The 144,179-nt window shown below is 39.5% G+C and overlaps 1 protein-coding gene across 6 annotated transcripts; it reads right to left on the reverse strand.

Annotated features, from left to right (window-relative positions):
* Positions 1 to 297: 297 nt before the first annotated feature.
* Positions 298 to 96,671, reverse strand: WARS2 (tryptophanyl tRNA synthetase 2, mitochondrial). Of its 6 annotated transcripts, none has more exons than XM_069602321.1 (6): positions 96,466 to 96,671; positions 53,731 to 53,988; positions 23,151 to 23,231; positions 19,614 to 19,699; positions 4,770 to 4,888; positions 298 to 2,662 (listed from the first exon to the last, which is right to left on the reverse strand). In XM_069602321.1, the coding sequence occupies exons 1-6, from the start codon at positions 96,553 to 96,555 to the stop codon at positions 2,214 to 2,216; spliced, it is 1,083 nt and encodes a 360-aa protein (XP_069458422.1). In that variant the 5' UTR covers positions 96,556 to 96,671; the 3' UTR covers positions 298 to 2,213. The 6 variants fall into 6 exon arrangements, with proteins under 6 accessions (XP_069458422.1, XP_069458430.1, XP_069458440.1 ...); XM_069602329.1 differs by having other exon boundaries at positions 53,902 to 53,988; positions 96,466 to 96,581; XM_070289230.1 differs by lacking the exon at positions 298 to 2,662 and adding an exon at positions 3,454 to 4,438 and having other exon boundaries at positions 96,466 to 96,577.
* Between the last annotated feature and the right edge of the window lie 47,508 nt (positions 96,672 to 144,179).

The following is a 144,179-nucleotide window of genomic DNA, read 5'->3' on the forward strand; positions in this document are numbered from 1 at the left end:
TAAATCCAGGTTCTAGCCTTGGCTCCTTTATCAACTTACTAAAATCAAGGGGTCACCTCTCTCGATCATTATGGACTTGGCTATTAGATGTGATGAGTTCTCAGGTCACTTTCAAAGAATAACAACAGGATTCTCCCGAGCCCAACCTCATCTGCACAGGGATTTGCTCCTTAGAAGTTATCACAAGTCTTCTAGTTTTTCTCCTCTGAGATTCTTTCCATGGTGCCTTTAGTTCTTTTGATAAAAGGTGTGTTAAGGTGGTTAAAAAAAAAAACAAAAAAACAAAACACAGACACAGACAGTCTGACAGATCTACTTTTAATTTAGTCATTCAGCATTCATACTAGGATTTCTTTTAAATGCAAAAAAAAAAAAAAAAAAAAGAGCCTTGGATAAGTATGCCAGGAGGCTCTAAGACTCTAGACACCCCTTCTCAAGAAAAGATGCAAAAATAATCTTTTAATTCGGATTCTGGGAGGCAGTGTTAGGTGTATTAATATCTACTTTGATAAAAAGACCACTCTATTTCCTTCTCTTTAAGAAACAGGAGTAAAAATTCTTTGTCCAGCATGCTCATTTCTCATGTGTAAATGGTGATCATGGTACTCACTGACAAAAAACTTACAAGCAATTTCTGTTACAAAATCAATAAGGCCCTGGTGTGGTGAATCACAATGATCATTTCCATTTTCAGATGTGGGAAAGGGAAGTGCAGAGAAGCTAGGTTTTAGAGCGACTTGCTACTACTTAGACTGAAGCAGATGTGAGATGAGAAGCTTCCACTTAATGGGAAAATCCAACTCATCAGGCCAACTACTTTTTTTTTTGGTTGTGCCACATAGCACGTGGGATCTTAGTTCCCCAACCAGGGATCAAAACTGTGAGCCCTGCAGTGAAAGCCTGGAGTCAACCACTGGACTGCCAGGGAATTCTTAGGCCAACTACTCTTGTAGTCAGGCAGAATATACTTTGAAGTATTTCTGAGGTAAGCATAAGGAGGCAAAACTTGGGCCCTGCCTTGGGGATTCTGAGTAGCAAATGTAATCAAGTTTGGCTGAATCCAGATTTAAATCTAGCAGCGATTAGTTGATTTGCTGATATAAACAGTATCAGTAGTTCAGGTCTATATTTCCAATTGTTGTTGTTTATTTGCTAAGTTGTGTCCAGCTCTTTTTTGACCCCAAGGACTGTAGCCCACCATGTTCCTTTTTCCATGGGATTTCCTAGGCAAGAGAGTTCTTTACCACTGAGCCATCTGGGAAGTCCTATATTTCTAGTACTCATCTTCAAAATAAGAATGCTTGGGGTCTCAAAAATGCTCTCTATGTGTTGATGAAAAAAGCACTACTTAGGAATAAGGAGTAAAGGTTTTGATCTTGGATTTGCTTCTTACTCATGGAGAGATACTGTACAAGCTAACAGCACTCTCTGAGCCTCATGTTCCTCAGATATAAAATGGCAATTCCTCTCCTATAGATTTCCTGATGGGTTGATGACATTAAATTGAGGGACAAATGCAAGGAAATACATATTAAGAACACAATCCATGGACCTGGGCTTTAGTATAATAAATAAATCAAGTTGAAATAATTCAACCTTCTCAGAAGGTTATATCATGTATCTCTGAATAAAAAATATATTAATAATACTTTCTAGAAAAATCAGTGGGAATCTTGTGAAATAAGCAGATTAAATACAATAAAGCAAGGATCATCTCAGTGACAAATGACTTATTTTTATGAGCTCTGATATGAGATCTGAACACAAATTGGTCCAAATGGCATCCCAAGGATTATAAGTCTAAGACTTCTACACATTACTTTTCAAAAAGTTTGGGATAGATAAAGGGAGCACCTGTGATGGTAAGGACTCCAGAGACAAAAAATGAAACACCCAATGGCCAAATTAACTACTACTTACCTCAATCACATTTGTGTGAATAAATTAAAGCCAATGAGCAGGCATCCAATAATTGAGGATTCAGATAGTTATGCCTTCTGGTTTTTTTTTTTTTTTTTTGCTAGAGAATTTGGGATTCGGAACACTGCTTTATTTGAAACCTGCAAATCATTATTCATCAAATGAAACCAATGATCAGATGTACCAAATTATGTGTACCTAAACTCTAATTGTTTGCTTGTGAGAAAAGCTGCCTTTATCGGAGTGCACAGACCACAATTTAGAAAAGTCTTTTTGTGACTCACTGAAACTTCTTATAGAAAGCCCACCAATTTCTTCACCTCCTGGCACACGGGATATGCTAATTCTTTGGCTTTTGCCGACCCAACTTGCAAAACTTTCTCTAAGTGGTCCTTGTTCATCTTCAGTTTTTCAATCTCACTTTTAATTGGAGCAAATTTCTCAATCACAGCATCTGCCACCACGAGCTTGTAGCGAGCAGTGTCCATCCCAGCGCTGCGGCGGACCACCTCCTCCACGGGGAGTCCAGCCACGGCTGCGTGAATGGCCACCAGGTTGGACACGCCTCCTCGGCTGGCGGGCTCGTAGGTGACTTCCGAGGTGAAGTCCGTCATAGCCTTGCGGAACTTCTGCACTATCTCCTCCGGGCTGTCGGTTATTCTGACAGTGGCCAGTTTATCGGGGTCTGATTTCGACATTTTGGCACAGGGATCACGCAGGGATTTTACCTTCTTCATTGATGCTAGGTAGAAACACCAACACACATCCCACGGGGGAAAAAAAAGATGTAAACAAAATAACAAAACACCAATAGGAATGTCAGTGTCTAGATCTTAAAAAGCAGTGAGAACATCAAATAGCTTCATTATTTTTATCTGATTAAATAAATAACAAACATTCATTGTAAAAATTCAAGCAATCTGAGCAAGCATGAAAGTAAAGGTGTACTATAATTGGAGAAGGCAATGGCACCCCACTCCAGTACTCTCGCCTGGAAAATTCCTGGGCGGAGGAGCCTGATGGGCTGCAGTCCATGGGGTCGCTAAGAGTCGGACACGACTGAGCGACTTCTCTTTCACTTTTCACTTTCATGCATTGGAGAAGGAAATGGCAACCCACTCCAGTGTTCTTGCCTGGAGAATCCCAGGGACAGGGGAGCCTGATGGGCTGCCGTCTATGGGGTCGCACAGAGTCGTACACAACTGAAGTGACTTAGCAGCATGTAATAAAATGTTAATATTTTGATATTTTCATGCATCTTTTAGTGCATACATATACATAAAAACATATAATTTTATACAAGTGAACTTGTTTCAACTATACTGCTGTGCCATGCACAGTTTAAAAAGTATTCTGTTTCTTTCCTCTCTGCTCTTCAGTATTGGCTAATCACCCCCTGCCTACAACTCCTGCCCTTCCTACCCCCATGCCAGTTTTCATAACCTATGGCATCGTTCCATTTCCTTACCACTAATTCGGTAGGTAATTACCAACACATATACAAACACACATGCCTGCAGACACACACGAGAGTGAGAGAAGTGACTTTATTGCTCTGATAGAATAAAAATGTTATGCTGTGCTTTATAAAACCAGTATTATTAATAATTGCCTAATTTATGGCTATTACAGAAACATATAAAGTTTATAGATAAAGTAAAATTGACCAAAGCATGAAAATAGTCCTTATTGCTAAAAGAAGGTTGATTTCAATGCATGGGGGACCCTAAATATATTTGTGTGAACTGTTGGAATAACTTAGGAATTTATATCCACCTTCTGCTTCTAAATTGATACTAGGCACATGTTATATTCTTTAAAATGCTATCAGCTTAATAAAGATGGGCAGAGTTTAGGTTCAGTCATCTCTGATCCTGCCATAAGTTAACACTGCTACCAAAATATTGATACCTCGATAAGATTCCAGGCTAATTTAGCTTTGCAAGCCGAAGGTGAGGTTTTGGACTCAGTAGGTAGAACTGTATACTCCATCTCAGCTGCGCATTGTGCATAAGAAGGCAAAGTATGAGGATTATCAGTGTCCTCTTGGTTTATCTAGATTATGATCCAGTGGTTCTCACTCTTAGTACTTTTGTTCTACTGTGAACAGAGAAGGCAAGGTCAGCTGGCTTTGGAACAAGGAGATCTTGGTGTAGGATCCAGCTTTGCAACCAGCTAGAAACATGACTTGGGCACAAAGCCAGCCTTGCCAAACCTCAGTTTCCTCATCCACAAGATAAGGAAAGATACCTGCTCTACCAAATAAGATGTGTTTAGAAATACATATATATGTATGTGTGTGTGTGGTATGTGTGTGTGTATGTATATATACATATGTAAACATATATATATATGGCTTCCTAAGTGGTGCCAGTAGTAAAGAATCTACTTGCCAATGCAGGAGATGCAAGAGACACAGGTTCAATTCCTGGGTTGGGAAGATCCCCTGGAGAAGGAAATGGCAACCCACTGCAGTATTCTTGCCTAGAAAATCCCATGGACAGAAGAGCCTGGTGGGCTGCAATCCATGGGGTTGCAAAAGAATCAGACACGACTGAGTACACACACACACACACACACACACACACACCCATGTGTACATATGTATTCTACTTTATAACGAAAATGATTATTTGTAGTTTCTAGTCTCTCTTATACTTTTCAAACTTTCTTGGTTATTTTATTCAATAATCCAATGAGGCCTATTAGTCCTACATTACAAATCTTGAAGGCCTGTTCATGACAAAGCCAAATATAGTCCCAAGAAAGTTCCAAATCTCTTACTCCATCATCCAATCCTCTCTCTTCAAAATGCAACCTGATTTGACAATCTCATACTTGCTACTTACTCAGAATGCACTTGGGTACTGGGAAGAACTCCCCATATTTCTTGTTAAAACTCTGTGCTAGATCCTGAACTAGCTCCATGTGCTGGACTTGATCCTCCCCAACAGGAACGTGTGTGGACCTTTAATAAAAGACAGACAGAAGAACTCAGCAAGGCTCCTGCTTATAATGAAATGATATTGCAAGCAGCTGCATTTCCTGTGCCTATGTCACTGTTGGTGTTCAACAAATGTTCACTAGCTACAGAGGGAATGTTGAGACCCAAGTCTTTATCTGTGTATCAGACAGATGCCAAGGAGATGTTTGTCTACTCTAGTTCTTTGTCTTCCATATCTGAAGAATACAGCCTTCAACACCAGCATGACAGGATCTTTCTGGGAGGGAGGAATGGGTATCCTAAAGAGCATATGCTCTAAGCATAACTGCATTTTAAACCAATCTTCTTTCCCTCACCCAGTCAGCACATATTATCCTAGCTTTGACCAGATGCTTTACTTCAGGGCTTGTACTCACACTTGAAAGACACTCCACCCTACTCTTTAAATCAAAGATGGCAGAAAGTTCTTCAGGCAAGAGTTTCCCTCCCTGCCACACAGGGAGTGACTCAAAGTCTTTTTTTAGAATATTCTCTGTTTTTATGTAAATTGCAATCATAGAACAATCAACATGCTAAGGGAACTTGAACAAAATCTATTAGTACAATGTAGACAGATCTCAAAAACAATGTTGAATGAAAAAGCAAGTCACAGGAGATGTGTAGAGAACACTGACATTTATCTTAAAAGTACATATGACAACATTACATATTGGTTATAGATGCATATATAAATATAAAAACATACTGGAAGCTTCTCCAAAGATTCATGATCATAGCTGCTTCTAAAGAAGGAAAGAGAATGGGTCTGGGGAACGGAACAAAGGAGATCTTGATTTTATCTGCAATATTTTATTTTTATTTATTTATTTAAAATAATTTATTTGATTGCACCATGTTTTAGTTACAGCATGTGGGATCTTTGATCTTTGCTGCAGCATGCAGAATCTTTTTTTTTTTTTTTTTAGTGTGACATGTGAACTCTAGGTTGTGTGTGGCATGGGAGATCTAGTGCCCAGACCAGGGATCGAACCCGGCCCCTTGCATTGAGAGGACAGAGTCCCAACCATTGAACCACCAGAGAAGTCCCTGAAATATTTTGTTTTATTAAAAAATGAAGATGGGACTTTCCCTGGCAGTCCAGTGGTTAAAACTCTGCCCTTCCAATGCAGGAGATGCAGATTTGATCCCTGGTGGGGGAACTAAGATCCCACATGTTTCGTGATGTAGCCAAAAAAAAAAAGATGTAAGATGAAAATTATCAACATATAAAGACATTGTTTACAATGATTTTAATCCCATATATAAAGTTTGCTGTGTTGGAACATGAGGAGGTATAGCAAACAAAGGAGGATGAACCATTATAGAGAAGTCTTGATGGGGAAAACATTATACTGAAATATTACTAAGGAAGGAGACAGGTGATTTTAAGTATGTAGTGTTGGGCTAGGAGTTGACATTTGATAGTACACCTAATAAAGTGTTGTGGTTTCTTGATCAACGACGTTTAATATTCTGCCTGTGGAAGCATCAGCCTTAGAGTTCCACTTGAATATTTAAATGATGATTGTACATATGAGTGGAGAAATAACAACTTTTCCAAACAGCCATAGAAAAGAAAAACTGCTAGAAAGCTACGGTACTTTGTTACAGAGAGAATCTACTAGCCTCGTAGTTAATTAGTGGTCCCTGAAAAACTGGAAAATTTTTTTGTGCATTACTGTCCATAGGCTACTGGTTTATTTGAAAAAATTGTCTAGGGTATGAGGAAGTGAAGGTACTTTTGACTAGCATAAAGACTAGGTACTTTATCCCTGATTTAAAGCTATATTACAAAGCTACAGCAATCAAAACAATATTGTACTGGCACAAAAACAGACACACAGATCCACGCAGAGCAGAGTCCAGAAATAAACAAGTGCATGTACAGTCAATTAATCTATGACAAAGGAGGCAAGAATATACAATCGAGAAACAACACTCTCCTCAATAAACGGTGTTGGGGAAAATGGACAACTACATGCAAAAGAACCAAACTGGACTGGTATCTTATATCATACTAAAAAATTAACTCAAAATGGATTAAAACCTCGAATGTATGACCTGGAACCATAAAATTCCCAGAAGAAAATATAGGTGGTGATCTCCTTGACATTGGTCTTAGGGAAATTTATTTTGGATCTTACTCCACAGGGAAGGACAGCAAGAACAAAAATAAAGAAATGAGATGGCACCGAACTAACAGGCTTCTGTGTGAATGAATTAAAGGTAAAGTGCTGAAGGTGAGAGACAGAAGCAGGATGGAACCTGGGAGCAGGAATCCTGGTGACTGTTCTTTTTCATGTGATACATCTGCTCAGAGAATGAAAGCGCCAGGCAGGCAACAGGAGAAAATCTATCTAAGGCACCAATACTAATCTAGTTGAGCAACACAAGCAACTGGGCTGGGGCACAGCACACGATTCTGCCCTCCTGCTGAATTCTGAGCAGGGAATTCAACTAGAATCCTAGTAGACAGATGGCGGACATAAGGGCCTTCATAGATTTTTGTCTGCTGCCAAAACACTCTTTGAATATAGTTTTCTTGTTCTGATATGGATTTTAAAAACCAACACATAAAAATGAATCTATGAGGACTTCCCTGGTGGCCCAGTAGTTAAGAATCTGCCTGCCAATGCAGGGGATATGGGTTCAATCCCTGATCGGGGCAGACCCCCCATGCTGAGGAGCAGCTAAGCCCGCACACCACAGCTAGAGAACTAGAGAGTAGCCTCTGCTCCCCACAACTAGAGAAAAGCCTGTGCAGCGACAAGACCCAGTTCAGCACCACCCCCCAAAAGAAAGAAATCAGTCAATCAAACAAACACGTGGAAGACCCCAATACAAGGCCTATGAAAAATACCATGGAACGAAGGAAAGGGAACTTTACCCTTCAGAGCCTAAGCAAGGTCAAACATTTGAAAATGAACTTTTACAAGAATTGTGTGTGTGTGTATGTGTGTTTTAAAGAAAACTGCTGTGTAACCTCAATAGGATTCAAAAGGGCATGGCTGTTATTACACATGAGCAAGAAATCACAATAGAAGAAAAACAAACATAGGTGGTGACAGAAAACAATTAAATGAAGAGAAAGTAAAATGATGAAGGAAACCAAACGGATAATAGAAGAATTGGGAGCAGCAGGAGCAGAATCCTAAGAACAGGATGTATCAGTGACCTGGAAAAGAAACCTGAAGCTCTTCAAGAACTCAGAGCAAGAGGAGAAAGAAAGAGAGAAGCATGACATGTAAATGACAGGCTGGAGGGCCATCCTCTGACCTAGAGTATGGTCCTCCTCAGGAAGACATCAGGACCATGTGAACAGAGGAAATAACCTAAAACAGAAGGAGAGATTAATGAATTAAGAATAAAGAAGTAAGCAAACAAAAATGAGTATATTTTCTGAAGGAACACAGCAAGTTTCAATTATATTAAAAAAACAAAACAAAACAAAAACCTGGGACTTCCCTGGTGGTCCAGCGGTTAAGACTCCACAGTCCCAGTGCACCAAGCATGGGTTTGATCCCTGGTCACAGAAGATCCTGCATGCCTGGCATGGCAAAACAAAAAAAAAGGAAAAAAAAAATCCCAGAGAATCACACCAAAACACAATCCAGAAAAAATTTTAAATTACAAACTTAAAGAAAAATCCTATAAGCCAATAGTTAGAAATAAAGACAGAAATAAGATTGATAATACAACATTGAAACCATGTTTATAGGGTTGTGAGAAAAAAGTTAAAAACCTAGCCAAGCTGTATTTTATATATGAACTATACTAATAATAATTGAGGGCTTCCGTGGTGACTCAGATGGTAAAGTATCTGCCTACAATGCAGGAGACCCAGGTTTGAGCCCTGGGTCAGGAAGATCCCCTGGAGAAGGAAATGGCAACCCACTCCAGTACTCTTGCAGGGAAAATCCCATGGATGGAGGAACCTGGTAGGCTATAGTCCATGGGGTCGCAAAGAGTTGGACATGACTGAGCGACTTCACTTTCACTTTCATACTAATAATTGGGCTTTCCTGGTGGCTCAGATGGTAAAGAATCTGCCTCAATGCAAGAGACCCAGGTTCAATCCCTGGTTTGAGACGATCCCCTGGAGAAGGGAATGGCTACCCACTCCAGTATTCTTGCCTGGAAAATCCCATGGGCAGAGGAGCCTGGTGGGCTACAGTCCATGGTATTGCAAAGAGTTGGACACAGCTCAGCAACCGACACTTTCATAATAATAATGATGATGAAGAAGATGATGATAAAGTAACTGATAGCTATTGAACACTTCCTATATGCTGCACACTTTGCTAAGCACTTTTAATGCATTCTTATTGTACGTAAATCAATTTTACAGGTGAGGTAAGCTGAACAGATAGAAATTCTCAGGCTGGAAGAAAAATTGTAAAGGACTGGAAAAAAAGTTGAAGTAAATCTAAGGACTAAAGAACTCAGAAATGGAGATGCTGAGGTATAAGGACTGGCTAAAAAATACTAAGAACATAAAGTCTAAATTTTGGTTACAATTTGAAATAGAAAATGATGTAGTCTGAAATCAAGTCATTTATGTAACAACAGTCAATTAAAAATCCCAGGTTAGTTTACAAAATCAAAAGCAAGTGTGAGTATAGACTCAGGATCTGCAAGTGTAATGAATAACCCATCTTAACCACACAAAATCACAACATTTTTTACTTGAAAAGATTAACGAAAGAGTCAAAAATATATTTTCAAAAAGAGACAAACTGGTATACAAATGGACAATGGTCAGACATTCTATAACCAAAAATCTCTGACCCCAAACCTCTGGAGCAACCAACCAAGGAAGACAAACCAGTCTCTGCAGGAATGGACCCAGCATGATCAAGACTTGGTGAATAACTGCCAACATTCCAATTCTTTGTCCAACTTAGGACCAACCAGAGAAAGTCAAATATGTTTCCCAAACCAATCACATAAGATGCCCCATTTCTAGTTAGCCTCCAGCTTCCCCATGGCAACAATCTCTAAACAGAGCATCCCTGAAAACTTCCTTTCCTATAAAGCCTTCCTACTCCCCCACCTGCCTGCAGAACACAAGCGATGGTGGCTAAGTCTCTTGCTGTGGCAAGCTCTGAAAGCCTATTTGTTCTCATTTGGGTGGTCTTTGTTTAAAGATGATCACTAACAGAATTAAAACCAGAAAGCACACTTTCCAAATCACTGGAATAGATAAAAGCAAGGAAAACATAATCTCTCTACAGAGCAAAAGGCCCAAAACAAAGAAAACATTAAAATCATTAAAAACATAAAATATTTAATGATGTGGAAAAACATAAGACCAAAAAACCCCACTCAGGATGCAAACTTTTTGGAAAATATATATAACGTGCATTCAGATAAAGAGGCCATAGTGGTTAGAGTGGGTGCTCTGATGTTAGGCTGGGGTCAGGTTCTTGCTCTGCCACTCAGCAGCTGGGTGTTCCTGGGAGAGTTGTTTAAACTAAATCCCTTTAAAAATTTTTTTAAAGCTGACTAATAATAGTTCCTACTCACAGACTTGCTTGAGGAATGAGTAAAATAATGCATGCAAAGCTCATAGTTGGTGCCTGGTATGTAGTGTGCAAACAAGGAATGTTAGCTGCAAAATCTGGTTTGGAGGAAATGGCATGTGTGTGTGTGTGTGTCTGTGTGCATGTGCTCAGTCGTGTCCAACTTTTTGCGACCCCATGGACTGTAGCCCACCAGACTCCTCTTGTCCATGAAACTTTTCCAGGCAAGAATACTGGAGCAGGTCACCATTTCCTACTCCAGGGGATCTTCCTGAACCAGGGATTGAACCTGCATCTCTTGTGTCTCCTGCATTGGCAGGTGGATTCTTTACTACTAGCACCACCTGTGGGAAATGTACCAATATGTTAAAAAGAACAGAAATAGTAGAAGTGATTTCTCACTTTTTTTCTGGTTGAATATAGAAGGCTTAAATTATATCAGAACATTGAAATGGACTTGTGAGAGACTTGACTCTCCTGCTACTGAACTCTATAAAGACAGAAAACAAGATGATGAATCCTGGAAAGTTTATAATTCAAATATTTAAGGCAGGGAGCTGGATCTATTGAATGTATTGCCCTTGTATTCTACTAGAATATTCCTCCTTTAACTCTTACTGGTGCCTTGATTTCAGGTCTAAGCTTAAATATCACCTCTTTGGAGAAGCCTTCCCTAACTCTACTCTCCAAAGTTAGCTTCCCTGTTATTCTTTTTCATAATATCTTATTTATTTTCTTTACAGTATTAATCCTAGTCTAATAATTTTACTTCATTTGTTTGCTTATTGCATCTTGCTTTCTCTCCTGCTAGCAAATAAGCTTTTTGAGACCTTGTCTTGCTTTTCAATCTATTTCCAACACCTAGTAAAGTTGCTTGGTAGGAGGAGCTCAATAAATATTTATTCAATAAATGAATGCTCTCAGGAGGAAGTAACTATAGTCTATATAGGTTTAAACCAAGAGAAAATTATAATAAAATCCACTTATGATCAGAATGAGTTAAAATCATAGCTCCGTTAGCTACTATTGAGTTATCATAGCCCAGTTTCTCACTGTTCTAAAGCCTCCATTTCCGCTGTAAAATGAGGATCATAATGGTGCTGACCTCTTACTGTTGTTTCAAAGATTAGATAAGCTAACCAAGCATAGTTCTTGATAGTAAGAGCTCAATATACACGGGCTATTAGTATAATGTAAACTCACTGATATCTGACAGCGTGAAGGACAAAATGATATAAGAATGACAATATTGGGACCTTGATGTGTGGTATGGTGTGACTTTTTTCAAACTGGGACCATTTTCCTTTTTGATAGCAGACTCATACCACAAACATAAACATCAACATAGAATCCCAGAGACAGCCACAGACCTGGGCAGCAATCCTGATTTGGGTAGAAAACATATTACAAACTGACAGTTCATATATCTGATTAGGTAGTCCCCAAATATGAATGGTATGATATGGGACTTCTGAGGAGTCTTATTGAATTTAAGGAAAATAGGGACAGGATAATGAAGGGAAAGGGAGAATCCAGGGGCCATGACAAAGGGTCAGGAGGTCATTTCTCTTCTTCGAAGGTCAGTAGATTTATTTAGGAAATTCTACAAAATCGTGTCCCGTGATCTCCTTTCACACAGCCTGGAGCAGAAGGTTACTGACTTGATGAGAAATAAAAACAAAAATCTTCTTTTTCATGTTTCCCGCAGTATCCACAACCCTGTACATGCTCTTCTCTGAGGTCTACATGTCCTCAGCACACCTTCCTAAATTTCTCTTCTGTGACTGGACTTTGCACTCCTGTCTTGTAATTATAGTAAGGCTGACATGCAGAGGTCATCTTGACTGCCCCAAACCAAATTAGCCAACGGGGTAGGTTAAAAAGCAATTACAGTAGCCCATAGGAAATCACAATGGACTGCAACTAACACAGAAAAAACAATTACCATAATCAATACACTTTAAGCACATCAAAATGAATATTTCCACATGTCAAAATGGTTCCAGATTCACAAAGCAACCAAACTAAACAGAAAACACATTTAGTTTTCATAATGACTCTGCATAAGTCTTTGCCTTCTGTCGGATCCTTGCTCTGTGCTAACAATCCTGAGAGGTTTTGCTTTTACAAAAAGGGATTAAAATTTTTTTTAATTTTTTTCACCTGGACCGATTGCTCCACTTGGCTTTTTCATCTGACTTTAGTTTGTTTGTTTCTAGTCTTTCCTCCCTCTGCTCCTTTCACCTCCTATAATTTATCTTGGCCCTTCCTTCGCATCCATTGAGTTTACACTTTACATTAATTCAGCCTGTCTTTGATTCTGCTCACTTATGGGGCTTATTCTCTTCACATTTTCAACCTCTCTCCTCACAGTCTTCCTTTCACTTCAAATAATTTAGTGCTGTTCTTTTAAAATTTATACCCTACATAATGATCTCCATATTAATGTCTTCTCTTTTTCCCATTTTCTTTTTTTTTCCTTACCCTGACTGTACTTTCTTAGACACAACATAAAGCAAAAGTCTTTCATAATTTTGATTGTTATAACTTCTGTCACACAACAATGCGTCTGATCTTTGGCGACTAAACCATGTTTCTTTTGCTTAGTTCCTTGTTGCATCTACATTCACTTGGGATCCACCCCACCTCTCAGGCAGAATTAGTGTCTAGATGAATAATCATAGCTCACATGTATCGGCTCACAGAAATTTGTTCCTTTTTTTTTTTCCCCTACTTCTTTGGCTGTATTTGTGCATTTTCAGCGCTGCTGCCTTTAACCAACCTGGCTAGAATAGGGGTTCGGTGCTGCTTGTCCTTTCATAAGGGATGAAATCACCACCACCGGTAATGACTCCTTAATTTAGCAATTATTTATTGACGATCTATGATGTGCAAGGCCTGGTATCAGGACTATGCGAGACATAAAGAAGGTTTTAACTTCTAGGGAGTTAAAGCTTTCAAGAGAAGAGAAAACACCACGTGAAGTTATAAATTCTTCTGGCTAGTCCTTCTACAGCATTCCCTAGCTCAGTGAATGGCAACACCATCATCAATCCTGCTGTATAAGTCAGAAACCTGGGGACATCCCTGATGGCGTTTTCTCATACACATCCAATCCATTATGAAGTCTTAGCCATCTTATGTCCTAGAATCTTTTAAATTTGCCTCTTCTCTTCATCTTCACTGCCACCTTCGTGCTCTAAACAGACTAATGAAAGAGCCTCTTAGTAGCCTACCGACCTTGGCTGAGCCCCTACGACTCATCCTTTTAATCAATTCTCTTTTAAAAGTATAAATCAGATCATTTCACTCTGTTCTTAAAAGTGCACAAATACCTTCCCCCTCCTTTTAGAAGAATATACTGTATTGTCTGGGGCTTCCCAGGTGGCCCAGTGGTAAAGAATCTGCCTGCCAATGCATGAGACGAGGGTTTGATCCCTGGGTCGGGAAGATCCCATGGAGAAGGAAATGGCAACCTACTCCAGAATTCTTGCCTGGGAAATCTCACGGACAGAGGAGCCTGGAAGGCTACAGCCCATGAGGTCACAAAGAGTTGAACATGACTGAGCAGCTTGGTGTGATCACTCATCTAGAGCCAGACATCCTGGAATGTGAAGTCAAGTGGGCCTTACAAAGCATCACTACGAACAAAGCTAGTGGAGGTGATGGAATTCCAGTTGAGCTATTTCAAATCCTGAAAGAGGATGCTATGAAAGTGCTATACTCAATATGCCAGCAAATTTGGAAAACTCAGCAGTGGCCACAGGACTGGAAAAGGTCAGTTTTCATTCCAATTCCAAAGAAAGGCAATGCCAAAGAATGCTCAAACTACCACACAATTGCACTCATCTCACATGCTAGTAAAGTCATGCTCAAAATTCTCCAAGCCAGGCTTCAGCAATATGTGAACTGTGAACTTCCAGATGTTCAAGCTGGTTTTAGAAAAGGCAGAGGAACCAGAGATCAAATTGCCAACATCCGCTGGATCATGGAACAAGCAAGAGAGTTCCAGAAACACATCTATTTCTGCTTTATTGACTATGCCAAAGCCTTTGACTGTGTGGATCACAATCAACTGTGGAAAATGCTGAAAGAGATGGAAATACCAGACCACCTGACCTGCCTCTTGAGAAACCTATATGCAGGTCAGGAAGCAACAGTTAGAACTGGACATGGAACAATAGACTGGTTCCAAACAGAGAAAAGTGTATGTCAAGGCTGTATATTGTCACCCTGCTTATTTAACTTCTATGCAGAGTACATCATGAGAAACACTGGGCTGGAAGAAGCACAATCTGGAATCAAGATTGCTGGGAGAAATATCAATAACCTCAGATATGCAGATGATACCACCCTTATGGCAGAAAGTGAAGAAGAACTCAAAAGCCTCTTGATGAAAGTGAAAGAGGAGAGTGAAAAAGTTGGCTTAAAGCTCAACATTCAGAAAACAAAAAGCATGGCATCCGGTCCTATCACTCCATGGGAAATAGATGGGGAAACAGTGGAAACAGTGTCAGACTTTATTTTGGGGGGCTCCAAACTCATTGCAGATGGTGATTGCAGCCATGAAATTAAAAGACGCTTACTCCTTGGAAGAAAAGTTATGAGCAACCTAGATAACATATTCAAAAGCAGAGACATTACTTTGCTGACTAAGGTCCATCTAGTCAAGGCTCTGATTTTTCCTGTGGTCATGTATGGATGTGAGAGTTGGACTGTGAAGAAGGCTGAACACAGAAGAATTGATGCTTTTGAACTGTGGTGTTGGAGAAGACTCTTGAGAGTCCCTTGGACTGCAAGATCCAACCAGTCCATTCTAAAGGAAATCAGCCCTGGGTGTTCTTTGGAAGGAATGATGCTAAAGCTGAAACTCCAGTACTTTGGCCACCTCATGCGAAGAGTTGACTCATTGGAGAAGACTTTAATGCTGGGAGGGATTGGGGGCAGGATGAGAAGGGGACGACAGAGGATGAGATGGCTGGATGGCATCACTGACTCGATGGACATGAATTTGGGTGAACTCCGGGAGTTGGTGATGGACAGGGAGGCCTGGCGTGCTGCGATTCATGGGGTCACAAAAAGTCAGACACGACTGAGCGACTGAACTGAGCTGAGCAGCTAACACTTTCACTTCACTTTCTCAAGCTTAAGATAGTCTCAAAATCTCCATTCTTGGGTTCCTTACTGAGTTCTGCCAAAACACTTACATAAATCTTTCATACAGTTATCTGGAAAGCCCCTCTTCCACTGCCTTCCCTCATGATTGTTTTCTAGCCCATCATGGGCCACTCATCCTAATGCTGATTTTGACAAAAGAAACATGAAATCTGTAATAGCTCTGCACGTCAACATATTATGAGGGGCCACATATAGATTTGCTCGTGAGAAAAAAAATAGGAATTTTTTGGTATATATTTTTGTGTTTTTTTGGTATTTATCTATATTTATAATGTATATATTCATAAACATTCTAGTTATCATATTTTTTAAAATTCAAAAATATCTCAAACACAGAATACCCCAAGTGCTTGAGCTGTGTTGTAGGGAAAACAATGGTACAGGCTAAAAATCAGACCTGGTTGAGTTCTGCCTCTGCTACTTATTACCAAGCAATTGGGATTTTCTAAACTTTGGAAAGAAGCACAGTAAGACAGATGAGAAATGTATGTCAGCAGAGTAAATGCTGTAGTAAACAGAGCTGAGTTTACTGTACCTGTCTGCACACTTTGCAGGGGCCCAAAGGACACATATGCCCAGGAAATGGGGGATGTGCACAGTGTGGCAACAGTACTCCTGGGACTAGTCTGAAGGAAGACGGCAGGAGAAAAAAGTCCAAAGGAACAGAGTCTGTGGGCTGGAGCATGCGTGGCTGGCAGCAGGAGGATGTCTGGCCTGAGACCAGACAGGACAGAAAAGGAGCACACAGTTACTAGCTCCACATCTTTGATCCGATTGTGGCATTACAGGTAGATAGTTTCTAGGCTAAGGTAGGAGACAATCATCTTGAATATAGACAATCACCTTGGATTAAAAAATAAGTTTATTTATTTATTTTAGCTACCCTGGATCTTAGTTGTGTCACGCAAGATCTTCGATCTTCATTGGGACATGCGAGGTCTTTCAGTTGTGGCATGCAAACTCTTGGTTGTGGGATGTGGGTACCAGTTCCTTGACCAGGGATTGAACCCAGGCCCCCCTGAATGGGGAGCACAGAGTCTTAACCACTGGACCACCCCGGAAGTTCCAGTTCCTAGTTTTATGGAGAAATACTTTTTGTTTAACAAATTAATATAGCAGAATCCTGATAGGAATAGGCAAAAATCTGCCACTGTAATTTTCCTCTCAGAAAACAGGAAAAATGAAGGAATCTGATGGCATTCTTAGTGAATATTCTAACCACTAAATAGATCAGGAAGAGTTAAAAGAGGAATATTTGTAGTATGGGATTTTTTTTTTTTTTTGGCTACAGGGGAATAATTGAGGGTGGAAAAGAACTACTAATTCTTAAGTCTTAACCAGTTGTGAGAACCTGCTGACGTTGGGCAGAGTGAGACAGACAGGAAGCTGCTGGAAAGCTCTTGGTGTTTACCTGCTACATCTGAAATAACTATCGTTTTATGTAAGAAAAGAGGACATTCTCAACCTCACACTTGGGTTGAAAGAAAGGCAGATGATATGATAAATTTGAGGATGTTAAGGAGCTACTTTTGCCAATGTCAGTCTTTTAAATTGTTGTTTGTACTCTTAAAATCTCTGTATTGAGTATATACTAGGTGCCATCAATTTACGCAGAGCTGTGTACCATTAACCCACTTTAGAGATGAAAGAAACTGCAGGATTTTTATCATTCTGCCGATTGCATTTTTGAGTAACTGATGAAAACAAATTCATCATCACTTTGGTATAGATGATCTCATACTGCTTTGGTTATTCATGTGATGATCTTGCCTCCTAACATAACTTATGACTGGCTCCCTAAGGAGGGTGAGCACTGGCCTCAGGAGGCCATGATCACATCCCGAGCCTCCTCTGTCCATTGTCTGGGTCCACAGCTTTGGACAGATTTAGCCTGCCTGGGCCACATTGGTAGAGCAAGGGATTTGGAGAAGAGGCCCTTTAGAGTTCCCTCCCACTCTCTGTTCCATGGTATCGCAAAAAGGTCAATCGTTCTTGTTCAAGTTCGCTTTTTGTTCATAGCCCTGGGTTCAGAGGACTCTCCCATGAGAGCTCTTGAACTGGTAAAGAAATCTGCTGTGCTTCCAAATCCTGGGGCTGAAAAATCAGCCTCTGGTTCTATGTAGAAGTAGCCCTTGAAAATGGAACTAGACATAAGACTGTCACAGTCAGAGATATCACCATCAAGCATAGACAAGGGACGTGTTTCATTATTAAAGATTTGTCTCTTCTTTACAGGTAACAAAATCAAGGTTCTTTGTAGAACCTTTCTAAGTAAATATGCTACTTCAGTGGGAAACTATATTATTAGATCCTTCTTGGACTTTCATTTGCTGCTTCTGGAGAAAAATGTTCTAGATTTCCCAGGATAAGTCAAAAGTTACTTATGATAAATAATAAATGCTATCAGGGGCCCAGCATTCAAGTTAAAATAGCAAACAGACACATAATCATAACGTGAATCAAAGTTAAATTTACTGAAATGAAGACAGCTTGTATGTACTAATGGACATTCCTTATATGTAAAGCTGAGCAACTATTTTTCTGGCTGTTTCCACCATCATTGCACAAGGGCTCTGGGGTCATTTCACAAGGAACATACACTATCATCTCCATGCTATTATCACATTTACATGCAAAGAATTCCAGTTTTCCCACAGAAGAGGCACTTTTATGGGGATCAGGGCTTTAGGGGAAAGGAGTAAAAAACACTCATCAAATTAATCTTTTTCCTCAGAAGCTTTCACTATAACAATGCTTGGCTATGAGTGCCTGCTGACCGGGAGGCTTTATCTCTAAATGGCCAAATAAGTGTCAAGGGAGGTGATATGGGGTTAGCAGGGAAGAACTGGAAGAGGAATGGGGTCAGAAGCCCTGGCCAGTCCTACAGAGAGTGCAAGGCATTGGCATCCTCTGGTTGTATAGTCTTGAGACCTGTAAGTGGCAGCAGTAGCTGATTTATAGATTGTGGATTCAAGAAAAGTGAGGGCACCTTATAGGATGTTGAAAAACTTGCTCTCCGGTCCAATACAGTAGCCACTAGACACAGGCAGCTCTTTAATCAACTAAAATTAAAGTTGAAGTTCAGTTCCTGTCAACATTTCAAGCGTTAACAGCCACCCGTGACTGGTGGCTCTGGTCTTAGAGCAGATAGAGAGCATTTCCATGGCTGTAGCAAGTGCTATGGAATAGCATTTCTTAGGAGGCTAGATTATCTGAGAAATCAATATTTAAAACTCTTGAAGTGAAATTATTATTAGGGAACACTATATCCCATAGTGTTAAGAACACAGACTCTGTAAGTAAACTTTATAGACTCAAATCCTAGGTCCAGGCCTTGCTATCACCTGACCCCAGGCAAGTTACTAACCACTCTGTGCTTTGGTTTCCACATCTGTAAAATGAGGATGCTGATAGTACAGATTCTAAAGGCTGTTGTGAGGATTAAATGGGTTAAGGTATGTAAATTACTTATGACTGTTTGCAACCCATAGTAAGTGCTACTTAAATGCTACTTCTTAAAATTATTAGTTTCACATTTAAACATACTTCTATTTGTTGTTGTTCAGTTGCTCAGTCGTCTCTGACTCTTTGCGACCTCATGGACTGCAAAACACCAGGTTTCTCTTTCCTTCACTATTTCCCAGAATTTGCTCAAACTTATGTCCATTGAGTTGGTGAGTTGGTGATGCCAACTGACCGTCTCATCCTCTGTCATCCCCTTCTCCTCCTGCCCTCAGTCTTTCCCAGCATCAGGATCTTTTCCAATGAGGTGGCCAAAGTATTGGAGCTTCAGTTTCAGCATCAGTCCTTCCAAAGACTATTCAGGGTTGATTTCATTTAGGACTGACTGGTTTGATTTAGCATTATTACTGGGGAGTAGATGCAAATAGATTCGTGTGCCTGCCTCTTGCTGTAACCATTCTTCCCCGTTAACCAAATCTTTTAGAGCCAGGTGACACTCTCTTGTCAGCGCGACTACATTTAGGGCTGGGGTGAACTCTGCTCCTTACTTGTACAGCAGAATGTCAGCTGCCTGGAGCACTGGGTATGTGAGCAGCCCCATGGTTCCACTCTGCTTCTCCTTGGCAGTCTTTGCCTGTAGGGCGAAAAGAAATCTGACATGAACCTAATTATAGTGCTAAATTAAGAAATCTTAAGAGCACACCGAGAGTGATCTGAAGCCACCTGTAACAACATCCTGACTCAGTCCCTTCTAGCAAATCTGGCCGTCTTCTGGCTGGCTTGTCTCCACATTTCCGGCTTAGGCAGGAATAAGGTGAATATTCATGTCCCCACTGTCCCTTGAAGTGATCCTGCACTACCACTATTTCTTTTCCATTTTATTAAAATAAAGGTCTAAGATTTTCTAGACTCCAAATCAGATAAATTCCAGATTTCACGGGGAAGGTCGGAAAATATCATGACATTACATTAGTTAACATCAAACTGTTTGTGGAACCTTTCCAGAAGTCTCATACTGTGCTATTGACAAAACTGTAATGCCCCCTTAACATCACATTAAAATAAAACCCCAAAAATCATGGCGTTAAAAAATAATGAAACTAAGAGAAATTTTCATCTTACCAATTCTAATGATCTGTCATGATCGTTAGGTGGGAAAGCAGTGAGAGTAAAGTAATTCCAATGAACAGTACAGGTTGTATAAACCAAAATATTTCCTTAACAGGGAAGCTAATGGAAACACCGGAGGTGATATTAGAAATATTTAACAACTGGTGAGTCCTGGGTGCTGACTATAAACTACTGGTATGCGCACCCTGAACATCAGCCCTAGTGGTACTAACCCCCTTGCTACAGGAAATTTGGCTTTCTGGGTAGAGTTGCTTATTAGCAGGGACTATTGTGTGCAGTTCACTGGTAACTCTTCCAAGGTCTAGGTATATCATATCTGTAAACTGATAAATGGGGCTTCCCATGAGGCACAGTAGTAAAGAATTGGTTGGCCAATGCAGGAGACGAGAGACATGGGTTCGATTCCTGGGTCAGGAAGATCCCCTGGAGGAGGAAATGGAAAGCCACTCCAGTATTCTTGCCTGGAGAATTCCATGGAAAGAGGATCCTGGTGGGCTACAGTCCATGGGGTCACAAAGAGTTAGACACAACTAAGCATGCACGTTAAATTGATATTTTGGTGTGTAAATAAGTTTTGTTTATCTAATATGAATTACTTCTCTGAAATCCAGTGATTCCTGAATGAAATGAACAACTCAGTTTATAAACTTGCATGATTCCAAGAATCAAGCTCACACATGCCCTCACAACTCAGGCTTCCTAAACCAAAGTGCAGACATACCTTGAGGCTGGATCTGAATACAACAGTTTCTCCCTTTAGTCATCTTAATGTTCCATAATTTAGTTACAGGCTTTTCTGGTTACTTCCAGCAATTTTTGGCTTGTTTTTGTTGCTTAGCTCTAAGTCATGTCCAACTCTTCTGTGACCCTATGGACTGTAGCCAGCCAGGCTCCTTTGTCTATGGGATTTCCAAGGCAAGAATATTGGAGGGGGTTGCTATTTCCTTCTCCAGGGGACCTTCCCAACCCAGGGATCAAACCCGCGTCTCCTGCATTGGCAGGAGGATTCTTTACCACTGAACCACCAGGGAAGCCCAGTTTCTGGTTTACAGCACTACTACTGCTATAGGCCGTTCATAGGAACTTTGAAAGTTGACCATATAATTCCTTCAGTACATCTCCTTATTATAATGTCCATGATAGAGGCCAGTTTGCACTGATTATCAGGTAATTCTAACAAAAATTTAATTTGGAAACAAACAAATGAGAAAAGAACCCAACTTTTAAAAATTGCTACTGTATTAGATTTATAGTCTTTTTATATTAGAATACTAGACCTTGAAACTACAAAGGAAGTGGGGAGATGTGGGGAGTTCTAATATTTATTGGATGCCTATTATGGGCCCCAGATGCCTCACACCTGTGTCATCTCATCAATCCTCTAAATAACCCTGACCTCAGCAGCCCTGATCCTATACTTCTACCCCACTGTTTTGCCCCTCACTGCCAATCAAAACCAAGCTAGGGGTTCTTAGATCTTCCCATAGAACCGGAACCTTGTCCTCTTAAAACTTTTCATACTCTGATTTTTTTGTTTAACTGTGCATGCATGCTAAGTCGCATCAGTCGTGCCCAACTCTGTGCAACACTATGGACAGCCTACCACTTCTCTCCATGGGATTCTCCAGGCAAGAAGACCAGAGTGGATCATCATGCTCTCCTCCTGGGGATGTTCCTGACACAGGGATCGAACCCACATCTCTTAAGTCTCCTGCACTGGCAGGCAGGTTCTTTACCACTAGTGCCACCTGAGAATCTGTTCCAAAATACACTACAAACCTCATGAAAGGCTCTGCATCCATCCATCTTGGCAACTATGATTTCTCCAGCACTTAGCGTGCTATGAGACTAGCAAAAGGCATCATCAGTATTTGTTAATGAAAGAATGACCCTTGAAGGCAGTTTCCAAGCTCCAAGATAAGACTAGCTTTGAAATTCATATTTTCCCCACAAATAAGAAATCACAGACTAGTGGAAGACTTATTCAGAATGCATTCACTGGCAACGTGTTACCAGGAGATCTTTAGACACTATTTTAAAGCGGGAGCATTTCCCACTAAATCAGTTCTTTTAAAAGTATTTCAGTTTTAAAAGTGTTCAGTTTAGCATTACCATATTAAGATAAAATGGGAAAATCTTGCCACAAGCCAACATATGATAGAGTCATTATCAATTTTGTTTCTAACTCCGGGCAGGTAATGATTCTACAGCACCATCAGTATGCCTTATTCAGGTACTGCCAGTTTAAAGCTCTGTTTCTCTCTGTGTGTGAAGCCTTCTGAACAAGCTTTTAAGGAAATCAGTGGCCCTGAAAATATGCTAGGAAGAAGCTTGATACTAAAATTAGTGTTGATGTCCTAGAGGGCTACATACCTTCAGATGTGATCCAATTGCAAAATTCCATGGGAATACTATGAATTACCCAATTTATATTTCTCAGTTGAACTTCTTAGAAAAAGAATAGACTTAATTTTTCTGTGAGTTTGAACTGTTGCTTAGACTCAATTTATTTAAATATGGAATAAAATATGTAGTCTCTTCTCCCCACAATGATAACCTTCAGGCCTTAACGACCAGTTAATTCTGGTGGAGGCAACCTCAGGGTCTAGTAGTCCAGAAATGGTTACTTAGAATGTGGCACATTCAAAGTCTTACCAAGTCTATCTAATGGTCACTAAGGACTGACCACGCACAGATAAAATCAAATAATGAATAAGCTGGATATTGGTAACCAGTTTTTTAGTTTGAAAGAATCTTGGAGAATCCTTCTATTTTCTGTTTCATACCCTAAGGCAATGAGGTTAAAGATACTGGTCTTGTTAGCCACTAGTGCATAGCAAGCCAGAAAACTCAGGATTCCCAGAGCCTAACACAAAAATAAACAGAGAGGGGAAAAACAGCTGCAGTGGGGACTGAACTTCTTTCTGTTTATTAATCAGATCACTGGCATTTACCTTCCACTGGTGTAAATGTTGTAATCGAGGTAATCTGACCATGCAGGTAAGCATCCAACTTAATTGTGTGTGTTCAGACACCTGAAGAAATAAAATAGAACATTAACAAAGGTGGTCAATATCATCTTGCATATAAGGCAAAACAAAATGGACAATAGGTATTACCTCGACTAAAATATCTCAGATCATGTTAATTTAAAAAATCAAGGGAGTTAATTCATAATGCATAGAATTTTAGATGCAGAAGACATCTTAAAAACTACCCAATACCATTACTAGTCTAGTATTTCAATCTTCTTCACAACATCCCTAGACAGCAGCTGACCAGACATTGCTTCAGCATCTTCAGTGAGGGGACTTCACTATGTCCTGAACCATCTATTTCAGCACAGAGGATCTAGTCAGGATTTTATAATAACTTTGTATGCGGTATAATCTATAAAAATATGGAATCACTATGCTGTATACCTGAAACTAATATAATAAGTCAATTATATGTTAAAAAAAAAAAAAGCCAAAGAGAAGACATACCCATGCACACACACAAATATGCATACACATTGGTCCAATCCTCTAAATATATGAAAGCAGCTGTACTATCTTACATGCAAAAAATGGTACTGGACTGAAAATTAAAGATTGAGTCCTTTAGACCCAGAGTAGTTTGAAATTTAGGAGTCAATTTATCATCTGAAAGCGTGTTTTTATAGTTTCTATTTTTCCCTCTTTTTTTTTTTTAAAGAAGAGGTTTAATCAACAAGAAAATATAACCTTCTCCCAATTTGTTTCTGTTTTAACCAAATTAAATCAAGTCACAAAATCTGGCAACAATTGGGATGATTCTTGGGTCTGAGCCAGGTACTAACTGGTCACCGAGAATTTAAGGCCTATGCATCCCTTTTCAGGACCCTGGGGATTCTGAGCCCTTCATCCATTGTGGCTTTGTGTGTGTGCCCATCTGATTTCCTTAAAAAGCAGAGACTATTGCCAGCTCTGGAAAGTGGCCCCAAATGTGTTCTCTGTGGGTTTTGCAAATGGAACATAAAGGAATGAAGCTGAATCAGCCCAGGCCTATTTTACTCGCAAGGAATCGCCATCTGGCATAAGATAGTTTCTCTCTTTTTTTTTTTCCCTCAAGTCATGGAGAGGGAAGAGTTGTTTTTCACATGTTTGACAAGGAATCACTTTTAAAGTTTTGCGAGTTGCTGGGCTGAATCTGTCATCTTTTCTTCCAAGAGGCATTTGGGGTTCATTGAGGGCAGTGACTTTGACAGCATTGTCCATGCAAATTGCTAACTGCTGCTGTAAACAAACAGCTATCAGACAGAAACAGGAACCCTGGCTGGAAGCAAGAGGATTATAGTCGCTTCCAGTCACCAGCAAAAAACATTCCCACTTGAACTAATAAAATAAGAGCTGTTTTTTGACATGAAAAACTAGGAGAGATTTTTTTTTTCTTCTTTACTGAATTAAGAAAGGAATAAAAACACAGAAAATAACCATGTACATGTGGAAAGAGACAAGATGATCCCTTTCCTTCAACTAGGGCTCAAAAGCTCAGCTTTGGTGATATGCAAACAGCTACTGTGACGTCTCTATAAAGTCAAGTATTTTCCTTGGAGTAGCTTTATATTTGGGTATATGGAATGAGATCTATTGAATACTCTGCAGAGATTTTCCTGGTGATTCCAAATAATGTGGCATAAAATTAATTCAATTATTCTTATATAGAAATACAGTAAGACTTTTTGGTCAAAGGCAAATAATTTTCATAATTTATTATTAATAAGTACATAGAAGGGTACTATACTTTAGGATTTGGCTCTCTTCATTTATTCATATTCATGGCTACGGCTTGGAAGTGATCAGATTTCTATCTGGAGAAAGTGAAAATGGTATTAAATATAGTACATTCTGACTTATGTTGTGAAATCACAAACAAAATAAAAATATAACCTGTTTCAGCCACAGAAAAACAAAAACACGGAACAATAAAGTGGTCTGCTGACGATCCACAAACAAATCAGCAGTGATTTAAGATTTCTGACCTCTTAATCATAACAAGTAAAGACATGTATTCTGCAGTTACAGTCATTTTGCCTACCCTGTCCACTGCTGTAAAACAAGAATCTGGTACACTATCAGTTCAGTTCAGTCGCTCAGTCGTGTCCGACTCTTTGTGACCCCATGAATAGCAGCACGCCAGGCCTCCCTGTCCATCACCAACTCCCGGAGTTCACTCAGACTCACATCCATCGAGTCAGTAATACCATCCAGCTATCTCATCCTCTGTCGTCCCCTTCTCCTGCCCCTGATCCCTCCCAGCATCAGAGTCTTTTCCAATGAGTCAACTCTTCACATGAGGTGGCCAGAGTATTGGAGTTTCAGCTTTAGCATCATTCCTTCCAAAGAAATACCAGGGCTGATCTCCTTCAGAATGGACTGGTTGGATCTCCTTGCAGTCCAAGGGACTCTCGAGGGTCTTCTCCAACACCACAGTTCAAAAGTATCAATTCTTCGGCACTCAACCTTCTTCACAGTCCAACTCTCACATCCATACAGGACCACAGGAAAAACCAGAGCCTTGACTAGATGGACCTTAGTCGGCAAAGTAATGTCTCTGCTTTTGAATATACTATCTAGGTTGCTCATAACTTTCCTTCCAAGGAGTAAGCATCTTTTAATTTCATGGCTGCAATCACCATCTGCAGTGATTTTGGAGCCCAAAAAAATAAAGTCTGACACTGTTTCTACTGTTTCCCCATCTATTTCCCGTGAAGTGATGGGACCGGATGCCATGATCTTCGTTTTCTGAATGTGGAGCTTTAGGCCAACTTTTTCACTCTCCAGTTTCACTTTCATCAAGAGGCTTTTCTGTTCCTCTTCACTTTCTGCCATAAGGGTGGTATCATCTGCATATCTGAGGTGAACTATAGGTGCTCAATAAATATCTGTTGAATGTATGACAGTAACAAAGGCTGCAGAAAGAATGGTTAGGACCAAAAAGAATCCCTTGGTAATCCGGCCAAAAGCAGTTTCAGGGGAGGGACTGGGATGAATGCTGAAATAGAAAGCGGTGGTTGAAATGTGACTAGGAGGCAGCATGTAAAGACAGATGTACAAGTAAAGCATTAAGTAGAGCTCCTTGTGCTACACAGTATGTTATCATTTGTTACTCATTTTGTATATGGTATCAATAGTGTATATGTAGAGCAACTATATGCCAGTAAAAATTAACTTAAAAAAGAGTAACTAAACAAAATGTATGGCAAACACCTGTGAAAATATGAAATGTCAAAGTAGTATCCATTAAGTATGGAACAAGAGAAAAAAGGTAATAGAGCAGAGCTCATAAGAGTTCTCTCTCTGAGGTTAGGCCATGGTTTCTGAATGCTAATTCTGCCACTCATTAGCTGGGTAACCCTGTATAAATGACTTAACCTCTCTGTGCCTCAGTTTTACCATGTATAAAATGAGATTAACAACAGTATTCACCTGACAGTGCTTGGTAGAGTACCTAGCATACCGTAAGCACTCAATAAATGATTGCTGTTCTTGTTCAGTCACTAAGTGGTCTCTGACTCTTTGTGACCCCATGGACTGCAGCATGGCAGGCTTTCCTGTCATTTACCATCTCCAGAAGTTTGCTCAAATTCATGTCCATTGGTTCAGTGATGCTATCTAACCGTCTCATCTTCTGCTGCCCTCTTCTCCTTTTGCCTTCAATCTTTCCTGGCATCAGGGTCTTTTCCAATGAGTCAGCTTTTTGCATCAGGTGGCCAAAGTATTGGAGCTTCAGTTTCAGCATCAGTCCTTTCAATGAATATTCAGAGTTGAATTCCTTCAGGATTGACTGGTTTGATCTCCTTGCTATCCAAGTGACTCTCAAGAGTCTTCTCTAGCACCACAATTATAAAGCATCAATTCTTTGGCGCTCAGCCTTCTTTATGGTCCAACTCTCACATCCTTACATGACTACTGGAAAAACCACAGCTTTGACTATACAGACCTTTGTTGGCCAAGTGATGTCTGCTTTTTAATACACTGTCTAGGTTTGTCATAGCTTTTCTTTCAAGAAGCAAGCATCTTTTAATTTAATGGCTGCAGTCACCATCTGCAGTGATTTTGGAGCCCAAGAAAATAAAATCTGTTACTGCTTTTACTTTTTCTCCTTCTATTTGCCATGAAATGATGGCACCATATGCCTTGATCTTAGTTTTTTGAACGTTGAGTTTCAAACCAGTTGTTTTTTTAGTCTCCTCTTTCACCTCATCAAGAGGCTCTTTAGTTCCTCTTCATTTTCTGTCATTAGGGTGGTGTTATCTGCATATCTGAGGTTGTTATTTCTCCCAGCAATCTTGATTCCAGCTTGCGATTCAGTCATTATTATTATAGAAATTTCAGAAAGAATCTTTTAACTTTTTAAGCTGAGATAATTATAGATTCACTTCTAGTTGTAAGAAATTATACTACTGAGAGATCCAGTATACGCTTCACTCAGTTTCCCCCAAAGGCAACACCTTGCATAAATACAGTACAACCTCACAACCAGGAAACAGAATTTGATACAATCCATCCACCCTATTGAGATTTCACCAGTATTACATGCACTCATTGTGTGGCTATATTTAGTTCAATGCAATTTTATCACATGTGTAAGACATTTCTTTTTTAAGGAGGATAGAAACAAAGGTAAGTGGTAGGGATTGAGAACAAAAATTGTGTTTGTTTTTTTAAGGTGGGATAAACCTACACCTTCCACTGAAACATGAGGAAGAGAAATAAATACAGATGAGGGTCTATCTTGTGGGATAACAGTGGAGAGCAGAAAGTGAGAGAACTTCAACTCTAATGGGCCCCTTTATCTCTGAAAACAGCAGACGGGGATTACAAACAAATGGTCTAAGAAATGTACTCAGTGGAACTGCTGGGCTTGATAGGAAGGAAAAAAACTATTCTGGAATACAGCTGTATAAGACTTGATTCTTTGCTGGTGCTTTTGTGAATGAAAGAGGACAAGCATCTTTAAAATATGCTCATGAGGAAACACTGGTATTCTTCAGGGTTGGCTAAAATTTTTTGCCTAAACATTTAAAAAAATTTGTAGAAAAAATAAACCAGTTGATTGCATCTTTAATTTCCTTTGGTCAGTATGAATTTTTAATAGGATCTGAAAAGCACTAAACAGAGAGCAAAAATCTTGATAATTGAAACTACATTAAAATTAATAACATATTTTTATCAAATACCACTATTAAAAGGGGCGTCCCTGGTGGCTCAGATAGTAAAGAATCTGCCTGCAATGCAGGAGACCCAGGTTCGATCACTGGGTTAGGAAGATCCCCTGGAGAAGAAAATGGCAACCCACTCCAGTATTCTCGCCTGAAGAATTCCATAGACAGAGGAGCATGGCTGGCTACAGTCCATGGGGTTGCAAAGAATCAGACACAACTGAGCAACTAACACTTTCACACTGGGTGCTTTGCTTGGGAATTCTTTCCAGGCAGTAAATTGGAGCCATTGTCTCCCATCTCTCAGGGATCACTCCCTGTCCTTCTTCACCTGATGCCAAAGTCTCCTGAACCATTAAAGAGGGGAAAAGGGACTTCCCTGGTGGTTCAGTGGTTGGGAATCAACCTGTCAATGCAGGGGACATGCAACAAGAGAAGCCACTGCAGTGAGAAGCCAGCACACTGCAATGAAGAGTAGTCCCTACTCGCTGCAACCAGAGAAAGCCCACAGGCAGCAATGAAGACCCAGCACAGCCAAAAATAAAATAAATAAATAAAAATTACTTTTTAAAAAGAGGAAAAAAGGGCACGTCACAGAGTGAGAAGAGATGTTTGCAAACAGAATACATTGGTATACAGAATATGTACAGAACGCTTACAAATTGATAAGAAGAAAGCAGCATCACCTTATGAAAACCGACCAAATGTTCTAAGTGCAAATTAGTGATACCACTACACACTCACCAGAATAATTAAGCTGAAAAACCCAAAATACTATCAAGTATGGTCAGGATATTGAGTAAACAACTCTTATACTGTGCTGAAGTGAAGTGAAAGTTGCTCAGTTGTGTCTGATTCTTTGCAACCCCATGGACTGTAGCCTGCCAGGCTCCTCGGTCCACGGGATTCTTTAGGCAGAACACTAGAGTGGGTTGCCATTCCCTTCTCCAAGGAATCTTTCTGGCCCAGGGATTGAAGCCTGGTCTCCTGCATTGTAGGCAGATGTTTTACCTTCTGAGTCACCAAGGAAGCCCTTTATACCATGCTGTGGGAATGTAAACACTGTTCCACCGCCTTTGAATGCTGACTGTATCCATTAATACTCAGCATTCATATGACATATGACCCAGGTATTCCATTTCTATGTATATACCTTAACAGAAATGTTTACATATGTTCACAAAAATATACGTGCAAGAATGTACTGTAATAGCCCTGTATTGTAGGTGATCCAAATGTCCACCTACATAGAATGCATATATTGTGGTATACTCACTCAAGGGAATACTACAGCAATGGGGAAGACTAAATTACATTTAACAACATGAATGAATCTCATAAACATAATGTTGAATGAAAGAAGCCAGACGTAAAAGAGTATGTACTAAATTATATTGAATTTAAAAACAGGTTATCTTGGGAAAGGGATGGTTAAGTAAATGGAAAGGGGAATAAAGATCAACACAAATTAACCATGTAACCTGTACATGGGTGTGTTCAGCTTGTGAAAATAGACAAAAGGCTTGCAAATCTAACTACACTTGGTCTTGAATAAAATAAAATGAAAACTTTTCTGGTGCTTAGAAAAGGTGGAAAGTGAATGTGAAAGTGAAGTCGCTCAGTCGTGTCCAACTCTTTGCGACCCCATGGACTGTAGCCTATCAGGCTCCTCTGTCCATGGGATTTTCTAAGCAAGAGTGCTGGAGTAGATTGCCATTTCCTTCAAGGACTGCTAAAACAGCAGAGTAACAACCTCTGAAAATCTGCTCCTCCATAAAAACAATGAGACACAAGCAAAAACAGTCAAAGTCAACTTTTATAAAACTCTTGAAAATTAACCAAAGGCTTGCAATCATCTGAAGAATAATTAAGAAAAAAACCACAGTCTCAGTAAGAACAGAGAGCCTGGTGGCATTTTAACTTGCCTGATCCCCATCAGTCTCTCCCCGTGTCTGCGTGGTCATGAAAACAGCAGCCTAGCAGCCAATGGTAGGGAAAGTCGAGGTCTGGAGCTCCTCATATAGACCCAACCCCAGAGAATTGTCACTATTCAGCCGGACAGCTGCCCATTTGGAAAATGGAGAAAAGCCCCTCATTTGCAGGGCTGGTGATTACTTGACCTGATTTAGAGTTCACTCAGTTGGAAAAGTCCTCTCCCTGGGACATGTTTCGGAAATAATCACCAGCAATGACTTAATATTACTGCTGCCTGAGAGGCTGATACCAGAAGGAGAAAAACAAGATGCTGGCTAAAAAATCTTATGGAGAAAAACTGGGAAATGATTTGCTTATGGAGGGCTTTGAAAAGATCTGACATGCTCCTGGGCCTCTGGCAAGGCTGTGCACATGCGGATCAAAGCATTTAGACATTTCTGCTCAATCATCGGTGGGCTCAGTGGTAAAGAATCTGCCTGTCAATGCAGGAGACACATTTTTAAATCTCTGGGTCGGGAGATCCCCTGGAGAAGGAAATGGCAACCCAATCCATCCTGGGAAGTCCCATGGACAGAGGAACCTGGCAGGCTACAGTCCTTGGGGTCACAATGAGTTGGACATGACTAAACAATAACAACAACAAGCTCAATCGTTACCTGAACACTAAGCTAACCCAGCAGAGACTGTAGTGACCACACAGGACTGTGAAGTTGGAGTTTACAGATTTGCTGCAGAAAAGTCAATGAGCAGACACAGCAACAATAACAAAATGAACCCTCAGTGGTGGGTAGAGAGCGGATTTCACTAGTGAATTCCTATAAACATTTAAAAAATTAATATCAATTCTTCACAATCTCTTCCAAAAAAATAAGAGAAGAAGGCACACTTCCTCATTCTAGGAGACTTGTATTACATTGAAACCAAAACCAGGCAAAGGTATCATAACAAAATAAACTATAGACCAAGGACATGAATACAGATGCAAAAGCCCTCAACAAAACACTAGCAAATTAAATCCAGCAACATACATGAAGCATTACACAACATAATCAAGTGGGATTTATCCTAGAAATGCAAGCTTGCCCTAACACCCCAAAATCAATCAATGTAGTACTATACTAATTTAGAAAATGTAGTACTAGTATAAACATAGAACATCACTGTGGACGGTGACTGCAGCCATGAAATTAAAATTTGCTTGCTCCTTGGAGGAAAAACATGACCAACCTAGACAGCATATTGAACAGCAGAGACATTACTTTGCCAACAAAGGTCCATCTAGTCAAAGCTATGGTTTTTCCAGTAGTCATGTATGGATGTGAGTTGGACTATAAAGAAAGCTGAGTGCTGAAGAACTGAACTATGGTACTGGAGAAGTGCTTTTGAACTATGATGTTGGAGAAGACTCGAGAGTCCCTTGGACTGCAAGGAGATCCAACCAGTCCATCCTAAAGGAAATCAGTCCTGAGCATTCATTGGAAGGACTGATGCTAAAGCTGAAACTCCAATAATTCAGCCACCTGATGAGAAGAACTGATTCCATGGAAAAGACCCTGATGCTGGGAAAGATTGAGGGCAGAAGGAGAAGGGGACGACAGAGGATGAGATGGTTGGATGGCATCACTGACTTGATGGATGTGAGGTAGAGTGGACTCCGGGAGTTGGCGATGGACAGGGAGACCTGGCATGCTGCAGTCCATGAAGTTGCAAAGAGTCAGACATGACTGAGCGACTGAACTGAACTGAACTGATAGATCAGTGGAAAGAAGTGAGAGTTTGGAAAGAATAGTCTCTTCAACAAATAATGCTAGGACAACTGAATATCCACAGACACATATCTATACGCAAAAGAACGATGCTGGGCCCCTACTTCTCACCATACATAAAAATTAACTCAAGATGGGTCAGGGACCTCAGTGTAACAGCCAAAAGTATAAATTGCTTGGAAAAAAAATAGGACTAAGTTTTCCTATTTCACCTTGTCTTAATCAGTGATTTGCTAGTCCATGACTCCAATAGCACAAATAACAAAAGAAAAAAAAAATAAACTGGTTTTCATCAACATTTTAAAATGTTGTATTTCAAAGGAACCATCAAGAAAGTAAAAGACAATTTACAAAACAGGAGAAGTTACCTGCAAATCATGTCTGATAAAGTTGTATCCAGACAATGTAAAAAACTCATCCTTCAACAATGAAAAGACAGATAATCCAATTTAAAATGGGCAAAGGATTTGAAAAGATACTTCTTCAAAGAAGATACACAAATGACTAATAGGCACATGAAAAACTGCTCAACATCATTAGTCTATTAGGAAAATGCAAATCAAAACCACACTGAGAAAAAAACAACACATTGAGCTATCACTTTACAGTCATTAAGATAGTTAAAAAAAAAAGAAGAAGAAGAATTTGGACTCCTTTACAGATCTTCTTCAACTTACAGTGGGGTTGCTTCCTGATAAATCCATCGAGTTGAAAATATCCTAAGTTGAAAATGCATTTAATACAGCTAACATGTAGATCATCATAGCTTAGTCTAGCCTACCTTAAACATGCTCAGAACATTTACACTAGCTATATTTGGGCAAAATTATCTAAGACAAAATCTATTTTATAATACAATGTTGAATGTTTCAAGTGATTTATTGAATACTGTACTGAAAGTGAAAAACAGAATGGTCGTATAGGTACAGAATTGTAAGTCTGTCAGTTGTTTACCCCCATGATGATGGGGCTGCCAGGAAGCTGTAGCTTGCTGCTGACGCCCAACATCATGAAAGTTGCTAGCCCAGGGGAAAAAAAAAAAATCAAAACTCAAAATTCAAAGTACCATTTCTGCTACAATATTTATTGCTTTTGTACCATTGTAAAGTTGAAAAACTGTAAGTTGAACAATCCTAAGTCAGGGACCCTTTGTACATTGGTGGTAGAACTCTCATTCCAAGTAGTGTTCAGTTCAGTTCAGTCGCTCAGTCATGTCTGACTCCTTGTGACCCCATGAATCGCAGCACGCCAGGCCTCCCTGTCCATCACCAACTCCCAGAGTTCACCCAAATTCATGTCCATTGAGTCAGTGATGCCATCCAGCCATCTCATCCTCGGTCATCTCCTTCTCCTCCTGCCCTCAATCCCTCCCAGCATCAGAGTCTTTTCCAATGAGTCAACTCTTCACATGAGGTGGCCAAAGTACTGGAGTTTCAGCTTTAGCATCATTCCTTCCAAAGAACACCCAGGGCTGATCTCCTTCAGAATGGACTGGTTGGATCTCCTTGCAGTCCAAGGGACTCTCAAGGGTCTTCTCCAACACCATAGTTCAAAAGCATCAATTCTTCAGCGTGCAGCCTTCTTCACAGTCCAACTCTCACATCCATACATGACCACAAGGAAAACCAGAGCCTTGACTAGACGGACCTTAGTCGGCAAAGTAATGTCTCTGCTTTTGAATATGTTATCTAGGTTGCTCATAACTTTTCTTCCAAGGAGTAAGAAAAGAATGGCTGCAGTCACCAACTGCAGAGATTGTGGAGCCCCAAAAAATAAAGTCTGACACTGTTTCCACTGTTTCCCCATCTGTTTCCCATGAAGTGATGGGACCAGATGCCATGATCTTCATTTTCTGAATGTTTAGCTTTAAGCCAACTTTTTCACTCTCCTCTTTCACTTTCATCAAGAGGCTTTTGAGTTCCTCTTCACTTTCTGCCATAAGGGTGGTGTCATCTGCATATCTGAGGTTATTGATATTTCTCCCAGCAATCTTGATTCCAGCTTGTGTTTCTTCCAGTCCAGCGTTTCTCATGGTGTACTCTGCATATAAGTTAAATAAGCAGGGTGACAATATACAGCCTTGATGGACTCCTTTTCCTATTTGGAACCAGTCTGTTGTTCCATGTCCTGCTCTAACTGTTGCTTCCTGACCTGCATACAGATTTCTCAAGAGGCAGGTTAGGTGGTCTGGTATTCCCATCTCTTTCAGCATTTTCCACAGTTTATTGTGATCCACACAGTCAAAGGCTTTGGCATAGTCAATAAAGCAGAAATAGATGTTTTTCTGGAAGTCTCTTGCTTTTTCCATGATCCAGCAGATGTTGGCAAGTTAATCTATGGTTCCTCTGCCTTTTCTAAAACCAGCTTGAACATCTGGAAGTCCACAGTTCATGTATTGCTAAAGTCTGGCTTGGAGAATTTTGAGCATGACTTTACTAGCATATGAGATGAGTGCAATTGTGTGGTAGTTTGAGCATTCTTTGGCATTGTCTTTCTTTGGGATTGGAATGAAAACTGACCTTTTCCAGTCCTGTGGCCACTGCTGAGTTGTCCAAATTTGCTGGCATATTGGGTGCAGCACTTTCACAGCATCATCTTTCAGGATTTGAAATAGCTCAACTGGAATTCCATCACCTCCACTAGCTTTGTTTGTAGTGATGCTTCATAAGGCCCACTTGACTTCACATTCCAGGATGTCTGGCTTTAGATGAGTGATCACACCATTGTGATCATCTGGGTCGTGAAGATCTTTTTTATACAGTTTTTCTGTGTATTCTTGCCACCTCTTCTTAATATCTTCTGCTTCTGTTAGGTCCTCACCATTTGTGTCCTTTATCAAGCCCATCTTTGCATGAAATATTCCCTTGGTATCTCTAATTTTCTTGAAGAGATCTCTAGTCTTTCCTATTCTGTTCTTTTCCTCTATTTCTTTGCATTGATCACTGTAGCCACTTTCCAAACACTTTTAACAGTTCCCCAAAATGTTAAATATAGAATACCGTATCACCCATCAATCTCATTCCCAGATCTATACCAAGATAATTAAAACATACCACTATAAAAAAAACTTTATAGAAATCTTCTGAGTAGCATTTTTCATGTGGAAAATATCTGAAAAAGCGCATGCATGTTCTGCTGCTAAATCATGTCCTACTCTTTTGCGACCCCAAGACTGTAGCCTCCTAGGCTCCTCTGTCAATGGATTTTCCAGGCAGGAATACTGGCCTGCCATTTCCTTCTCCAGGGGATCTTCCCAACTCAGGGATTTAACCCACATCTCCTGCATTGGCAGGTGGATTCTTTACCTGAGCCACCAGAGAAGCACCCTGGAAAAGTGGAAACAACCTAAATACTGAGTAATGAATTCACTGACCAATGAATGAATGAACAAAATGTGGTATATCCATACAATGGAATATTACTTAACAATAAAAACAAATGAAGTACTGATCAGTTCAGTTCAGTTGTTCAGTCGTGTCTGACTCTTTGCAACCCCATGAATCGCAGCACGCCAGGACTCCCTGTCCATCACTATCTCCCGGAGCTCACTCAAACTCACATCCATTGAGTAGGTGATGCCATCCAGCCATCTCATCCTCTGTCATCCCCTTTTCCTCCTGCCCCCAATCCCTCCCAGCATCAGAGTCTTTTCCAGTGAGTCAACTCTTTGCATGAGGAGGCCAAAGTACTGGAGTTATATTACCAAACGATGCTAGACGAATGGATAAGAAAGCTGTGGTACATATACACAATGGAGTATTATTCAGCCATTGAAAAGAATACATTGGAGTCAGTTCTAATGAGGTGGATGAAACTGGAGCCTATTATACTAAGTGAAGTAAGCCAGAAAGAAAAACATCAATACAGTATACTAACGCATATATATGGAACTTAGAAAGATAGTAACGATAACCCTCTATGCGAGACAGCAAAAGAGACACAGATGTATAGAACAGTCTTTTGGACTCTGTGGGAGAGGGCGAGGGTGGGATGATTTGGGAGAATGGCATTGAAACATGTATGTTATCATATGTGAAATGAATCACCAGTCCAGGTTCAATACATGATATAGGATGCTCAGGGCTGGTGCACTGGGATGACCCAGAGGGATGGGGAACACATATACACCCGTGGTGGATTCATGTTAATGTATGGCAAAACCAATACAATATTGTAAAGTAATTAGCCTCCAATTAAAGTAAATAAATTTATATATATATAAAAAGAAAACACGATGCTAAGTGAAAGAAGCCAATCACAAAATGCACTTGTAAGAAATGTTCACAACAGGCAAACTCATAGAAAACAAAGTGAATTAGAGATTGATTACCATGGAGAGGGAAGAGGAGCAAAGCAAGTGACTGCTCATGGGTACTGGGTTTCATCATGGAGTGATGAAAATGTTCTAAATTTGACTGCGGTGATGGATGCACAACTCTGTGAACACTAAAAGTCATTTCATTGTACACTTTAAATGAGTGAATTGTATGGTCCTTACCATGGTCTATCATGATCATCTCTTCCTACTTAACCCTATAATGTCTGGATTCCAACCCTCCTTCTTACCCTTTTTGCTCTCCCTTCTCCAGCCTTGCTGACCTCCTTGTGTTTCCTGAATATACCAGACACACTCCCTGCTTAGGGGCTTTGCACTGACTCTTCTCTGATAGCAATTCTCTTTCCCCACATACTCAGCTCACTAACTCCCTCACATTAAGTCTTTGCTGTAATAGTATCTTATCAAGGGGGCTTACCCAGCCATGCTGTCTAAAATAACAACCTGTGTTTCCCTCAACACCACTCCCAATTCCCCTTAGCCTTTTTCTATATAACCTATCACCTTCTAATATACTTTGTTTGGTTTATTTATTATAGTCACTATTTATGTTGTGTCACCCCAATACAAGTACCATGTTGGCAAAGGTTTTTGTCTCTTTTCTTCATTGATGTGAGTATCTGACACAGGATCTGGACACTGTAAGTATTCAATAAATATTTATTAAATGAATGCATGAAACGAAAACATTAAAGGTTTATCAACAGGGTGATATCTAGATAAAAGGTGGCATATTTGTATAATGGCATTCTAGCCAAATATAAAAAATTAACATGAGATCACAAAAACATACTGCTATGTGGGAAAGGAAAATTGTAAAAATATTCTACAATACAGCACGACTTGTATCATTTTTTTAAAACCACACAATTAAAACTATTGTATATTGCTCATGGGATTGCACATGAAAACAGGTGTGACAAATTGGCTAGACTGATACAGGCCAAGGCCAAGATTTTGTTGCCTGGGGATAGAGAAAAGGGATGCAGGGAGGAGGGGTGAAAGGAGTGAGCAAGGAAAGAATGAAAGGGTCCTTCAACTTTAATACAGGAGATTTAATACAGGAGATCAAGCAAATATGACAAAATGTTAACAACATTCATCCTTGGTGTTGGGAACATAAATGTCTGTTGTACTATTTCCTGTGTTTTGCTGAATTTACATTTTTTCAAAAACATTTAATTAACAAATACAGCACAACATGATACCAAAAAAAAATATAGTTGCTAGGTATTAATCAAATCCATTCAAGCAATTAGCTAATTCAATGACTCTTAGATCAAACGTCTAAGTGTCCCTTGGGATTTTACTATTTCCCATATAAATGTTATCTTCCCAGGAATCAGGTACTTTTAAGTTTTGGATTGGGCACTTGTAAGACTGTTTAGACACAAATTCCCATTTATCATTTTTTCTCAAAAACTAGCAATTTCATGCTGAGTTATCTTTATTAGATTCTTATCATCCCCATCGCAAATCCCCTTAAGAGGGGCCTTGTTTGGGGATCTGATTTTAATTAAAAGAACTCTGATTTTAAATAAAAGAAAGTTTATCAATAAATTTTCATTCACTCTCTTCAACTGGTCTGCCTCCTGTTGGTACTTATGTTTGCTAATGAATATCTATCTGTACACATTTGGATTTTTCTATACTTTTTTCTTAGTCCAATACTTCCAAAGCTAAATAAGTAGCTATTTAAGTCTACTCCAGACTGAAAAGTCACCTCCCTCAAAGTTCTATTGCCTAATTTATACATGTGTATGTGTAAACATATGTATTTTTTTTTAATCTATAGCAGTGTATTAGTCTGCTTTTTCTAGCTTATGCTGGGTAACAATCCTAAATAAGTGGCTCACAGCAATGGTTTCTTTTTCATTCACATCACCTATTAGTAGCTGTAGGGTGGCGTGTGTGTGTGTGTGCGTGTGTGTGTGCGTGTGTGTGTGCGTGTGTGTGTGCGCTCAGTCATGTCTGACTCTTTGTGACCCTATGGACGGTAGCCCACCAGACTCCGCCTATACGCTTTTCCAGAAAAAGAATACTGGAGTGGGTTGCCACTTTCTCCTCTAAGGGATCTTCCCAACCCAGGGAACAAACTCGCATCTCTTGTTGTCTCCAGCTTTGGCAGGCGGATTCTTCACCACTGGTGCCACCTGGGAAGTTTACTCTGCTTTATCTACCTTCTCATTCTAAGACCTAAACTGAGTTAGGAGGAAGGAAAAAGAGCAAGAAAGTTAGAACACATGCGGAATGGCTTGTAAAGATTCTGCTTGGGCATGGCATGTATCATGCTCACTCACTTTCCGTTGGCTAAAACAAGTCATGTGGACAAGCCCAGCATCAGTGGAGTATGACCAGATGTCTCTCCTATCTGATGCACTGCCTGCTGGTCACATGGCAGTGGATGTGGATATATAATCCTCATACAGTAGGGGTTAGCAAACTGCTGCTCACAGGCCAAATCTGTGGTTTTAGATATGTTCACATTGAGATTTTCTGAAAGATCTCATAGAGAGATGTCTAGAAGATAGCTGCTGCTGCTGCTGCTAAGTCACCTCAGTCATGTCTGACTCTGTGCGACCCCATAGACGGCAGCCCACCAGGCTCCTGTCCCTGGGACTCTCCAGGCAAGAACACTGTAGTGGGTTGCCATTTCCTTCTCCAGTGCATGAAAGTGAAAAGTGAAAGTGAAGTCACTCAGTCGTGTCTGACTCTTCGCAACCCCTGTAGCCTACCAGGCTACTCCGTCCATGGGATTTCCCAGGCAAGAGTAGTGGAGGGGGTTGCCATTGCCTTCTCCCCTAGAGGACAGCCAGAAACACACACACAAAATGCCTGAATTTAGGAAGAAAGGTCAAGGATAGAAGCAAAATTTGAGAGAAGATAGCTGAAAGTTATAGAAGCAGATGAAACTTCACAAGGGCAGAATATGTATAATAGATCTATCTACCTACCTACCTACCTACTTCAGGACAGAATTCTGGAGATTAAAGATGAATCAGTAAAGGAAATAAATGAACTATTAGAGTAGAAGAAAATGAAGTTACTGCCTTAACATTGGGATCAAGAGAAAACCATAAAAGAAACGAGGGAATCAGTACATCAATTAATCAGAGCAATAAAGAAGTATAAGAAGAAAAGACGAAAGACAGGTAAATTAGAGGTCACATTGTGCTTCATTAAAAACCAGCAAACAAGCATTGAGATGTGTTCTTTATTTTGTAATATATAACAAGTAAGTACAAAATATGTTTGTAAAAGATATCTCTCCCTACATATAGTTGTTGCTGTTTTGATTGGGATAAATAATATTTAAACAAGGAAAAACATGAGTTAAAAATAATTTAAAAACAAACAAAAATGATGGAAGTCTTAAATCATAAGATGATTTTCATATGCTTATTTTAAACTCTTTTATCTCTTGACTGAAATTCCCTAAAATTCTTGGCAGAAAAGATCTTGTCAGTCTAATTCAAAGCCCTATCTCAGGCAAAGCTTCTTTAATACTTTCCTTGGAGTGGGGTCAACAGTTGCAACACTTAGTTTCACAGTGCTTCTTGCTGGTTTTACAAGAAGTTTAGGGAGCATGTTACATCAACATATCAAATTATTAGTTTACTGGCTACATTTGTGAGCAGGTTGTTTTTTGGTTACATTGTGATTGGGTGACTCAGAAGCTCACATGACATATTCATGCCATATTTACTTTGCCTTTATCATTTTAAATGTCTGAAAGACAACTACGTTGAACTATCTATAATGTTCTCACACAGTTCCATGGGTTTTTCTCTTTTTTTTCTTTTGACTTATACAACATTCTAAGTGCCTACTGATTATAACAAAAATTTAATATTAAATAAACTTTGAAGTGAAGTGAAGTCGCTCAGTTGTGTCCGACTCCTCCGTCCATGGGATTCACCAGGCAAGAATACTGGAGTGGGTTGCCATTTCCTTCTCCAGGGGATCTTCCCAACCCAGGGATCAAACCCAGGTCTCCCACATTGCAGGCAGACGCTTTAACCTCTGAGCCACCAGGGAGGCATAATGTACAAACAGTAAGACAGACCCATTTTAGCTGCTCAGTCTTAGGAATTTTAATAAATCCACACCAATCAAGATACAGAGCAACTCAATGCCACCAGAAAGGTTCTTCATACCACTTTGCAGTTAATTCTTCATCCCTTCCTCACCCTTGCTCCTGGAAACCACTGATCTACTTTTTGTTATTATGGATTAGTCCTGTCTGTTCTAGAATATCAAATAAATGTTACTGTGTAATATGAATTATTCTCTCGTAGGCTTCGCTCGGCATAATGTTTCTGCTATTCCTTCATATTGTTACATACTCCTTTTCACTTTGAATAGCAGTCCATTGACTGAATGTTCTACAATCATTTATTTGTTGGTAGACATTTGTACTGTTTTTAGTTTGGGACTACCGTGAGCAAAAACATTATGAACATTTATGTGGTGGTTTAGTCACTAAGTCATGTCCGGCTCTTGTGACCCCATGGACTGTAGCCTGCCAGGCTCCTCTAGGGGAGATTCTCTAGGCAAGAATACTGGATGGAGTTGCCATTCCCTTCTCCAGAGGATCTTTCCAACCCAGGAATTGAACCTGGGTCTTCTGTATTGCAGGCAGATGCTTTACCAACTGAGCTGGAAGGGAAGCACAAGTCATTTTGTAGACAACGTTTTCATTTCTCTTGGGTAAATGCCTAGGGAATTGCTTGGTCTCACGATAAGTATATGTTTAATTTTATAAGAAACTGACTTTTTATACTCTTAATAGCAATGTATGAGCTCACATTGCTCTACATCCTTACCAAAACTTAGCCATATCAGTATTTTTTAATTTTAGTCATTCAAATGGGTAAAATGGTTTTTAAAAGAGAGTCATGTATTTGGAAATTAAAACACCTATTTCTAAATAAATTACAGATCAAATAAGAAATAACAAACTAGAAATCACTTACAAATGAGTTATGGTGAAAATACTACATATCACAACTTTGTGGATGCTGTACTTACAAGGAAACGAATATTTACATTTATATTAGAAAATAAGAATGGCTAAAATTAATGAGGTCCACTTAATAAAAATAACAACAAAGTAATATCAAAGAAAACGGAAGCAAGAGAGGAAACAACAAAACTAAGGAAATAGAAAAGAAAGATATAACAGCGCGTGCATGCATGCTAAGTTGCTTCAGTCATGTCTGACTTTTTGCGACCCTATAGGTGGTAGCCCTCCAGACTCCTTTGTCTGTGGGATTCTCCAGACAAGAATACTGGAGTGGACTGCCATGCCCTCCTCCTGGGGATCTTCCTGACCCAGGGATCAAACCCGTGTCTCTTATATCTCCTGCAATGGGAGGTGGGTTCTGTACCATTAGTCCACCTGGAAAGCCCAAGATATGTTAAGAGTCTCATAAAACCAAATCTGTGCTCCAGAAAGATTAACAGAGTAGCCTCTAGCAAAGGTCAAGAGAAAAAAGGGAAGATGGGAATTCCAAGGAAAACAATTCACAAAAAGTGTTGCTAATGATAAAATGTCAGATTTCAAGCAAAAGTTAGAATTTTGAAAATATGCATCCGTTACATGTGCTAGACATCTTCCCAATACTTAAAGACACTCCTGATATGATCTGTGCTGATAATTTCAAATGTGGTTTTTTAAAAATAATGCAAATAAAAATCTGTCAAAATGTGTACAATCTAAAGATGCTAAGATTTATTTGTAGATAATCCTTAAATGGGAAAAGCAAAACTTTAAAATATTTAGAAAATAATCATAAAGAATAGCTTTATGACATTAGGCCAGAGAACAATTACTTCAAAAGACAAACAGAAGCACAAAACCATATAGGCAAAGGCTGAATTGACTGCATTAAAATGAACACTTCCATATAATAAAAGACAGCATTTACAAATTTAAAAAGACAAGCCATAGACTGAAAAAAGGCAATGTAAAACAGACAAAGGATTAATATTTAGGATATGTAAAGAAATAACTTCTACAAACAATAAAAAAATACAATTTTTTTAAGTGGGAAAAAGGGGTGAAGAAATAATTCACAGAAGAAAACAAAAGGTTTTAAACATGAAAAAATGCTTAACCTTACCAGTAGTCAGGGAAATGCAAATTAAAACAATGAGACAAGATATTCCATCTTTTATAATGGCAAAAATAATGTCTAATTATACCAAATATTGCCATAGAAAGAAAGAAAGTGAAGTTGCTCAGTCGTGTCCAACTCTTTGCGACCCCATGGACTGTAGTCTACCAGGTTTCTCCATCCATGGGATTTTCCAGGCAAGAATACTGGAGTGGGTTGCCATTTCCTTCTCCAGATCTTCCCAACCCAGGGATCGAACCTGGGTCTTCCACATTGTAGGTAGACGCTTTACTATCTGAGCCATCAGGGAAGTCCAAATATTGCCATAGACCAAAGGAAACTCTTCTTTTGGTGGAACATAAGTTGGAATGCCAGTTTGGAGAGCAATCTGGCAATATTCCTTGGAATATTTTTTCCAGTAGTCACGTACGGATGTGAGAGCTGGGCAACAAAAAAAGCTGAGCGCTGAAGAACTGATGCTTTTGAACTGTGGTGTTGGAGAAGACTCTTGAGAATTCCTTAGACTGCAAGGAGATCCAACCAGTCAATCCTAAAGGAAATCAGTCCTGAATATTCACTGGAAGGACTCATGTTGAAGCTGAAACTCCAATACTTTGGCCACCTGATGTGAAGAACTGACTCATTTGAAAAGACCCTGATGCTGGGAAAGATTGAAGGCAGGAGGATAAGGGGATGACAGAGGATGAGGTGGTTGGATGGCATCACCGACTTGATGGACGTGAGTTTGAGAAGCTGATGGACAAGGAAGCATGGTGTGCTACAGTCCATGGGGCCGCAAAGAGTCAGTCACTATTGAGTGACTGAACTGAACTGAGCTGGCAATAATTCACTAACACTGATGTCATATATCCTCATGATTCCACTCTTGGGTATGTACACCTAGGAAAGCCTTTCAGAGGTGAACAAAAAGCATATGTAAGTATGTCCACTGTAAATGCTAGAAAAAAATCTTAATATGTTTTGCCAGGAAAATAACAATAGATTAAACAAACTGTGATAGAGCCAGACAATGGAATATCATACAGCCGTCAAAATGATTAAATCTCGAACACATAATTAATACTGCATACAAAAATATAGATTCAGGAAGATATGTGCAGCATAAGGCTATTTATGTAAAGTTCTAACACATACAAAATAAATAATATGGATTGTTATGGCCAAATCATATGCAATAAAAATGTAAATAGGTACATGGGAATGATGAATATTAAATTCAGTATAGTGGTTCCCTCTGGGGAGGCTTTCAGAGGTGCACAAAAAGCATGTGTAAGTATGCCCATTGTAATAATATTCACAATAACAAAAAGTTGGAAAAAATCTAAATATCTTTAGCCAGGAAAACAACAATGGATAAATAAATTGTGATAGAGCCAGACAATGGAATATCATACAGCAGTCAAAATGATTAAATCTCCTGCCTGCAACGAGGGAGACCCAGGTTCAATTCCTGGGTCAGGAAGATCCCCTGGAGAAGAAAACGGCAACCCACTCCAGTATTCTTGCTTGGAGAATTCCATGGACAGAAGAGCCTGATGGGCTACAGTCCATGGTGTCACAAAGAGTCGGACATGACTGAGTGACTAACACTTTCACACACATTTTCTGGGGAGGAAGAAAGCAGAATGAGACTAGAGAGAGCTAACAGTTTTGACTATACTTGTAATGTTTAACTTCTTAAAAAGCAAAAACTGCATGCAGCAAGTATGCCAAAAGGTTAGCACTTCAAAAAGCAGCCATCCGTACTCATACTCCTCTCAATGTTTGAAATATTTCCCGATAATAAACTCTTGTGGAAATATTTTGTCATTGGGAATAAAGAGAGGTACTGTCACTAATTTGATCTTCATCCTACAAATGCACTCCATCCTTAAATCAAGAAGCCTGGATTGGGGACAGTATGTGTGTGGTGAGGTAAGGTGAGAGAAAAAGTTAACATCGGTCAGGAATCATATGTATACACCATATTATTTAAATATCCTTACTATAGACCTTATAAAGGGGGTTCAAAGAGCTTCAGTAACTTGCCTAGTATGTTACAACGGGAAGAGATCACAGTGAGATTCAAACTGTATCTGGCTTCAGAGCCCATACTCATTGCCCTGATAGTAAAAAAGCTCTTCTTGGAGGTGTAATTAAGATGTGACCTAACTCTGTGCTCCAGGATGGAAGCAACACAAACACAATAGCTTCTCATCGAATCACACATGAGTATAAATCTAGGCAAGGAAGTGGTACTAGTGGAAACCTTTTAGAGAAGGAAATAACATGAGAAGTTTGGGTATTTTAATAATTTTCCTAACTTCTCTTTATTATTTATTCCATGGGTCATTTAGAACCTCTGCCTCTCCCTGGAAACTCTGGAAGTGACGCCAGTTTTACAAATAGATTCTTCAAGACCATTAACTTATATAGAGGTTTGTTTGCTTGCTTTCTGCGTTGAACGTATACCTGTTGTCAGTAGCCTAACAACCTGATATAAATACATACTTAAACATGCTTCCAAAATTATGAGGATAAATGCAAACACAAGAGACTCCCAGTCCTAGTTTAGGCTTTGGCTTTGTATCTTTAAGACAAGCACCATGGGTCAGGTACTTTTGTTTGTATTTACTGAGCCAAGATTCATGTAGTCAGTTCCGTTGGCCCTCATTCGGAAATTGGTTCCTTCATAGTTCCCCTTCCTGTATTATTATTATTGATTTTTGTTTCCTGGGAAACCAAACCTCGCTCTAATTAGAGAATGAGGCCACATTCTGAAGCTGCAGATTTCATTCTTTGCCCTGGACTCTTCCCTGGACTGTTTCGGACCCTCTGTAACAGGAGGTCTGATGGTCAAAGTTGTCCTTTTCTCTTAGCCTTGGCAGAAAGCCAATGCCTAAAGCTATGAACTCCAGCTTTTATCTTCCATCTGCAGGGTGACTCAATCCCAAGCAAAGTAAAAACTAAAGATGTGGAGACATGCACCTCAGAGACAGCTGTGGGAATCAGATTGGATCTGCACTCAAGCCTGCTAGAAATAAAAGACCACTGACTTTGGCATTTGGATGGAAAGCTTTGCCAAGCACACACACAGGCAGGCGTCTTCTCTCTCCTCTCACTCACACACACACACACATGCATGTGCATAGGCACACCTTTTAGAGGAGAGGCTCTGAAAAATTCCCCACATATGGCAAACATATTTTAGGGGAAGCACCATGACTAGAGGCCAGTGGGAAAGAAAGAAAAAGAAAATAATGAGAAAAATCTTCAATAAGTCTCAATCATTCCAGTGAGACTGCTGAGAAAGAATGCAAAAGACTGGAGATAAAAATAATTGATAAAATCAGTATCTCAACATAGCTAAATTCTTTCCCTATTTCAAACAATTACTAGAACTTACTCTGGTAGACAACAATGGCCTGCGGAACTGGTCTCTATATTTATCCGTATGTACTTTGCTTAACACAGTGGATGAACATGAAAAGAACACTTATATAATGTAAAAAATATATCGTTTTCTAACTCACAATTTCAAAAATTCTTCATTTTACTTATAAATAATTGTGTGTGTACAAATGCAAGAATAACCAATTTTAACTGGCATTGGCTCTCAATAGTTTGTTTTCTAAATTCCTATCATATTTTACGATCAACTAAATGCTTAAAAGCACTACAAAATTCCCAATATTAAAAAAAACCCTCTTGTTATAATTACATAACTGATCTCTAATTTATCTGTTTTATAAGTTAAGAATTGATTTATTAAGTTCTCAAAACAAGAAAGTATTCTAACTTCTGCTTTAAGAATTCTTGATAAAATTTAATCAGATCATTTAAACATAAAATAACATGATAAAAAGTGGAGAGGAAGAAACACTGACCTGATGTTCTCAGGGACCTTATGATTGAAGGGTTTTCTAGAAATTGAGTTTGGATTTTTGTCTTGAGGGTAGGAGAAAGGTGCTGGTTTATTTTAAGTAGAAAGCTCTTGTAGAGCATTGTAGCTCTACATGGCTACAATGTGGGGAATGGACCATCGATCGGTGAGACTGAGGCAGGAATGAAAGGGTAATTTAGTAGTCCAGGGCCTGGAAGTCAACTCTGGCTCTGTACTGCCTCTCTGCCATCAGCTCCTGAGGCAAAGGCATGGTGGGAGACAGAATAAAGTTCTCTCTCCAAGAGTACCCAACTTATAATGGAGTCACGTCTTGATAAACACATCATTAATTTGAAAGATCCCAAGTCGAAAATACATACAATATACCTAACCTTCCCAACATCATAGTTTAACCATGTTCAGAACACTTACATCAGCCCTGGTGGTGGTGGTGGTGGTTCAGCCGCTAAGTCGTGTCCGTCTCTTGTGACCCCATGGACTGTAGCCCGTCAGCCTCCTCTGTCCATGAGATTTACCAAGCAAGAATACTGGAGTGAATTGCCGTTTCCTTCTCCAAGGGCTCTAACACAAAGCCTATACTATAATAAAGTGTTGAATATCTCATGTAATTTATTGAGCACTGTACTCAAAGTGGAAAACAGACTGGTTATGTCTTGATTATTTACCCTGGTGATCTTGTGGCTGACTTGGAGCTGCGCAGTATCACAACAGAGTATCTTTCTACACATTATCAGCCAGGGAAAAGATCAAAATCTAAAATTCAAAGTACAGTTTCTACTGAATGTATATAGCTTTCAAACCATCATAAGTTTAACCACTGTAAGTCAGAAACTGTCTATATAACTTGCAAAAGTAGTGCCTTAGGAAGAAAATTAAGGTTCATGTTTATGCCCAAAAAGGCTAATTTTATAGTAAGTAAAAGAAAAGCTGATTAACATACTAAAGGCATGAAAAAAGTGGTAGCACAAAAGCGGAAAGTTTTAAATAAGGAAAGATTAACTTTACAGAAATAAAACGATCAACAAATCAAAAGGCAGGAAAAACAAGAGACTTAAGATCCATAATCAAATGTTATTTGTAGACCTTACTTGGATCATCATTTAAATAAGCCAACTATAAAACACATTTTGGGAGAACCAGCATAGTTTGAACATGGACTGGGTATTAGATGATAATATGGGATTATCACTAACTTTGTTAAGTCTGATGACACTATTGTGGTTATGTAAGAAAACTTCCTGAATTTTTAGAAAGGCATGCTGAAATATTTAGGGCAAGAAATGCCATGATGTGTGATATCTGCTATAAAATACTTCAACAAAGAAAACAACATGGGATCTTCCATGGTAGTCCACTGATTAGGAATCTGCCTTCCAATACAGTGGATGTGGGTTCAATCCCTGGTCCAGGAACTAAGATCCCACATGTCTCAGGGCAACTAAGCCCACATGCAGCAACTAGAAGCCGCTGTAGGCCACAATGAAGATCCAGCATGGCCAAATAAATAAATAAATAGAATTGGCAAAGATAACCATGAAGAAGCATATTAAAAAAAACTTGGAGAGACAAATTACAAAATGTTAATAAATGATGGGGGTAAAGTATACTATTCTCCTACTCTTCTACTTATATTTCAAGTTTTATTCATTAAATATTTCAAACAGGAAAGAAAATTTGATACAATAACCAGTCTACCCATTGAGCTGTAATAATGTTGGTTGCCTGAGTTAAAGAAGGAAATGGCCCCGACCAAGCATGTCTTGAGGACAGAGAGATATCTGAGGAAGTCTTTCATACTGGTTTTGTGCGACAAGTTGTGGAATATGGGCTGACGAGTACTCTTCTCAAATCTTACCTGGCAAACTATCGAAACTCCCCCAAGGGAGCTGAAGTCAGGGATGGTAAGAGGGGACCTGTGAGACAGTTTAGAGGCCAGCGAGGAAACAGGCAGCCCCAGTGGCCTCCACTCTCTGACCTAGACCTACAATCAGTTGGGGAACCAGAGAGCTCACTGTGTAACATAAAAAACCAAAGGGAAGGTAACTTTTATTATCCCTCACTTTGAGTTCTTAAAAAGCTCCCCATATTTTGAATTACTCTTTCAATTGCTATTCTGAACAACAATATACCATGTGGAAGAAGATATGTCAATATTTGTAAATTGTTATATATTTATGGAGGTCACTGCCAAAATCCCTTTACAACAGAGAACATATTTAAAACAGAGTAGTTCCTTCTGGGGCCATGAGCTCAAAGTGCAAGTACTGGATGCAGTTGTACATACGCCTTTAATTTTAAAAGTTGCTTTAAAAAACAGTCTGACAAGTGGCTACTTTGCAGAGATTGGACATTTTCACCTAGAATAATTAAGGAAATGGAACATAATTTTTAAAATTGATACAACCACTACGGAGACCAGTGTGGAGATTTCTTTCAAAAAACTAGGAATAAGACTACCATATGATTCAACAATCCTACTACTGGGCATATACCCTGAGGAAACCATAATTGAAAAGGACACATGTAGCCGCACGCTCACTACAGCACCGTCTACAATAGCTAGGACATGGAAGCAACCTCGATGCCCACTGACAGATGAATGGATAAAGAAGTTGTAGTACATATACACAATGGAATATTACTCAGCCGTAAAAAAGAACACACTTAAATCAGTTCTAATACGGTGGATTCAACTAGAATCATTATATAGAATGAAGTAAATTAAGAAAGAAAAGAAATGAATGTCATATATTAACATGTATATATGGAATCTATATATACATGTATTAACATGTATATATGATCTCTGTTCGTTTCCAAGGCAAACCATTCAGTATCATGGTGATCCAAGTCTATGCCCCAACCAGTAACACTGAAGAAGCTGAAGTTGAACAGTTCTATGAAGACCTACAAGACCTTCTAGAACTAACACCCCAAAAAGTGTCCTTTTCATTACAGGGGACTGGAATGCAAAAGTAGGAAGTCAAGAAACACCTGGAGTAACAGGAAAATTTGGCCTTGGTGTACAGAATGAAGCAGGGCAAAGGCTAACAGAGTTTCAAAAAGAGAATGCACTGGTCATAGCAAACACCCTCTTCCAACAACACAAGAGAAGACTCTACACATGGACATCACCAGATAGTCAACACCAAAATCAGATTGATTCTATTCTTTGCATCCAAAAATGGAGAAGCTCTATACAGTCAGCAAAAACAAGACTGGGAGACTGTGGCTCAGATCATGAACTCCTTATGGCCAAATTCAGCCTTAAATTGAAGAAAGTAGGGAAAACCACTAGACCATTCAGGTATGACCTAAATCAAATCCCTAATGATTATACAGTAGAAGTGAAATTTAGATTTAAGGGACTAGATCTGATAGACAGAGTTCCTCATGAACTATGGATGAAGATTTGTGACACTGTACAGGAGACAGGGAGCAAGACCAGCCCCAAGAAAAAGAAATGCAAAAAAGCAAAATGGCTGTCTGAGGAGGCCTTACAAATAGCTGAGAAAAGAAGAGAAGCAAAAAGTAAAGGAGAAAAGGAAAGATATAAGCATCTGACTGCAGAGTTCCAAAGAACAGCAAGGAGAAATAAGAAAGCCTTTCTCAGTGATCAATGCAAAGAAATAGAGGAAAAAAATAGAATGGGAAAGACTAGAGATCTCTTCAAGAAAATTAGAGATACCAAGGCAACATGTCATGTAAAGATGGGCACAATAAAGGACAGAAATGATAAGGACCTAACAGAAGCAGAAGATATAAAGAAGAGGTGGCAAGAATACACAGAACAGTACAAAAAAGATTTTCATGACCCAGATAATCACAATGGTGTGATCACTCACCTAGAGCCAGACATCCTGGAATGTGAAGTCAAGTGGGCCTTATGAAGCATCACTACGAACAAAGCTAGTGAAGGTGATGGAATTCCAGTTGAGCTATTTCAAATCCTGAAAGATGATGCTGTGAAAGTGCTGTACTTAATATGCCAACAAATTTGGAAAACTCAGCAGTGGCCACAGGACTGGAAAAGGTCAGTTTTCATTTCAATCCCAGAGAAAGGCAATGCCAAAGAATGCTCAAACTACCACACAATTGCACTCATCTCATACTCTAGTAAAGTCATGCTCAAAATTCTCCAAGCCAGGCTCCAGCAATACGTGCACCGTGAACTTCCAGATGTTCAAGCTGGTTTTAGAAAAGGCAGAGGAACCATAGATTAACTTGCCAACATCTGCTGGATCATTAAAAAAGCAAGAGAGTTCCAGGAAAACATCTATTTCTGCTTTATTGACTATGCCAAATCTTTGACTGTGTGGATCACAACAAACTGGAAAATTCTGAAAGATATGGGAATACCAGACCACCTAACCTGCCTCTTGAGAAATCTGTATGCAGGTCAGGAAGCAACAGTTAGAACTGGACATGGAACAACAGACTGGTTCCAAATAGGAAAAAGAGTACATCAAGGCTGTACATTGTCACCCTGCTTATTTAACTTCTGTGCAGAGTACACCATGAGAATCGCTGGGCTGGAGGAAGCACAAGCTAGAATCAAGATTGCCAGGAGAAATATCATAACCTCAGATATGCAGATGACACCACCCTTATGGCAGAAAGTGAAGAACTAGAGAGCCTCTTGATGAATGTGAAAGAGGAGAGTGAAAAAGTTGGCTTAAAGCGCAACAGTCAGAAAACAAAGATCATGGCATCTGGTCCTATCACTTCACGGGAAATAGATGGGGAAATAGTGGAAACAGTGGCAGACTTTACTTTTTTGGGCTCCAAAATCACTGCAGATGGTGACTGCAGCCATGAAATTAAAAAGACGTTTACTCCTTGGGAGAAAAGTTATGACCAACCTAGATAGCATATTAAAAAGCAGAGACATTACTTTGCCAACAAAGGTCCATCTAGTCAAGGCTATGGTTTTTCCAGTAGTCAGGTATGGATGTTAGAGTTGGACTATAAAGAAACCTGAGGGCCAAAGAATTGATGCTTTTCAACTATGGTGTTGGAGAAGACTCTTGAGAGTCCCTTGAACTGCAAGGAGATCAACCCAGTCCACCCTAATTGGAAGGACTGATGTTGAAGATGAAACTCCAATACTTTGGCCACCTGATGCGAAGAGCTGACTCATTTGAAAAGACCCTGATGCTGGAAAAGATTGAAGGTGGGAGGAGAAGGGGACAGAGGATGAGGTGGTTGGATGGCATCACCAACTCAATGGACATAAGTTTGAGTAAACTCCAGGAGTTGGTGATGGAAAGGGAGGCCTGGTGTGCTGCAGTCCATAGGGTCACAAAAAGTCAGACATGACTGAGCGACTGAACTGAACTGATGGAATCTAGAAAGACCGTATTGATGATCCTGCTTGCAGGGCAGCAAAGGAGACTCAGACTTAAAGAACAGACTTTTGGACACAGTGGGGGAGGACAGGGTGGGATGATTTGAGGGAGTAGCAATGAAACATATGCAGTACCATATGCAAAATCAAAGGCCAGTGGGAATTTGCTGTATGACACAGGGAACCCAAAGCCAGTGCTTTTTGACAACCTAGAGGGGTGGAATGGGGACAGAGGTAAGAGAGAGGTTCAAAAGGAAGGGGCATGTGTATACCTATGGCCCACTCACATTGATTCACGGCAGAAACCATCACAGTATTATAAAGCAATTATCTTCTAATTAAAAATAAATTATTTAATGAAAGAGTATCACATAAGGATCAAAAGAGAGCTTATATCAAAAACAGCTAAGATGGAGTGAAGATGGTATGCCTTGGAAAGCATTAGGTGACTCAAAAACTGGCTCTGATAATTACTAGACTGGCTCTGATAATTATAATGTGAGAGAGGGGTGTGAAGAGTTTAGATAGACATTGTTTCATGAAATATGAGAGGCACCATCTTTTCAGAGAAAGGGTAGGAATGCTTCCGAGGTGGGACAACCAGGAGGGTGAGACATCTAAGGACAGCTAGTATGAAGAAGGTAAGTCCTATGGAACAAGCACCTGGAGGGTAAGAATGATGCACAAGCAATACCTCCAAGTATTGGAATAGCAGTCATGTGGAAGACAGAGTTTATTTATTGTGTATTTTCAGAGAGAAGTTAAGTGAGTGGCTGAACATTACAGGAGGGCAGATGTTTGTTCAACATAAGCAAGTTCTTGATAACAATTAGATCTGTCCAAGATTCAATCTGTAAAGTCATATGTAAAGAAAGCCTTCCTGACTTTCCTTAGTGAAAAAGGAAACTGAGGTAAACTGCCTTTAAAAGTCATGTTAATGATTAGATTCTATTATTCTTTCAGATTATCTCTAATCTGGCAACAAGTTTCAGTTGATAACTGCATTTATTTTTTTGAAGATATTCTTCTCATTCATTACATATTTTTAAATGGTTGCTATGTGTGAATCATTACATTAAGTTCTGTGGGTGATTAAATATGCATAAAAATAATGAGTGTCAGAAGTTTATGGTCAAGAAAGGAGTTGTACACATGTATAACACATACCACACTTGCATACATGTTAAATTATGCCAAAACATGTATAACATACTATTCCTTGGCGGGGTTTGTCATCAGGTTAAAGAAAACATGTAATGTAAAGCATGATTCAGTTAAAACTCTCATCTTCTTTGCTAGGGAGTCTCTTAAGTGCTCTGTCTCTAGGCCAGATTATCCGCCTGTCCAAGAGCAAACTGATTCATCCACAGTAAAGATATGAGTCAAATATTCTGGCTTTGTTCTGAGGCCTTTCTTGGCTTGGACTCAATATACTGGATATCATCTTCCAATTTCCCAGCTAGCTCTTTCAAATCTTCTCAAAAGTTATTATACAAAGAATGAACAATAGGAATTATCCAATAGACTTTCCAAATACAATACCCAGCAAAGCAACACTGGAGTTATGTAAAACCATCAGTTACTAAATTCTATCCCTCATCACCAGGAAACTAATCAACAGCATGAATTCATCAGTTTGAATGCAACCCAATATAGAAAAACAATTCTTGAGTTCGAAGTAATAATGGGATACAATTTTTTGGTATATGAAGCATTATAAACTTCCCAAGTACAGTTCAGGAAAAAGCTGAAAATATTATTGCATTATAATAATACTCAATGATATGAATACAGGGAAAAATGAAACAGTTATATTTGATGAAGTCACCTTTGAATGGTCAAAAAAAAAAAAATCACAAACAGGAGCTATATAAACCACTGAATTTTTTCCTCAAATAATCTGAAAATAAAAGTTTTCTCAGTTCTAATCTGAGAAGCTGACCTGAGATTGCTGGAAAAGGATGCTCTTCTCTGGGTTTATGCCACAAGCGAGAAGAGCAGCAGTCATGTCCAAGATGCTCTGCCGGAGGATGGTTGGGTCTTGGGGGACAGTGATGGAATGTAGGTCAACAATACTGTACAGCACAGAGTCATGCTCGTCCTGTAACCTCACCCAGCTCTCAATGGCTCCCAGATAGTTGCCGAGGTGGGGGATTCCGGTAGGCTGAATGCCCGAGAATATTCGCTTCACGGCATCTTTCTGGAACAAAGGAGAACAGACAAAATTGTTTCTGAAGCAGAATCCATGAATCTGATGCCCATGTTACCACAGCTATGATGGCTACCCCTATTTTTTTTTTTAATGAAATCTGATAGTCATCATCCTTATGCATTTCTTTTGTTCCTACTTGGTGCAAACACTATGTTAGGTGCTATTAGGGGACAGAAGATGATAATATATATTTTTTTCTTTTTGTACTCAAAACCTTACAAATGCAAAGGCATATAAGGAAAGGTCTGTATCTTCAATCTAATTGGAGATAGAAGATATGCTTATGAAAATAAAAGGAACAATACAACATGACAACACAGTCATGACCAGTTTGGAAAGATAAGTAGTGGGGTACAGGCAGGAATTCCCAAGAGCAAAAATGACTGTGGTTCTGGTGGTCATTACAAAGACTTCAGACATAGAAGTGAAATTTCACTGGCAGTTAAAGAGGCTCCAAGGGTTTGTTATAACATGATTCACTCATTGTGCAGGTAAGGCAATGAAGGCCATAGCATTAGGGCTAAAGGTTACTACTACTTAATTCAGTTTTCTTTAAAAATAATTGCTGATATAATTCAATGTGCAGAATCTTGGGCTAAAATTTAGGAAATCTACATTTCTGATATCACTTCTTGACAAAGTTATTTAACATTTTCATGTTTTCGTTTCCTTTGACTTTTGATAAAATTATACTTGTTTTTTTTTAATTTCTTCAAAATAAGTTTTTAATTTTGCATAATTTTTAAATTATAAAATCATTTTTGACATGCTTTCCCACTGACCTAATTTGCTGTTATTGAAGTCATAATAGGAAGTGAGAAAAAAAATGTGCCTCTGTATTCGTAAGATTTTGCATGAAAAAAAAAAAAATTTGTTTGCTATACCATGTGGCTTGTAGGATCTTAGTTCCCTAACCAGGGATTAAACCTGTGCCCCCTGTGGTGGAAGCATGGAGTCCTAATCACTGGACTGCCGGGGAATTCCCCTGCAAATTTTTTTCAAAATATATTTTCTGTCCCTAATACAGAGTGAAAAAATATCATGTTTCCTTTTAATCATTTTGCATTCTAGAGTGAAAAACTAAAAATGAATGTATATCAATAAATGTGTTATAACTAAAAGGATCTGAAAAAATAAAATGCATCCTTATCATTTTTAACAATAGTAAAAATATTACTAAAATAGCCACAATTTACTAGAAAACTACTATGTTGCTGGTATTTATGCTCAATGCTTTATATGCATTAATGTATTTATCCCTTATAATATACAATATGGTAGGCATATGATTGCCTCCAATTTGCAGATGAGGAAACTGAGGTTCAGAGATATTAAGATATCGACCATGATCACACAACTCATACATGAGACTGCGATTTCAAGCCAAGTATCACGGACTGCAGAGCTCATGTGTGCTCCTTCCACAGGCTATCATGTTTTGCTTAGCCACCAGCTACTCAAACTTTTTACATTCATTGCATTATTTTGCAACTTCTCTGTTGCCAAAAGAAAAGTTATGGGTGAACAAAAAATATTCTTATGTTTACTAGTGTACAAGTTTCTCTAGTGTACATAGTTAGGAGGTGAATTGCTGGGTCATACGGTTCAGCCAGTAAAGAATCTGTCTGCAGTGCAGGAGACCTGGGTTCGATCCCTGGATTGGGAAGATCCCCTGGAGAAGGGAAAGGCTACCCACTCCAGTATTCTGGCCTGGAGAATTCCATGGAATCTATAGTCCAAGGGGTCGCAAAGAGTCGGACGCAACTAACCGATTTTCACTTCACTTCAAGGTATGCATTCAGTTCAGTTCAGTCGCTCAGTCATGTCCGACTCTTTGCGACCCCATGGCCTGCAGCACGCCAGGCTTCCCTGTCCATTACCAGCTCCTGGAGCTTACTCAAACTCATGTCCATCGAGTCAGTGATGCCATCCAACCATCTCATTCTCTGTTGTCCCCTTCCCCTCCCGACTTCAATCTTTCCCAGCATCAAGGGCCTTTTCTAGTGAGTCAGTTCTTCAAGGTATGCATATGTATTTTCAATTGTATTACAGTGTGCTGAACTGTTCCTAAGTATGCAGCTTCTATCACCAATTCCTGTTGGTCCACATCCTCACCGACACTTTGCCAGTAGTTTTAATTTTAGCTAACTGGTGATATAAGGTAAAAATCTCATTACAGTTTAATTGCATTTCTTTGATTATTTATTAGAGAAGCTGAGAACTCTTATGGTTATTGCTATTTTAGTAACCATATTGCTCTCCCCTGTGGAGAGCCTATTCAGGTTATTTTGTCTATTTTTCTGAAGTTGGAAAATGTTTTTATTGATTAAAGAATTTTTGTATATTCTGGATCCTACTATTTTGTTAGTTACATGTGTGGCCAATATAGTCTCTCCTTGTGTGGCTATTTGCTTTTTTGTTATCTTTTGATAAAGAGATGTTCCTAATTTTACTAAATATGTAATCTTGATTACAGATTTTTACGTCATAGAACAAATCTTCCCAAACCCCAAGTTTATGAAGATATGTGTATACATATATAAAACATATATGTATGTGCATGCTTTAAAGTTTTATCTTTCACATTTAAGTCTGTATCAATTTGGAGATTTCTACATATGGTGTGAGGCAAGCGTCTGCTTTATTTCCTCTCCTTTTAATTTTTCCCTATGTGGATACCTAATTATTCTAGCACCATTTATTGAAAAGATTGTCTTTCCCCACTGCTCTAGAATTCCACTTCAGCATAAATCAAATATCTCTATATGTCTGAGTCTATATCTGGTCTTTCTATTCTGTTTCATTGGTTCCCTGGTCTCTTTATCTATTTCTGTACCGGTATTACAGTTGTCTTTTTAATAAGTCTTGGGACCTGGTGGAACACGTCTTTCTGCCTTATTCTTCAATAGTATCTAAACCACCCTTGGTCTTTTACACTTCTCAATGCATTTTAGAGTCATCTTGTCAAGTTCTAACAGAAAAAAACCTGTTGGCATATTTGATTGGGATTACATTGAGTCCATAGATTGCTTTGGGGAGAACCAACATCTTTATAATACTGGGTCCTCCAATCTTGAAAACCATACAGCAAAAGAGAATTAATGCAAAACATGATGACTACAGTTGATAACACTGTGTTTTATAATTGAAATTTTCTAAGTGAGCAGAACTTAAATGTTCTCCCTCTCACATACACAAATATGTAAGGTGTTGGTTGTGGTAATAATGAGCTTGATGGGGGATCTTTTTTTCCTTAATTTATTTACTTTCACTTGAAGAATAATTATAATATTGTATTGGTTTCTGCCATATATAAACATGGATCAGCCATAGCTATACATATGTTCCCCTCCCTCATGAGCCTCCTTCCCATCTCCCACCCCATCCCACTCCTCTAGATTATCACAAAGCCAGAAAGGGGGATCTTTGCACAATATATATCAGGTTACCATGGTATATGTGCACTTTAAATATCTTACAATTTATTTGTTGATATATATCAACAAAGTTGAAATTTTTTTAAAAAAGAATGTAACATTTACCACAGACTTTATATATAATATTAGCTCCTAAGAGCTAATCTACTTCAGATATGTGAGTGCTAAGACTACTTACATTTTCCCCTTTCCTATTCCCTAGAATTTCAAATCCTATAAATAGTCTATTTTCCCCATATCTGCTTCTTTTCCTCTTTATTCTTCATATGACAACTATAAAATAGAATGCTACATCATAGTTCCATGATCCAGAATTGTGCTTGATCCAAACACTCAGGAGACCTAAAAGATTTGTGGCTCTGAGAATATGAAAAATACCTTTTAAGTAACCGAGACCAAATATGATTTGCACTTAGAATCATACACACACACACACACACACACACACACGAGGCCCTCAATGACTAACTCCTGAAATCATAATTTAGAGACATTATTTTACAAATAGTTGGTAGATGAGAACTGAGGCTGAGGGACAGAGGTGGGGGCTGGAGAGGGAGAAGGGGAGAAAGAAAAGAAAGGGAGAGAGAAGAGTTAGCGTAGAATAAGTACCTATCAGTGAGGCTTTCTCTAGTACCTTAGGACCATAGTAAGCCCTGGGTTCCTGATATGGGAGTAAGTAAAGGAGCTTTCAGTGAGGTTAAAAATGATTAATGGGCTTTAGGGACTGATTGATGAAGAGACAAAGCAAAGCAGAAAAACAAGCTCTGAACTTCATAAATGGAAAGGAAAAAAAAAAACCATCCAGAAATGCTTGACCTAAGATGAAAGGGAACTGTTTATGGTCATGTAAAAGATTATAAGGACCAGGACTATCAAGCTGGGGAAAAAAAAAAAAAAAAGAATATTTCCACACAAATTCCTCCATGTTCAGGAATTATCCCCCAGGACAAATGGAGACACTAATTCTTGAGAAAACTAGAAGAGAAAAGCACTAGAGGACAGACTGTGGGAAAAAAAGAATTGTGACCAGTGGGAATGAACTAGACATGATCTAATACATCTTTTTCATTCTCTAGTTTCTGTGATTCTATACATCCAGGCAGAGGGAATGATGTTATCAAGAAGTAAGAGCAACAAGAAATGGTTTGTTCAATTTTCCAGGAGCTATTAAGAAAATACAGGCTCTAAATGAGAACTGGATTCCTGGCCTTAAAAATATACAGAGAGTGTCTTGCTCTTCTGCGGTGAGTTTATGTTCCCGTCTGTTCGCCCTGCAAGAGTCAGCAGGCAGCCTGACGGCATGGCAGGGGAGATACGCCTGGTACCATGAAATCATGGGGCTGGAATGTGGCGTTTGGGTGGTGGGAGGATGGGGGTTCTGTGTTCAAAAGCAGGAGAGCTGGAAAAGAATGAAAATGAAAGGAGCAGGGGCTTCCCAGTGGATGGGAGGCAAACCACAAAGAAAACAGCTTCAAGACCAGCCCACAGGCGTTCACTCCTCAGGCAGGCTGGAGCATCAACCTTCACTCTCTTCGCAGTGCACAGAGACTAAAAGGAAGGTCCGTTTTACAAAATAAGTCTTCATTTTTACTTCAGATGTATTTCTTTAACAAAGGCCACTTCCAGTCAATGCAGGCCTTGGCTCATTTTGTAACAGAATTAGTATCACCAATGGGTAGCTTCAGCGCTGAGATTTGATATATTCCAGAAGAGAGGACAGGAGTTTGAATTTGAATCAGAGGGAGAACCAGTTTATCAATCTGACAGATGTAGCTCAAATCATTCCTGTTATAAGGGACCGAGCACATTCCAAATTTGTAATTATCATAACTTCAATGATTGCATCCAAAAGCAGTTGAAAAACCCCAAGCTGCTAATTATGGCAAAAGATAATTTTTCTAATCAACTAAAGAGAGCTTCTGATTTTATTCCTAAGTGCATAATATACATCCAAAAAAGCCTGCCTACAAGCTTAGAAACACTTTCAACTTTGGTATGGAGGTGGCAACCAAAGACTTCAACTAAAGATTTCAAGATTCTTATTACAAAGTCCTGCTTGTGTCCAGCTGAAGTATCAATTGTGTATTCATCATACCTGTTTTAATTATAGTCGATGGTAGATCAAAAACTTGGCTGAACAACCATCATGTCTACCTGGTTCCATGAAAAGCATGTTATCACAGACTGTGATTAGAAAGGAATCAGCATTATCAACTAATTAGGCTGAAAATCTCTTTTTGTAAATCTGTTTATTCTGCTAAATAAAAAATACAGCTTAAGGAGCTCTCTGTTAGGGCTTCTCAATTATCATGTATATCACCCTAAAAGGTATACCTAGGCCCCTTGCATATAATTTTCAACACTTCCTTGAAAATGTCTCTACCACCAACTAGTGATTTAAGAGCTGAAACATAGGAGACCCAGCATAGAAAAATAGCACTTCCATCCTGGCTGGGAGGATCCAGGTGCTTCTCTGAAGCTTTCTTTGGCCACGGCTCAGCATTGTTCTGCCACAGTCAGCGCTTTCTTTCAGAAAGCACAGAGAGCCAGGAGTCTGGTGAGAAAATGCTGACTCAGCACCAAGGGGGAGAAGAAAAAAAAAAACAAAACTGGGTTCATTTCTGCTTAGAAATGAAACCAGATGCTCAGACCTGAGAATCAATATAGTAAATATTAATTCAATATAAGAGAAAGCAGGTCTTATGTCACCCTCAAACCAGAAGCAATATGTAGGCCAGCAATTAAAACAGTAGGAAAAAATCATTATCAAAAAGAAGAAAAGAGCAGTGACTTTTCCATTAGACTGTGAGTTCCACAAGGGCAGAGAGGAGAAGCACTTACCACATATTGTTAGGCCAGGGAAGTAGTTTGAAAGGAATAAACTTGAGTTTTCACAGTTTTCTATAAACGTTTTTAAGCCACCTCCAAATTTTCAGAGCTGGGCACCTGTCTCCCACCCCACGCACTCTGCTGTCCTTCCATCACACAGCAGAATGCTTTCACAGACGTATTCTTCATTCTTGTGCTGAACTCAAGCAATCAGAAAGATTCCCTGGCACTTGCATGGACTTCACTGCATGTGACGGAGGCAGGAATTACTGGCCTTACTTTCCAGGAAGGACACTGGAAGGTTAAGTAACCTGCGCAAGATCACAGGCACGTGGTCAGATCTGAATCTCGGCTCTCAGAACTGGACTCGCCCACCTTCTCACTGGTCTGCGTCCAGGTTAGAACTTCTTGACTCCAAGGTTGGCCTGAACTTTAACTACTTTCACTCCCACCCACAGCTCCCCTCTCCACACACATGCTTCTCAAAAAAAGGGAAGGTGTGCTTTTCAGAAAGGGAAGGAGTTGTTTCCTGAGAGGCCCAGGTAACAGCCGGTGGCATAGCTGGGACCAGAACCCAGACCTCCAGAGCTAGACTCACCAGACCACATGATGCTTTTGTAATTATATTTATCACATTCTTTTCTCCTGCAGCTATTTCTTTTGTACCTCAGCATATCTTTGGGCTTATTTTCTTCATGCCTTTCTTTTCTGTTTTCTTTCTCACACATCAGTGAATAGCACCTCAGTCAGTGTCTCCCCATCAGATGATGAAATATAAAATCTAGGGACTCTGGCTCCTAGGAGAGAATGCATTGTCACCCAAGGGAAGCTAAGTTATGTTGAAATGCAAAGCTTATATGTAGGTATGGAATAATCTGGCAAGTCCTTCTAGTTTTTATTGGAAGAGTGACTCAAATATATTATCTAAATAAAACATAAATAATTATAACATGATATGTAGTGAGAAACACTTTTAATTTCTAACAATAATACTGCTTCTTAAACCAAATGAGCCAGGGTCAAATTCTTGACATAAACATCTTAACCACCACTACATAATTTATTTTTACACTGAATGGAACAGTAAGTACAGGCAAGAGATCAAGAATACTAAAATTTTTTAAGTCTAAAGAATGATCTGAAATGCTTAAGAAAATAGTTTTTCCCCATAAGAAAATTTGAACATTGATTTAAAGTGTTAGAGAAATCACTGCCTAGAAAGATACTTTTTTTTTTTTTTATCATTGCCTTTTTTGGTAAAATACAGGCTTATGCATGCATGCTTGGTCATGCTCAGTTCCTTGCGACCCTATGGACTATAGCCCACCAGGCTCTTCCATCCATGGGATTTTCCAGGCAAGAACACTGAAGTGGGTTGCCATTTCCTCCTTCAGGGGATCTTCCTGACCCAGGGATAGAACCCGAGTCTCATTTTCAAATGGAATATTCTTACTAGATATGTCCAACATGTAGAAAAGTCCAGAGAAAAGCTTGATGTACAGACAACAGTAGAGGCAGTGAAGGAGCCCCAGTAGTCTGCACCCCGTGGGCTCTTCTGCCTGCACTCCAGCCAGCCTCTTGAGGAGCTTCCTAGAGCACAGGTTTCGAAACAACTTGATTCAGTATATTTTCAAAATATTAATATGTTGTTGAAAAAATATTCCTCCTCAGGGTAACAGGAAATATACAGAAAAGAGATTTTTCACAAAAAAGGCTGGGACAAAAATGTAAATACCACATACACAGACTTAGCTGTATGTATACATCTTTTCCTTTGTTTCTCTGGGGTAAGGCTCGGACATTATGTGACCATTAATCCCTTTCCCAGTTGTCCTCCATTATCTTCCATGAGGAGCTGACCTAGTTACTTGCCATTCTTGTATTGCTCGTTCCCCTCTGCCCTGAGCCTGGATATCCTTCATCCTCGTCTCTGCCTGGAGAACCCCCCCGCCCATAGTCTTCAAGGCCAAACAATCTTTCCCTGATTTTAAACTTGCTAAATATACCTTCTCCCTACCAAACACACACATACACAGTCACTCTCTCCAAGCAGAACAGATCCTTCTTTCATCAGTTCTTCATTATTGCACATATCAACCTGGTAACTTAGTAAATATTTTCTTATTTGCTTAGTAAATATTTTCCCACCTAGAATATGAGCTCTCCAGGGCTGGGGCTGTCTTTTTCATCATTATATCCCTAGTACATAGCAGTGCCAGGTACATTGTGAGCATCTAATAAGTGTTAGTGGAATAAATGACAAATCGCCCACTCCTACCCCTGACTTTGGCTCCATGTAAAGGGTAAAATAACTATACACAAAATGAACCGAATGTTCCAGTTATAGGTAGTTCCTAAACAAGTTATGTTCATGCTTGAAAACTGGTTTTCTGAAACTCATAAACTCAATTCTTTAAAAGGCAGTTAAACTCCTGGAAAGCAGCCCATGGAAGCCTCATTGAACCCACAGTACTCCTGAAGGATGGTTTTAACAAGAGTATTTCAGCTGCACCTAAACACCATTCATAAAATTGTTTCTGTGGGAAAGTGAAATCCAAGTTCTATTTTGGGACACACAAGAACTACCTACCCAGTGGTGGCTCTGACTTCAGAGCAGAAAACACTTAAGAGGAGCAATCTGGTAGGAAGAGCAGGCTGTATTTGCATACAGACTTTTGAGACTAGTTTACGATTATTTGGAGGTGGAGGGGACGACAGAGGATGAAATGGTTGGATGGCATTACTGACTCAATGGACATGAATTTGTGTAAACTCTGGGAGTTGGCAATGGACAGGGAGGCCTGGCATGCTGCAGTCTCGGACACAACTGAGCGACTGAACTGAACTGAACTGGAGGTGGAGCAACATGTGGGAGCTGCCTTCAGCATTATCAGCATACCTGACACTGATATTGTGTGTATATGGTCTGCACCGGAGGTGGCTGCCCTGGCTGCCATTGTTGAGAAGAAAGTTCAGAAGGTTGAAGGCAGGTGCTGGAGCAGAGGTTCCCACTCTATGTCTCTGTACCTGCAATATCACCTGAATAGGGACCTTTTAGGAATGCAGATACCTGGGCTCCAATCCAGACCTACCAAAGGTGGGCTTATTCCAGGAGAAAACTTAAAGACTTATGCAAGCTGTGCTTTGACAAGCCTTCCAGGTGACTCTGATGCTTGCTCATTTGAGAGGGGCTTTGGGGGCACTCATATGTAGTCTTAAAATTCACTTCAACTACATAAAATGAGGTACAAATGAAAACATTCAAATAAAAGACAGAAGATACCTTTTTAAGCTACCAGTTCTCAATCTTGTCTACACAGTGATCACCTGGGAGCTTTAAAAAATATCAATGCCTGGGTCCCATCCTCAGAGATTTTGATTTAATCAGTTTGAGATTTGGCGTGAGAATAGGGAATTGTTAAAAGTTCCCTGTGTGATTCTAATGTGTGTCCAAGATTGAAAAACCACTGCTTCTAGCCAACTACTACATAATTACTCTCCAAAACTGCCAACCTGATTGGAAACATAGAAACACACACACATAAACAAACACATACACACACACGAACATACAAATGGACTACAAAAATGTGAAAAGTTCACTTGCTTATAGTTTACATTTCAAGGTAATAAAATCCCTGAGCATTTATGCATTAATCCACAGTCAAGGATCCCTTTGGCTTCAGGCAGAAGTTCAGCAAATTATGGTCAACAGATTATGAAGGTGTGGCTAGAGTCCCTTTGTTGCTGAGAAAAGACCAAGTAAGCACGCCACCTTCCACCATTAGGTAAACTTACTTGATAACGCCCAGTCTCATAAATCCTTATGGCTCAGGGATTCAAGAAGCTTCCCAGGTGGCACTTGTGGTAAAGAACCCACCTGCCAATGCAGGAGATATGAGATGCGGGTTCAATCCCTGGGTCGGATCCCCTGGAGGAGGGCACGACAACCCACTCCAGTATTCTTATCTGGAGAATCCCATGGACAGAGGAGCCTGGTGGACTTCAGTCCATGGGATCACAAAGAGGCGGACACGACTGAACAGCTGAGCGCACACACACACAATACTACAGACAGAGAAAAAAAAATTCTAAAGCTATTTTCTTGGTATAAAAATATTTCACCAAAAAAACTCTGACTATCCTAAATACTACTAGGTGAAAGAAGTCTCATTTTGCAGGACCCATGGCCCCCTTTCTCATCATCCAACTTGTAGACTGACACAATTCCCAGGGTTGTTTGAACAGTATTTGTTTCAGTTCAGACCCTTCTGTCAGCTCATTCTGTTAAGTCAACTTTAGAATAAGTTAGAAAAATGACAAAGTCAAGCAGTAAAATATGATGACTGTGATAACTTGTCTGGTTATTTATCGTGGTTAAGCAGTAGGCTTTAGCACCACACTGCCTGGGCTGAGTCCTGGCTTTATTACTTATATGGTCTTAAACATCTACAAAATGGGATAATAATATACCAGACTCACAGGGTAGATGCCAGGATTGTGATGAGTTTATTAGTGTAAAGTGCTTAGTGCCTGGCATGGAGTAAGTTCTCCAGAAGTTATCTGCTCATTGATGGAGGTCAAATTTTTAAGTGTTTAAATATTTTCACCCAACCATCCAACAACAGGGCTTCCTAGATGGCGCCAGTGGTAAACAACACACCTGCTAATGCAGGAGACACAAGAGAGACAGGTTTGATCCCTGCATTGAGAAGATCCCCTGGAGGAGGGCATGGCAACCCACTCCAGTATTCCTTCCTGGAGAATCCCACGGACCGAGGAGCCTGGCGGGCTACAGTCCATAGGGTCACTAAGAGCTGGACATGACTGAAGTGATTTAGTATGCACATATGCATTCAACATACAGAAATGTGTCCTACAGAAATACTCCTATTAGAATGTAAGTCTACCTGGCATTCCCTATATGACTAATGACAAAAGGGCTACAAGCAACTAAATGTCCATTAGGGAACATACTAAATAAACAGCAGTTTTATTTTTAAATGACAGTATACTATGCAACAGATAAGAAGAATGTAAGTACTAAGAGCACAGAGTGGAGATGAAGAGGCCCAACTCTTAAGTCAAAGGGCCAAATCCAATACCAGCTCTGTACATACGAGCTGTGTTTCCCCGTGCAAGTCACTGAACTTCCTCATAAAGTGGGTGTAATAATAGCACCCTCCTCAAGGCCTGGGAACAACGCTTAGCCCACAGTGGTTCTATACAGACATTTATTAAACAGACGACTGCTGACAAGGAAGGCGAATACACATTTAACTTAACAGTGGTTACCTCAAAGAGTGGGAATATGCAATGATTACCTTTTTGACACTCTTGTATTTATTTAACTCTTTTTAAGGACATGAACATTTTCTGTAGCCAAATTTAAAAAAATAAATGCCTGGTTTTACTGCATATGGCCTGACGATGATATAATTATAACAGTCTCATACCAACAGGAATGTTAGGTATTATCATTTTCATTTTACATAATGGGATATAAAGACATGGATAAAGTGAAGTGATTGATTAAGCTCACACATGAAGTTATTTGTAAGATGGAACTAGAGCGGAAACAACATAATGTAGTAGAAAACACATTTTGGGGATCAGACAGTCCTGTATCAGGTTCAATTGCTTCTACATATCCCAGCACTTTGTACAAATTCTTTAATCTCTCTGAACTTCTGTTTGATAATCTGAACAATGAGGTTAATAATAATAATGGCTAATATTTGCTGAGTGCTTACTATGTGCAAATACTCTAGCAAGAGCTATGAATGCATTATCTCATTTAATCCTTACAAAACGCCTTATGAGGTAGGTATAAACTCTGTTTTATAGGTGAGGAAACTGAGGCACAGAGGGGTTCAGTGAGCAGTGAATATCTAATAAATAGTGGAGTCAGGGCTTGAACAGAAGCAGATTCAGCTATACATGCTTCACTTAGCCCAGAGACTTGGTGCGCGCACATGAAGGAGAGGGACCCACTGCAGGACAGAGTGGACTCCTGGAACCACCAGTAAGCCCCCCTGTGAGACCAGACTCTCTGTAGATACTTCAGAGGGAGCGTATGAGAATACAACAAAGCACTCAATAAATCATTTGCTTTTATCCCTCTGCTTCAATAAATGATGCTACCGCCTAGTACAACCTCAAATCTGCTGTAACTTTACGTTCACATGAAGAACTTCTATGGGGATGCGTGACTCTCTCTCTTGTGCTGCACACAGTAAAGATAATTGCCCTGTGTACTTCTTGTTTTCCTTTAGAAGTGGTGGCCAGGACAGGGCAGGTGACAGGGCCAATGGCTCTTATTCATCTGGGCAGCAGCTTGGGTGCTAATTCTAAACACAGGTGGTGAGAGAGACCGCCAACAGGAAGGGGGAAGGAATCGCTGCTGACATGTGCAACTGGCAAGATTGATGGTTTCCCTCTCTCTTTCTCCCCAGTGCGTCGGCCTGGGGGCAGAGACGCAGGAGCTGCTGTGCTGGGGACAGTAAGATACACAGCGCAACGTCTACCTCGCGGCAACGCTGATTAATGAGACTGAAATGACACAGAAAACAGCCGGCGCTTCGGGAGGAGAATTCACAGGCCTTCCTTTCTTTAATGATTTCAACAAAAGCAGTTCCCATAAACAGCTGGGTTTGAACTGGAATACCCCGTGGTTACAGCAAGGCAGGGGTGTATTTGGTGGAATGTGTGGAGCAAAGGGTGAGGGTATAAGGGGAGTTTGTAATGAATTAAATTCACTTGTGATCACTGGGTACAAATCATAATGAATGAATTCCTTTCCTCTGTCTGTTTGGCTGAAAAATGTCATAAAGTTCTGGCTAAGATATTTACTTACCTAACCATGTAAAGAGGACATAGGAATACATCCACAAAGACTTTCCACCCCAATGAAGGCACTCATGTAGTTTTTTTAGGGCTGAGAGATGGTATCATCAATTTGTCATGTTTTACCACAGCTACATAATGTATGTACTAAAACACAATACTTTCTTTTTGAGAAAAGATGAATTTGAATACCAAATATTATTTCTAGTACTTAGAATCAACTATTTACAAGGTATATTCACTTGGATTTCCCACCAGCAGCTCTTCAAACTTAATATGATACCCAAAATTAAAGCTACTGACTCATAACCTTCCAGTAAACTGCCCACAAACCTGCTCTTCTGCATTTTCAATCGTGGCTAATGACAGAACCATCCACTCAGTCTCCCAAATGTAGCAGCCACCCAGATTCTTTTGTTTCCTTCACCAAATTCTGTGGGTTAAAATCCTGACTCCTTCAATCGCTAGATATGTGATCTTTAGCAAGTATTGGGTTGACCAAAAAGTTCATTTGGGTTTTTCTGGAACAGTGTATAGAAAAACCCTAATGAACATTTTGGCCAACCCAATAGTTGTGCCTCAGTTTCTTCCTCTGAACCAACATTTTAATAGTATTAATACTACTTCATAGGGTCATTATAAGAATTAAATATATTAGTACATAAAAAATGCTTAGAATAGTGCCTGGCACAAAGGAAGTGCTCAATAAATATTAGCTATGATTGATCTTAAATGTGCTCACTGCATTTATATACATAAAATTACGTGAGGTGGTGGATGTGTTAACTAACTTCATTGCAGTAACCACTTCACAATATATATGGGTAACAAACCATCTTGTTGTTCACCTTAAACATACAATATGTCAAATTTATCTTAAGCTGGAAAAACATCAGCTGTTATTATTAACTTTACCTAACCAATTGCTAAATCTTCAGGGATAGTTTCCAACACAATTTCACTACTCCCTCTCCATCAACAGTCTAATCTGCAATCACTTCCCCTGTGCTGTTTCAGTGGCTTCTGTCTAGCATCGACATCCGCCATATCACTATCTGAACTATCTTTTTAAAAGAGTGAATCTCCACTGGTTTGTCCTTTTCTACAGAGTCAAGTCCAAACCCCTCAAGTTAGTGTATAAAATCCTTCATAATCTGACTTCACACACATACAGGTAACAGACCTGGCAGGGGCCAGTAGCTCCCTGAATGAACCCTAATTAAGCAACTGAGAAGTCTCATTAGAAACTCCAGGTTAATGATTTATAGTTAATATTTTATAACATGCTATTTTTCATTTATCATCCTTAGCATCAGAGCCAGTATCATATTCAATTAAAACCACAAGAGCAATCTTCAGGATCTATAATTTAAAACCCAAATGTAAAAAATATTTATATGCCAACTGATATTATTCTAGGTCAGATTAAATTTAGAGCATTTCCATTGCTGGGTGTAGTGGGTTGAGTATGTCTCTCCACCAAATTCATGTCTATCTAGAACTTCAGAATGTGACCTTACACGGAAGTAGGGTCTTTGCAGACGTAATTAAGACGAGGTCATACCAGATTAGAGTGGGACCTAAATCCAATGACTACTGTCCTTACAGAGAGGAGACAACACATAAAGATACAGAGGGTTTCGGTCATGTGCCGAAGGAGACAGAGATGGCAGTGATGTAGCTGCTAGTCAAGGAACACCCGTGTTTGCAACAAGTCACCAGAATCTAGTAAAGAGTCCAGGAAGGATTCTTCCCTAAAGCCTCTGCAGAACAGCACGGCCCTGCTGACACCTTGATTTCAGACTCTGAGCCACCAGGCATGTGACAGGATACATTTCTGTTGTCTTAAGCCATCTGGTTTGTGACACAGTTAATGCAGCCTTAAAGAATAATACACTTGGATAATGTGGTAAACTAATACGATGAGTCTTTCAGGGTCAGTCTGTTAGGATACTGAGCTTCTTCTCCAGAGCTGCCCAAGCCCATGCTGGGGCCAGGCAGACTAGAACACGAGCATTCTGCATTGGCTATTGTGACTGGCCAGACCATAACCGCACATACGCAGGTAGTGGTGCTGAGGTCAGGAAGCATTTTTATTAGGCTCAGTTCAGTTCAGTTCAGTTGCTCAGTCGTGTCTGACTCTTTGCGATCCCACAGCACACCAGGCCTCCCTGTCCATCACCAACTCCAGGAGCCTACCCAAACCCATGTCCATCGAGTCGGTGATGCCATCCAGCCCACATCAAATAAACAAATAGCTAAAATCAATGACAGGGATGTAATGAGTTGCTGTTACTTTGTTCTGGGAAAAACCAAAGGTCTAGGATCATATTTGCATTGCTTCTATGAAATTACTGTATATAGTTAGCTTTGCTCCATTTATTCCTTCCATTTAAACAGTAGATCTGAAATTTCCCCACACTAAATAATAACTCGGAAAATGTAAACTTACTCTTAGCAAATACCATTTCCTTTGGTCCAAAAATATTGATTGTGCACCATTCTTCTGATGAAGCAGTATGACACATACTATTTGAAGAAAAGCGATAACAAACCTAGACAGCATGTAAAAAAAGCAGAGACATCACGTTGCAAACAAAGGTCTATATAGTCAAAGCTATGGTTTTCCCAGTAGTCATGTATGGATGTGAGATTTGGACTATAAAGTCTGAGGGCTGAAGATTTGCTGCTTTAGAAGTGTGGTGCTGGAGAAGACTTTTGAGAGTCCCTGGGACAACAAGGAGACCAAACTAATCAATTCTAAAGGAAATCAGTGCTGAATATTCATTGGAAGGACTGATGCTGATACTGAAGCTCCAATACTTTGGCCACCTGATGCGAATAGCCAACTGTCTGGAAAAGACCCTGATGCTGGGAAAGATTGAGAGCAAGAGGAGAAGGGAAAAATAGAGGATGAGATGAATAGATGGCATCATTGACTCAATGGACATGAGTCTGAGGAAACTCGGGAGAGAGTGAAGGACACGGAAGCCTAGTGTGCTACAGTTTATGGGGCTGCAAAGAATCAGACATGACTTGGCGACTGAACAACAATAACAAACACTGCTGTTCTCCCCCGAAAGGGCTTTTTTCTTTCTTTGAAACCTTAAGAGATTATTTTTTGGCATAATGACCCCGGCCCAAATCATTCTGAGATACAAGTTTTCTTAGATAATAAACCATGAACTATTTCTCTTAAAAACTAAGAAAACATATCTATAATCTTTCTTTGAAGCTCTTTAGAAAGATTTTTTTTTTTCAGCTGTGCCATGTGGCTTGTGGGATCTTAGTTCCCCAACCGGGGGTTGAACCCGGGCTTCAGCAGTGAAAATGTGGAGCCCTAACCATTGAACCACTAGGGAACTTCCTAGAAAGAATTCTTATAATGCTTTGTATGAAATAAACTTGGGGGGAAGAAAGGTAAAATTCACATTCGGAAACCAGTGTCAGCTGATCATTAATTCACCATTCCTCTTTATATTTGAAAGCTCTCAGGAAGTTATCAATGATAGCCCATAATGTTGAAGAACAAATAATCCAACATATTTTCGGCATGCCACATAGTTTCCTGCTTGTCACATTTTTGAGCCTCTTATACAAGTTCTGAAAAATCTGGTAACTTATGCAGATCCAGAGGCTGTGTTGTCAAAGAAGTGTCAGCATAGAGGTCATTTCAGAGTTTCCAATTCTTTATACTTATTAATGTGTGTCTGACTTTTCTGAAACCCCATGGACCGTAGCCCGCCAGGTTCCTCTGTCCATGGGATTTCCCAGGCAAGAATACTGGAGTGAGCAGCCGTTTCCTTCTCCAGAAGAATCTTCCTGACCCAGAAATCAAACTCACATCTCCTGTACTGTAGGCAGATTCTTCACCTCTGAGCCATCAGAGAAGACCCACTCTTGTTATTAAACCTTAGGGTTTTTCACAGTTGAGTTTTTAGCCCTTCCTTTAAAACCTCACCACCATCACATTCAATTTTCCATTTATGTTTAATGGAAATGTCATAGTTCTGATTTGCACACACTGTGTGTGTATACATGTACAAAATAACTCTGCATTCCTTAGTCAGTTGTCTCATTGTGCCCAATGAAATTCAAGACTATTTCTTTAATTAAGGGAGACTTGTTTTTTCTAATTGTTCATACAAATTGATGACATTTTTTTCATTCTGCTTTAAACTGTCCCATCATTTATCATCAACTAAGCTGAAGAAACATTTATCTCATTTATAAAGTAATACAGTATCATAGTTTCATTTCTCTGATTCCAATTATTTTATTTGGAATTTGTGCATTTTTGTGCTGATCAAGTTGTAAAATAGAAACCAAAATAATTATTCTCCTTTATATTTTAGTTTGATTTTCAATTTTAAAAACCTACCTTTATTCATCAGTGAATATTTATCATGTCCCTTTTGAAGTAAACACTGTTTTCCAATAAATTTCCAAATCTGACTATTTTTACATAGTTTATATACATATAAGCATATTCTATTTTTATAAACATACTTTAAGTCAAAAATGAAAAATTTTCAACAACTTCACCACATAGCAGCACTCACTTTCAAATTGTAATGATTTTAAATACAATTTCCCTTGGCATTTTTGAGACCCTTTCCTCTTCAATTGGAAATTTTTTTGTGGCACATAATTCTTTTTTATGACTAAATATTAGTAAGTAAAAATAATTAGTATAAGTAACAGAATATTCCCATCTTCAACAGTTTCAATCAGATGGCTTGAAAGTACATCTTCAAAGTAGTACCTTATTTTTCAACTACTTAGATGACAAATTACTATATACTGAATAATGACTAATGATTAAATACTTGGTACCACAAACGACACTGGTGTTTGCCTCAGTTCTTGGACGTTTTTGTGAAAAATAACACTAACTTATTTTTTATATTACTATGAAATAATCATAGTTATTGAGAAAGTAACTGCAGATGCTTGTGCCATAACCATCAAATAATGAAGAGCGAGAAATGTATGTACCACGTAAAACAAAGCTGTTTTGTGTAGACAGGCAGAACCCCAGCTGTGTGAAAAGGATGCTATTGAAATGTCATCAGTTGAATTATACCAAAGTATAATATATAGATGATTTTCTTTTTTTATTTTCCATCTTGATGACAATTTTTTTTAAAAAAAGCACTGTTGGAGAATAAATAACCCAGTGACCTATTAGAAGAATTACATAACAAAGTATTTTGCAAGTTCTCTTGTGTTTGTAGCAGTTTTGCTGGCTCCTATCCCACCAGCATTGATGACTTAAGAAGACCCAAGAAGACTTAAGAAGTTAAGTGTATTTTCTCAGCCTTTTTTTCTCACTGCTTCACTCCATGAATTGTCTACTTCTTTTAGTTACCTGAAGAAGCTATATTCTTTCCAAAATTGAACCTTTGCACATTCACTTCTCTCTGCCTGGCGTGCCTTTCACCTGCCAAATTTCAATTTATCTTTTAAGACTCAGTTCAATTGTCACCACATTTATGAAGTCTTCCCCAGCTTCCCTAGGTTTAAGCTGAGTTAGTTGCTCCTTTAAGTACCCACAATGCTTTGTTCTCCCTCTAGTCCAGCATTTGATTGGGCTGTAATTTACTTTTCCAGCAACTCTGCTACCCTCACCAGCCAGTGAAATTCTCACGGGCAAGATCCATGTTTCTTAACATTCTTCACATCAACAGAGTAGAGGTTTAATATATGTACATAAGTGAGGTAGAAATGAATACTAACTGTATGACACTTCCACAGTGCAGGAGCTGGAAGTCTGGTCTTATCTTACTCAGCATCCCCAGGGAAGAAGAGAATGAGGGAAGGACATTCACAAGACTAGAAGGACATTTTCAAATTATCCTTTCCCAGGTTCCCTATGCATCTTTTAGTCAACAACATCTACAACTATCAGAACACCTTTCCAAATTCTTAATGTATGGCAATCTTTTTAAGATCTTTTTGATTCTTTATTTAATTTGTTACAGTCTTATTTCTGTTTTCTGTTTTGGTTTTCTGGCCCCAGGGCATATGGGATCTTCACTCCTTGACCAGGAATCGAACCTGCACCCCCTGCACTGGAAGGTGAAGTCTTAACCACTGGACTGCCAAGGAAGGTCCTGTATTGCGATCTTAGCTGAATCTTTAATAACACACTATTAGAATAAAATGTGCTGAAAAAATTATTTCTATGAACCCTTGATAAAGTTGTTCAACTCTGCTCAAAACGTAAGCAATCTTACTTTAAGGTTTAGAATGGATTTTATGTGATAATTTCCTGATTTTATTTTAACAAGGTACAGTTAGAAGGCCATTTGCAAGTATACAAAGAGCTCACAGTGTAAATTCAATTTGATTTTTGACTAGCTCTGCCCTTAGGTAGAGTGTGTCTACCCTACAATACAGCACTATTTCCTTTTTCTGGAAGAGGCAGCGTGCACTGTTCCCACCCCCAACTCCCTGGCCCCCCGCCCCTGCCCCGCCCCCAAGGAACCCAGGAGCATGCCTAATCCAGCAAGGGCAGAAACACAGTAGAACACTGCAGGGTCAGGATGTTTTGAGTTGAGTGAGGGGACGGGATTTATGGGAAAACTGAGTGGAAATGTGTTTATGTTTTTTAATCTGAATGCTTAAAAAGGATACATTAACAATCTCAAAATCAACATCAGATGTTGTGTGATGACTTCAACATAACAAATAACCTCTTAAAACAAAATATTTTGAAATCCAGTTCCTCCTTTGCTCACCTGCTGTTGCTCTGGTTCAAGGGGCCAGGGCTTCCACTGTGACATTTCCGAACAACCAAAAGCAACCTGGAGAAAAATGCTTTGGTCCTACTAGTGTCCCTGGTGGTAATGAAACAGCAAACTCCTGACATTAACTGGCAAGTTGAGCAGAAATGTATGTTTTAGTATCAGAATTATTTCAACTTCCCCTCACTAGGAAACAACTGATTTGGAATATTAGTTCACTGATTTAAAATAAAAACAAGCCCATGCTATTTTTAAAATAAAGGATAATAAAACAGTTTTCCCAATGAAAAAGTTACACTTTACTAGTCTCATGCTTCTGTATACCACAGGTGCTGCAACTGTAATTACTGACTCAAAGAGTGTCATCACCAGTATCTTCTCTTAGAAAAATAAAAGACTAGAAGTCTTTGCTCTTTTCTTTTTCAAGCACTGTCTATCCTTGCCTTCCTTTCCCTTCCATCTTTTACTTTTTACTTGTAAAAGTACAAGCCATTAAATCTGAAATCTGGATCTTCACTTATTACATCTTATACAGAATTCCTAACATGGGTTCCAAGTCTAACACACAAGCCAGTCATTCAGCTTTAAGTAAGGACATCTGAATTATCTAAGTTACCAGAATTTAGTAACTCAGATGAGAAGGCAAAAGCAGGAAGGTACAGGTTCTTTGGGGGACCCTGAAATTGCAAATGGAGGCCCAAATACGACATTTCTGAACCTGGGCCAGAAGCTATAAGCAGCAGATTAATGTGTGCTAGATCTAACAACTCAATCAGCCAGCATTGCCAAAATACCACTGCCATCCCTCATCCTAAGGAAACTGAACAAAAACTGAGGGCTTAGACAAAAGGTGTCATGCATTAAGTTCTGTTTCCAAACTGCAAACTGTTAAGGGCTTGTCTAATGACTATACTTGATTTCACCTAGGCCCTCATTTAGGGTCAAGAATAGTTTAATTCAATTAAAATAAACTTTCAATATGCACATGTAGGTAACAGACCATCCATCCATCCACCAATCCTGCTTTCCTTCCTTCCTTCCTCCCTTCCTTTCTCCCGACCATTTATCCATCCATCCACCCATCCTTCCACCTATCCATTCAAATATTTATTGAGGACTAACCATGGTACAAACACTGTGTTCTTGTACCAGTGGGGATACAAGAGCAATATATGATCCCTGCCCTTGAGAATTCTGTAGCTCAGTGACTATGGTGCCATGCCTAGCAATTCACTGGTCCATTTTATTTACAGCTAATTTTAAATCTCTAGTCTACTTAAGACCCAGGAGCTCCCCTCTCATTAGATGACCCTAGGCCATCTTTACTGAGTTCAATATGTAGCATCAGCTTCCCTACTCGGTACTGCCAAGTATTTCCATGTAGATAACTATCTTCTTTCCTCTTTTGTTTTAGAGAGGAAAATCCCTCTAACATTAATCTTTTCCCACAGTGCTACCGATTTTATACCTTCTTGTGTTCTTAAGAATATTTATCCATCAAGTTTTCTTTTGCTTTCTTCCATCTTAAATCTTACCTCCTTATACATTCTTTCCCATTGTGTAGAAATACAGAAAGAGGTCTAGCCCTATATGGAGTTATTTCTTCCTTTTCTACTCTTCCCCAAAATTATCATGAGAACCGTATACTTGCCACCACCACTCTTAACTCCCCATAAACTGGTTTCTCAACCACCAAGTTACTACAGCTTTTCTAAATCAATAATTGTTCCTTATTCCTTCACTCCAACAGCCTCATCTGCCTTATTGTTCTTCAAAGACCTCTTTGAATCTAACAACTGACACTCTTTATTATCATACTTCAAAGCCCTCTCCTTGATTTCCACAAAACTACACTGTGTTGCTTGTATTTTTGCCTACCTGGTATCTCCAATATTGTCTCTGTTGGTTCCCAATTTTCCATTCTTACTTGCTAAATGGGGTCCTATGCCACAGAAGCTGTTTTTGCCTTTGTTCTTCTATGACAGATAAAACTCACTGAAGGAAGAGACTCCCTTCTTCGCCTTCTCTTGCTCCCCAGTTGGGTCAAAGAATGGCTCATTGAATTGAGCAGTTTCAAGGATCACGCCTGGGTCCTGTTTGTTACCAGGTGAATCCTGCCCTTTCTTCCATCCCTATGAGCCTGCCTGGAGCCAAGCTCCCCACACTCACCTCTTCCCTTATTAAGAGGTCAAGTTGATCTCTTGCACCCTCTATCTCAGGCTGCTGGTAATTCACATCCCAACATTTGGGTCTGGGCTTTAGGTAAAGAGTCTCTGGCCTAATCAAGTTTATCAGAGCTACACATTAGGGTATCAGGCCCATGCTAAGTTGATGATAAAACAGTATTTTAATTCTCATAGGAAACTGTACCCAGCAAAGCTCACACAGAGGGGATTCTTTAAAACTAAGAAGGGGTCCAGACAGATAATGGCACTAAATGAAATTTTCTTTAAAGGACAAAAGTAAATAAATATATTTTAAAAAGGGACTCCCTGGTGGTCCAGTGGTTAAGAATCCCGTTGCAATGCAGGGGACTTGGGTTTGATCCCTAGTCAGGGAACTAAGATCCCACATGCCATGGAAGATCCTGCATGCTGCAGCTGGGACCCAACACAGCCAAGTAAGTAAGTATAAAAAAAAAAAAGCCACAGGAGTCTGTGAGGGGCTGAGCTGAGATCAGGCTCAGTTCTAGACACTGGTAAAACAAAGGTGAAGGAAAAGATATAATCCCTGCATTTCTGGAGTGTATCTTCCAGTGAGCTGAGCATGCATGCTAAGTTGCTTCAGCTGTTTCTGGCTCTTTGCAACCCTATGGACTATAGCCCGCCAGGCTCCTTTGTCCATGGAATCTTCCAGGCAAGAAGACTGGAATGGGTTGCCATTTCGTCCTCCAGGGGCCCTTTCCAGCAAAGGGATTGAACCTGCGACTCCTACATTGCAGGCAGATTCTTTACCGCTGAGCCCCGGGACAAGCCCCCAGCTATAGCTATAGGGACTTTATATAAGGGATGGGGCCACTCAGCTCCTCCAACTCACTGTTTTCTGCTGCAGCTTCAGAGCCAGCAGGGCAATAGTGTGATCTGCCCTTGCTCCAATCTTTCCTGCTTGTGCATCCCTAAAATTCCTTTAGCAGAACTCAAAATCTTTTTCATGTTCAATGAATAACAAAGAGCTCAAAATGCTAAATATTTGGTTGAAGTGAAAATAATGAAATCCATTTGTATTAAAGTACATCAAATAATAACAACAGTAGCAAATATATATTGAGCACTGTGGTATGCCAGGCTCTTTTCTTCACATTGCTGCTTAACTGTTGCAACAAACCTGTAACAAAACAGTAGGTGATACAATTAGTCCCATTTCACAGGTAAGGTGAGTAAGGCACAGAGAGGGTAAGTCACTTGGGAAAGAGGTGGCTGGGCCAGGAAGTCTGGCTCTAATAATGACTTGACTTCACCGCCTTCCCTTTATTTTGCTTTTAAGCCAGGGAGGGGATCTGAGAGCAGGTAAAAACTATAGAGAAAACAACTCACCAACTACACAAAGGCTTAGTCCAGCCTGCATTGAGTGTGTGAGTGCCTAGTGTTATCTGACTCTGGCGAGCCTTTGGATTGTAGCCTGCCAGGCTCCTCTGTCCATTCTCCAGGCAAGAATACTGGAGTGGGTTGCCATATTCATTCTCTGGGGAATCTTTCCGACACAGCAATCGAACCTGAGTCTCCTGTGTTTCCTACATTGTATTCAGATTCTTTACCCACTGAACCACCAGGGAAGCCCCTAGTCCATCCTGGTAATAACCAAACACAAGCTGTGAGCATGTGCACAGAGCTTAGTGGGGACAATGCTGCTTTGCTTGATGTATGGTTTGGAGATTTCACTTGTATTTCTTAATGGAGGAGACGTATTTGTTGTTTTCAATGCAGAATCTAAATGGCAAAGAACAGGAAGATTCTGAGAATAAAATCTAAACAATGACAGTGTGGACAGTATCATTTTGGAGCAGAATAATAGCTCAGTAAAGAATCTGCCTGCAATGCAGGAGACCCAGATTCGATTCCTGGGTTGGGAAGATCCCCTGGAGAAGGAAAAGGCAACCCACTCCAGTATTCTTGCCTGGTGGATCCCATGGACAAAGGAGCCTCACAGGCTACAGTCCACGGGGTCGCAAGTACGGACATGACTTAGCAACTAAACCACCACCACCATCTACCGGATAACCTGAACAAGGCACACAACCAGAGTGCTACTGTCCACGACACCCCTTTCAGCAAGCTGGTCAGAACCCAGCCAGGGTTTCTCCAGCTTCCGAGGTCAGCATGGGAGACTTGGGAATTGCTTGGCGACCATTCCTGTCCACAAAGAAAAGTAATGTCCATGATTAGGGCTTGGCAACTCTTCCTGCCACCCCCTACCAGCATAAGAGACAGAACAGCAACTGCCCTATGATTATACCTATTGCAGAAGCTATAAATTAATCCCTAAATACAATCTGCAAAGACCCAAACTAATCTTGCTTTATCAGAGCTTAGAGTTAGATGGCCTCTAGCTACTTAAAACACAGCCACATGCCCTTGATATTACAGGACCTATTATGCAAGGCTCCTCCCAATCCCAGAGGATACCAAATGACATGCCATTGCTTGCTGTTGCTTCCTATCCACATTTTTAAATAACAGAATAGAACGGGGGAAAAAAAAAAAATCCAGCCACAATTGGCTCCAGTTGGTGTGAATAATGAGATGTGGTTGTCAGAATCCTGGAAAGCTGCCAGCTTGGTCATTAGCTGGCCAGATACTGGGCCCACTTATAAAGAGGATAAGGAATACAACTTAAAATGAGGTCAGTTTTAAGGAGACTTTGAAAATATGGCATTTGGATGTGAGATGAAACAATCTTAGGAATTAAAATCCTCCTTGTATTAAGTGCTCTCCTTAAGAAAGGGTACAGGTTGTGATGAGATGAAGCTTCCTCAGTTTTGGGAGTCAAGCTTTGCCCAGTTAAAATCTGGCCCCTTTTTTTGAAGTGTATGATGGAAGAATCCTAGCTTTGACAAGTTGGCAGTAATCCTTGTGATCTATTTTACTGGGATATATATTGTCACTGCAAAAATAAAACATACTACAAAACTGGAGAGCAGACCCTGCCTGTGATCATTAGACAGGCTGGACCAAGTGCCTCAAGCCTTTGATGCCCCTGACATATTATTTTCTGGATGGTGTCCAGCAACCCAATGCAGAATAGCTTTTTCTCTACTGTATCCAGATGGCAAATGGAAGAGATCAAATTCAACAGTTTCAGAGCTAACCTTAATGGATGTGAAAGGCTGGCTTCTCCACCAGCTTTTCAGGGATCTACAATACAAAAAAAGGCCTTTGAACAAAGAGACAAATAATTGACTTTATTTTCCCCCCTCTCTCTTTAAAACTAAACCATGGATGTAGTAATCTGGTTCAAATCCATCTTCTGGTTGAAAAGGACAGCCAAATATCTGATCAGTTCTAATCACTGGCACTCTCATGACACTTTCTGTGAAGTTCAGATGGGTGTTGCTCTTAATATTCTGGACAGCTTTTTTTTTTTTTTACCTTTTAAGCAAATATTTTCAATCTTCCTCTGTTACCTCCAAACTTTAATTTTATATATATATATATTTATATATATATATATATATTCTTAAATGTTTAGGCAGCAGCATTTTATAGTAAGATTCACACACCACTTACTAAAGGCTGAATTTCAGAATTGGTGACCATGAGCCTTGCACATTTGTGTTACTGTATACGCACACACTAGAACTTCACTGAGTCGTTTTGTACAGGAAGACATATGGTATGACAGTCTACCTCCTTCTTCGGACAAAAGATTTCACTCATTGAAGTGCCAGGACTACTTCATTATTAAATAATTTCACATAAAAACCCTATGGTGTAGATCATAAGACCAGCTTTGTAACTAGTAAGTGGTACAGGAGACAACAATAAAGAAGAGGGCTTTCAAAGAAAGGAATATGTTTACCTTCCACGAGCCAACAAAACAGAAAGGTCAGCTTCAAATAGGAGTTCTTAAGCTGGGTTCATGGACTTGTAAAACTGTACACAAAATTTTTAGAGTTATGTACATATTTTTCTAGGTAGAAGGTCCGTATTTTAATCAAAGGAAATAGTGACACGTCCCCCACCCCCCAAAGTATAAGAACTCTGAGGACAAGACTTAATGGAAACAAGATGAGGTACATTAACATATCTAAAGAAAGAATATGCCTCCTGGAGGGGTGGAAGCTTAGAGAAAGCAGCTCCTTTGGGAAAACTTTGGCCATCTGTTTTAAAGCCACGTCCAAGGGAAATGGTCCTATGACACCACTCAGGAATATGTATGCTCCAAAGTGAGGGCGGCATTTTGGGTTATCACAGCTTAATTACAGTCGCCAGTGAGAAGACCCAAAGACCATCCCCTACCACACACACACACCTTGTTCTGATTCTACACCCATCAAGCTACCTTATTTAATCACCTGGTTTCCCAATTAATTTTTCCTACAAGTAGAGAAATTAAATTTTCCTGCAAGTAATCCGTAAAGAAAAGTAGCTGGTATCCCTGATCATTCTGTCTTCATATAAGATATGTTGTGTGCACGTATGCATGTGCAAAAACTTGAGTGTGTGCCTGTCTGTGTGTGAGTACTGCGCAAATGCACAGATGCACATGAACTGGACTCCTACCTAACTGGCTACTACTATCTTGGCTAGCTCTTCTCATCTTTCCAATCTCTTAAAGTTGAAATGCTCACAGCTTCAGTACTTAGACCTCTTCTCTTTCTAAAAACACTGCCTAAATGATCACACCCAATCTCATAGCTTTAAGCACAGTATATGCTGAAGACTTACAAATTTATATCTGCATCTAGACGTCTCGCTTGAGGTTGGGTCTCATATATTCAACTGTCTACCTGACATCTCCATTCAAATGTTCACTAGTCATCTAAACTTCTGATCTAAACTATTCATCTAAACTTCTGATGTCTAAAACTCAATTCCTGATCTTCAACCCAGTCCCCAAAGTCTTATTCCTCTTGGTGTCTTTACCATCTTAGCAAGTGGCAAATTCATTCCTATAGTTGCTCTAGCCAAAAACCTTGGAATCAATCTTGACTCCTTCCTCCCCTCGTACTGAGTACATAATCAGTAAACAAACAAACAGACAAACAAACCTTGTTGACTATACATTCTGTAAAATAAATATCAAGAATCTGACCACTTCTCATCTTTGATGAAATCTTCTTACTGAGCTTCTCTGGTGGCTCAGATGGTAAAGAATCCACCTGCAATGCAGGAGACCCAGGTTTGATCTCTGGGTCAGGAAGATCACTGGAGAAGGGAATGGCTATCCACTCCAGTATTTTTGCCTGGGAAATCCCATGGACAGAGGAGCCTGGTGGGTTACAATCCACGGGGTTGCAAAGAGTTGGACACGACTAAGTGGCTAAACACTCAAGCACATTTCTATTACTCATCCTTGTCCAAGCCACTATCATCCCTTATGCAGATCTTGTACTGGCCTCTGATTGGTCTTACTTCCATCTTGCTCTTCTATTTTTAACGTAATAGCCAGGGTAAGTTTAAAAACCTGTGTCAGCCTTCCTTCCTCTAAACAAAGCCTTCCGATGGCTTTGCAACTCAATCCTAATAAAAGACAAAGTCTTTATAATTGCTTCTAAGATACAATTGTCTTCTCCACATCCACCTTCCTGTTAGCCATCTGATTTCATATCTCCGTTATGTCCTGACAGCATGCAGAAACTCCAATCCTGGGTCAAGGCTAAAAAGCTCATTCTTCACTTACATATTTTGGCAGTTGAGCACTTTTGGTGAGAAATCTTCAAAGAATGTAGAATCTACCCATAAATCTAAGTTGTAGCTTCTTAGGCCCTTGATTCTCAACACTGCTTAATGAACAATTTTTAAAAACGTATGTAGTATTAACGATGTGCCTGGTACTGGTCCAGACACATAAATATTAGCTCACTTAATCCTCACAGTAATTCTGCGAGGTAGACATTTTTATTGTCTCCATTTTACAGATGCAGAAGTTAAGGTATAGAAAAGTTAAACGACTTGCCAAGTATGTATTGCTCGCTGGCGGGAGAGCTTACTAGCTCCAAACTCTGGCAGTCTGCCTATGGAGTTCAAGGTTTTAACTCGTCTTACAGATGAGGAAAATGAGGTATAGATGTCAGTAACTTGCCCAAGGACTTCCAATTACCAAGTAGAACTTGACTTTGAACCCAGGCACTCTGACTTGTACTGCTCATCCACTAAACCACTACCTGATTCCATTATCTCAGGACTGAAGCTCCCTGAGTGAATTTATACCCATCAGGTTTTAGGGTTCCTGAATTTCCCACTCCAAACTCATCCAGACCCACAGTCATCTCTACCCCCTTTCTCCCAGCCTCAGAGTTGATCTGTTTCTCCTGACCTTCAATCATTTGCTCTGGATTGCATTTCTTTCCATCTCTTTCCTGAATCTGCAATCTCTCCATCTTTACTGGCTCCTGCAATCATGCTCAAGCCTCCACCATCCCCAAAGACCTTACCTCCAAAAAATTCTCTTGGTCAGATCATTCTTTAAAGCTCCCTTCTCCCTCTCTGGCACATCATTCTCATTTAGACTCCTCACAAGAGCAGTCCCAACTTCCTCAACTCTCATCTCATTAATTTGCACCAGTGACTTCCAAAGCTGCTGTTGTTGCTAATATCATTAGTGATACACCAGTTATAAACCCTGAGAGCTAATTTTTAGTCTGTATCATACTATAGCACTATTTTGCTCTTCATTTTTCCTTTGAAATTCTCTACCCTCTTGGAATCCTTTGACCCACAATTTAATGATTCTTCTCTCATCTCTCTGTTGGATTTTTCAACTCTGGTCTGTCTCTCTCAGTTTAACACTATGAAGGGTTAAAAACTGCTAATTTTTGAAAATTATTTTTCCTACTTTATGTGCTTTTCTTGATGATCTCTCTAAACACATAATTTAAAGTGCTACTCAGCTGACAGCCATCTTGTCAGGGATCTTGGCTTTGGTTTTTTTTGTTTGTTTGTTTGTTTTTGGAAGAGTCTCTTCTTTCTCTCCCCCTTCCTTCTTACATGTGGTCGACATGGAAGCTGGATGACCCTCTCTCCACAGTCAGTGTGAAGGCAGGCATTTGACTTTCAGGAAGACAGGAGTCACGGAACACTGACCAAAAGTCTGCTATTTAGACAGAAAAATAAGATGAGGGGAAAGCTGTGTCTCTGTTTGAGTCATAGATATGTTAATATATTCCCAATCAAAATTAAGGACACATGGTCTGCTAAAGAATTTCTGTTCTATTTTAGAATGTGAAAAACAACGTGGGAGATGTCATGTGGATGCTGAAACACTGGAATTTCCAAGACATTTTAAAGATTGATGGGTACAACTCATCCTGGGTTTAACAAGATATTTGGCCACTGTAGTCACGAACTTATCAGGAAGATGCTGCAACTAAACCCCATCTAACAGACAAGGCATCCTATCATAAAACAGTTCTGTGATTATGCTAGGTTGATTTTGGGTTTTATTAAACATGTAAATGATAAATTGGTAAGGAAGTATAACAATAAACTTTCCTAAACAACTACTAAAATGTCAATAGGCCATTTTAAAAGAAGAAAATGTTAAGTTCTTTGTAATGTAGATATAAATTCTTCTTGAACCATACTACTGTACTCGTGTGTGTGTGTGTGCGCGCATACGCGCGCATGTGCATGCTCGCTCATTGTGTCTGACTCTTTGTGACCCCATGGTCTGTAGCCCACCAGGTTCCTCTGTCCATGGGATTCCCCAGGCAAGAATACTAGAGCGGATTACCATTCACTTCTCCAGGGGGATCTTCCCAACCCAGGGATCAAACCCACGTTTCCTGCATTGGCAGGCAGATTCTTTACCGCTGTGCCACCTGGGAAGCCCCACTGTACTCTATCATGGTCCAGAGAAAAATGGAATAGCACTAGATGAGAAGCTTGTTATTGTTTAGTCATTTAAGTCATGCCTGTGTTTTGCAACCCCGTGGACTGTAACCTGCACTCCTCTATCCATGGGATTTCCCACCAAGATGCCTGGTGTGGGTTGCCATTTCCTCCTCTAGATGGGACGCTTACAAATGGCCTTATTGTCTACACAGTGTAACAGTACAATGAGACTTAGGGCTGTTTTCTATATCTCTGCAGAGCGTACCAAGATCTGTAGAGCAAAGGTCCTAAGGCATGCCTTCACAGGTTGCTTTAAAGGAACTGATAATGAACGATTAAGAAAAAGTGTATTGTATCAATGCTGATTCAATAAATGAACATTTTACTTCCTTAAGGAGTTGAAAGCATACTCTTAATACTACAAAGCATGATGTCATTTGTTGTATAGATAATATGCATGTTTATTGAACTAGACAGTCTCTTGAGGCAAAACTACACTCAAAATAAAACCTTCTCATCTTAATTCTCAGTTTTTCTATGCTTTTCCATATACAAAGGTAACAAACTTCAGTATAATTTACAGAGGTAGCAAACCCCAGCATCATCAGATACAGTTATGAAAAACAGAAGCTGCACCTGTGAAACAATGTATATATCATAAACTGTTTCTTGGTGGAGTGTTCACAAAAACGTCTGAATAAAAAACAACCCCCTCTCCAAATCAAGCTTTCCATCTGTCTTAAAGCAAATGTCCATAAAAAGAGAGAGTATATAAGGAAGGATTTGTTCATTTCTATAAGAAAGAGACAAAGTCATCTAAAATTTCAAAATGGGAGCAATCATTTCCAGCTTAAGAACAGTTTTCCATACATGAGTTTTGTTTTTGTTGTTTGCTTGTTTTTTATTTTAAAGAATCACCACTCTTTAAAGATTGATGGGTACATACGAATTAAAATGGGAAGAAAGGTTTTTACAAGGAGAGATAGTGACATTAACAAAGAAGTCAAAGAAAATAGCTCTGAGCAAACTTGGAAATTCTATTAACTCCAGGGCAGGGGATCCATGTAGGTACGACAGCAATGACCTGGAGAACTGTTTTGGATCTGGACTGTGAAAGGAAGGTTGGAATGTGGGGGTTCTAAGGAGTCTAAACTTTATGAGAAGCCCTCAAAGATTTCTGAACAAGGGAACAACATCATTAGCACACTGCTTTGGGGAGGTTAATCTGGTGAGATTGACCCTTACAGCAGAAAGTGAAGAGGAACTAAAAAGCCTCTTGATGAAAGTGAAAGAAGAGAGTGAAAAGTTGGCTTAAAGCTCAACATTGAGAAAACGAAGATCATGGCATCTGGTCCCATCACTTCATGGCAAATAGATGGGGAAACAGTGGAAACAGTGGCTGACTTTATTTTTTTTAGGCTCCAAAATCACTGCAGATGGTGATTGCAGCCATGAAATTAAAAGACTCTTACTCCTTGGAAGGAAAGTTATGACCAACCTAGATAGCATATTCAATAGCAGAGACATTACTTTGCCAACAAAGGTCCATCTAGTCAAGGCTATGGTTTTCCAGTAGTCAAGTATGGATGTGAGAGTTGGACTGTGAAGAAAGCTGTGCGCCGAAGAATTGATGCTTTTGAACTGTGGTGTTGGAGAAAACTCTTGAGAGTCCCTTGGACTGCAAGGAGATCCAACCAGTCCATCCTAAAGGAGATCAGTCCTGGGTGTTCATTGGAAGGAATGATGCTGAAGCTGAAACTCCAATACTTTGGTCACCTCATGAGAAGAGTTGACTCACTGGAAAAGACTCTGATGCTGGGAGGGACTAGGGGCAGGAGGAGAAGGGGATGACAGAGGATGAGATGGCTGGATGGCATCACGGACTCGATGGACATGAGTTTGGGTGAACTCCGGGAGTTGGTGATAGACAGAGAGGCCTGGCGTGCTGCAATTCATGGGGTCGCAAAGAGTCGGACATGACTGAGCGACTGAACTGAACTGAAGGGGAAGGATAGTGTGGAGATGAGAAGAATCACAAGGTTCTCAAGATTGGTAAGAGGTAAAGGAGAGCAAAGTAGGTGAGAAGAATTATATATTATTGAAGACATAATCATCATAAAGCACAGAGGACCCACCAGGTGCTGTGCATTGGCCAAGCGACTTTACACATATGATAGAATTTTGAATCCACATAAAAGTTTTACCACGTGAGTATTACTATTAATACTTTGCAGATGAGGAAACTGAGGTATAGTGAGGTTGCATAACTTGCCTGACATCACACAGTTAGCATGTAGTCTGACTGATCCCGAAAGCCATGTCCCTTCTGCTTTACCACACTTCCTCTTCGTGAGAGGTCAGTCAAGTTTAAGATGACAAGTGTAATTTTGTATGACTGTTGAGTCTCTAGACACTGGCTTCTCTGGGTTACTGAGTTTCACAGCTTGGCAGCATGGGGGTGCCTGGAAACTTGCCAGCCACGGGAGAAGCCAATATTGCCTGCACAGAAGGAATTTCCTTCACAACCAAGATGGCCAGGTAACCAGTATCCACGGAGGGCCAACCTGGCTCTCTCCCCAGAACTGGCAAGGGCTCCACATCATCTGGCCCTTAACATCTCCCTTGGGACTCCACCTTCACGCTGCACACTTACCCCCAACCCAAGAGGCTCTTTTCTCTTCCAGTAAATTTATGAACTGGCTGCCCAGACCATTCTCCCCCTGGGAGGACAGGAATCCAAATCAGGGATTTAAGTAAACAGCTCCATTTCCCTTCACAATTACATTCTCCTGCTCCCCAAAAGGGGCCAAACTATCAGAGTAAAGAGCGAGGCTGAATGAATATAAAATAGAATAGTCCATGCAAAGTCTCTATTCATGGGAGTTATAAGGAAATGTTCATGAGAAGCCCTTTGTCTGGTGTATAAAATAAATTCTATTCAATGTTGCTAATTGTGAAGCCTCAACAGCATCCCAGCTAATGTACTAATTAGTAATAACACTTCAATTCAATTCACAACAGACTTTACTAAGGACTTTTTGGAATGAGAATCTTTTAGAATAAAATTCTTACTTATTCCTTGTAGAAATGCCCCACAACACTAATTACTTTAATCTCGCCCATCTTCTCACTTTGCATCTCTGTTATTTTTGAAGAAAGTATTCTAGTCATAAATCCCAACTAGACCCTAGATAGTGGTCCCCTGACCATCCATAAGCTTCAGCACTCACCACCTCCCCTCTGCCTGCAGGGCTGTGCACAGGTTGACCTTGCAGCTCTAGACTGTGTATAAACACAACTTCCTACATGCACCTAGGGACTTATGTGTTAAAAGCCCTTATTTTACACAGGGTAATCCTAGTGGCAGTAGCCAACGAGAGACACGGAGATAAATTTATAAGACAGCTTTGCTCCTTTCTCATAACTCACTGAGCCAAACAAGACTGTAAGTTCAGCAACAACAGAGGATGATTTATAATTTCTACTCTGCATGTTATCATGGCAAGATATATAAGTGACTTTCACAGAAGAGATTTAAAAGTTTGCATAGCAGTTATCAGTGTATTAACATGGGTAATTTGCTTCAGAATTTAATGTCTTTTAATACATTTAGTACACAGAATTTGGAATCAGTACTGCCTAGGGTTACCATCTTGGCTCTGATACTTGCTATGTGACTTTGGGTGAGTTATTTAACCTCTCAGTAGCTTCATCTGTAAAATGGGGCTAATATTAACAATGACCTCATTGCATTGTTAGGATTAAACAAGCGAATGCATGTCAAGTGCTTCAAACAATGTATGGTACATGGTAAACACTCAATAAAAGTATGCTGGTATCTTTTCCCTTCTTATCATATTCCATAATAACTGAAATGATCACAGTCCCATCAGACCAGGGTCCCAAAATGAATTAAACATTGAATTAATTTTAGTACAAATAAGAAAATAGTATCTACTGAACTAAAACTTTAAAGGATACTGACATTTACTTATTTAATTCATCATCATTAAAGAACTGGTAAAAAAAAAAAAATTCGAGGGCCAAGAACAATTCTGAACATTCTATGCTCTAGAAACATGTATATCTAGAGTGAACAAAGTCTTTTCAAGAAACAAAGGACAAGCATAGAAGAGTTGTGTAGCTTTTAATAGCCCTACTGCTCAGGAGTTCCCTAACAAAACACTGCATGTTTTCCTCAAGATTAAAGGAGAATGTGGGAAGCACTCTGAAAACTACAAAGTGTTATATTAGAGCAGAATATTCTTAATGAAAATAACAGATTCCACTTGAAAATTGTTATTTGTGATACGCTATGTTTTATTATGTTTCTGAAAGCATTGATGAAAAATCTACAATCATTATCCCAAGAACCTTAAATAAGAAGCAGTGTAACCAAGGTCATTAGGGGCTCCACCCACACTGGAGTTACCTGGGACCGTAGAATCTCACTAGAACACCAGGACAGGAATGCAAAGGAGAAACTGACCTCTCTGTCTGTCTACTGGTTGGTGTCCCAGCCTAGAGGGCAGGGAATGTAAAAGTGGAAATGGAGAGAACCTCTATGGGTTAGAAATCAGGCTGGTCAACTGTGCTTTTGAAGAGACAAAAGGGCAGTCAACAACGCAGTTCTTAGCCAACCGGAAGTAGGCTCAATGCGAGGAAGACTGTGCCAAAAGCCAAAGGAAAAAGAGAGCTGTAGATGAATTTCGGTAAATGATTACAGGACCATGAACAGCCAGATGATGGGGTGGGATGAATCGAGATATGACCCTGCTTTGCTCAGTAAGCAAGGTAGTTAAGAAAAAGTGTAAGCTTTTGACTGGGAATAAGAGGTAGGGTATGACTTCCCTGGTGGCTGAGACAGTAAAGCGTCTGCCTATAATGCGGGAGACCTGGGTTCAATCCCTGGGTCAGGAAGATCCCCTGGAGAAGGAAATGGCAACCCACTCCAGTACTCTTGCCTGGAAAATTTCATGGACGGAGGAGCCTGGTAGGCTACAGTCCATGGGGTTGCAAAGAGTCGGACACTTCACTTTCACTGCTAAGGAATGATATAGTGAGAAAACTGTTAATGCCTGAGCAGGGTTAAATTCAGTCATGCTGGAGTAAATGTATCACCTCTGTGCCTATAAGTTATCTTTCTGCATCTAGTGTCTCACATGGGCAGAGCACCTTCTACCGTAAGCCTGTACATTTATCCTGTGGAAATTCAGGAGGAAGGCTTAGGCCTCATGCTGATAGAAGAGAGATTCCTGAACCACTGATAGGTGGGGGTAAAACAGGATCAAGAGTAGAGCTGAAGAAAGTACTCTTTGGGAGGTGGCTAGCGGCCAGGTGGGATGAATGGTGAACAACTCGCCTGCCAGTGCAGGAGACACAAGAGATCTGGGCTCGATCCCTGGGTGGGGAAGATCCCCTGGAGGAGGGCATGGTAACCCACTCCAGTATCCTTGCCTGGAGAATCCCATGGACAGGGGAGCCTGGTGGGCTACAATCCATAGGCTCACACAGAGTCAAACACAGCTGAAGCAATGTAGCATGCATGCACAGAGGCTACGTTGTACATCAGCACCTGTGTATTATGCAGAAGCAAACTGTGTTTGGATGAAAGAAAGAAGTTAGAAAAGAAAAAAGAAAGGAAAGAAAACTGACTGCTATTATCTCAAGTACTCTCCTAGCTTATGATAAATAGAACAAAGGTTGCATTTTATTAATAAAATACATACATATCAACTCATTTATAGAGCAGCTCCTTAAAAACCCACCCACCATATGTGGTCCTAAGCCAACAAATTCACTTGGATATTTAAGGAAGCTGAAGTGTTTTTCAAACTTCATCTTAAGAAATCCAAGACACCATGGCACCGTCTTAGCAGTCCCTGGCTGTGTGTGGAGGGAAGGTGGTAGACAGGGGTAGGAGGGGCCAAACAAGTGGGGCCATAGCTACTTTAGTATTTCTTAAGTCAGAAAAGTTTTTATTTTTAATTGGAGGATAATTGCTTTACAATGCTGTGCTAGTTTTTGCCATACGACAACGTGACTCAGTCATAAGTATACATATGTACCCTTCCTCTTGAATCTTCCTACTCTCCTAGGTTGTCACAGAGCACTGGGTTGAGTCCCCTGTGTTATAACAGCAACTTTCCACTGGCTATTTCACACATGGTAATGTATATGTTCCAATGCTACTGTCTCAATTTGTCCAACCCTCTGTGTCCTCTGCTCTCTATGTCTCTATTTCTGCCCTTTAGACAGGTTCATCATTACCATTTTCCCTAGATTCCATATATATTCACTAAGTGAAAGTGAAGTGAAGTCGCTCAGTCGTGTCTGACTCTTTGCAACCCCATGGACTGTAACCTGCCAGGCTCCTCCCTTCATGGGATTCTCTAGGCAAGAGTACTGGAGTAGGTTGCCATTTCCTTCTCCAGGGGATCTTCCCGACCTAAGAATCGAACCTGGGTCTCCCGCATTCACTAATACACAGTATTTTTCTCTTTCTGATTCACCTCACTCTGTATAACAGGCTCTAGGTTCATCCACATCACTAGAACTGACTCTAATTCATCCTTTTTATGGCCGAGTAATATTCCATTGTACATATGTACCCCAATTTCTTTATCCATTCATTTGTTGATGGGCACCTAGATTGATTCCATGTCCTAGCTGCTGCAAATAGTAAGTAGTGCTGCAATGAACATTGTGGTACATGTGTCTTTTTGAATTATGGCTTTCTCAGGGTATATGCCAAGTTGTGGGACTGCTGGGTCATATGATAGTTTTATTCCTATATTTTTTAAAGAAATCTCCATACTATTCTCCATTGTGGCTGTATCAGTTTACATTTCCACCAACTGTGCAAGACGGTTCCCTTTTCTCCACATCCTCTTCAACATTTATTGTTTGTACATTTTTTGATGATGTCTGTTCTGGCTGGTAGGAGGTGACACCTCATTGTAGTTTTGATTTGCATTTCTCTAATAATGAGCAATGTTGAGCATTGTTGTGTTTATTGGCCATCTGATTGCCTTCTTTGGAGAAATGTCCGTTTAGGTCTTCTCCCATTTTTGATTGGGTTGTTTGTTTTTCTGATATTGAGCTGCATGAGCTGCTTGTAGTAATATATTTTGGAGATTAGTCCTTTGTCAATTGCTTCATTTGCAATTATTTTCACCCATTCTGAGAAAAATGCTCTACTTTTATCTGCTTTATCTAAGAGGGATTCATATAGGATTTTATTTGATAAGAGACCACTGGTCAAGTGGGAAGAGCTCAGGAAAGGCTGAGTGGGAATCCTGGCACTGCCATTTACCAGCTCTCTGATGGGAATATTTCCTAACCTCTTCAAACCTTAGTTTCCAGTTTTATAAAATGGATAGAATAATATTTACAGAATTTTTGTGAGAAGTAAGTAAGATAAAGCTGTATAGTACATAGCAAGAAAGCTTGGCACATAACAAGCCTTAGCTAAATGTTAGTTCCCTCTCTGAAAGACAGGATATGCATACATACATGCTTAAATATACAAATAGATACATTATATGTGTGTGTGTGTGTGTGTGTGTGTGTGTGTGTGTAGATATATATAGAAAGAGACTTGCCAGTTGGCGTTAGTGGTAAAGAACCTGCCTGCAAATGCAGGAGATGTAAGAGATGCAGGTTTGATCCCTGAGTTGAGAAGATCCCCTGGAGGAGGGCATGGCAATCCAATCCATTCTCTCTTGCCTGGAGAATCCAATGGACAGAGGAGCCTGACAGGCTACGATCTACAGGGTTGCAAAGAGTGGGACACCACTGAAGCAACTTAGCATGCGCGTGCTCACACACACACACACACATTTGCATAAGCCTCCACAGACAGTTCTGTAACCTGTAGACATGCAGTAGGTCTACTGAGAAAGATTCTGGCAGTCAGCAGCCTCACCGTTTTCAGCATTTTCTGACTGTGGCTGCTATCATAAATGCTCAGCATTGATTCACAAGTTCTCCTCTGTATTTTCAGCAGATACCCTCAGTTTTCATCAGCTACACAAAGAGATTTTTAAAGATTTTTAAATACTATTGTTTTGAATAAGCTAAGTCAGTTCACATGGAAAATTAACCTAGGAAGCATTTCAAACAAATGGACTCAGAACTTCCCTGGTGGTCCAGTGGTTAAGAATCTGCCTGCCAATGCAGGGGATACAGGTTTGATCCTTGGTCCAGGAGGATTCCACACGGTGCAGGGTAACTAAACCTGTGCATCCAGAGCCCATCCTCTGCAACAAGAGAAGCCACGGGCAGCACAGAGAAGAGGAGCCTCTGCTTACCGCAGCTAGAGAAAAGCGCACGCACGTGTAGTTAATGAAGACCCACCACAGCCAAAAAAAAAAAAAAAGACTCATAGACTGAGCTTAAAAGGACCTTTAGAGTAGATCCATGCAACATCCTGATTTAAGAAAAGCACAGAGAGGATGTAGCCAAATCAAACCGGCACAGTGAGCAGCTAGCACAATTTCCAGAGGGTCGTACCAGTCCTGACAGCTTTCCAGGCTGATTAGTTCATGTTGCCAGTTGGACAGACAATGGACAAGGCAGAGAAAAGCTAAAGGGAAGAGTCACTGGGAACACTATCCCAATTTAATGCCATTAAGATCACAGAAATCTCTAGCAACAAATACTAATTACAAAATATGGAATGAAATGTCAACAGTCAATTTTACCATTCTAATTCCATAATTAATTAGCTTTGTGATATTAGGCAAGTTACTTAAATAAAGTCTACTTCTGGATGCTTAAAATAAGGTGTTAATACCTATCTTAAAGCCTCGTTATGAAGTATTCTAGAGGATTCTTGTCTAACCTCAGTCTAATCATGAGAAAAATATCAGACAAATGAGAGACATTCTACAAAATAATTAACCAATTCTCTTCAAAAAGACCAAGGTCATGAAAGACTGAGGAAGTGCCATAGACTGGAGGAGACATGACAGCTAAATGCAATATGGGATCCCGGATTTGATCCTAAACCAGGAGACTAGTGGAAAAATCGGTGAAATTTGAAATTGTCCCATGTTAATTTCTTGGCTTAGGTAAGTATATTATGCAAGATGAAGCTGCTTGGTGAAGCATATACAGGAATGCTCTGTACTAATTTTGCGACTCTTTATCCCAAATGATTCTTTTTTAATGCTTTTTTAAAAAGAGTCATTTTAAAAAAAAAGACTTGTTGTAAGAACTAAACACAAGATCAAAAATCTAATACACTGCCTATTTTTTTGCAGGCATGATTCCTTCATTGAATAACCATAGGTCACCTTTAGTGACCATAAACAGTAGAAACAGTATGGTAATACAGGCCAAATCCAGGATGGGACAGCTAATAAGAAGTGTGCTGTTCAACAGTGATAAAATGTGGACATTTTAAACTTCACTTGAATGATCACAAATATTCTTGCAGAAGTCTACTAACCGTCAATATTTCACTCTTTGCACAATACAATCATAAGTTAGGGCTTAAGTAAGTGTGGATTCTGGGTTTGGTCAAAGATGACAGGCTTAAATTTACCTAATGCCATCAATGTTTAAACATAAAATGTCAGATCTCCATTCCTCTGATTCTGTGACTACTCTCATCTTGTCAGACTTCAGTGGTTTTCTGTCAGGTAACACCTGGCAAAATAAACTACTTTCATATAAATTGTAGACATTCATAATGAGTAAGGCTTGATACACTATTATTTCTGTTTTCTCTCTAGCTTTCTTAAACTTGATTCTACATTTAGCCTTGAAGGGCAAAAGCCTCCTCTTGAGATAACTAAAGGTCCCCAATGCCAAGGTTATTAACCAAGATTTTGCTTTCATAGGAAATCATTAAAACAACCTACGAATCTCAATACTCTGGCAAAGTACTGCTATGGTTCACCCACTTTTGCTTCTCACCTCAGGAAGTAACTCTACAGCCAAAACTAATAAGAAGCAAATTGCTATTTCTTACTTGTTGACAGAATCATTCATGTGATAAATATACGTTTCTTTCCATTATATTATAGCCCTGCAAAATAATTTTTGTTTTCTACAAAGGTTATGAGATATCATAAAAGTGTCTAATGCATCTGGTTTAAGAATCCAATTCTTCCTTCACATATTTCTGCATCTGTTCACAAAATCTCTTTGACTTCAAAGGAAGCTTTTCAAGTGAAAAAGAAGATACATACAGGAAAAACGGCCATAAATTTTTCATTTTCTAAAGCCGTTTTAATAACTTTTCTAAGGCCATTTTAAATAACAGCACTGTGGGACAAGTACTGTCCCACAAACTCTCCCTCAGAGATCTACAATAGCACAGATGATATAATGGCTATGCATTCATCTGAAGATTTATGTTTTAAGACTTTTTTTCTGGGTCTGAGAGTGGTATCTCTTCAATTTAGAACATGTGAAAACTACAGAAAGCTTAAAGAAGAACACTTAAATCACTTTTAATCCATTATTTAGGAAGACCAAAAGAAAGCAAAAAAAGTTAAGAACAGTTGTTTCCTTCTAGTCATTTTTCCTGTACATAGATACTCACATAAATATTTATTTGCAAATACAATATTATAATGACACTGTGAATGTAATTTTGTATCTTTTCTCAGTTGGTCTTTCAAAAGACTGCACTAGTCCTTCAAACCATCATTTTTAATGACTGAAAATTATAGGAGGCAGTGGAGAGCTAAATTAGGAATTTGGAATTAGCAAATACAAACTACTATATATAAAACACATAAACAACAAGGTCCTACTGTATAGCATAGAGAACTATATCCCATATGCAGCAATAAACCATAATGGGAAAGAATCTGAAAAAGAATTTTAAAATTTACATGTAGAATTATGCTTTAAGGAGTGCTCTTTCCTATATTTAATTTGTATTCTACCAAAAGCTAAATTAAAGGTTTGAGAATACTACTTTGGAAAATCTACAACGTGAAACAATCTAGATTAACAGTTGATTAAGATAACTGTGTTCATAAATGCCACTGAAACAATAGTAGAGATTTCAAATTCTATTCTTTAGCGCTTATAATGATTTAATGCCCTAAACTTCCTGGGATAAGCATAAGCAGACTGTAGTTTGTTTTCCTTTTCTCTTTGATTCTGTTTCTCATGACATTCACAACTCTTGAGTTTGTTATGAGAGGGAGTTTGAGTCTAAGATTTAGTAACTTTGGATTCACAGGTTTTATTATGCTACTATTACCTAGAAATATAGTATATAACTATAGTAATCAACCAAATCTCCCCGCACCCTCAGCTTGTGGGATCTTAGTTCTCCCACCACGGATTGAACCCACACCCTCAGCAGTGAAACCTCAGAGTCCTAACCACTGGACTGTCAAGAATTCCCAGTAATCAACCAATTCTGGTACTACAGAATCAAATCTCCAAACTTCAAAGAGAAGGATATTTGCTGTATTTATCTAATTCACAATCAATTCTTACTTAACTATGCTACCTGCAATTTAAAACATTTAAATAACTGTTTTGATAAATAACTTCCCAGTGTAATATCCTCTATTCTTAGAAGAATCTGGTTAGGCCTTAGAAGAATCTGGTTAGGCCAATGTCTATGAAGAACACTTAAGTACAGAAAGTTAAGTAATCATGGGATGATTAGAAAACTAAGTTGAATTTATATCCGGGTTTTGATAATTAATATCACTGCTTTACTTTGGCTTCTCTATCGTGGAGCCACTCATTTTTCAAAGCGTGAAGTAACAATCATCAGTCTAACCCTTCCTCCACCCATTTTGCTGAAGAAAGGAAGTCCAGAGAGAAAAAGTGATTTGTCATGTCACACTTCCTTGGTGGCTCAGATGGTGAAGAATCCGCCTGCAATGCGGGAGCCCTGGGTTCAGTTCCTGGGTTGTGAAGATACCCTGGAGGAGGGCATGGCAACCCACTCCAATATTCTTGTCTAGAGAATTCCATGGACAGAGGAGCCTGGTAACAGCAGTGCTACCAGGACAGGACCACACCTTTGGAAAGCTTGCTTAAATTCCTTCATCGAACCTTCTAGATACAGGTCTGCTTCCGGACAATGGGGAGAAATAAAGAGTGGAAGGTACACTGACATTGCTCAAGTATCGCACTGGCAGGATGCCAAGAGGCTGCACCTCCTTAAACAGCCTAATTACTAATGAGGTGTCTTCTCCAATTTCTTCGCCAGGTCCCTTGGCTTACTGTTAGGGAAAGGAAAGTAAAAACAGCAACATCAGGACTACGACTAGGGCAGTGTCGGAAGGACTAGCTCTCTGGTGTCTGACAACTTCCCACAGGGAAGAGCTTCCCGGGTTGCCCGGCAACAGTGGAGCTGCGGCGCCCAGAGACGAAGGTACTAAGGCCAAGTGGGCAAGAGGCGGCGCGCTCCTCCCACCAGGGGCGCGTTACGTCACGCGTATCCTTGCAACGTCGTCACGCTCCGAGTAGGAAAGCAGTCTTAGGCGAATCAACCTTAGGAACGGAAGAGCTCGGTACTCTCCAGAGAAAACGAGGAGGGTGAAGCAAAAGGAGGGAGAAAAGAGAGGCGAGAAGGACCTAGCGAGACGGGAAACCGGCGGAAGAAGGGCTAGCATTGGTTACCTGGGGAACGGGAGCAGCGTCGGGTCCCTGATGAAGTGCCCGGATGAAGTTCCAGCACTCACGCGCTTTCCGCATTGAGTGCAGCGCCATCTTGAAAAGGGCGGAGCCGTCTTGTTTTGAGTGACATCTGGTCAGAGGAAATTCCAGATTCGCTGCGCGTTTGCTTGCTGCGCATGCGCCCTTCCTCTCGGGGCGGTCCTCAGCTGATGTCTGGGGGGAGTCCGACCTTCGCAGAGCAGATGTGGGTTAGGATCCGGATGTGTCCTGACTTTAGTATATGCCATGGAGACCTAGTATTTGCGCAGGTTTCTTGAAGGACGGGATATTAGTAACAGCGTTTTAAACTGGAAGAAAGTAAAAAAGCCTTTCGGATCTTAATCGTCCTGAGGCAAGTTTTTAAGAAGTTTCTCTGGCAGTGGGACCTCCCTAATCCTCTTAGAGGGCAGCAGGTGGTTTTTTGAGACCTATGTGGCCTCGTTAATGCATTTGATCTGCAAACGTTTGCTGAACTCGGCTTTGTGCTAGGTATTGAAAGTGCAAAGACATATCTTGCCTTCAAGTAGTGTATGGGGTAGCAGATAAATGATGCACTGTTTTAGGGGTTAAAGAAGTAAATGCCAACATTGGGAAAGTGGGATGGTAAAGACTGGTGCTTCAGCCTCCCCTAAAGAAGACTTCAGAAGGAAGAAGATACTTGATAGAAGAAAGTGTTTTGAGTTTTAGCTTAAATTATGAGAAGAGTTAGCAGGGTACTCCTACCTCTGTTAATGCACCCCAAAATCTAACAGTAAAAGTATTGGGAAAGATTCGTTAGAATTCCTTTATCTGTTTTGTTGTATTTATTCATTAGGGAGAGGTAGGAGATAAATGCAGGAGATAAAAGGATACCGATACACTTAATGGAACTGAAATTAACAAAGTAAGACAAAACTATTCAACTAAAACCATACAGTAAAAATTTCGTAAGAGAGGTACAGAGAACTGGTGAAGTTCAAGCATGATTGATGTAATTCAGAAGTAAGCAGAGAAGGAATCATAGGAATGAGGGCAAAAAGAACAAACAAAAACACTAAGGAAATAAAGTCTCATTCTTCGACAGAACTAATCTGTTTGGTTGTTTCTGTTAAATATGAGGTGCTTGTAGTACTTGAAAATATGGCACCAATTAGATAGATAGGTCTGGACCTCAGGAAAGAGGTCTGAGCTACAAAACAGATGGTAATTGAATCCAAGAAAACCTTTGAGACTAGGAGGTAGAGTTTGTGGAATAAAAGTAGTCAGATGATAGAAATTTAAAGGCGTTGCCAAAATATGTTTAAAAGTCCCCCAAATGTGATATTACTGAAACCCAGGAAAGAGACCTTGCCAGCAGAAGTGATGATTGATCTTTATAAAGATGTAAACTTATAAACATGCAGTTTTATAAATGCCTTGATGTTTTATACTCACGTGTACAGTAAAGCATTAACATTATAAAACAGGGTTGTTGTTTTTTTACTGGTATATTATTAATTAGATTTAATGACCCTAGGAATTAGTAAAATTAGACTTCTAACATCCTCAGCCATCTGGATTATAAGATAATGCCTAACAATTGAAGAGGAGGATTTTGGCAGAAAGCTGTCACAGGACTTGCCCACTCCACTTCCTCAAGCAGTTAAGTTTAGTCTTTTATCTCTGGAGACTCAACATGACTGATCATATTTTCACGGGACATGTTTCCAAGACATACTTCTCCCCTGGAGAAGGAAATGGCAACCCACTTCAGTTATTCTTGCCTGGAGAATTCCATGGACAGAGAAGCCTGGCAGACTACAGTCCATGGGGTTGCAATGAGTCAGAAACAACTGAGCAACTAGTATACATATATATTACACATATATATATATCATAAATGTGTGTGCATAGAATATATACACACATATGTATATATCCCATTTTTATGTGCTCCTGAAATTAACATTATAAATCAACTATACTTCACAAAAAACAAAAAGTTCTTTTCAAACATAGAGTAAATTGTGTTTCCCACCAGAGTGGTGACCTGGTAACTCAGGTCTCTCAACCAGCATGGTGATTCCTTTTGTATTTCTTAAATTTCCTCAGCATCTAGTATATAGTACCTTGCACAGAGTAGGCACACCTTTTAAATCTAAATTTTAGTTTGACAAAGTAGGCAAGCAAATAATTGACAGGTTGATATACTTTTAGACAGAAGGGACAACTGACAGCAGAAAAGACACTATTGAAAGCAAGCTAATTTTGTCTGCTTTTACACTTTTTCACAATGGCATTCTGAAACTTTTTGGTGTTGGTGAAACTGTCACCAGAAAGCTCCCCGTCTTCTGCTCTTCTAAGAAGTGCAGTATATTCAGCATATTTTAATAGGTATTTTAAACCTTAATCCTGAATCTTCAGGGAAAGATTTGTTACTCAGTGCCTCTTTTAAAGAAAAATTTGTAACTTTTGGAAAAGTTTCTGTGTAAAATGGTTAACATTTTAAAGGTTTGTATAAGGCAGGGTTAGTTTGATTACATGGGAAGTTCTCTTACAGAGTAGTTCATTGTTCAACAGTGTTTTTTAAATGAGGTGCCACTGTATTTATTGGCATTATTTTACCATGGTTATCGTTTATTATCGTTTGGTAAGCCAAAGAGCTTTAGTAAAATGAGATATATATGTATTAAAAGCAGACTTTATATATACTTACAATTAAAACCCTTGCCTAACACTTGTAGCGTGCACTGTACATCTACATATGTTCATGCTTACACTTTTGAATGCTTGTTTAAAATTTGATTTCTCATCAACACTTTTATAGTAAGTTCTGGTAATTTTGCTCTTTCCTTAACATTCCCCACAAATCCCATCTTGCTTGAAACAATAGATTAAAACCAGACTGGCAGTTGGGGAAGGCTTTCTATTGCAACCATGTGTGTCAGAAGAAAGGATTAGGTTTCCTTGTCCAAGAACATCAAGGGGAAACCTCCACCTCTGTAGACACACCTCTATTCCTCAGTAATGGAGAGTTTATATCTAGTTAGATTTAAATGGGATAAGGAAAGAGTTTAATTCCTGTCTTAGCTCTTGTAGTGTAATAAGCCCTCAAGTCCCAAAGTATCCAATTTTGTTTTCTCTAATTTAATTCTAAGTGTCAGGTTGGTATTAGATGTTGATCAAGGTAATGGAGAGTTACCCTACACATTTATTCACTTAAAGAAGAATTTTGCAGAATGCAAAGACTAGATGGCATCTATGTTCAAAACTTACTTGAAGCACAATCCATTCACCTCTGACCTTTCATTTATATTGAATATGTTTTTCAAATACAGAGGGAGAGATTGCACAGTGAAGGCAAGCCTTTTTCTTCATAATCTGGAGAGACAGCCACAGTTCTCTGGCCATACCATCTTTTTGCTGGACTCATTTTATTATGATCTAAATCAAATTGAGGCAGAGTCTACCTTAGAGTGAGATAGCTTCCAAGAGTCACTAGAATACATGGGAAATAATAACAGTGATTTGGACAATGTTCTTTTATACTTTTGGTTTAATTCTAGTTCTATATCTCATTTTATATCTAATGAAACTGGTCCAGAGATACTCAGTACCTTGCTGAAAATCACACAACAGATAAAAGCAGAAATAAGAAGAATTTGTTCTCCAGTTGAGTGCTCTAGTTTAAGTGACACCACTGTGAAGTTGAAGGAGCTAAGACTGATGCTGGTCCAAGCAGGGGACAGTTTTACCAAAGGGCACATCCTTGTCATACTTCAAACTCAGAGTAACTAAATGGCTGAATCTTAGAGGGTTGATGGGCTCATCTTTCCTTCCCTAACATCCAAAGATGCTGTTTTCTCCTAGTAGTTTTTGGGGGAAATGCAGGTTGTAGCATCTTCTTTGAGTGAAGGTAGTAATTAGGAGGCTTATCTGGTCTTTAGGAAAGCTAGGGTTTTAAGGGTGCAGTACTATCACTTTTTTCCGAGAAGATGTCATCTAGTAAAAATCAAGGGAGAGGCTAGGTGATGTGGATTGCAAAGTAGAATTTTTCTCAAAGTATCTTTTTCTTAAGTTTAAGGATCAAGGTCATAGTCTTTCAGATTCAACTTCTTACCTTAAGGACTCTTTCTTAGTGTGCAACAATGAAGACATTTTGATCGGGGTTGGGAGAAAGTGGTAAGGATGGGAAAGCCAGAGCAGACATAAGTGAATAATTTATTGATCTTTGGACAACTGACTGCATTACCTGTAGAATTCTTTGTGTGCAATACTGGAAGACTCTTTATATGAGGGTGTTACAGGCCCTGGGATTCCTGTTCGTTTTCTATATTTTCTCTCCATATTCTTTTTCAAACTGCCTTTTCAATATTAGAATACAGATTTTCAGAGAAGATAGAGAAGTGCTTCCTTAATTTCCTTAATTAAGTGGGTCTAGAATGGCAAGAATAATTTTGGAGAAATGTAAGATTTTTTTCAATGTTTCCCACACCTACTGTTTACCCGCAATTGTAGGACATGTGTTCCTTGCAGGAAATGGAGCTTAGAAATGAGCAAATTAAAGTTTTGAAGGAGCAGCTTACTTTGCTGTCTGTTTTTGCATGCCGTATCTTTTCCAAGTGGTGTGGCCCTAAAGACAAGCTCTATATGTAATACGCACAGTCATTCTGTCTTTAAATTGCCACTCTTTGCTCTCAGCTACTTCATCACTGGGGTGAATAGGCTTCCTTCTTCTGAATTTATGTTTTACAAAAAGAACTATAGCAAGGCCTCCAAAAAGCTTCCTGGAGGGTCTTTAGATAGGTTTTTTTCCTATTTTGTCTGTGTAATCAAACTACATCATATTCCTTCCCACACTGTACCTATCTGGTGTGATTCCAGGATCCTAGCTGTGAGCACAGAAAGTCAGACATAACTCTTAGGTCTTGATCTTTCTAAAAACAACCTCAAAAGATACCTGAATTTCTCTAAAATCAGCGATTTTTTTTTTTCACTTTTTGTCCTTAATAAGTAGAACTGAGCATGAATTTGGAGAAAATTTGCATGGCAGTTCCATTACTGATCTCAGTGAACCATTTAATCATCATGTGCCTCTTTTCCCTTAAGTGAAATGAGTTAAAAAAAAAAAATAGGAGGGCTAAATGATGCACATCGTAACTCTTGGAATTCTAGGAACTGGTTTCTGTCAGAGAATCTAATTGTCCCAGATCAGATACAGTCAGGATCTGCATTTCAGAGCATATGCCCTGACCCATATCCATGGATGATACTGAGATACAGATATTGAGAACAGGCCTCAAAACTTTTTCAGGACTGTGCCCCAGGCAGCTACTCTCACCCAGATAAAATTGGGCCTACTTGTCATCCTGGTTTGGGAGGGTTATCTTTATGAAAAACAGAGAATATGAAACTTCACACCCAACTGTGAACATGAAGTGGCTTTGCAAAGATCTCTTTTCAGAGGGTAGGCGGGCAGAGTATCTTGATCTGTGACTTTAGGTAGCAGTTCACTTAGCTCTCAACTATATTGCTTTTTTATATTGCTCAGAACTACATTTATGTCAGTGATTTATAGGACAGCTGCTAATCCAAGAGCTTTAGGAGAGGGTTACCTAGCAGGTGCTGTAATCTTTAGGAGAGGGATGTAGCCACTGTCTACCCACAGCTTGGCAGGCATGGGGAATGAGAATAGCCTTGCCTGTCTCTCCTCCCACATTCTTATCTTCTGTTCTGTTGGTTTCTGTCATTCTCCGAACTCCAGGGCAAAAGGACATGAAGGTCCCTACTCCCCAAGAAGCACAGAACATGTTGCAGAATGGTACAGTATAGATCTGGAAGGCCAAATGAAATGCTCAATACAGAACAATCCATTTATAGAACTAGAAATATACTTTTAAAAGTGAAAAAAAAACCCAGTCTTCTTAGCATAACATTTAATCGGGCATTAAACTTGAGGGAAAACCATGTTTTAATCTCTAATACTTGGTATATCAGAGAAGGGTTCCCTAAATAGTGGCAGATTAATTAAATGAATAAATGAACACTTGTGAGAAGGAGGAGAGGGAGTGTCCAGTGGGATAGTTTAAAGAGACAGTGTAGGGAATTGGGGGAAAAAATGTAAAGCCTAAAATAAGTCCTGGAAGCATTTTTTAAATCTCTAATATATACTTTCTTTCTTGTGGTTTGCTTTTTCCACTAAAAGGCAGAATGCATAAAATATTCTGATTAGTTGAGGCTTATTACTCAGGTTCCAACTAATGTTTTATATATAAATCTCAGTTACTTCTTTTCCTCCATTCTGCTTCTCTTTCTGTTTGGTCAGATCCCTGCGGGATGGAGTAACATTCCTGCGGTGGGTAGAATAATTTCTATGGAAATTATTCAGAATGCAATTTCAGTAAACACTATGTGAAGATATGATTTATTTCTGGATTCAGCTCTTGTGCTTGCCTCATCTCCCTATTTATCATCAAGTTCTCTGTTTGCCAGCATCTCTTTTTAAGGATTTGTTCATATCAGTTTTGCATCTTAGAGGATAAACTTCCATCAGGAGGGTTGAAGCAATGGGAAGCAAGAGAGGAGAGACTGTATGAGAAGAGACTGTTCCAGGAAGTGATGAGAGTACTGAATGGACTTCATTACCTGTCCCAACTTGCCATTACTAGCATAGTGACATTAGAAAGTCCTTAACCTCTCAGCTTGCTTTTTATTTGAAAAAAATGGGAGTGGTTGAACCAGATCGTGTTCAAAACTCCTTCCAGCCCTTAACTATATAAGCTTATACTCATGCAGGTGTTACATGTTCAATCCAGAGGTCTCCTAGTGCTTTGCAAATACATCTACAGGCCAGTAGGCTGAACTGTCTTCCCATTTTGACAGATAGTCCCACTGGGACCTCAGTGACTCTATAATCATTTCATTGTAAGTCTATGAAAGATCTAGGAACTGTGTCTTGAGTACTGGGTTGGAGGCATCGAACCAAATTGTGACTAACTTGAAGAGAGTGTTGATAGTGAGAACATCATTAGATAATAAATTAAAGACAAAGTCTTCTAATATTTTCTAACAAATATTTTCTAATATTTTTCCCTAATATATTCTAACAAATCAGTCTTCTAATATTATCACATGCACTGGGCTAGGGGGAGGTGGTGTTTGGGAGCTGGTGCCAGGGAGAGAGCCTGGAAGCAGAGTAAGAACTGGAGGAGATAGGAGAACCATTTAGCTGTAAAGTTGTTTGACAAATGTACTATTACTTTTATTGATTCGTGCTATTCATGCCTTCAAAAATCATTTAATATGTGCCTACTGCATATATACTCCATAAAACTAAAGTACTAAGAATGTAATCTTTCTGTCCCTACAAGTACCGTGTGATACTTCTTCTATTTTATCATATGTATCACCTCATTTGTTTGGCTCTAGTTTTCTAGTTCCCACTCAAACCTCAGAAACAAAAGGAACTGGAAAGCCAGCATCCTTTCTTGCCGCTCTCCCATCCTTCCTTCCTACTTCCTTGTCATACTTGTTGACCACCTAGTACAGGTGGTTAACCTGAGACTGTCTGAAGCACTGGGGATCTGCAGAGTATCAGGACATGGATTCCACCATGGAAAAGCTGAGTATTACAGGGAAGACTACGTATAAACTTGTTAAAATACAATAGCATAGGCACCATTTTCAGGTACCCCAATTTCTAAAATATTAGCAACCAGATCACTAAATATGAGTCCCCAAAGCCCATGACAGAACAAGGATGCACTTCTTGGGACATCTCTCCTGGTCCACACGCACAGCTCTTAGGCCAGCCCCAGCCGCACTGATCAATTCTATTATCACTGTAGTCGGGAGATGGTGAGGGACAGGGAAGGCTAGGGTGCTGCAGTTCATGGGGTGGTAAAGCGTCAGACACAACTGAGCGACTGAACAACTACAACAACATCTAAATAAAAACAAAATCCACATGCCTAAAGCACAGAAGGTCACACAAAATAAGACTGTGGGTTCTCCTCAAAGACTAACATTCCATTAGAGCTTATTTTATTACTGCTTATTTTATTCCTGTTGTCTTAGAACTACTTGGGAATGAAGGAGGGAAGGTAAAGCAAGGGTTCTCTAGCGCTGATCTTTACTGTGTCAGGAAAATCCTGCCCCAATCCTGCTGCAGCTCCACTTGTTAAATAATAAGGCCCCTTTTCCTAGAACATTCAACCTAGGTCTCAGAGATTCTTAGTCCTTTAAGTTGTCTGACACTTGATGCCAGGAGGCGGTGGGGTGAAATTTGACAACATGATGCTAAAACATTCTTCAGGGTTTAACATTCTGTTACTTATTCATCTAGCCAAAACTTACTGGGTGTCTAGCCTATGCCAGCCACCATGCTAAGCAGTAAGTACACAAAAATGAATAAGATAGTGTCGATGCTCTTCCAGTTCGTAGTTTAATGAGGGGAACTGCAAACACAAACAACTTCAGGGAAAATATCTTTGCACCAAGAAGATCTTTAAATTTTCTTTAGGGACAGTCCTGGGTCCACTACTTACTATTTGTTATGACCTTGGACAGGCAGCCTCAGGGTATTTACCCCACTCTCTTCACTCAAAGATATTGAGCTCCTGAGTGCCCTTACAGCTCTGAGACCAGTGCTGAGCTGTCTCATGAAGGAGGAACTAAGTGGAATTTCAAATTGGAAAGAGGAGCTGGATGCCTTTAGAAGGGATAACCACCTGATGGAAGCGTGGATATTGCAAATGTAAAGGTGAACATAGGAGTGAAGATAGGAGAGTAAGGTATTAACATATCTCCCTGCATCCATTCTTGTTCTCTTCAGTTTATTCTCAACCAGCAGCTAGAGTTGAAAAGCCCTTAAAATTGTGTTAGATCATGGGCACTCTTTTCAAAACCCTCCAGTAGCTTCTCATGTCATTTGGAAAAACCCCAAGGCCCTGCCAAGACCTATAAGGCCCCCATGGTCCACTGTCTCCCTCCCAGCCTCCCTTTCTGCCCTGGGCCCATGGCCTTCCTTGCACCTGGCTCTACCCTGGACACGCTGGTCTCTTCAACCGGCCTCAGTGTGTATCACCATCTAACATATTTTAGTTTGCTTTCTCATTCTTTAGAATGCAAGCATCATAAGAGCTGGAACTTTTGTCTGTTTTATTCTATATCTAAAATTTAGAAAGTGTGTGGCTAGCAGCATACTTATTAGATGAATTTCTCTATTTATAGATTAAGAAATTAAGATCAAAAGAGGGAAAGTGAGTGAGGTCAGAGTGCTCCTTAGAAGGAGAGGCTGGACACAGTAAGACTTAGATCTTCTGTCTCTCCATCTGCTAGGCTCCATGGTAGACAGAATAATAGACTCCAGAGACGTCTACACCCTAAAGCCAAGAAATGTGGCAAAAGGGCATTTACAGATGTGACGAAGTTAAGGGTCTTGAGATGGGGAGATGATCCTTTGGATTGTTGGCTTAACTTCTGACATTCCTTCCCGTTCTTCTACTCTATTAGATATATTTATTCACTCAACCAACATTTACTGTATATATATATATATATAGATAGATAGATAGATAAATATATTTTAGCAAAAGAAAAAGGAAGGATATGAAAAGGGAATTTTTAGATCTCTATGTAATTTTTTTTTTTTGAGCTGTGGGATTAAGTATGTGTGTTTGATCTGCTTCAATTTGCGGATTTCTTGTGTTTTTTAACTTAAAAGATTGTTGTTTTCGTTGTTTAGTCATATCCAACTCTTTTGCGACCCCCATGGACTGTAGCCCACCAGGCTCCTCTGTTCATGAGACTGCCCAGGCAAGAATACTGGAGTGGGTTGCCATTTCTTTCTCCAGAGAATCTTCCCGATCCAGTAATCGAACCCACATCTCCTGCACTGGCAGGCAGATTCTTTACCACTGAGCTACCAGGGAAGCCCATAAAAGCAATTAATTTTCTGAGAGGTACTCTGAGCCACATACTATGGTAGATCCTAGAGATAAAAGAAAATTCTTGAACTACATACACTTAGAGCTTTATAGGGGTAACAAATGAGCAGAGAATCAGATTGTCCCTCCTCAAGCAAGTGTCACCAGGGAGGAAGCAGAGTTTTGGTGGAGGCCCAGAGGGGGAGCTCTAACCCCGCCTGGAGGACAGCACTGGGGTGGAGAGGTGGCTATTGGAGAATCCCAAAAGTAATATCTCAGTTCAGTGGTCGGATCCTTATCAAAGTTTGCCTGTCCCTGGCCTCGGGTGTTTGGCTAACCAGAGTCAGCTGTTTTGTGGGTGCCTTCTCCCTGCTGTCCTGCTGCCCCTCTTCGGCCCCTCCACTCCCTGCCTCCCATTCCCTGGCACAACACAGACGTTTTCAGGCCCTTTTCCCAGGAATTTATTTAGAGCCAGCACCCTGTGTGTCTTAAAAGGAACTACAGCTCACGATGAGATATGGGAGGGATTTGGAAGAAAACATGATGAACGTGGACAAAGTCAAGGGGGAAATATGCATGTTTTCATTTGCTTTCGCCAAACAGGATGCTTTCATACCATTTCCCATAATCCAAGCAGTATGTTTCTCCTTAACATACTGTGAAGATGGTGACCATCTATTTTAAAGCCCTATGAGACATGTTTTCCTCCCAAAGATGGGGTCAGCGTGCCAGCTGGTGCTCCCTTCAGTGCCCTATGCTCCCATATCTTAGAGGGAGCACACTCTGTCTCAACACCATGACTGTCTGTGTTCTCCATGGACTCCCAAGATCCTTCTAGAGCAGCCACCAGTTTTCCTGAGGTTGTACGGCACAGGCCTTGCATATAGGCAGTGATCAATAAACGATTGCTTGGTTCCATTGAATACTATAAAACAACATAGATGCTAATTTGGGCAAATTTTGAAACATCTGAAGTCAAATTCTCATTTTGGATGGCTGACAAATCACTTTCAATTTTAATTTATTGTTTTTGTGTGCTCAGTTATGTCCAACTCTTCAAGACCCCATGGACTGTTAGCCTCCCAGGCTCCTCTGTCCATGGAACTCTCCAGGCAAGAATACTAGAGTAGGTTTCCATTTCCTTCTCCAGGGGATCTTTCTCACCCAAGGATCGAACCTGTATCTCTTGCACCTCCTATATGGGCAGGTGGATTCTTTACCACCATGCTATCTGGGAAGCCCTTATTATATCTAAGGAAACATAAAAATGTTCACATAATTCTCAAGTTAATATGGACTGATGACATTTTCAGCCTGATTTGAGAGACTGAGGAGGAAAGGTCGGTTGCACAAATAATAGAAAACTGTATTTTAATTGCCCTCTAATTCGTGGTTGTATGTAAAGAAGGAACACAGGATATATGAGGGGAAAATGCTTTGAGAACTCTCAAGTGGGCTGCAGACTTTGGTTCATGTTTCACACAACTGAACACAAACTGCCTCTGTGCGCTCATTCCCTTGCAGACTGAAGCAGACATCAGTGTTTGGATGGGATACAGGAATGGTGGGAGGAATGGATACTTTCTGCACAGAGAATTCAATTGTCCTGGGCTTAGCCAGAATGCAGATGGTTTTCCGCTGCTGGAATTGGTGGGGGAAGCACTTACGCTGTGCTTTCACTGAATTGGCAATGCAAGTTTTAAGAAATCTTTGAACAATAACACTGTTCAGGTACCTACTTGGAAAGGTCAACTGCTTGATTCATTTTTTAAAAATTCCAGTCAAACAAGTGACGGTGACATGTCTTGGTGCCATTTCATACCATCCCTGACTTCTCAGAAGCAGTTGGCGCCAGTTGTCTTCCCTGGCAGGGATCACTAGCCCTGGCTTCGCAACAGTCCAGAGAGACTGCAGTTCTCCAGGGGAATTGCAAAACACTTTTAAATATTCTAGAAGTGAAATTAAATATTCATTTCATTTTAATTTACATATGCCATCCAGTACTGTTAGAAGATGTCAGTACTGTGGAATGACATGGCCAGCCAGTGTATGTTTCAATTCTGACATACAGCTGTGAGTCCTCAGAATAAGATGCTGATAGTCCTAAGGTACAGCACTGATTTTCACCTTGGCCAGCTGTGAGGTTTAGCCAATATTTATCTTTCTGTGGGGCTGTAAAAAAATTTTGTAGGTTCAAGATGGTCAGATCTATTTCATAAAGTCTTATTCTAATGAGTTCTAGCAGTTCTTAATCTTTCTCAAATAAATACTGGTCAGATATTTTCCAATAACAAAATAACTAAGCATCCACATTTTATAGCTGTAATGTAATTTTAGTATGAGAAAACTATTTCCTGGTCTCCAAGATCTAGTTAGTAAACATTTAACAAATAATTAGGAATGTTAGAATCATGGTTGGGGAAGCAGATGTTCTGTGTATCTCCATCCCAAGCTCTCCACCTCAAATTTCTTGCTCTTTTAATTTAAACATATCTTGGTGTCTTGCCTTGTTTAGACGTGTCATTATAACACAGAAAAGAATTATGTAAGACAAAGCCCAACTTGCTTTTCTTTTCCCTTCCACTCCTACTATATCTTAGACAAAACTCAACCATTTTCTAACATTATGTTGAATGGCTACTGAAAAGGAAGGTTGTAGAAAAAAAAAAGCTTTCAGGGAAAAATGAGAAACAAATGCATTATGATTTCCTTAACTTGGGACTGTGAATAAGAGTCATGCCCAAGAACATGGAAATGGCTTCTTAAAAATATCTGGTTTTTTTTCAGTTTTGAAAGGTAAACAAAAATAATTCAAACTGTAAGAAAAATACAAAACAAGAGCAAAAATTCTCTTTTCCAATATCCTGTCTGAGATCCTGAATCCTGCTGCCCAAAGAACTATTAGCCATTTGTCATGCATCCTTCTGAAAATATTCTATGCAAATGATAGAGATGTCACAACACCCACGTTTTCTTTCCTTACAAGCTCGACAACTTCATTTTTTCTGTGTCACAAGCAACTTAACATATCAGTAAACACTGATAACTCAGTTTTTTAAAAAATGACATGCTTCATAGTTTTCCTTTGAATGAGTGTTATCTTTATTTGTTTATACAATCTCTTTTTGGTAGACATTTGGATTGCTTTTAGATTGTTACTATTGCAAACAGTGATTCAGTGAACACCTTTATAAACACGTTTGTACATATAAAAAATAAATCTAATATCTACAAGGTGAATTTCAAAAAATGAACTAATTCTGAAATTATGTGTATTTGTATCTTGAAAACTATCTCCTCATTTGTCTCCAAAGATGTTAAACTAGGTGTACATCCAGCAACAGGGCATGAAAGTATGTTTCCCACCTGCTCTCATCACTAGAAATTTTTTTTATAAATAACAACATATAAACACTCTCATAGGTTACACCTTTTGCTTTCATACATGTCTGTACTATGCAAATTTGAAACAACGACAATGTTTTCTTTTGTAATTAAAAAAGATTGAAGTTTCCAAATACTTGTTTGTAACCGTTTGGGGATAAAATTTCACTTGGAAAGCCCAGAGTATGAGACCATTCTCAAAAGAAGACTATGGGAGGGAGCAGTCAGAGGCAGAATTTTGTCTAATACAGGTAGGCTGAAGGAGAGGAAAGGAATACACCTTACAGGCTACTCACCTGTGAGAACTGGAGGAGATAACCTGTGCTACCCAGATGCAGGAGCCCAGAGATAGCTGTAAATCTCTTGCAGTGTTGCTCTTTCCCCATGAGGTCGTTATCCATAGAATAGGGCTTACTGTAAAAATTTTTACAAGCTACACATATAATGCAAAGAACAAGTTTAAGGAGAGTACAATCTATCTTTCTTATTTTAAGTTCTTTGGGAATAAAGTCTGCTCAGTTCCTTTTCCCTCACATAGACTGGAAAACTTGGATCTATCCCCAGCTTTATACATTTTCTTTAGTTGAGAAAACCCATATGTCCTACTCTCAGAATCACTACAATAGTAGAAAAGGGTTTTTTTTTTTTCAGGGCAAGAATTCTTTGTAAAACAATATCCAAATTCAGAGTAAAATGTCTGTGTCATAAAAATTTAAAGTCCAATCTGGTCTGCTACAAAAGATGTTTCTACAACGTCAGGTATCTCATATGCAATTGGTAAATAAGAAAATAACTTGGGATTAGTGGAACTGAAACTTGATTTTCCTAGATAAAGAGAGCTAGAGTAGCTGGAAGAAATTGTAACCTTCAGTATGAAAGGAAAAAATTTTAGTGTGACTACTGCTAAGCAATAGTTCTTTCAGCTGTACTTAAAGAAATTTAAAAATAAGTGCTTGATTGCTGGTGGTAGGGCAAATTGTATAAACTGATGAACTGAAATTTAACAGTACCTAGCGTTGATTTGGGGCCCGCAACTGTCCCCTCCCAGATTCATATATTTGAATTCTTACCCCCAGTACTTCAGAAGTTGACTGTGTTTGCAAATAAGATCTTTAAAGAAATAATTAAGGCAAATGAAGTTAGGTTATATAGGTGCTACCTGGGCTTCCCAGGTGGTTCAGTGGTAAAGAATCCGCCTGCAATGCAGGAGACGCAGGAGACATGGGTTTGATCCCTGGGTTGGGAAGATCCCCTGGAGAAGGAAATGCAGCCCATTCCAGCATTCTTGCCTGGAGAATCCCATGGAGAGAGGAGCCTGGCGGGCCACAGTCCATGGGATCACAGGGAGTTGGACACAACTTAGCAAATGAACAACAACAAGGTAGACCCTAATCCAGTACAACTGGTATCTATGTAAGGAGATCCTAGGACACAAACAACAGACAGAAAGAAGAAAGACTGTGTGAGCACGCAGCAAGAAGTAGCTATCTGCAAGCCAAGGAGAGGTCTCAGAAGAAATCAAACTTACCAATACCTCAAGCTTGGATTTCCCGCCCCCAGAACTGTGAGAAAATTAATTTCTGTTGTTTAAGCTACCTAGTCAGTAGTATTTTTTTATGGCAGCTGTAGCAGACTAGTACACTCTTGGTTGCATACATATATATTCAGTATATTTCTGCCACAAAAAATGAAACAATGTATAATTAAATTGATCATTGTGATAATATTTGTGATAGCGAAAAAGCAGAAACATCATAATTTCCTTCCACAAGAGATTGGTAAGCTATGGTATATCCACTCAATGGAGTTTGATGCAGCCATGATGGACAGTGAGGAAGACTTCTATGAACTGCTATGAAATTATTTCCAGGACATCCTGTTATGTGAAAAATAAAACAAAACAAAAAAGAGAAAGATGCTACAGAATATATATAGTATATTATGTTTTGTGTTAGAAGGAAGGAAAAATAAAGATATGTGTGTCTTTGCTAATTTTTGCTCAAAATAGACACAAAGAGTAAAAAAAAAAATGACAATGGTACCTGATATAGGGTAATGGGTAGGTAATGAGCTCATTAAGATAGGGATGGGAGTGTGGTTTCCTTGAGTATATATTTAGTGTAGTCTTAGCCTAATTAGCATATTCAAAAGCAGAGACATTACTTTGCCAACAAAGGTCCATCTAGTCAAGGCTATGGTTTTTCCAGTGGTCATGTATGGATGTGAGAGTTGGACTGTGAAGAAGGCTGAGTGCTGGAGAATTGATGCTTTTGAGCTGTGGTGTTGGAGAAGACTCTTGAGAGTCCCTCGGACTGCAAGGAGATCCAACTAGTCCATTCTGAAGGCGATCAGCCCTGGGTGTTCTTTGGAAGGAATGATGCTAAAGCTGAAACCCCGGTACTTTGGCCACCTCATGCAAAGAATTGACTCATTGGAAAAGACCCTGATGCTGGGGGGATTGGGGGCAGGAGGGGAAGGGGACAACAGAGGATGAGATGGCTGGATGGCATCACCGACTCGATGGACATGAGTCTGAGTGAACTCCAGGAGATGGTGATGGACAGGGAGGCCTGGCATGCTGCGATTCACGGGGTGGCAGACAGTCGGACACGACTGAGCGACTGAACTGAACTGAACTGAACTAGCCTAATTAATTAATTTATTTGGGGCTGCACTAGGTCTTTCCTGCTGCGGGTGGGTTTCTCTAGTGGCAGCGAGCAGGGACTACTCTTTAGTTATGGTGCGTGGGCTTTTCACTGCGATGGCTTCTCTTGTTGCAGAGCATAAGCTCTTCAGACTTCAGTAGCTGTGGCGCATGGGCTTCGTTGCCCTGTGCCATGTGGGATCCTCCTGGACCAGGAATTGAACCTGTATCCCCTGCACTGGCAGGCAGATTCTTAACCACTCTACCACCAGGGAAGTCTGTAATGTAGTTTGGGTTTTTGAATATACATAGATGTTTTATAAATTAAAAAATAAATTAATTTGAAAAGACTGAAAGAAGTGAACCCCAAAATTGAATACAATCAGAAAAAATAAAGCTAACCCTTTATCAAGTTGATATCCATGCAGCTAAAGAGAATTAAAGTAACTTTTGAACACTGTCACCTGAGTGGTTTATTTTTCTCTTGTTCTTTTCTTTTAAAAAGTTCTGTGCTTCATTTTCTCGATAGATAGTTACTATTGGTATGTCTCCAAGTTCACTTACTTTTCTTCCATGATACCTAATGTGCTCTTAATCCTGTCTAGGGTATTTCTTATTTTAGATATTTTAGTTTTCATCTATAGAAGTTCAGCTAAAAAAACGTTCCCTGTCTTTACTTGTTCAATCTTTCTTTTGGTTTTTATTGAACAATGGAATAAAGTTATCATAAATGTTTTACTGTCCTTTATTAGTGCTATCATCTATGTAATTGTTAGTATATTTTGATTGATTGGTTTTCCCTCTTCATAATGGGTTTTATTTTTCTTTTTTTTTGCATATTTGGGCATTTTTTATTAGATGCCCAACATTATGAATTTTACCTTGTGGGATGTCAGACATTTTTGTATTCTTAAAAATATCCCACTTTGTTCTGAGATGTGGTTAAACTATTTGGAAACAGTTTGATACTTTGAGGTCTTGCTTCTAGGCTTTGTTTAGTGAGACTAGAACAGTATTTAGCCCTGGGTTACTTTTTCCCCACTACTGAGGCAAGAAACTTCTTGTTACTAATCTCAGCCCCAGGAATTATGAACTTTTCCATGCTGGCTGATGGGAATGGCCACTTTCCTGTCTCTGTATGAGCCCCTGAATAGTTTGCTCTTGTTCCGTAAGGCAGGTTCTCTACCTAGTCTCAGGTAGTTTACTCACTGACGTGCTTAATCAGTTACCTCCTGAAAGTCTGAAATGGACTCTCAGTAGTCCTCAGTTCTCTGTGCGGTTGTCTCTTTTGTTCTCCGTCTGAGAATTCTAGCCACGTCAGCTTACCAGGACTCCCAAATTCACCTCCTCAACTCTTCTCTCTCTGTCACCCGACTGGAAACTCTTCAGACAGTAAGCTAGGCAACCCTGGGGCTCACTCAGAGATTATTAGTCTTCATTGCTTATTTCCAATATCTTGAGAGCTGTTGTTTGATTGATACATTTGTCTAAGAATTTTGTTGCTATTGTTCTTCTTCTTTTGTTTTAACACAGCAAAGTAAATCTAGTCACTGACAATTTACTCACACTTTCAAAACTGAAAGTAAATGGTCAAATTTTTGAGGGTAGGTTTCATTTTGTATAAGTCATTTTATTTCCTCCGTTGTAGTGCCCAGCACATAGATTCTCAAATAATTATTGATTTGTTATAATAGATTTGTTGGTAGTCCAGGAATATATTATTGTCTTCACTAATATGATGATGACTAGCTAGGATGTAATGACTGTCTATGTTAGGCACTCTACCAGGCACTTAATACAATATCTCATTCAGTCTCCACTATTGCTCTATGATATAGAGATTTTTAATCCCTTTTTATAGACAAAAAAGGGCTTCCCTGGTGGCTCAGTGGTAAAGAATCTGCCTGCAGTGCAGGAGATACAGGATCAATCCCTGGGTGGAGAAGATCCTTTGAAACAGGGTATGGCAACTCACTCCAGTATTCTCGCCTGGCTAATCCCATGGACAGAGGAGCCTAGTGGGCTACACAGTCCGTGGAGCTGCAAAGAGTCAGACAGGACTGAAGCAACTGAGCACAATAGACAAGGAAATGGATTTAAAGGAGTTAAGTAAACTTTATTAAAGGTCCCACATCTAGTAACTGATACTGTTCAGATTCCAAACTCAATTCTATCTGATTCCAAATCCCAAGCTTCTTGTATTGCATTGTCCCATTCTATAATGCATAATGAAGCTTAGAGGTTCTTTTCTCAAAAAGGGAAAGAACTTAACAGGTTCTTTTCTCTTATTTTTCTTTCATCTTGTTAAAGAGGGGAATAAAAAGAAAGTCATTTTAGGACAAGGCAGTTGGAGGAAATATGCATCTTGAGTTTTCTGGATTTCTCAGGGATCAGATTCGAGTCCTGGGTGATTTCATGTGGCTGTTTTATCCCTGAAGACCAGGGAGAGATTATGTTATTAAACATGATAAACTAAGAATATGCCAGAATCCCTTGTTCCCTTTTAAAATAACTTTTGCAGTTTCTATCAATAGAGATGTATTTACTCTTCAAGCACACCCCAGTTCTTTCAGTCATGACAGGAAACATTATTTCACTTGGAGACTCTTTTCAGAGTTACGCAAAGGCTTCTCTTGGGAAGGGCTTGCACTAGATGACAAATTGAGTTCTGATCTCAAATAGTTTTCCTAATAATATTGTGGTATGGACTGAGCAGGCATGTTCCCTGAGAAGGGGAGGATAAAATTATATTGACCTCATGATGGTGCATTTTACAGTTCCCCACATTTTGCTTCTCCACAACCAGAAAGCAAGAGTTCATGTTACTTGGGGGTTGAGTTTGAGCGTAGGGCCTCTTTGTGAAGGAAGTCAAGGAACATGAGCCTCGATTGTCTTCACAAGGGAAAAAGGAACCCAGATTCATGGACAGAGCCCAAGGTTTATCTGAATTGCCTTCGCTCTTGGTCAAGGTTTAGCATCATGTCATTGGTGCCTATCACTGTGGCAATGAAGGATTATTTTTATTAAGCATTTTGTGTTTGTCCAAGAGCGTTCGGTCATTAATCATTTAACTCTTATTCCCCATGAGACTTTTGTGAAGTAAATGGGAAAGAAATAACAAAATTCTTATTTTACAGAGAGAAAAACTGAAGCATTTTTGTTTGCCGCTAGGACACTCTGAAAGAGCTAAAGCCACATATTAGAATTTGGGAAAACCAGACCTGGAGTTTGATGAACTTTTGTTCTACCATAGAAGTGAGGTTTTCTGTTTTTATATAAATTGAATTTACATATTTTTCTATTTGAAAGCAACATGATGGATACTGAGGAATGCCAAAGACAAAAGTAGGCCTTATTTCCTTACCTAATGTATTGTGAAAATTTGACTAAGTTCCCACAGAAGAATTGGGATCCAAATATGCATTTAAGTTTAAATAGTAAAGATTGTAAGGCATCATTAAATCTTGAGTTTTCTAATAAGAAAAGATATAAGCAAACACATGTAGTATGGTTGCATATAGCCCAAAATAAATTATAAAGGGACCATGAGAGGTCAGCAGGGGGATTTTGCTGCCTGGAATTAATCTAGTGGGCTTCCTGGAGGGGGTGTGTTTTGAATTTCAATTAAAAAAAATTTCAAAGATGATCTGTCCTTCAGCCCAGATGCTTTGAAATATCTTTCTTCTTTCTTTCCATGAAGTATAAACACTACCAAAAATTGTCAAATATCACAAGAAGGAGAAATCAACTGAGGGGTCCACAAGGGCACATTTCAGAGCAATGGCAAGGAAATGAAGACACGTTTTCCGACAGTGAGATCTTTCATATTTGTTAACAATGAGGTAGTTCAGAGGGCAGATGGATTGGGGTGGCAGGAAGCAGGGTATCAGTAGAATCCATTTAAACCAGACTAGATAAAACAAAGAATGGTGACTTCAGGAAGCCGGGTGTCCTGTGGTGGGGGAAATGGTTAGGAATAGCATTTATTTACTTCCTTTGGCATAAGACAGACTGGATTTAAATCTATATAGAAACTACACAACTAAAAGTCTCAGGTTCCTCTTTTTCAAAATGGTACCAACAAGGCCTACCTTATAAGCTGATGAGTGACAAGAAAGTAGTATGTTTACATGGTACGTGGACCAGAGGCAAATCTGGGTTATATTGGGTCTGAAGCTTATATAGTATTAGAAATCTTCTTTAAGAAAAAGAATACACAATTCTGGTTATCAGTTTAAAGCAAGTATTTATTTAGAATGAGAAAAGAAATCACAACAAAGCTCTTAAAAGAAAAAAGACCAACAAATCGATAAATCCCACAAATACCACACAGAATCCACAAACATCACAACATAATATTTTAGCTTATTAACTACTTGAAATATCTCTATGTGATATGTGTGTATATAGTTCAATGTCATTTTCATATGACAAAAGTTTTGTAATATATTGCATAGAGAGAATGGAAACATTTCAACGTATGTCTGATATGACTTATCAAGATTTGTTTTTAGTTACCGATAGTTTAAGAAAGCTTTTTCAGCACAACTTGTTGCTTCTGCTATCAGGCAGAATTTTACAACTGTTGTAAAATTTGGGAAAACTTCTATGAAGTTTTTTCATATAAGCACAGTAAGATTTAATAAGTCTTTTTGGACTAGCTTCTGACTATCCATGTCAAATCTTGTTCCATCATCATAGTTGGAGCTGGGCTTTGGAGGATACATGGACACTTCAGCATGATGTATTTTGGTCTGAGCTCCTTGGGTGAACCGACAATGTTAGGAGTGTTTCTGGAATCCATTCCTACAACTGGGTGGCTAGGGTCAATTGTACACAGAAGTGATGTGTATCATGCATCATACATCCCACTCTACTCAAGCTGAATATATTTTCAACTCAGCTCCAAAGCTAATCTAACAAAAGCAAGTGTGATAGGGAGAAGGGGAGTCAGAGCAGTATTGACTAGTTGGTATTAAATAGCTTAATTTTGTAAGCTTTATAAAAACCTATAACCATGCCCACATACTGACAGAGTCCCTAGGAGAGCCTGGAGGGGCCTCACGCCATTAGCTTCATGGTCAACTGCCCCTATGTGTTGTATCAACATGTCAAACAATTCCGTCCCTCATACTGGCACGTTTTGCTTTAAGTGAGACGTAGTATAACTGGTTATTGGAATAACCAGTTCAAGAGACTTCCTGAAGGCAACAACTTGTCCAGGCACAGAGACAAGATGTGACCCCTTCAGCAGTGATGAATCCAAATTAAACGGAGACTCGAGAATCCGATGGTGGCGCACCAGAAGGAGCTCTGTGTCTTAGATTTTGCTGTTTTTTTTTTCCACCCTTATGTCAGTTGGTTACATGTGATTTCAAAGCTCCTCTTTGAATTTGTGGTGATTTATCTGACTCTGAACTTTCTCATCTCTGAAAATCCCCTCTTGGTGGCTCATGACCCGCTTGAAGCCCTGTGATACCTGGTGGTGGTAGAGGTAAGCTGGCAAGGTTGTCAAACTTCCCCCAGGGCCCTTCCCCATGGTCCTGGGCAGAGGTATTTTTGAGGCTGGCGCAAGCAGCAGCTGGGAAGCAGGGGCCTAGTGCTGTGCTGGTCATCCCAGAAATGTAACCCCTCAGAAACGTGCTGCCCAGGCTCTCATAAGGAGGGTAAAACAAATAAAGCTGCCGCCAGTTTGGAACATACACTGGCTCCTTCCACATCTGCAGGACATTTAGCTCCTTGCATCTGGTAATGTTTGTGCAAATATAATTCCATATTCACTAATAATTCCTGGGGCTAAAGGCCCCCCCCTCGGGTAACCTTGTTAATATTCTCTCAAGGCCTGGTGTGAACGCCTCATAGCATTTTGGTTAGAATTCAATCCTGTGTTTTTTTCCCCTCTCTGTCTCTCTCTCTCTTTCTCTCCCTCTCTCCTCTCATGCTTTCCCGGCCCCTGGTTTCCTGGCCACCCACATCAGGAGACATTCTCCCTCCCTTCCACTCTCCATTCTCAGTTTCAAGGAATTTCCTTGTGTCAAAGGCAAAATGTGATTGACATATTTTTCCCCTCTTAAGAGCAGCCATCGCAGTGTTCCATTTAACCATCTCCTTATGGGGCTCACGTAAGTCATTACCTGGGTGAAAAAGAGACCTCCTGCTCACCCCCGTGTTCAAGCACCAGGCTTGGACCCACAGAGCTCTGTATTTTTATAGAGTTTTAAATTGCCACTCTCCTCCTTTTCTCTACTCTTTTCTCTTTTTCTTATTTCTTTCTTTTGGTAGGCACCAGCAAATGATTCCCTGGTGCGTTGTACCCTGAGCCTGAAAGAATTTTACTTATCTAAAAACAGGTAGACCAGCTGCCTCCTACCAGCACCCTCAGGCCTGCCAAGAAAAGCACTTGCTGTTCTTCAGACCTGAGGGAAAGAACAGACACATAATGGCTGCTCCGGCTGTGAATTCACCTTCTCTAGGCTGGTTGTGCTCCTTGGGTTCCTCAGTCTTCCTTGACCAACTTATTTGTCTCTTGGGAGAAGAAAAGAGAAAACAAAAGCAAATTAGCCATACAAGTGAAGAATTATCTTTAAACCCGAGAAGAATTTCTTAGCAGTGAAGTTCTTAACATTGAAGAGATTCTGGAATCCAATGCACTCTCTCTCTTAGGCTGCCTTATCCTCAAATTCCTTTGGGTTCTAAGGGTTTCTGCCTGAGGGGGATGAACTTGCTGACCTTGGAAGGTCAGTTGCAGCTTTTTCATTCAGCAGAAGCCTCTTCTTTTCTGTGGAGGGCCACACTTCTCACAGTGCTGGAGTGGACTCAGTCTTAAGGGGATTTATTCTTGTCTCTACTGAGTAGCCTGAACCACAGCCCGCGGTTCTCTTCAGTGAATCACACGTGCTGGCCCTGCTTGTGAGGGGCTACCTGCACAAAGCCACAGCTGTGGGCAGCTCTGTTGCCATGCAATAATTCTTAAAGTAACTGTGTGTGTCCCAAATACCATTGTTTCAAAAGGAAATGGAGTGCTAGATGATTGAGGCTTGGATTTGCAGTAATAGAATTCTTTTCCTGCTGAAATTTCAGCAAAAAAAAAAAAAAAAAAAAAGCTTTATTCCATTGCATATATGGACCACATCTTCTTTATCCGTTCATCTGTCAGTGGACACTTAGGTTGCTTCCATGTGCTGGCTATTGTAGATAGTGCTGCAGTACACATCAGGGTACATGTGTCTTTTGTGGCTTTTTTTTTTTTTACATTTTATTTTTTTTTATTTTTTAGTTTTTTATTTTTTAAATTTTAAAATCTTTAATTCTTACATGCGTTCCCAAACATGAACCCCCCTCCCACCACCCTCCCCATAACATCTCGGTGGGTCATCCCCATGCACCAGCCCCAAGCATGCTGTATCCTGCGTCAGACATAGACTGGCGATTCAATTCTTACATGATAGTATACATGTTAGAATGCCATTCTCCCAAATTATCCCACCCTCTCCCTCTCCCTCTGAGTCCAAAAGTCCGTTATACGCATCTGTGTCTTTTTGAATTATGGTTTTCTTGAAGTATATGCTCAGTAGTGGAGCATATAGCTGATTCACTTTGTTGTATAGCAGAAAGTAACGCAATGTGGTAAAGCACCTATACCCCAGTTTCCTAAAAACTCAGTTTAAAAAAGTAGTTTTAATAACAGCTATATGTATATATGATTAATGGTGAAATGTCACTGAATGTTAGCTTTGTACAATGAATTAAGATATTACAGCTTTATATGTATATATACATATTGCTTGTCATAATTATTATCCATGTTATGATAAATAAAACATAAAGCCAACCAAGCAAAACAGGCATATATTCTTACATTGAGGGTAACAGCAGTATGTGCACTATAAATTGTGTTTTTGATTGATGTTATACCCTACCGCTTTAGGAAAACTTGGCTATGGAGGAAATGCCAGTTCTTCCCACTATATAAACACTCATAAGAATACATGTCAATCCGTGGTCCATCCAGATAGTATGCAAGTCTGAAAGTAGAATTATGGATTGTGCGTGGAAAATAGTGATTACCCTACAAGATACTGGCCCCAGAAGATTAGGACGGACTTCAAGACTTTGCTAGCTTATTTCAAATTCCTATTTCAGGTTTCCAATAGCCATTTATGAAGTCAAGACCTGAAGAATTGATGTGGCCCGCCACGTATCTAAGTCTTTTCTGTACCCAATTTCTATTTTCACCTTGTATGCTCACTTGAGATAATAAGTTTCATAAATTCACCACCTGCTTCATAGGTAATACTTCCTCTTATTCATTGTGTATCTGCTTCTTTCAAATTCAAGGAGTTTCACCAAATTCTTGTATTCTAGGATTTGGTTTAAGAGTTTATGGTTCACCATTTCTATATCCTTCATGACCCAGAAAACTTTGATCAGATTTTTATTACATGTTCCACTCATCTGTCTATTCCTCACTGCCACCACTTTCATCTTTTCAGGTGGATAAACAAGAATTTTAAAACTTGAATCATGGAGAATCCCTTTCTCTCCTTCTAAATATTTAAGTCGATGATGTCCAGAAGCTCTTTTAGTACCTAAATCATGGTGACTGATATTATATATATCAGTTAATGTTGCTATAAGCTGGGATTTACTTCTTAGAAGAGTAGATATAGTATATTCACGTCCTTCTGTTCAGTTTTTCTGCTACACTGCTGTGTTAAGATAATTAGACCAATTTTACTGATGACCACTATTAATAAGCTTAATACCTGAGCCAGTAGTTTCTAATTTTGAGCAGTGGAAATAGTTTTTCAAATACAAAGTTATATGGAATTCAAAAACATGAATGTCATATAAGCAGCAGGAGTTGGACACCAATGCCTAGCTCATCTGGCCTCCCCCTGGCCTCTGAGGTACTCCATGAAATAAGAGGTCCATGAAAGATGCTTTGAAAATCACCAAGTTTACCAGTCACCAAAGTGAGCATCAACTAACGTTTACTTTTAAAAGTATAACTTAGTCTAAAATGCATGTATCCACATTATTAAAACAATTCTTTCTTTACAAAACATATGATTTTGAAATGTGTCTTTTATTTCAAGTCACCAAATATTATCCAGGCCTCATCTGCTCATGGTTATAAATGAAGTCATGTGTATGGTTCAGCACAAAGTACCTTGAGAAGGTAACCCTAACCTGTAGGACAGTAGGACCTCAGGTGACTTCTGAGGTGTTCTTATCCTCTAGTGTTTCTCAAGGAGTATATAGATGTTTTGCTTATCCCCTGCCCCCAGCCACAATCAGTAGTAACAGTGCAGACACATTGTCCCTGAGTGTGAAGTGGCTCTGCTGCTCCAGAGAGCTCTTTGTGGCCATTGTAACCATCACCATCCCCTCTACCCAAGAGTAGACAAAGAAACTTTTTTAATACCCTACAGTGCAGCCAAGAACAGGACTTATTACTTTTTTGTCCAGCCTCAGGAATAACCAAGAGGAAGTATATACCAAAATCATCTTTTAGCTGGCAACTATATGTCCTCACGCAGTTTGCTATAGGCCACATTTCTGTTCAGCTGCTGCAGAGAAACTCCATCCAATATCTGTTCTCTGCTCGTCCTTCCTTGTAGAAAAATAACTTCATTTCAGATGGTGATGAACCAGACTGAAAGGATATCTTTCCCATCCCCCCTTTCAGCTAGGTACAGTCACAGGACTAAAAGTTCCAACTAATGCAACGGGAGAGGACCTCTGGGAAGGCTCCTTGCTGCAGCTGATACAGCTGGGAGGGGCTTCCTTTTTGCCTTTCCTGATGCCTGAAATGAGTATGTCAGGGCAGAACTGACAACAATCGTCTTGGAATATGAGGTGGTCTTGAGGCTAGAAGGGTATGTTGAGGATGGTAGAGCAGAGAGAAGGAGATGGAGTCACTAATTACCTGGTGAGAACACCATGAAATCCTTAGAATAATGACTTCCGGACATATTTGTGTGTGCTGGATTTTCTGTAATCTACAGGCAATCCTAATTAATCATGGCACAGCAGCAATAAGCCTGCTTCTTCCCTTGCTACAAGGCTGCTTAGCTCCTGACCTGGTTGCATATGGTGGAGTCCAGCTTCTCTTCATTGTGTAGAAAAAAACCCTTCAGCACTTCTAGACCCTTCAGAGCTTCTTCTCAAAAGAACCAGAGCCCAGAAAGAAGTAATTTTCTCCTTACCCACAGTCGAGGGGCCAACTGCCAATGTTTCGCCTCCTGATCCAGAAGCTGCCTCTTTTCCAGGATAATTAAGAGTTATAATGATTAGTCCCCTAGACCCCACTTTCTGCCCACAGGGGCGTGGCCTCACCTGCTGCTGCCAATAGTAAGCACATTGGGCTCACATTTCAGCCACAGTTCAGTTTCTTCATCTGATAAATGGGGAACATTTAAAATAAACATAAACCACAAATGGCTTTTAAAATATACTCTTCGGTATTAGTTTTGGAATCCCTACCCGAGTACTTCTTAAATTTTATTTTTGACTCGTCTTATTTTTGGCTCATCTTACCCATATGTGCGTTTTCTTAGATACACAGCAACTTATGAACAGACTGGGTGCATGAGGATGCATGCGTGCACATGGAGATGCTTGTTTATACTCCCAAATCAACGTATACATACACCCAGGACACTGATACACAAGCTCAAAGGAATATGAATTGAAGTTTAGTTAATAAAAATAAGGAGTGGAGTAGATATAGCAGGTAAAAAGACTAGGGAGGTAGATTGTGAAAGAGTAAAATAACCCCCAGGGTCCTCATTTTTCTATGGGATTGCAATAAATTTTCTATATGCTCCAGGGATGGGCTTAATAAGAGATTGATTAGGGAGATGGGCTTAATGTAGAGTCCAGTGCTGCTGCTAAGCTGGCCCATGTCAACCTGGTCTTCTGGCTGGTCTCTTCGTCTTTTTAAAAAATATTTATTTATTTAAGCTGTGCCAAGTCTTAGTTGAAGTGTTAGTGGCTCAGTCATGTCTGACTCTTTGGGACCCCGTGGACTATAGCCCGCCAAACTCTTCTGTCCATGGAATTCTCCAGGCAAGAATACTGGAGCCGGTTGCCATTCCCTTCTCCAGGGGATCTTCCCAACCCAGGGATCAAGCCTAGTTCTCCCACATTGTGTCAGCCTTTACTGTCTTAGTTGTGGCATATGGGACCTTTGATCTCAGTTGCAAACTCTAAGTTGCAGCATGTGGGATCTAGTTCCCTGACCAAGGATTGAAGCCAGGCCCCCTGCATGGGGAGTGCCGAGTCTTAGCCCCTGGACCACCAAGGAAGTGCCATCGCTGGTCTCTTCCTGATGGTAGAACTCTCATCAGCTGTTGTGAATCCCTAAGAGTAGCAGGGAATGGCAGTCTTGTTCTCCAGCCTTGTCACAGACACCCAGAAAGATTTTGAAATATGAGTGAATGATTAATATACTTTGCACAGAGCACCCAAAAGACTGACCCTCCTTGAGTGTGCATGAGGAAGAGAGAAGAAGCAAGCAGAATGCTTACCTGGATCCAAGACAGCACTAGTTCTAGGAGACGGGTAGTGGGGAAGGGGAACTTAGGTAGAGATAAAAGGCCTCTGTGGTGACAGCTCACCCCCTGGCCTGGGAGCTGGTGTGGGCTTGTAACGATGCAAAGGAAAAGATTTTCTAGGATATTATCCAAGGAATATCCCTGGCATTCCTGGAGAGGCTGCTCTGGAGATAGAGACAGACAGAAGGATGGAGACACTCTGTTTTTCTTTCATATTTTTGTCTTTCTCTTGTTTACATCAACTGTTCCTCTCCTCTCCTGGTGATTGAACACTTGGAATACTTGTATGTTCTAACCACAGCCTGGCCCTGCTGTCATTTAGCCAAATTACACACATTTAGGTCTTTTCATCTTTCTTTATGAACCACTCTCTCCAGTCTATTTAATCATGTTGGCAGTTCTTTTCTGAATTCCATCCAATTTAAAAATAAGCTAAATTCCCCACTCCTGTGGATTTAAAAGCAGGCTGTTGGGAACCCATGCAGAGTTCTAGCCTGGCTTTGGTGCATACAGAGGAAAGATAACCCCATGTTTTAAACTCTCTATTCCCAATTTTCCTCAGCAACAACAGCCTGGAAAAGGCCAGGGGTGGTATGAAAAGGGGCAAGAAACTTTGTTGACCAGAGCAGAAGACCATGCTGATTGTTCTGGATTTGTTTTTAAATTTTCTTATTGACTGATTGATTTGTTGGTTGATTGTTAGAGGTGACAGTCACATTTGGTTCAGAATCTAAAAGGTGTAAAAGTATATACAATGAACAGAAAGTGTTGCTTCTGTTCCTGTTACCTAGTCACCAACCCTGAAGAAACAACAAAAGTCACTTGTTTCTATGTGAATCACTCCAAAGATATTTTATGTATACAATCAAATATATATTTATATCTGTGATGAATCTCTTCACCTCCATTTTTAGACAAATGGTGACACACTGCACACATTGCTCTCCTCTTTGCATGACACTGACTCAATGGGCATGAGTTTGAGTAAACTCTGGGAGTTGGTGATGGAGAGGGAGGCCTGGCATGCTGCAGTCAATTGGGTCGCAAAGAGCTGGACACGACTGAGCAACTGAACTGAACTGAACTTGCATTTTTTAAACAATCTGTCTTGGAGATTTAGAGATTGGTCCATATTCACACACAAATAGTTCCTTCAGTATTTTTTATGGCTACATAGCATCTATACTATAAATGTGCTATGATTTTGGCATCCACAATTAATGAGCATTTGTATACTGACTTTTTATGGTTGCTATTAATGAACATTTATGGAGCTTACTAATTTTTTTTTGGTATTACTGATACTGCTTCACTAAATAAGTTAAACATTTTACGCATGTATGAGTAGATATGTAGAATGAAATTCCTGGGTTAAAAGGTATGTGCAACCTAGAGGAGTGGGATGGGGTAGGGGTGGAAGGGAGGTTCAAGAGGGAATGGATATATGTATACTTAACAGCTGATTCACATTGTTGTATGGCAAAAACCAACACAGCCCTGTAAAGCAATTATCCTCCAATCAAAAATTAAAAAAAAAAGATACATGCATCAGGTTGTTTTGTTCAAAGCTGGCTGACCATCAGCTTATACACCCACACTGTGCATGGATATGCGTGCATGATCAGTCATGTCTGACTCTTTGCAACCCCATGGACTGTAGCCCACCAGGCTTCGCTGTCCATGGGTATTCTCCAGGCAAGAATACTGGAGTGAGTCATCATGCCCTCCTGGCGTACCATGCCATCCCAACCCAGGGACTGAACCCATATCTCCTGCATCACCTGCATTGGTAGGTAGGTGGATTCTTTACCACTGAGCAATCAGGGAAGCCCTTACCCACGCTAATGTATGAGAATAACTGTTTCCCCATACTCACTTAAATACAAATTTTTTAGAACTTATGACAGTCTGATGGGGGAAAAGGTAGAACATTTTTGTAAATTTCTCTTATTGTAAGTGAAGTTGGCTTCTTTTCACAAATTTAAGAGCCATTTGAATTTCCTTTTGAGTGGATGGTCTATTTCCTTTCTTTACACTTCTGTTGAGTTGTTGGTTTTCTATTGATTTAGAGGGGCTTTTTAATAAATTAAGATTAGATCCATGTGACTTAAGTTGCAAATATGTCTTCCTGCTTATCATTTTTTTCTATTTACAAAATTAATATGTTCACCTTTTATTTCATGATTTCTGGGCTTTGGTTTTGTGACATACTTAAATAAATTTTTCCCACTTTGATATTGTTTTTAAGAAATTCCATGGTGTCTTCTGGTACTCATATAAATGACAAGCTAGCTTTGTTTTTCCAGATGACTACCCAGTTGTATCAACATCATTTATTAAATGGATATCTTTTATTCATAGATTTGAATGCTACTTTTATACTGTATAAAATCTCCATAGCATTTGTGCCTGTTTTCCTTGCTGATTTCTTATATGAATTTTAGAGTCAAGTTGACTATTTTAAAAAATCATTTTGGCATTTTAAAAAATCAGGGGCATACTAAATTTACAGATTAACTAGGGAAAGTAGGCATCTTTACCAAATTTCTTGCTCCTTCCCAAGAAAACTTTTTCATTGTGCACACATTTCTCAGTAGCACTTTAAAGCTTTATTTGTGTAAATTGTGCCCATTTCTTGATAAGTTTATATCTTTTTGGTTGCATAAATTGAGATCTTTTATCATCTCTTCTAACCAATTGTGTGTGTGTGTGCACTTTTGCTTTCTGCTGATTAATTTTGTAATCACCAGACACATTCCCAAATTCTCTTCTGTTCTCTCTGAGTGTTTCTCAAAGGTTCTTGTAGGCCAGGATTTCTCAACTCTGCACTACTGGCATTTTGAGCCAGGTAATTATTTATTGCTGGGGTGATGGGAGAGAGGGATGGAGGTGTGGTCCTGTGTATTGTAGGATTTTAGTGGCATTCCTCATCTCTACTTGTTTCTGATTAAGAACCATTGCTTTTGTTCATAATCCAAGGAAGGTATTCATTATTTCAACCTGCTCCCAGACCGCTTTTCTATTAGCCACTGTTGGGTCTAATCACAAGAATGGAAATAGCTAAGGCCCAATGTTCTGTTGTAACAACAAACAATGCCTAGAAGCAGCCATGGAAGTGATGGCCATTCATGGCCTATGAATTCATAGTTCATGAGCTAATAGTTCATATTCGTAGACCTATGAACGAGTCATAGTTCATGGCAAGCTACCAGTAGAAATCAGTCCCAGTTACAAACCTCATGAATTTAAAAGTTAAAAGTAATAAAAAGAGGGAAGTGGAATCTATTGCTTCTGTATCACACTCCTTCCGCTTTCACTGCATGGTGTCTGGCATGTTCTCTAGCTGTCTGAAGGTGTGACCACTATCTTCTCCGTGGGCTTGAGTCATACATCGCAGGCTTGAAGGGATATCATCATATTCCTTAAGGCATGTTATTACATCCTGCGCTCTCAACTAGTTAACACTCTCAACTATTTTGTACCATTTTTGCAATGTTTAGCATTATGCTGGGTTCATGGTAGAATGTTTGGAATAAGAAAGATCTGCATTCAGTTCCTCGTTAAGAGTCATTAGATTATTAGCTGTATATACAAGTTATCTTATCTCTAGAAATACCATCTGCAAAGCCATTATGAATATTACTCACATTGTAGGGCTGCAGTGACCATTAAATGAGATCACATGAGTAATGCAATGAGAACATAGCAAGAACACAATGTGTTAACTCTCCCTGAAAACTCAGGCGCTCAATATGTGATAGCTCTTATCTTCACTGTTATTATGTGAATACAAGATCTTTATCTGAAGAATTAAGACGAAAACAAACTAATCCAAATCATCTCTTAAAAATGTTAAATATTGGGAAACCAGTTGAAAAAACTGGCTTGATACCGTTGTAAGTCAGATATTTCTGAAAGAAACATCCATTCCTATTATTTCTTATTTATTGAACATACACTCTTTGAGAGTCTAAATAGTCTGGGCCTTGTCAGCAGCTTTGTGGGTGATTATTGTCTGTAGAATTCAACATTGACTATAGAATAACATACAATGCAAAAGCACAAAACTTGTTCTTAATCATGTTTTTATGAAGTGAAGCAGAACTTAATGATAGTATTTTTTAGCTGGACTTACTTATTTTCTTGTTAAAGACTTTTTCAAGCTTTGGAATGTCACACACATATAGAAATATATACATATGTAAAACTTAAATGTACTGTATAAAATAAGCAAATAATGGGCAACTTCTGCTCAAATTAAGAAATAGCACATTACCAGTCCCCTGAACAGTGGATCCCATCCTTATCATAATCCTCCTGATCCTTGTTTTTCTTTGTAACTTTACCCTCTATGAATATGTGCCCTATTGATATAGTTTAATAATTTTTCTATCCTGTTTTAAAACTTTCCGTAAATGTATTGATACTAGACCTATTCTTTTGTACTTGGCTTTTTTAAGTTGGTTGGGTTTATCTATAGTTTTGCCTTATAGTATTTCATTGTATGAGTATAACACAATTTATTTGCCCATTCTACTGTTGATGGACAGATGAGTTATTTTTAGTTTGGGACAAATATGAACTATGTAGCCATGAGCATTCTTGTACCTCTATTGTGGCTGACAAGTGCAGAAGTTTCTCTGATTAAGTACCCAGAAATAAAATTCTGGATCATGCTGCTGCTACTGCTAAGTTGGGTGTGTGTAAATTCAAATTTAACAACAATTTTCAAAGAGGGGTGCGCTAATTCAGACTCTCACTAACTCTTTGAGAGTTCTGCATGCTCCACATCCTTGCCATATCTGTTATGATCAGGATACTCATTTCTAGGAACCCAGTGAGTCTTTGGTGGAATTTCATTATGACTTTAATTCATGTTTCCTTAAGGTTGAGAATCTGAGACTATGCTAATTGGTCAACTATTTCCTCTGCTGTGAATTGCCTCTTTTAATCTTTTGTCTAGATCTCTGCTGGGATGATTCTGTTTGCTTTTCTTTAGGATTTTCATATCCTTTTTCAGAAGTAAGATTGGCATGTACTTTCTTTTCTTAAATTGACTTAGCTTGTGCTATCAACGTTCTAGCTTCATTTGATGAGTTGGGTAATATGTAATTCTTTTCTATTATCTGAAAGAGTTGGTACAAGAGTAGAATTATTTCTTCAAAGAACTTTTGATGAAACCTGCCATCAAGTGGGTTTCCCAGGTGGTGCTAGTGGCAAAGAACATGCCAGTTCAGTAAGTATGCCAGTGCAGGACACATACGTAGGTTTGATCCCTGGGTTGGGAAGATCCCCTGCAGCAGGTAATGGCAACCCACTCCAGTATTCTTTTTTTTTAAATTAATTTATTTATCTTAATTGGAGGCTAATTACTTTACAATATTGTGGTGGTTTTTGCCACACACTGACATGAGTCAGCCACAGGGGCACATGCAGCCCCAGCCCTGAACCCTCTGCCCATCCATCCCGCTGGCTTGTCCCAGTGCACCAGCTTTGAGTGCCCTGTTTCATGCATTGAACTTGGACGGATGATCTATTTCACATATGGTAATATATATGTTTCAACGCTGTTTTTTCAAATCATCCCACCCTCGCCTTCTCCCACAGAGTCCAAAAGTCTGTTCTTTATATCTGGATGTCTTTTGCTATCTTTCATAAAAGGTAGTCATTACCATCTATCTAAATTCTATATATGCTGCTGCTGCTGCTTGCTAAGTGGCTTCAATCATGTCTGACTCTGTGCGACCCCATAGATGATAGCTCACCAGGCCCCTCTGTCCATGAGATTCTCTAGACAAGAGTACTGGAGTGGGTTGCCATTTCCTTCTCCATAATTCCATATATGTGCATTAATATACTGTATTGGTGTTTTTCTTTCTGACTTACTTCACTCTGTATAATAGGCTCCAGTTTCATCTACCTCATTAGAACTGATTCAAATGTATTCTTTTTAATGGCTGAGTAATATTCCATTGTGCACATGTACCACAACTTTCTTATCCATTTGTCTGCCAATGGACACCTAGATTGCTTCCATGTCCTAACTAGTAAGCAGTGCTGCAATGAACATTGGGGTACACATGTCTCTTTCAATTCTGGTTTCCTCAGTGTGTATGCCCAGCAGTGGGATTGCTGGGTCATAAGGCAGTTCTATTTTCAGTTTTTTAAGGAATCTCCACACTGTTCTCCATAGTGGCTCTACTAGTTTGCATTCCCACCAACAGTGTAAGAGGGTTCCATTTTCTCTGTACCCTCTCCAGCATTTATTGCTTGTAGACTTTTTGATAGCAGCCATTCTGACTGGCATGAGATGGTACCTCATTGTGGTTTTGATTTGCATTTCTCTGATAATGAGTGATGTTGAACTTTTTTTCATGTGTTTGTTAGCTGTCTGTATGTTTCCTTTGGAGAAATATCTGTTTAATTCTTTTCCCATTTTTTGATTGGGTCATTTATTTTTCTGGTATTGAGTTACATGAGCTGTTTGTATATTTCTGAGATTAATTCTTTGTCAGTTGCTTCATTTTCTATTATTTTCTCTCATTCTAAAGGCTATCTTTTCACCTTGCTTATAGTTTCCTTCATTGTGCCAAAGCTTTTAAGTTTAACTAGGTCCCATTTGTTTATTTTTGCTTTTATTTCTGTTACTCTGGGAGGTGGGTCATGGATAATCTTGCTGTGATTTATGTCATAGAGTGTTTTGCCTATGTTTTCCTCTAGGAGATTTATAGTTTCTGGTCTTACATTTAGATCTTTAATCCATTCTGAGTTTATTTTTGTGTATAGTGTTAGAAAGTGTTCTAGTTTCATTCTTTTACAGGTGGTTGGCCAGTTTTCCAAGCATCACTTGTTAAAGAGATTGTCTTTTCTCCATTGTATATTTTTGCCTCCTTTGTCAAAGATAAGGTGTCCATACGTGCATGGATTTATCTCTCACTCCAGTATTCTTACCTGAAAAATCCCATGGGTAGAGGAGCCTGGTGGGCTATAGTCCAAAGGGTCACAAAGAGTCAGACACGACTGAGCAACTAAAGCACATGCTTATGGTTAGGGTGGGTTATTGAGTAGATTGATCCGGATAAAATAAGAACTGAGGGAAAATCCCACTCAAAATCCAACAAACTTATGGATATCTCACTTTTAGGCTGTGAATAGGCTTTGACTCTGTGTTTGTTTTTACAAATTGGGTAGTATATGACTAGAGCACGTATTTCAGGAAACATACCTAAGATGCAGTTAAAATATTTTTCCAAACATATTTACCATTTTCGCAAAATCATGAAAAAGTTTGTGTTCCTGGTTCTGAGAGTATAAGACTAAATAAGATATGGGGCCTAGCAACAGTGGATCCAGAGTTCAGTGAGGAGATGGGTATGTAAACAGTTAATTTAAGTAAACTGTAATAAGTGTTATAATAGGTAGATGTATATAATGTCAGGTTGACATGAAAGCAGAAAATGACGAATAAGTCTAAAAAAGGCTTCACATGGGAAGCGCCATTTGACCCAGTCTTAAAATATTTTCAGGAATTTCCCAAGCCTGGAAAGAATGGAAGCAACTCATGGAAGAAGGAATAACATGTGCAAGAGCCTAGTGGTGTGAAAACACGGAAACATGTACTTGGTGACAAGGAAGTAGTTCTAGGAACTTGCAGTTAGGACAGGTGAGAGGAACTGATGGGAGGTGAGGCTGGGGAGCAGATAATTTAATTCTTTGAGTGATAAGCTAGAGAGGTTGGGTTTTTATTGTCATTGTTGTTCACTATGAAGAGCCATAAAGGGACTTCTCCTTCTCTGGGGGATCTTTCCCAACCCAAGGATCAAACCCGGGTCTCCTGAATTACAAGCAGATTCTTTACCATCTGGGCCACCAGGGAAGCCAGACTAGTACTAGTACTAGTGTGAAGTATCTCTTGGAAATGAGACAGACCAGAGACAGGAAGATAATCATGAAGGTCCTGTCATAGTATAGTTTATAGTCAGACAAACTGAACTAAAGCAAATGGGCAAGAAGGAGGAGAATGATATTAGAAGATGACTGCAGTTTTATTCACGTGACCTAGTAGACAATAAATACAAGGGTAAGGAAGACATAAAGAGGAGCTAGAAGATGGATATGGTTTGAGATTTCTGGAGTTACTGAGTTGGTGACCAGGAAACACCTCTTTGTAGCTCTCCATTGAAGACAGTATAGACACGGAGTTCACAGAGTAAGCAGGGTTAGCGATCAGTGGCGTGGAATGGGACTGCACTTCAGGAAGGGCATGTGGATGGAGAAGGGAACCACTGATGGAATCTTGAGGAATGGCCTTTTGGAAAGGGTGGCTGAAGAAAGAGGAACAAGCAGAGGAAATTATAGAAGCGTAGCAAAAGAAGTGGGAAGAGAAACAAGAGTGTCTTATGAAAACCAAGCAAAGCACTTTAAGAGGGAAGGACTTAGAATTAATGCCACAAAGAGATTTAAAAGAATAAAGTCTGAAAACAAACAGGTACTGTTTCATCGGTGGAGCTAGAAAGTAGAAGGCAGATTGCAATGTCTGAGATATTAAAGGGAGGTGAAGAAGGGGGGTCAAATAAAACCTATTTAGGGGAAGCAGTAGTTAAAAGCACAGGTCCTAGAATCAGACTGTTGTCGTTAGCATCCCTCTGTGATCTTAGACAAGGGACTTAATCTCCCCTTTCCTCAATTTCCGTATCTGGAAAATGTGATAATAATAGCACATATCTCATCAAGCTGTTTTGAGGGTTGACTTATACATTAAGACCTTGGACTAGTGCCTGGCACAGTGGGTGTTCACTTAGCTATAGCTCTTATTCCATCAAGGTGGAAACTGATGAAAAAGAAAGCAATGGGTCAACAGCTTGAGGATGACGGGATGGGGACAGAAAGGAGGGCAATATTTTTGGAAGAGCACATTTGTTGTAGGTAGATGCAAATCAGAGGAGAAGGAGAAACAACTCAATAGAGTGAGTAATTAGGGATTAGAGTCCAAAGGGAGAATGAGTCTGTGGAATGAGGAAAACGGTAGAGGTGTTGAGCCTATGCAGGATAGGAAGAAGCAGAGCTCAATGTATATGTGTATATTTAATCATATATATATACACATGGGGGTTGCCTGGTAGCTCAGATGGTAAAGAATCTGTCTGCAGTGCAGGAGGCTTGGGTTCAGTCCTTGGGTCAGGAAGACCCCCTGGAGAAGGGAATGGCTACCCACGCTAGTACTCTTGCCTGGAGAATTCCATGTTTATGTGTGTGTATGTATTTGTGTATATGCATAGTATATGCAGCAGCATGCCATTCTTACATATTTGTACCTTAATTTTCTAACTTAATAAAGTATCTTAGAATTCTCTTTTAATAGCTGGCTAATGTGTTGAATTGAATTGAATTGAATGGGTTATTGTAGTTCATTTAAGAGCCTAGTACTTAAGGAAGGGGCATTGAAGCTGTGTCCAGTTATTTGCTTTTACAAGTAACAAAGTACTAAACATTCTTGTGTATTTGTGTTCACATATGTCCACTTGTACAAATATTAATATATGCATAGGATAAAACTTTAGAAATTGTATTTCTAGGTGAGTGGTATCAGCAATTACCCTCCAAAGAGGAGAAGCTATTTTATACTCCTACCTTAGAGCCTACCCATATCCCTGTCTTTATATCCTTTGAACACTGTTAATATCAGACTTTGCAATCCTTGTCATTCTAATATATGAAAAATAACTTTATTGTTGTTTCCACTCATACTTCTTTAATTAGAAGTGAGATTAGGCAGCTTTTAATGTTTATTGGACAGCTATATTTCTTGACCTGTGGTATGCAACCTCTAAAATGGCCCAAGATCCTCAAATCCTAGTATTCAGATTCTTGTATAATCTTTCCCACAATGCACCAGGTTTGGTCTGTGTTACTAAAAGAAAGAATATGGTGGAAGTAATGGGGAGTCACTGCCAAGATTAAGTTGAGAAAACACATTGGGGCTTTTGTCTTGAGATCTCTCTCTCTCTTTGTCTCTCTAGTCACTCACACTGGGAGAAACTTCTATGTCATAGGAACACCCAGGCAGTTTAGAGAGAGACCCACATGGGAAGAGGCCTCTGGCCAGCAGCCAGCAAGGAAGTGAGGCCTGACAAAAACTCTGTGAGTGAGTCTGAAGCAGATCCAGCCCCAGTCAGGCCTACAGAAACTGTGGCCCTGCTGACAGCTTGCCTGCAATTTCACAGGAAACACAGAGCTGGACCTCCCAGATAAACCACTCCAGATTCCCGGCCCAGAGAAGTCATGAGATAGTAGATGTTTGCAGGTTGTTTTAAGCTACCAAATTTTGGGGTAATCTTTAGTACAGCAATGTATAACTAATACTACATTCCCCCCCCCATTTTTCCATAAATTGCTTATTTTTTCTTACTGATTTTAAGAATATTTATCATTTTAAGCTAACCCTTTGGTGGCCAAGTGGCACATGAAAAAGGATTCCTCCTACACTGTTAGTAGGAATATAAACTGGTGCAGTCATTATGGAAAATAGTATGGAGGTTCTTCAAAAAGCTAAAATAGAACTAGCAAATGACCCATCAATTACACTCCTGGGTCTATAACCAAAGAAAGTGAAAACACTAATTAGAAAATGCATGCATCCCAATATTCATAGCAGCATCGTTTACAATAGCAAAATAATGGAAGCAATCTAAATGTCTTTCAACAGATGGATGGATAAAAAAAGCTGTGGTGTGTATGTATACACACACACAATATTTTGCTTAGCCATAAAAAGAATGAAATTTTGCCATTTGCAACAACATGAATGGACCTGGAGTGTATTATGCTTAACGAAATGTCAGATAAAGACAAGTACTGTATGTTATCACTTATATATGGAATCTAAAAAAAATGAAACAAATGAATATAAAACAGAAACAGACTCATAGATATAACTCATAGAGAACAAATGGGTAGTTACCTATGGAAAGAAGAATGGAGGTAGACAAGATAGAGGCAGGGGATTAAGAGGTACAAGCCACTATATATAACATAAATAAGATACAGGAATATATTATATAATATGAGGAATATAGTAAATATATCATAATAATTTAAATGGAGCATAATCTGTATAAATGTTGAATCACTGTTGTACACCTAAAACTAAGGTAATTTTGTAAATCAACTATATTTATTCAATTGAAATAAAATTTTTGTTCAGGTTTTATTTCAAGCAGCTTTTAATTTGCATATGTCAAATGGCATTCTTTTTTCCTTTTTTATTTCTGTTTTATTTAATGTCTTCATTTCAAAATTATTGTCAAAAATCAGTCACGCTTTCTTCTATTGCTGTGTCTTCAAGTTCACTAATACTTTCCTCTGCAATGTCTAACATGCTGGTGTTCCCATCAGGTGTATTTTTTAAATTTCAGATATTGTAGTTTTCACTCCTAGAAATTTGATTTGTGCCTTTTTATGATTTCTAGGTGATATATACTTATAATAATTGATTTAATATCCTTGAATACTAATTCTGTTGTCTTACTAGTTCCTGACACTTCTATGGATTGATTTTTTCATTGTGTCATATTTTCCTGTTTCATTGCATCCCTGGTAATTCTTTATTGGATACCAGACATTGTGATGGCTCAGAGGTTAAAGCGTCTGCCTCTAATGTGGAAGACCTGGGTTCAATCTCTGGGTCAGGAAGATACCCTGGAGAAGAAAATGGTAACCCACTCCAGTATTCTTGCCTGGAGAATCCCATGGACAGAGAAGCCTGGTAGGCTACAGTCCACGGGGTTGCAAAGAGTCGGATACGACTGAGCAACTTCATTTTCAATTTCAGACACTGTGAATTTTATCTTCTTGGATGCTGATTTCTTTGTACAGTAAATACTTGAGTTTTGTCCTAGAACATAGTTAATGGCTTGGAAAACACTGATCTGTTTAGATCCTGTTAAACTTTATTAGGTAGGACCAGAGTAGCCTTCAGTCTAAGGCTCATTTTCCTCTGTTAATAAGACAAACTCTTGTGAGTCCTTTTCCTGATACCCTGTTAGTTTTGAGGGTTTTCACTGCGGTTGGTGGCCACAGCAACTGTTTCCAGCTCTTGTGAGGTATTGTTCTCTCTCAGCCTTTCAAATGGTTGCTTCCCCAGCCTCTGGGGCATCTACTAGTTTACTCACATTTGCCGAGCAATACAGAGCTGCATACTGCAAGGGAACCCTGTGAAGACCTGCAGAGCTCTCTCTGCAGCTCTTTTCTCTCTAGCGCTCTACCCTCTACTCTGCCTACCTTGGCCTCCCTGGACTCACAGCTGCATCTTTTCAACTTAGAGAGGTCACTTTACTATAACTGGCTTCCTCTTCCCTATTCTGCAGCCTTGAAAGTCTCTCCAGCTCATAGCTGGGGCAATCTTAAAACTCATATCATTTGTTTCCTTCTCTCAAAGACTGCTGTCTTTTGTTACCTGATTTCCAATATTTTAAAATCATTGTTCCTTGTAGTTGTCTTTTTTTAAAGTTGTTTCAAGAGACAAGGTAAGGTCTCTATTATTCCTCATTCTTTCTTTTATATCTTTTGTTTTACACATCTTTAATCCATCTGGAATTTATTTTTTAATGAGAGAAATATAGTTTTAATATTTTTTCAAATGGTTAGCCAATTACCCCAGATCATATTTTGAATTCTTCACTTCCCTCCTCACCCAGTTGGAAATGTCATCTTTATCATAAGCCAAACTTCATGGATACTCGAGTCTGTTTCTGAACTCTTTATTCTGTCCGTTTGATTTTCCATCTTTTGTTGAATAGCAAACCTTTTTACTTGTTGAAGTTTCAAAATATATTGCATTATCTAGTAGAGCTAATTATCTCTTATTTCTTTTTATTTTCAAGATTTCCTTGAGCATCCACACATGCTATTTTCTACTTGAGCTTTAATATCATTTTCAACTTTCTTCTGATTTATTATAGATGTTATGTGCTGGGATTACATTAAGAGAGTAGGACCTAGACAAGTTCAAAGATGGCAAAATGAAGAGTCAGGAGAGTAGAAGTTCAATGATTTAGTTTTCATGGTGACCTAGGAGGCAAAGACAAACTGAGAGTGAGTAGAGTAGGGGTGAAACACAGGCTGGGATGAACAATGGAAATTTGAGTGAATCACATGTATTGTAATCATGGGGTTATTGAATCCCAGGTAAGGAGAGTGTTAGTGGGTATGTAAAACATTGACTGGATATCTCAGGACTGCAAGTGAAGATTCATCAATGGGTATTTGTATTTCTATGTTTCCTTTCTGTGAAAATATAAAATATGCCATTAAAGGGTCCTGGATTGTATTTGTTATTTCCAAGCCAAGCAAATCTCTAGTCATCCAGTTTTTTTTGAAAATGCATGTCTCTCTGGTTTGCTGTCATATCATCAGTGCCAAATATATTGCTTGTCCTTGTTTGGTACTGAGTAAATATTAATGGAGTGAATTAGTTAATTTCTGAGTGGTTTCCTCTGACTTCTGCTTAAGATGCTTTGTTGGTATCTCTGTCTTCAGATTCAAAATCCTAATCAGTTCTTCAATTGCCTAGAAATGGAGAACTTAGGGTGATTGCTTTTACTATCCAAATGGTACAATGTGCTAAAATACTGTTTGAATAAAGATTTGTTCAGTCTTAGACTTCTTAAACTTTCTTTCAAATTACCGAAGTTATTCATGTAAGTATGTTTATGGGAGAACTAAAATAAAGGAGGGCTTAAGGCAAAAGTGACCTGATTTCTTTCAACCATTCAGAGGTGTTCATCTAAAAAATAATGATAAAGATGGGAAGAAGTCCACAGCGTGTTAATGTATGATTTTACTTAATTTGTCCCTTAATGTGCTGCGCACTCCGCTACTGAACCACTCAATGGCTTTGAAAAAGCAGACTCGCTTAGTTAAGTGCAGATTTTCAATAGTTGTCTCTTGGATTGGATATCATAAGTTTATGGTTTATATTAGTATAATACTTTCACCCTAAAACATCTTGAGACAATTTCTCTTTTTTAATTAATTAATTTATTTTTAACTGGAAGATGATTGCTTTGAAATTGTGTTGGTTTCCGAAGGTAATTTCTGATGGAGAAAGACAGGGTGTATGGTTTTCAGGGACAGAGTTCATTCTTCTGATAGGAAGATAGATCTTAAGTACTCAAGGCAGTCTCCTTGACAAGGAGATCAATTTATGAGAGTCATTTCTTAATGGAAAAGGAAATTTTAGAAAATTCAGAACCGCTCATTTTAGATCTTGGACTGATGAGAACTTTTGTAGACCAAGTAGAATCACTTGGAGCCTACCTCCTCCATTTTAACATTTATTATTTTATTTTAAGGGAAGCAAAGCTTGAAATGCTTTAATATCCCCTTAGAGACTATTTGGCTTTTTCATAGCCCATAAAAAGTAATATTTGGATGATTTAAAGGGAAATGAATCAGAAATATTAAGTTTCAGTTTTCCTTTATGCAATAAGACTTCACCACACCTGCAGAGTCAATAGAAATAGCCTGTAGGGTAAAACACATCTTAGATTTTATTGAAACAAAAATGATTATTTATGATGTATAGCAGAAACCAACACAGTATTATAAAACAATTATCCTTCAATTAAAAAATAAATGTTTTAAAAAATGCAAAAAAATTATCGATGCATGTACAGATAGTAACGTCTGTTCCAAAACACTTTTATTTTAAAATATTTAGACACTCAATCTCATAATTTTTATATAGGTTAACAAGGGATCTAACAACTTTCCCAATTTCTTCAGAAAGGACAGTTTCTTACATCAAATCTATTGATTAAACTCTATTTCTTAACCAAGTAGAAATGTGATCTCACTGCCCCAGGCAGTGTTTTCATAAGGTTTTTCTTAAAAGCTACTTCAGGCTTCTCAGTTACATACAAAGCGCATGATAGTGGTAGAATCCAGAATATCCATGTGACTGGTTGGCAAAGTTTTCAATGTGGTTATTCATTATATATTTAATGTTTACTTCTTCTTAAGTTTAAACAAGATTTTCATTTAGGCATTGGATTTGTGTGATATAAGCATTTCTCTGTAGGTTAATAAACGACTTCACTCTTCACTGATGTAAAGGAAATGGGAATCAGCAAATCTGGTTGTCTCCCCTTGCTCTGCCATTACCTTTCTGAGTGACACTGGGAAAATTTCATTATGTTTTTGGCCCCAGTCTCCTCATCTGTAAATAAGGTTTGTTAGATGATCTCTGGAATTCCTCTCACAGCTGATGTGCAATTTTGGCAATTTTTTGTTGTTGTTCAGTTGCTAAGTCATGTCTGACTCTTTGTGACCCATGGATGTAGCATGCCAAGTTTCTCCAATTCATGTCCATTGGGTCTGTAATGCTATCTGACCATCTCATCATCTGCTGCCCCTTCTCCTTTTGCTTTCAATCTTTCCCAGCATCAGAGTCTTTTGGCATAGAAATCATTCATTAAATGGTAACATTTATTCTTTATTGAAGAGTTTCCTTCATGGAGAATATTAGAATAGCTTAATTTTAAGAGTCTGAAGAGCTTAGAAGTTGACTCAAAAGTCTTGGACTTCTGCCTCGTTGTTTACTAGATATATAATCTTGGGACATTTTTGCTACTTTTTAAAGACCCAATATCTTCATTTTTAGAATGAGATGAAGATATTACTGTTAGGCACACTTCTTTGCTGCAAATAACAGAATCCACTCTGGCTAGTTTAGGCAGGAAAAGAATTTGGTAAAAGTATTAAGCAGTTCACAGAATCCTCTGGAGGGCAAGAGAGCCAGACTTAGAAATAGTGAGGCCAGACACCACACCAAATCATACTGTAGAATTTGCTCCAGTGAAAATACCATTGCCACCAATACTTGGCAACAACTCTGCTTCTTAGAGAGACATTGCCATTTGCACTGATAATCCCAAGAGCTCAACCATTGAGTCCCTGTGGTCATATTCACCTGGGATAAATGCCGTTCACATCAGCATGCTTACAGCATTAGCTTGCAGCTGAGGACTCATGTGATGCATCTGATTGGCAACACCTATTACATGTATGTTGTCAGCAACAAGAAGGCCTAAGATGGTGACTTCTGGCTATAGCTTGGGGGTTACAGAGAGGGAAACTCTCCAAAATTCAGAAACTATGTTCAGAAGAAACTGGACAGCTTCAAACTACTCTGTCTAGGAGAAAATTAGTGCCCCAGGTAACAACCCCTGTACTATATGAAAGGTAATTGCTACCTTTTAAAGCTTATTTTACAGACTAGGAAGAAAAATAAGGTAGATGGAGCTTGTACATGAAAACTGTAAGGAAATCTAGCCAGATATGCTTTCTCTTTTATTGTGAATATATCCATATATATTTATATTAATATGATTGTAAAATATATTCTCACTATTAAAAATTCATGAAGAATAGAAAAATTATAGGAAAGAAACAAGAATCATTGAATAATTCTACCAGCATAAAACTACTTTTACCTCTTTGGTTCATACTCATCCATTCATCTAATAAAATTACACAATGTGTACATTGTTGTTTAGTTGCTAAGTCATGTCAGACTCTTTTGTGATCCCATGGACCGTAACCTGCCAGGCTCCTCTGCCCATGGGGTTTCCCAGGCAGGAGTGCTGGAGTGCATTGCCATTTCCTTCTCCAGGGGATCTTCCTGACCTGGGGATCAAACCCTCATCTCCTGCATTGGCATGCAGATTCCTTACCACTAAGCCACCTGAGAAGCCCTTACTATGTACATTATTCATATATATATATGCATCAGTTCAGTCACTCAGTTGTGTCTGACTCTTTGTGACCCCATGAGCTGCTGCAGCACGCCAGGTTTCCCTGTCCATCACCAACTCCTGGAGTTTACCCAAACTCATGTCCATTGGGTCAGTGGACATTCAACCATCTCATCCTCTGTTGTCCCCCTCTCCTCTTGCCCTCAATCTTTCCCAGCATCAGGGTCTTTTCAAATGAGTCAGCTCTTCGCATCAGGTGGCCAAAATATTGGAGTTTCAGCTTCAACATCAATCCTTCCAATGGACACCCAGGACTGATCTTCTTTAGGATGGACTGGTTGGATCTCCTTGCAGTCCAAGGAACTCTCAAGAGTCTTCTCCAACACCACAGTTCAAAAGCATTAATTCTTCAGCACTCAGCTTTCTTTATAGTCCAACTCTCACATCGATACATGACTACTGGAGAAACCATAGCTTTGACTAGATGGACCTTTGATGGCAAAGTAATGTCTCTGCTTTTTAACATGTGGTCTAGGTTGGTCATAGCTTTTCTTCCAAGGAGCAAGCGTCTTTTAACTTCATGGCTGCAATCACCATCTGCAGTGATTTTGGAGTCCAAAAAAAAAAAAGTCTCTCACTGTTTCCACTGTCTCCCCAACTATTTGCCATGAAGCGATGGGGCTGGATGCCATGATCTTAGTTTTCTGAATGTTGAGTTTCAAGCCTACTTTTCCACTCTCCTCTTTCACTTTCATCAAGAGGCTCTTTAGTTCTTCTTCACTTTCTGCCATAAGGGTGGTGTCATCTGCATATCTGAGGTTACTGATATTTCTCTCGGCAATCTTGATTCCAGCTTACACTTCATTCAGCCCGGCATTTTGCATGATGTACTCTGCATACAAGCTAAATAAGCAGGGTGACAATATACAGCCTTGATGTACTCCTTTCCCAGTTTGGAACCAGTCTGTTGTTCCATGTCCAGTTCTAACTGTTGCTTCTTGCCTTGCATACAGATTTCTCAGGAGGCAGGTCAGGTGGTCTGGTATTCCCATCTCTTTCAGAATTTTCCACAGTTTGTTGTGATCCACACAGTCAAAGGCTTTGGCATAGTCAATAAAGCAGAAATGGATGTGCCTCTGGAACTCTCTTGCTTTTTTGATGATCCAAAAGATGTTGGCAATTTGCTCTCAGGTTCCTCTGCCTTTTCTAAATACAACTTGAATATCTGGAAGTTCACGGTTCACATACTGTTGAAGGCTGGCTTGGAGAATTTTGAGCATTACTTTGCTAGCGTGTGAGATGAGTACAACTGTGTGGTACTTTGAGCATTCTTTGGCATTGCCTTTCTTTGGGATTGGAATGAAAACTGACCTTTTCCAGTCCTGTGGCCACTGCTGAGTTTTCCAAATTTGCTGGCATATTGAGTGATTGAGTGTAGCACTTTCACAGCATCATCTTTTAGGATGTGAAATAGCCCAACTGGAATTCCATCACCTCCACTAGCTTTGTTCATAGTGATGCTTCCTAAGGCCTACTTGACTTCAAATTCCAGGATGTCTGGCTCTAGGTGAGTGATCACGCCATTTGTGGCTATCTGGGTCATGAAGGTCTTTTCTGTATAGTTCTTCCGTGTATTCTTGCCACCCCTTCTTAATATCTTCTGCTTCTGTTAGGTCCATACCATTTCTGTCCTTTATCGAGCCCATCTTTGCATGAAATATTCCCTTGGTATCACTGATTTTCTTGAAGAGATCTCTAGTCTTTCCTATTCTATTTTTTTCCTCTATTTCTTTGCACTGATCACTGAGGAAGGCCTTCGTATCTCTCCTTGCTATTCTTTGGGACTCTGCATTCAAATGGATGCATCTTTGCTTTTCTCCTTTGCCTTTCACTTCTCCTCTTTTCACAGCTATTTGTAAGGTGTCCTCAGACAACCATTTTGCCTCTTTGCATTTCTTTTTCTACAGATGGTCTTGATCACTGCCTCCTGTACAATGTCACGAACCCTATAATGTCCCAGACATAATGGTAAGGAAAAGTCAGAGACTTGTTTCTATGGATGGTTCCATTTAGTATATAAAGTTCAAGAATGGGCAACATTGATCTATGGTATCAGAATAGGGGTTACTCTGTGGGGAAGCACTGACTGGAAAGGAACAGGAGGGAGCCTTCTTGGATACTGGAAATTTTATTTTTCTAGATCCAGGTGATTGTTCTGTGATGTATACATGAAAGGTTGTTGCTGAGCCATGAAAGACACCAGGATTCTTGGCTTCTGGAGGAGAGGAATTCAATCTGGGACCAGTGACGAGGCTTGATCGCTCAGAGCTTTTGTGTAATAAAGTTTTATTAAAGCATAAAAGGCAGGGAAATCTTCTGACATAGACATTAGAAGGGAACAGAATGAGTACCCCCCTGCTAGCCGTTAGAAGTATGTTATATACCTATCAGCAAGCTGTTCATTAGAGAAATGTCTCAGCTCAGAGTGCTACCAGGCCCCTCACCCACAACATGCCTCTTGAGATAGCATTGGCGCAAGGTGAGTCATCCTGGGCGATAAAATGATTGACATGCATCTTGAAGAAATGCAGGTTTCCAAGTAAATATATAGTTTCATCAACATAGATTAGGAGAGCAATGTATGAGTAAAATATATAGGTTTGTTGAGCCCTTATCAGTTGAGTCTTAAGTGGAACCGAATTGAAGAAAGACAGAGTCTAGAGTAAATATATAGCTCATTAGCATAGCTTCAGAAAAATATTTCCATAAGAAAAACACATTGGTTAGCTCAAGGTTTGAGAAAAGTTAAGTTCAGGTGGAACCAGCTGTCATCAAGGAACCAGGCATCATCACGGAACCAGGTGTCATCACGGCAACACAGAATTTCAAGAGAAACCTCCTCTTAATTTTGTATAGAGAAAGGAAAAAAACCTGACACTTGTAGTTTACTTCCTCCCGCCACTAAAGAGAGAGATAAAAAGTCTGACACTTGCAGCCTGTTTCCTCCATTTGGAGATGCCTAGCCTTCCTGCCTGTTATCCTCTCATACATACCTGTCTGTAAACTTAAGATGTGTGTACTTTATTGTATATGTTCTATCTCGATTTTAATAGAAGGCATGACAACCTTGGAAAAGATATTTGGCTGACACACAGAAGATGAAAAATTAGTATCTTCATAGAGCACTCTAAAAACTAATTTAAAAGGTTGAACAGTCAATCTGCTGGTAGACAAAGGACAGAAACACACAGTTCAAAAATAGAGAAATGTAAGTAAAAATAAATATATATAAACTATTTGGTAAACTAAAAAATGCAAGATAAATATCAATGAGATATTTTTCTCCTACGTGTATGTGTATGTGGCCAGTCATGTCCAACTCTTAGTGACCCCATGGACTGTAGCCCACCAGGTTCCTCTGTCCATGGAATTTTCCAGGCAAGACTACTGG

Source organism: Ovis canadensis, chromosome 1 (assembly GCF_042477335.2).
Source record: "Ovis canadensis isolate MfBH-ARS-UI-01 breed Bighorn chromosome 1, ARS-UI_OviCan_v2, whole genome shotgun sequence".
NCBI classification, from domain to species: Eukaryota; Metazoa; Chordata; class Mammalia; order Artiodactyla; family Bovidae; genus Ovis; species Ovis canadensis.

Excerpts from the sequence above, each read along its gene's own strand:
- WARS2 (XM_069602321.1), bottom strand. The coding sequence starts at position 96,555 with ATGGCGCTGCACTCAATGCGGAAAGCGCGTGAGTGCTGGAACTTCATC. Across the intron at positions 23,232-53,730 it reads TCCTTTTCCAGCAATCTCAG|GTGTCTGAACACACACAATT; the intron begins GTCAGCTTCTCA and ends TTATTTCTTCAG. Across the intron at positions 2,663-4,769 it reads AGTACCCAAGTGCATTCTGA|CATCAATGAAGAAGGTAAAA; the intron begins GTAAGTAGCAAG and ends GTTTCTACCTAG.